The sequence below is a fragment of the Carcharodon carcharias genome, chromosome 1, assembly GCF_017639515.1.
Source record: "Carcharodon carcharias isolate sCarCar2 chromosome 1, sCarCar2.pri, whole genome shotgun sequence".
NCBI classification, from domain to species: domain Eukaryota; kingdom Metazoa; phylum Chordata; class Chondrichthyes; order Lamniformes; family Lamnidae; genus Carcharodon; species Carcharodon carcharias.
The window spans coordinates 8,433,078-8,577,256 of NC_054467.1; the positions used below are offsets into that span (position 1 = coordinate 8,433,078).

The following is a 144,179-nucleotide window of genomic DNA, read 5'->3' on the forward strand; positions in this document are numbered from 1 at the left end:
AAGTGTGCATGACTGAAATTGTTGTACACAAACAGGACTGAAATTGTGTACACAAAGTGTGCATGACTGAAATTGTTGTACACAAACAGGACTGAAATTGTGTACACAAAGTGTGCATGACTGAAATTGTGTACACAAACAGGACTGAAATTGTGTACACAAAGTGTGCATGACTGAAATTGTGTACAGAACAAGGACTGAAATTGTTCACCATTTGCCAACCTAAAAGGAAAATAAAGGCTGTGGTGACTTTAAGACAGTCTCCACAGAGCACGCAATGATTCCCTTCAGTATACAGTGTGTGCATATACGTGGAATGTGGAGAGCTAAACAGGAGAGGGGTAGAGGTTTTAAATGGATTCAGATGAACGGAGGGGGGATTCAAGAGAGAAAAAGATAAAAACGCATTCAGGAACTGCGGGAGCACATTCTGCTCAGACACAACAAACCCGGAAGGTTTTTTTAAGGGGTTTACATTGTTTTTAAAAAAAAACACACAATAAAATAAAACACAACCTGGTGCTTTTTCCTGCTGCACCAACCCTCCTTAGCAACAGGCCTTGCGATTGTCTAGCACTAGCTCTTGTTCACAGTCCCTGAAATGACACACAATTTCACACAAGAATTCAACATTTTCTTCCCTCTCCCTATCAGAGTGACAAGTACATCCCACAAGAGTCAAAGAGCCAACTCCAAATGTAATGGATTGTAAATAAGCTGGGGACTGTGGCTTCAGGAACTTTGCAAACAGACAGACTGCGTGGTGCAAAGGCATTTATTCAACTGTTTGAGCATGGATACTATATTAAAGATTTACAGAAAAAAAACACACTCCCCATAAGTAACAAGGAGGATTATCCCCAGCCCGTAATCCAGATCAGAATTGATGTTACAATGGAGTTTATTTCAGTGATATACATGAAGGTTAAACAACTGAGACAGACACCTCCACTCTTGTCCAATTCTTGCCATTATTACGGTCACCATGTGCATTGAACATCTATAGAAATGGATGAGGAGTTTTTATCCGTAGGATGACATCAGCACTGGTTGGAGATAATGGGGACTGAGGGGGGGGGGAGGTGTTAAAGTGAAATAACACACCTCAGTGACATGGGCTTTCAGTTCAGCCTAGAGAGACAAAGTGAAGGTATATGTCCCTCCACCGCCTGAAATAAGTTGACGCAGATCAGTCCTCTGTCCAATGAGGCTTGAGTCATCATGATTACAAATGGTCTCCACTAGTTACTGCTATTTAGAAGGCTGACTAGTGAGGGGATGGGAAACAAGTTAGCCTGACACATCTCTTGGTGTTGGTGTGATAGCAGATTGTTCAGACAGAATAGAGGGACCTTCACTCTGCAGCTCACATTCGATAGTCCTGACCCGAGCATGCTTACTGCTAGTAGTCTGTGACTGGACATCCAAAGTGGAAGTGAATCCCATTCCAGTATTGACAGTTCGGTATTATCCAATTCCAGTATAACCAATTCAATAAACAGAAAACTAGTTGGCAAAAATGAAGGGTGAATAAAGTGGAGCTCTGGCAATAAACAGATTAAAAAACTTCCAAAGTGTCCCCTCAACATGGGGAGGCCAGTAAGGGTGAATGACACATCAAGCGAACAGAAAGGAATTACAAGAGGAATCTTGCCCAAATTGTGCTCAAATTAACTTGAGATGAAACAAAACAAAATTGCAAGGTTGCAACATTTTCTGTAGCAGGAGTGGATCATAAAAGCTCCTCAAGCTTGCTTAGCCTTTCAGAAAGGCCATGGCTGATCTGCTGCCTCAACTTCACTTTCCTGCCCTAGCCCCATATCTATTGGCTGTAGCCGACTGGCAATGCAAAAATGTTTAATATAGTCTGTACCTAAACCATTTTTAAAAAGACAGGTGTTTTATTTGGGAACTTTTCCTTGTCAAAAGGATGGGAGTGGGGGGACAGCTGGATCTCAATGCTTTTATTTTGAAGCGATGAAATAGCGTCTGTCTCTGATTTCATAGAAATCCCCAGGTGAGGGAAAGTCAAAGTAACCTAATATTTATTATAGGGTAAAAAAATGTACAATATACTCTGTGAATTTGCTACTAATCACCAAAGAAGCACTAGTGTTAATCTTGGTACAACTTCAAAGGGTTAAGGCACCCCTGTGATTTTTTTTTTATTATCCTTTCACAGGATGTGGATTTCGCTGGCTAGACCAGCATTTGTTGCCCATCCCTAATTGCCCTTGAGAAGGTGGTGGTGAGCTGCCTTCTTAAACCGCTGCAGTCCATGTTGTAGAAACACCCGCAGTGCTGTTAGGGAGGGAGTTCCAGGATTTTGACCAAACGACAGTGAAGGAACGGCGATATATTTCCAAGTCAGGATGATGTGTGGCTTGGAGGGGAAATTGCAGGTGGCGGTGTTCCCATATATCTGCTGCCCTTGTCCTTCTAGGTGGTAGACGTTGCGGGTGTGGAAGGTGCTGTCTAAGGAGCCTTGGTGAGTTCCTGCAGTGCATCTTGTAGATGGTACACACTGCTGCCCCTGTGTGTCGGTGTTGGAGGGAATGAATGTTTAAGGTGGTGGATAGGGTGCCAATCAAGCGGGTTGTTTTGTCCTGGAAGATGTCGAGGTTCTTGAGTGTTGTGGGAGCTGCACTCATCCAGGCAAGTGAAGAGTATTCCATCACACTCTCGATTTGTGCCTTGTAGATTGTGGACAGGTTTTGGGCAGTCAGGAGATTCCTGCTCCTATTATGTTGACATCAAAGATCAATGTCCGAACTTCACCAAAATGTTTGAATGTGGAAATCAATGTGATAATGACCAAATGGGCCTGTTCTGCTATTAAATGAGATCATGGCTAATTTTTGTTCACTTACTTGTCTTTGCTCCATTTCACTTTATACCTTTGGTTAACAAAATCTCTTAAATCTCAGATTTAAAAAATTATAAATTGACCTAGCTTGCGGAAGAGAATTCCAAATTTTGCAAGCTGCACCGACACTAACATTTCTTCACAATGGTTAATCAAAAGAACATATTGTACATTAAAATGTCCTCTTTTTTACCCTTGAATAAAAGTTGAGAGGCGTCAAATTCCCCTTGCCTGTGGATCTTCAAGTTAAAGGTATTTCCTAACTTCCCTCCTGAAAGATGGGAGCTGAAAGTTTGTAACCAGAAAAATTCTGGAAGTGCCAAAAATTGGGCTGGGATGCAGTTTCATTGGCACTGTCCTTACACCAGGGGCTCTCTATCATCAAGAGTTTCCATGTCTCTAGGTCTCAGAAGGGAACTAGCTGAGACAGGCCATACCCATCTGTCAAGTTGGGGGTATAGGTGAGACCCTCCCACTCCCCCCTTACCAACACCCCCCCACCGCCCCCCCCACTCCAAACAAATAATCAATTCCCCATGATCAGCCGCTTGAGGGCCTATGATTTTCTAGATGATTACCCTGTAAATAGCTGACTGCTAGTGGTAAGCGCCTCGCCAGCAAGTCTCTGATTGCCAGTCACAAGATCTTAGTCAACCCAACTGCCCAAGGTAAGCTCCCTGTCAACCCATGAGGCACTGATTATCCGTCATGCAGTACAAGAATACTGACCAACCCCCCCACAATGAGAAGCAGGAAATAATCCCTTTTATCACTCGACAATCCCTCTTTAATTCTTCTGTCTGCTGAAGATATTTCCATAACAGCAGTAGCATTGCTGAAGGAGCGCAAAGCAAAGTTGGAAACATTGCCGGCACCGTTCCAGTTCCAAGTGGAATAATCTGGCCAGGTGAAGGAACTGTGCTTACTACAGCATTCCAGGAGGAGGATAAAAGCCCAATCATATCGATGCACAGACAGGTGTCAATCAGATCTGTTTTCTAACCAGTTACACCATTTGAAGATGGTTTCGCACGGCTGCATAATTCAGGTGAACACATTACAATCCAATTCACACACTGGTGCGGGCTCCTGTTAGTGCCCTGCTCGTCAACCTGTGCCACGCTCGTGACACGAGGACCTCCTGCTGCCCTTTAGTCAAAGAAATGCCCAAGCACACATTCAAAGAAAAGCATCCACATGATTCCACGGCGGAGTAGACAGCGGAGGAGCAGAGTCCTCCACAATGAGCCTGTGCTAAGGCCCCAGCTCTCAGTGTCCGGTCTCTTGTGCCCGCTTTGTTCAAAAGCTCAGCTCAGTTAAACACTAAACCCAGTGTTAATGGTGAGAGCTTATGTACAAGTTGAGTCAGGTTAGAGTTGGCTTTTCGAGTCTCTCATTGCATAATACTTCTCAAAAAAAAACCACGTGAGCAGCTTTCACAGAAAGCAAGCATGCAACCTCTCTTGCATTAAACTCTGAATACCTGTTGCTTTTGACAATATGCAAGCAAGAAAATATCCGATGGATGCTCCTTTTGCCATTTCTGGTGGTTGCGACAGTTCATTTCTCCCTCGTTAATTGGCCCACCGCCATACCAACGGCAGTGAGACTGAGATGACTTAAAATGGAAAGGTAGTTTGGGGAGGGTTGAAAGGCTGTCACTCTCCCTCCCAGCTTTGATGGGTTAGGTGCTACGTGAGGGTCTCTAGGACTGAGCGGAGTTCTGATGTTGCATCAGAGCTTTATATCTTGCGATTCGGACATTTTAGCCAATGTTTTCTTCACTCGGAGTGCTGTTAGCCGGGAGGCTGGGTTGTGTGCCCAGCTTTCTGTCATCACTTTCCCCATTTGTCTCAAACACTGAGGAGGCAAAGAGACAAACAAATCAGTGAAGACCATGGCTCTTGGCAACTCACCAAAGCAGACTGTCAGTTTTTACTGTTTCTTGGCACTACCGCCCCTTGGTTTCTTCCAGCAAACGAACATGTGGCAATTGCCTCATGTGACTGAAATCTTTTATGTTCAAATACCCCCATGCCTCACCTCTCCCTATCTCTGTAACCTCCTCCAACCCCAGAGCGCTCCGAGATCTCTGCACTCCTCCTATTCTATTCTAGTCTCTTGTGTATCCCTGGTTTTCATCTCTCCATGGGTTTTAAAGAGGGTCCTAAACAAGGAGATGAAAATGGAGGGAATTACCGGAGTAATCCCACAGAGTTGGACTTTGGGTTGTTGAAGGCATGGTGGCCAATTGCAGAACGATTCCCATTTCCAGAGGCCAGTTTTGGGAGCAGGAGCTGAGGCACGTTGCCGAGTGAAGGCAGGACAAGGCGATAGAGTGATTTAAATACAAATTAGGGCTGTTAGGCGACCGGAAGCAAGGAATGGTGTGATGGGCGGACATAGCCTAGGGTGGGGTAGGGTCCAGACAGCAGGGGTTTAGATGGGCTGAAGGTCATGAAGGAAATGAGCGGCTAGCCAGGAGAGCAGCGGAGCCAGCATGTCCAGAGGTAGCAAAGGTAGGGAGGGGGTCCGACGTGGATGAGCTGAGACAGGGGTGGAGGCAGTTAGGATGACTGGCTATAGCACAAGCTATCCGAGGACTCGGAGGCAGTGGGGAAAGTTTTCTGTTGAATTTGTCCGGTGGCTCTCCCATGTTTACGGCCCCCAGCCCTGGCTTTCCCAGGAGGTGGGAACATCGGGCGGAATCGTGTGCCCTTCCCCGTGGTGGGTTTGGAGGCAGGGGGCATTTCCGTCAGGCAGGAGGGCGGTTGGTGTGGACCCTGCCGCCTTCCCGCCTCCACCCTGATGAATCTGTGGTGGGAAAGGCCCATGGACAGCCTTCCTGTCCCGCCGCCAATTGAAGCCCTTGAGTGGCCAACCAGTGGACACCTAAGGGCCTCGTCCCTCCACCGCTGGTACTGACCCAGCGGCAGGTGGGGGCGGGGGGAGTACAACAAGCAAACTCGATGGGGATGCTTATAGGTTCCCACTGATGAGGTGGGGGGTGGGGGGTGGTGCTTGTTCAAAATGCTCCAGTACCTGAATGACGGACTGGCATTGGGAAAGGGGAAGGCCTGCTGAGAGTCATCCCTCTGCCCTCACTGCCGACTCCCGTTCACCCCCTTCCCCCTGCAGCACCCCACCCGATTGGCTGGCAGCTCTCGGTGGGCAGGACTTCCACCCGCCACGCCCCCGTCCCCCCAAGGTTCTTGATGCCAGGGGTAGGCCCATCGCTGGCCTGTCAAAAGCCTGAGTAGAACAAGATGCGACAGGCCTTCCTGGGAAGAGATGACACAGCAGCCTCGCCAGGTCTCCATCCAACAGTCAAGGCCCCTGCCACCTCCAAAAGATCCCACCCATCGTCTCTAAAACTACCCTTTCAACTCCCTTAAAATTTTAAAGACATCTGTCAGGTCACCCCTCAATCTCCCCTTTTCTAGAGTAAAGAGTTACAGTCCATTCAATTTTTCTTGACGGTTATAACATTTCAGTTCTGCTATCATTTTATTAAATCTTTTTCTTTTTATTTTTTGCAACATCTCCAGTGCCTCTATCTCCCTTTATATAATAGGGAGATCAGACCTGGCCACAGTACTCCAAGTGTGGCTCAACCGAGGTTCAGTTCAAATTCAACATAACCGCTCTGCTTTTCAATTCTACCCCTCCAGAAATGAACCTGTTTCTTCAGTTTCTAACTTTGTGAAGGGCCAAATTAACTTACCTCGCTACTTTTGGTGAAATTTCTAGTCTGCCCTCATGACGAGCTTTAATGCTAAGTCGAATAGTTCCAGTTTGGGTTTTATCCATTTCCTCTGCACCCTATGAGCGAGACTGTCCCTTCTATTGTCGAATTGGGTTCCATGTTGTGACCCATTTTTACGAAGGATTCTGGCACCCAGCTAAGAGGAGGGTATCCACTCATTGGTCCGGGATGAATTTAAATTCTGGTTTCACAAAGGGCAGGGCGATATATTGTCCTAATGCTCGCCGTTAACAAGCATGCACCTTACCTCGTCACTAGTCCATCGATTGGGGAAAGATGGTCTCAGCTGCTTGATGCACACAACTTCCCTCATATCTTCAAAGGATGGGTCGCTGGACACTAAGTCATGATATGGGAGCTGGTATTCTTCAACAATACCTGCAGACAGAAATTGATGCAGCTTTGACAAACCACAAATACAAGATGCCTTCTAACAAAACGTAACCCTAGAAATTCCAGCTCCCCGAATCAGTGTTTCACGCATGACATAAATCCCTTGGCAAGTGCGGCCTGCTCTCAAGGTTACGCCAACCTTGGTTTCTAACCAACTGTTCAGAACAGGCTTCGAAACAGATGTAGCTCAGCTCTCCCTGCCCCCAACCCTGCTGGAACTCCTCTTGGAAGCCTGGGTCCAGATGTCACCTGGTTTCTGAAGGTAGTACAGCGGGGAGCAGTGGGTGGAGGGAGCACAGGAAGATCCCAACACTTGTGTAAGTGTGAGATGCCTCCACATACTTTTATCTTAAAGGGGCAATGGGGGGGGGGGGCACCTTGTATTGAAAATAGGGTGCCATAAACTGATGTCCTGTTGGCACAGAGAGTGTGGTCTGCTGCCACGTTTGACCACACTGCCAACCTCTAGGCATCTCAAGCAGCATTGAAAGGTGCATCTTATAAAAAATATGTATGAAATGTCGGGATTGTTTACATTTGTCACTGTGAAAAAAATACTCATTTGAACAAAAGCCAGCGTGTGACATTTTTACTGTGAATTAGTCCACAAGATGATTTTTATTGATATCCACATGGCTGTTCCTCACCAGACAGTAACAGTGAGCTGCAAAATATCCAGCCCTATAACTAGTTCATCCACACACACACACACACACACACACACACACCTAATTTTTTCAAACAACTCCAAACTCCACTCCGACTGTTACTGTTTGTCAGACATTATATGACTCTGAAAGCACCAAACTCTAACGGCCACAGCCACTAACTTTTATCTATGATCATAATCGCGAACTCCTCATGGGCAATATTGCTCTGAAAGTCACAATCTATTCTCTGTTACCTTCAGAAGGGGGTAAATGGGGCAACTTTGGGTGCCACCTGCCCTCCCCCCTTCCTCCCTCGAGCAGTTTGTGCAATTAACTCCAAGCAAATTAGATGAAAAATACATTAAATAATCGTGGGGTCATGAGTAAACCCTTCTTCAGCCTGTTCTTCATCCACTTAGCTCATGGCTGAATTGTATCTTCACTCCATCTATGTACCTTGTTTCAGCAGCTCTATATATTAACAACGCCCAGTTACAACAGTCTCAGCCCTCCTTTCTAGTTCCACCAGGGTCTCACTCCTCTTTATCTCTCTAACCTCCTCCAAAGCTACAAGCCTCTGAGATATCTGCGCTATTCCAATACTGTCCTCCTGCACACCCCGATTTTAACTGTCCCATCATCGGCAAACGTGCCTTCAACCGCCTCGGCCCCGAGCTCAGGGATGCCCATCTGAAATCTCTCCGCCTCGGTACCTCACTTTCTTTCTTCCTCACAGACGCTCTTTAAAACCTGGTCACCTGTCCTAATATTTCCTTATGTGACTCGGCGTCAAATCCTGGGCGGTAACACTCCTCTGAAGTGTCCTGGGACAGTTCACTATGGGCAGAAATATTCTGGCTCGGTGGGCAGGCATGCGCCCGCCCAGCTCGAGCGTGAAATGACGCGCGTTGATGTCGGCCGAGTGTGCTGGCGTCAATGCACAAAATCGCGATAGTTCAGTCAGGGGGTGCGCCTGCCGACAATCAAAGGCTTGTTAAGGCCATTAAGTAATCAATTAACATAAATTTTTCACTGCCCGTCCAACCTAATGGTTGGCGGGCAGGCAAAAAGGCCAAGCGGCCTTTACATTTTTTTTGGAAACCTCATCCACAGGCGGGATGAGGTTTCCAAAAAGCAAACAAAAATAAAAGCTTTAATTTTCCATTAGTAACATGTCCCTGCTCATGTGGCAGAGTCACATGAGCAGGGACTGTGTTTTATTACATTTTTATTTTCTTTATTTTTTTATATTATATCTCTTCATCTCCCTGAAGCAGCTCCGTGCCTCAGTGAGATTATGCAGCGCTCACTCAGGCGCGGGCTCGAAGTTTGCGCCACGGCCCGCTCACACTCCCATCCCTACCCACACCCCCACCCACACTAGCAGCGCTCAGCGCTGCCGCTCATGTTTCATGCTGGGCGGGTTTTAATCGGCCCACCAGCGTGAAATCGCGGTGCGGTGCCGATCGCAGGCCGCAAATGGCTTCCCGACCACCCCCAGCTGGGCTCGTCCACCAAGGGAAAAATTCTGCCCTATGTTAAAGCCGCCATATAGATGACAATTGTTCATATTTTCTCCCTCTGCTCCTGTGATGATGTTCGATCCGGATTCAGGACAATAAGGAAAATGTGTAATTTCTTTACAATGTCTGTAGAATCTGCAATTGTTTTTGAGAATGTTTGAAAATGACTCATAAAGAGTTTGTATCAATTGTCAAAGGGGTCAATTGTAATTTACTTGGATAACAAGAAATGCGGCCTATGTGACATGGTGACCCTTGACCTGAAAGCCGTACCAACAGGAAGGAAGTTAAGATGGAAGCCCTGTGGCCAGACAAAACTGGGAGCTGCAGACAAAGGAAGGCTGCGGGCTGAGGGAAGAACAGTGAAGGCACGTTTATAAGACGTTGTGTTTGTAATACAGTTAAATAGGACCGAAAGCTGGAGGCAGAGTCGGAGGAGAGACTGTGAATTGGACAATTTTAACACCACCGTAGTTTTACCAGAGCCAATCAGACCGTTTAACAGGGTTTATTAAAGAGATAGATAAAGGAGTCTCGGGGGAATCCGTGCCATCAGGATTGTCATTAGCCTAACTAAGGAGGTGCTGCAGGAGTGTGCAGTTTGGGCGATGACCTTTTCTGGAGACCTGGATTGAATGTGGCTGCTGCTGAATACAATTCAAGGGACAAATTTATTGAGCAGGAAAGACAGGAAATCCTACGTACCAGAGGCTGAGCTCGAGAAATTTGGAACTGCACATGGTGCCACATGTCTGTGGGGAGTGACACGGGTGTTTGTGGTTTTGTAAAATGTAATCTTTTTGTATCGACTATTTAAAGTAAAATTTACCTTTTCATTTGAAGTACCATTTGCATGTTAATTGATGTTTAATTCATGTTGATTCTGATTCATGTTAAAGTAAAAGTTACAAATAGTGAAATCTTGTTCGTAATTTCTTCATTTGAGTGTTAATACAGTGAGTTTAGTTATTTTGCTTTATGGTTCCCCCCATGGAGATCGTAACAATATAAATAGAACAAGAGACACAGGATAGCCTTACCCACAGACACACAACGACGAGCTATCTCCCAGAGGATTAGACCAAAGCTGTACATGTCTGCCATGATGTATGATTGGAAATGGTTTCGATTGAGAGTTTCATCCAACACTTCTGGAGCCATGTAGCGTTTTGTGCCTACCCTGGTGTTGAGGGGTATGTCCACTTCATTGGTGTCGCTGTAGAGGAGCACGGAAAAGAGTTAATTTCCTTGGTTTACCTCTCATGACATTGCTCAATGATAATTTCTTTAAATGTCCCTTTGTCGAGGGACATGTCAAGCAATCCCAGTGCAGTGTAACTAGACACACGGAGATAGGCACAGGTATATTGCCACTACAAATGCAGTTGGGAGTGTAAATGCAGACTGAATCCAGAATCAGAAACCTGACCAGACACTGAAATAACAGGATTGGAGAAAGTGGTCTCACTTCAGTGTCACAGAGGTTAAGGAGAAGCCAGGTCAGGGAGATTGAATAGAAGGATGAATGGGGTCGCCCCATGAGGATAACCATTTTTGCGCAACGAATGGCTAGGATCTGGAATGCATTAGCTGGTGGATGCAGGTTCAATAATAGATTTCAAAAGGGATTTGGATTAACACCCAAAGCAAAATAAAATCACAGGGATATGTGGAAAGAGCGGGGAAAGTGGGGCCAAATGGATCGCCCTTCAAGAGAGCCAGCACGGACTCAATGGGCCGAGCACCCTATTTCCGTGCTGTGCTAATCTCTGACCCTACGATGCACTGATAGGGTTAGAGGAAGTTGGAAGGGGGGAGGTATCGAGTCTAAACATGAACCAGTTGGGCTGAATGGCCTGTTTCTGCGCTGTACATTTTATGCAGGTATGTACTATGGAAGAGAGAGTCTGAGAGGAGAGCAAACCCTCCAACAGGGAGAGAGAGAGAGAGAGAGGGGGATGGAAAATCAGATGGCCTTCTATTCTGAGGTCAACTCGCCCTCTACATGGCGTTTGGTACATCCTGCACTCTCTGAACTGAGCGTCCCACAGGATTGACACTCCCACCAGGAATTTCAGAGGATGGTGTGGGTTCCCCCTTTTTTTGCAAGAGCTCAGTGCAAGGAAAGGGAAGAAGATAACTCTTGCAAATTTAAAACCTGTGACTCTAACATTTGCACAGCACTCGAAATTTAACTGCTATTTCCACTAATATTAAGGAAAGGGAGTGGGGAGGGAGGGAAATTGGCACCTAACAAAATCGGTGAGAGTTTGCAGCTTTTAAAAGGTGCGTAACTCACCTGATAAATTTAACAGCCAGGCCCAGGTCCGCGATACAGCACATCCCGTTCTTTTTCACCAAGATATTTTTGCTTTTCAGGTCCCGGTGGGCAATGGCTGGCTTTCCCTGTGTACCAAAGATCTCCGTGTGCAAGTGACAGAGCCCACTGACTGTCGAGTATGCCAGCTTTAGCATGGCTTTTGTATCAAGGGTCGTGGACTTCAAGTAGTCGTAAAGAGATCCGTTTTCATGGTAGTCTGTGATCAGGTACAGCTGGGTCCACGATCCTGTTCCTTTGATGTCAGCAGCAATGAAGCCTAAACAAAAAAAACCAGAAGTGTCAGCAATATTCAAACAAATTAGCTGATTAAACACTGAGCAAATTATCCTGTCAACAGTTAGGAAGGATTTCAAGGCCCTGTAGAGAGTGTTGAGGTACGAGGGATGAGGGACTCTAGTTACGTGGGAGACTGGAAAAGCAGGGGTTGTTCTCCTTAAAGCAGAGAAGATTAAGGGGAGATTTAATAGAGGTTTTCCAAATTATGAAGATATGGATAAAATGTTTCCTCTTTTCGGGGGGAGACTAAAACTCAGGGCCATAAATATAAGACAGTCACTAATGAATCCAATAGGGAATTCCGGAGAAACTTCTTTACCCACAGAGTGGTGACAACGTGCAAGTTGTCACCACAGGGAATAGCTATGGTGAATAGTATAGATGCATTTAAGGGGAAGCTGGATAAACACCTGAAGGTGAAAGGAATAGAAGGATAAGCTGATAGGATGAGATTAAGTAAATAGAGTTGGAGGAGGGTAGTATGGAATATAAACACTGGCATGGACTGATTTTGTATTCTCAGCGCTCTCTGGGTAAAGGATTCTCCCTAATCCGCTTTTGGATTTATTAGTGACTGTCTTACATCTATGTCCTCGAGTTCTGGTCTCCGCTCAGGTGGAAACGTCTTCTCTATGCCAATCCTATCAAACCGTTTCATAATTTTAAAGGCTTCTATCAGGTCACTTTTCAATCTTCTTTTTTTGTGACAACGGCATCGTTGAGATCAGTGACTGACTGAGTAACTCTGCCACATGTGAAATACTGCAGTAAGTTCCTGTAACCTGCTTTGTAAGCTGCAAGGCAGATTCCAATGAGCTTCGATAATGTGGAGCAGCAAAGCAAGTGAAATATGGAGTGTGGGGGTGGGGGGTCTCTTCTGGGTTAATGTCATGCTCTCAGTGCTTAAAATGATGGGAAATATTGACATTTTGACTGTGACATTCAGCCTCTTTCCTCATTTGTTAAGGTTTTAACTGAAGATCATGTGAGGTCCCACTGGGTCTGAACTCAGCGATCAGTGCTACAAGGTCACCTGAAAGAGAGGCACCTAAAACAAAGCCAATATACTCCAGTGAATTGTGGAAAATCAGGAGCGAGGATTAGATTTCATACATTCTGAAAGTCAACTTGAGCTGAGGGAGCAATCTGCATGACTTTGATAGACTGATTTACTCAGCTCTCCGAGCCCCAGAATATATCCAACATTATTTAAACTTTGACACCTGTCTGGAGCAAACAAATGGCAGCAGTGGACAAGGGAGGGGCCATCGCTAAGGACACACTATGACCCCTTGAGTAATAATACGAAATTTATGCATCTATTATTGTAATATCAAAACATATTCGCCCAGTTGGAAGACATCAGGTCTGTCAATATCTGAGCTATCACCTTGTTTAACCCAGCTCTTTATTAGTAATTTCTTCTTTTTCAGTTCACTGCCCAAAGGCAGGTCTGACCCACGGCACCAAGACCTCCACCACGGGGCAGGGCAAGGAGGCAGGTCCCGAGTCCGTCCCAGCCGGAACGGGGATCGAACCCCATGCCAGTGGCACCAGGTTTATCTGCACTGCCCGTCCAGCCAACTGCAGCCATCATCCCATCTACCCACAAGGAGTCCAAGTTCCTGTGGCAACATGCAGCTTTGTGGTCCAGAGCTAAGGAGAGTGATGGTGGAGGCTCCAAGTGCTTTCCATCACATGGCCGACCAGGAGTCGCTCCTGCTCTTACCACCTGCCAATGACGTGTGTTGGAAGGATTTTGCAGGTTAATACTCCATCTGTTTGGCTGTGTTATGAATGTTCCATCCTTGGCCGTCAAGTCCTGAAGGGGGACCTGAATCCAGAGCTTCTGGTTCAGAGGCAGGGACGCTACCCATTGCACCACAAGACCTCCATTCATCAATTTATCAATTATTAACATTCAATTAATGGGCAAAAGCTTGGAGGTTGAATAGAAGAGAGAACGTAACAAAGACGTGCGCCATATCTATAGATGATCATGACACAAGCACAGAAGAGGGTTTCCCAATCCACACAAGAATAAATATTTCGGCACAACGCTTTTTACTGGAAGGAAGCAAAGCATTTTTGAAATGGCGGTCAGATGCTCCTCGGTCTGGAAATGCTGACCAAGGGTATAGACTGCAACCGAATCAGGGTTACCAACGGGATTGCGAAATTCTCCAGGATTATCCAGAGTTCCTCAGAAATCACAGATTCATCTCCTGGACCCTGATGCGAGAAAAACCCCAAGAGGAGGAGTCACAGGGGCATTTTAAAATGTTTTTTTTTGAATGCTTACAATTAATAGTTATCAAAATATTGGAGATGGGTGGGGGCAGTAGGGCTGCATTTAAGCATTGAACCTGCTGCATTGCAATTCTCTCCTCCTGCCTGTAGTGGTGCTGCAGTGCACGGTAGGTATAACAAATGTGCTTAAACTTAAAAGAGGCAATTTTTGTTTTTGTTTTGGATTTCCAGCATCCGCAGTTTTTTGCTTTTATCTTAGTGTTTAAAAGAGGCAATTCCCAATATATAAATGTGGCCTCAAGAATTTATAATGGGAAAAAAATGGCTGGAAAAGCACATACCTGCAAGATCCTTTAATAAGTAATGGACGAATTCTATCCTTGATCTAAATGATTGCCATCGTTAAGTTCCTGGGGGTGTTTATTAACTACATTAAAGATGCTTTATATGAGAGTTACTATGTTTATGAAAGAGCTAGGATCTTCCATTGAAATAAAGAGAATTAGGGTAGGATGATCTGACCCTAAAATAATGAGTTACATTGCTGACTACATCTGTTTCTCATTTAAAAAAAAAGATAAAATTAGAAAAAATAGTGTGGACATGGCAGATACAAAGGGCAGAATCTTGTGGTAGCAACGGGGGTCCTGGCTGTCGCCTCATTTAGGGAGTGCCCGGCACATCCTGTTCCACTCAGGCCAGCAGCGGCCCCATCCCCGGGATCAAGGACCCGGGGATGGAAGTCCCTACCCTCTGAAAGCTTTTGGCCAATCAGAGAGCTACACCTGGGAGATGGTGGCTCCTGCTGCCACGACACGTGTCTGAAGCCTTGGATTGTCGCTGGGTCCCAGGTCACAGGTGAGCGAGGGCAGGACAGGGGTCGCAGGTGAGGAGGGTTGGGACCAAGGGCAGGGGTGGCTCTCAGTGGGACCCCCTTCTCCTGATGTTGGGTCCCTTGATCAGGCACTGAGTGCCTTTGAATGAGGGACTGTACCCCTCCTCCCCCCCACCCACCCACCCACTAGGAGTTCACGAGCAACCCCGACAGGGTTTGTCCATTGTGCTCCCCATATGGCGAAACCCCACCTGCTTCCCAGTGAATCCCAGCGGCAGCAGGTTAAGACCCTAAATTGGGCATTAATTGCCCACCTACGGGCCTCAGTTGGCAGCAGGGCAGGGAGACTGACCACAAACTGGTACAGACTTAATCGGGATGGAAGCAGGAAGGTGGTGGGTTCTCACATGTTACCTTCCCACCTGATTTAAGGCCCTCCGCCACCCAACCTACCACAGGGGAGGGCATAGAACAAAAATTTAATGAGAAATTTGAATTAGGAAATCATTGGGCCACAACTAGAGCACCTCATTTTAGAAAGGGCATGAACTGCAGAGTGTACATTCACTCGGGTGATTACAGCCATGCGGTACTACACTTCAGAGGAGGGGGGTGGGGCCGAACATGATATTTTTGGACTATTTTCCACTCGAGTTGAAAAGTTCAAGAGCTTTACCAGAGGTTTTTTATTAAAATAACAAAGGGTGTTGAATGAGAATTATTTCTCGCTAAGATAAAAGCAAAATACTGTGGATGCTGGAAATCTGAAACAAACAGAAAACGCTGGAAAATCTCAGCAGGCCTGACAGCATCTGTGGAGAGTGAAACAGAGTTGACGTTTCAAGTCCATATAACTCTTCTTCAGAATTACTTCTCTCAAGGAATTAGTGACAAAGTAGTCATCAACGTAAATATATCATGAAGACAGTGTGGAGAGGCTAGACAAAGCTGCTTTCTGTAAAGTTGTTACTGGGAGGGAGTGTTTGAGGGTAAAGTGCCCTGTACCTTTAAAGGGAAAAGTAGATAAACAGAACTTTTGGGGAAGAGACAAGAAAGGAGATTAGTTTGGGGTTGTTTCAACAAAGAGTTGGCACAGACACAATGGAATGAATGGACTGTAAACCTTGTTATTTATTCTTTTAGCAGGACACATTATAGTAGAATTATTAGATAATAAAGCACAGAAGGAAACCATCATAGCTCTTTGAAAGAGAACCAATTAGTCGTATTGCCCTGCTTATCCCCTGCTTACCCTCAGCCAACCATCTTCAGCTACTTCATCTATGACCTTCCTTCCATCATCAGGTCAGAAGTGGGGATGTTCACGATGATTGCACAATGTTCAGCACCACTCACAACTCCTCAGATACTGAAGCAGTCCATGTCCAAATGCAGCAAGACCTGGACAATATCCAGGCTTAGGCTGACAACTGGCAAGTAACATTCGCGGCACACAAGTGTCAGGCAATGACCATCTCCAACAAGGGAGAATCCAACCATCGTCCCTTGATGTTCATTGGCATTACCATTGCTGAATACCCCACTATCAACATTCTGGGGGTTACCATTGACCAGAAACTGAACTGGACCAGCCATATAAACACTGTGGCTACAAGAGCAGGTCAGAGTCTAGGAATCCTGCAATGAGTAACTCAAACTGACTCCCCAAAGCCTGTGCACCATCTACAAGGCACAAGTCAGGAGTGTGATGGAATACTCCCCACTTGCCTAGATGAGGGCAGCTCCCAAAGCACTCAAGAAGCTTGACACCACCCAGGACAAAGCAGCCCACTTGATTGGCACCCCATCCACAAACATTCACTCCCTCCAACACAGATGCACAGTAGCAGCAGTGTGTACCACCTACAAGATGCACTGCAGGAATTCACCAAGGCTCCTTAGACAGCACCTTCCAAACCCACAACCACTACCATCTAGAAGAACAGGGGTAGCAGATGCATTGGAATACTACCAACTGGAAGTTCCCCTCCAAATCTCTCACCATCCTGACTTGGAAATATATCACTGTCGCCGGGTTAAAATCCTGGAACTCCCTTCTAACAGTACTGTAGGTGTACCTACACCACATGGGCTGCAGCGGTTCAAGAAGGCAGCTCACCACCACCTTCTCAAGGGCAACTAGGAATGGGCAATAAATGCTGGCCCAGCCAACAGAGCCCACATCTCATGAATGAATAAAAAAAAAATTGGCCTGCAAATGTTTTCTTTCTAAGTATATACCCCATTCCCTTTTGTAAATTATTATTCAATCTACTTTCACTGTTCTATCAGGCAGTGCATTCCAGATCATAACAGCTTGCTAAATAAAGAAAATTCTCATTTTTCACCCTGTGAATCTTTTGCCAATTACCTTAAATCCGTGTCCTCTCGCTCCAACCCTCGTGCCAATAGACACAGCTTCTCAGTGGCCTCTCAGGAAATGGAAAACTGGAAAACTCAACGATTACGCGAAATCTCGACAGAATGGAGCCCACTGTGATTTCTCAATGCTCTCCCACTCCCACCTGCCCCAACTCGCCGGCCTCCTGCCCATCACCCCGTTTGGAAAAATAGTCCAGTCCCAGCTAGGATTCAGTTGGTACTTTGTGATTGTTGTCACCATAGGCTGGACCTTCTCATCAGCTCTTCCTATCTCTGTAACCTCCTTCAGCCCCGCAACCATCTGAGACCTCTGCACACCCCCAATTTGGACCTCTTGAGCCTCCCCGATTTTAATTGCTGTATCATTGGTGGCCATGCCTTCAGCTGTCAAGACCATAAGCTCTAGAAGCCTCTCTTCCTCTTTTAAGACCCTTGATCTGTAGAACCTCTTTTGCCAAACTTTTGGTCACGTGTCCTAGTATCTCCTTCTGTCGCTTAATTTCGTTTAATTTAATATAATTTAATGGCATTGGACACAGTTCAGAGAAGGTTCATTCGATTGATTCCTGTGATGAAGGCGTTATCTTATGAGGGAAGGTCGAGAAGTTTGGGTCCAAACTCATTAGAGTTTAGAAGAATGAGAAGTGATTTTATTGGAACATATAAGATTCTGACAGAGTTTAGCAGGGTACATGCTGGAGGATGTTTCCCCTTGTGGTGGAATCTAGAACCAAGGGGCACAGTTTCAGAATAAGTGGTCACCTATTCAAAATGGAATTTCTTCTCTCAGACGTTCATGAATCTTTGTAATTCTCTACCCCAGGGAGTTGTGGAGGTTGGATCACTGAATATATTAAATAGCTGAGATGGACAGATTCTTGAACGATAGCAAGTCGAGGGTTATGGGGGCTGCGCAGCCAGGAAATTGGAGTTGAGGCCAAGGTCAGAGCAGCCATGATCTTATTGAATGGCGGAGCAGGATTAAGGGGCCAAATGGCCTATTACTGCTCCTATTTCTTACGTTCCTAATTTAAAATTTGTTTGGTAATGCTCCTGTGAAGCACTTTGGGAAGTTCCACTATGTTAAAGGTGCTATATAAATACAAGTTATTATGGTTTAACGCTGGCGGCAACTCAAAATGGCCGATCTCCAGCATTGCATTAATGCCAATGCTCGGACCCTGTGCACAGACCACGTGTACAGGAGGGAAGATAAGCGGTGCAGACAAGACTTCGCTGAGCATCAGGTTGCCCTGACTCACCAAGGATGTTCTCGTGCCTCATTAATACGGTCTGATAAATTTCTGTCTCCCTGAACCAGCTTGCCTCTTCCATGGTGAAGAAGACTTTCACAGCAACCTTCTCACCACGCCATCTCCCCATCCAGACTTCACCGTACCGGCCTTTGCCGATCTGCTTCACCATCTGAATCTGCTTAGCTATCGTCCTTTGCACCTGTCGGATGTAAGCGCAAACAACAATATCCTTAGCACCCTGCTCAAAATACTAGGAGGTATGCAGTCAGGCCTGTCAGCAAGGAAGGGACAGGGTAAAAAGTTAGCAGAGTGTGATTGGAAAGATGGGAGCTAACCAGTGAGTGAGTGGACGTGAGTGAGAGGGAGTTGGTGTGTGTGTTCCTGTGCAGGCACAAAACTGGTTGTGGCCCATTTTCAGATACACAGACAGCAGATCCCAAACCAGGGGGCCCAAAGTTCTCCCCGAATTGCGCCTCAGTGTGGGAATGCAGGCGAATTGTTAATCACTGACTGTTACCCTTCCAGAGGCAGTGTGCCCATTGTAAGTTTCAACTGGGGCCACTGGTCAAGATTAGGACCTAGGGGAGGGGGGTGCGGGGGTGCGATTGGTGGTAGAAGGCTATCAGGGGCGGCTGAGAACAAGTCAGAAAAGACAGTTCGTGGACTGGGTGGAGCACTTCTGCTGCTCCTTGCTCCATCGGAGTGCAGTCACTGAAGAATGCTGCACAGCAGCTGATTTGTGCACAGCAAGCTCCCACCAACAGCAGTGCGATAAGGAACAGTACGTCTGAGTTCTTTTTAAAGGGATTTCAGTTGAGCTATTGGCCAGGGCTTCGGGGAGAATTCCCCTGCTCTCCTTAGAAACAGGGATTTTAATTTTTAACTCCACCTGAGAGGGCGGTTTTAATGCTTCATGCCTCCGAAACTACAGCACTCCCTCGGCACTAGCTTCAGAACGTGTCAGCCTGGGTTATGTGTTCAAGTCTCAAAGGGACACTATCACTTTTTAATGTATCGGAGGAAAGAGAAAGCAATGGAGTCTGGGTGCATTTGCATGGTGATGCACAGATGCAGAACACAGTGCTCTAAGGAGCTGCAGGTATGGTAGGTCCAGTCTGGAGGTGTGAATCTTGAAGTAGGGAATGCTTACCAGGAGAGGGAGCCCTGAACCGCTGCCCGAGCTTTGCGATTGCTCAATAAGATCCTTGAGGGATTCTCCGGGTGGAATGAAGGTTTCATCCTGCTCAATGCCCATGTTGTAGTGTGGTCTTTCCTCTTGCCTTTTATACCTTAAAAGAGAGCAAGGCATCATCAAAAAGGCTTTGATAGAAAACAGCCATTGTATAAATAGCGCTTGTTTACTGTCCTCTGGACTTTTCTCCTCTGTTGTTTTTTTTCATCAAAGAGCTGCTTTCTTAAAGCTTTGAGAACAGCCTGGCCTACTCGAGTGAAAGGCACCACTGTGCCTTTGATGATCCAGTTGATTAATCTTTCTGTAGGTGTATATTTTTCTCAGATTCATGTAAGGCATTTGTCAAACACAAAGACAGGAAGCCCAAGGATAAACACCTATCATGTCTGATTGACACCCCCCTGCCAAAGTTGCACCATTTCTTGATGCTATTTAAAGACATTTTAAAGATTTTTTGGGATGGGGCATGAGGGAGCAGGTGGGTGTCAGGGAGGTGGGGGCAGTTTTATTCCCCCGGGCGGTTAGGTGCAAATAATCACCTCGGGGTAGCGCACAGAATCACATCAACAATGGCACTGGCTTTGAGAACCACTGCATCTGTTCAGACAAAATTATAGAAGGCAGCAAAAGAAAACTAGTGTTCACTTGTGCAGGTTTAGATTCTGGACACAACAGCGAAAGCTGCCACAGGAAGAAGTTTGCTGTCACTTACTATCATGTTTCTGCATCAAGTGGGGATCACCAGCCAAGTGTCAGGGAGCAGAATGACCGAGTGACCAAGTGTGGGAGCACGGACTGAGAGTGCCAGGGAGAGGAGTGACCGAGGGTCGGGGAGAGGAGTGACCCAGCATCGGGGAGAGGAGTGACCGAGCGTTGGGGACAGGAGTGGCCGAGCGTCGAGGAGATGAGTGACCAAGGGTCGGGGAGAGGAGTGACCAAGGGTCGGGGAGAGGAGTGACCGAGTGTCCGGGAGAGGAGTGACCCAGCTTCTGGGAGAGGAGTGACTGAGCGTCGGGGAGAGGAGTGGCCGAGCGTCCGGGAGAAGAGTGACCAAGCGTCGGGGAGAGGAGGGGCCGAGCGTCAGGAGAGGAGGGGCCGAGCGTCGGGGAGAAGAGTGGCCGAGCGTCGGGGAGAGCGGTGACCAAGGGTCGGGGAGAGGAGTGACCAAGGGTTGGGGAGAGGAGTGACCAAGGGTTGGGGAGAGGAGTGACCGAGCGTCGGGGAGAGGAGTGACCGAGCGTCGGGGAGAGGAGTGACCGAGCGTCGGGCAGAGGAGTGACCGAGCGTCGGGGAGAGGAGTGACCGAGCGTCGGGCAGAGGAGTGACCGAGCGTCAGGGAGAGTGACCGAGCTTTGGGGAGAGGAGTGACCGAGTGTCGGGGAGAGGAGTGACCGAGCGTCCGGGAGAGGAGTGGCCGAGCGTCCGGAAGAGGAATGACCGACGTTGGAGAGAGGAGTGACCCAGCGTTGGAGAGCAATGTGACAGTATGTGGGATGCAGAGTGACAGGGTATCAGGAGCAGTGTGGTGGGCGATGGAGTGCTGGGTCTGACTCCACACGTTGACCCTGCTCTCAGTCATGTCACTGGAGAGTTGAACAGAGTAGTAGGCAGGTGAATAGAGGGGCGGGGGTGAGCCTTTGAAAACAAGGATGTGAATTTTAAAATCACAAACTGGGAGCTAATATAGGTCAACCAGAACAAAGGACTGATGGACGAATGGAACTTGGTATGAGTTAGAAGAACAGGAGGGGAAGTGAGAGAAAATTATAGTGAAAAGAGAGGGAATGCTTTTGCTGAATTAACCAATTGATAATCACTGCAATAAAATCAAACATGGTTATCAGCATGGAACGAACCTGAAGTAGCAGAATATGATGAGGAGAGCAAGAACGATGCTGCAAACTGTGACGGAGATCAGCAGAGCTATGTGGTGGCTGCTTCCATCTACAAAATCTGTGCAAAGACATAGAGGGTGAATCAGAATAAAAAACTTTGCAGCACTCAAACAGACCAAGAACATGTTATAGGGAGCAATCCTTTCATTCAACAAGTCTCGGACTTCGTTTTTTTTAAGTCTGAGTAAAGACGTAAGATAATTGAGAAAAAACAACTTGCATTTGTAGAGCATCTTTAATGGAGTAAGAATGTCCCAGGGCACTTCTCAGGAGAGAGAGTTATCAGACAAAATTGGACACCTATTAGGACAGGTGACTAAAACTTCCATTTGTTCAATGGAAAGAGGGAAAGGTAGAGCGCGGAGAAATTTAGGGAGGGAATTGAAGAGCTTCAGTCCCCATCTGTGGAAGGAACAAGCACCAATGGTGATGAAAAGGAAACTGGAGATGCTCAAGAGGTTAAAATTAGAGGAGCACAGAGAACTTTCACCCAGTAAAAGTTTACTTATCAAGAATCCTGGAATTCCTTTTTTAATCAAAGTATTTATTATTGATGCATGGTTCAAGTGTCTAATCTACAGATTTGGAAATACTTTTTCATAGACGCCATCGTCAAAAGGTCATTATCGCTGAAATATTTCTCTTCCATTGTGTACTCATGTAGCCTGGTTCGTTGCTCCTAGTCTGTTGTACATGAAAGATAAGGAGTTTTCACCCACTCAAACTGTAGAAAGCGTTGCTTTCATAAGGAGTAGGGTGGAGCTGAAGTTGAAATTTAAAGCCCAAATTAGGTCCATTGTGGATTAATGTGAAAACAAAACCACACGAACATAGACATTGTTTGATCTCACACCCGATTTCACTCTTTTCAGGCAGTCTTTGGCCAAGGCGGGGGGGGCAATAGCCAAGGCAACGGTGCCACAAGTCCTCAGCAACGCACCCCCCCCAACTCCTCATCAGGACCTGCCTGACTGGCCCTGGCACCTCCAGACTCCACTTACCTGCCTGAGAGGGTCCCCTCATCCCGCAGGTGCAGTCCCAGCAGTGGCCACCGCACCTGGTGGCGCTGGTGGGCTGACAGCCCTCTGATTGGCTGGCAGCTGTTTTGGGGGGGAGGGTGGGTGTGTGTGTGGAGGGGGTGCGGTGTGGCCGTCCTTAATATGGACAGCAGCCCCAGCGGCAGCCACTTAATCGGCTGCGCCGGCAAGATGCACCCCTGCCTCCCGCTGTGCCAGGTCACACTCACTACCAAAGCGATCCCCCCACCCCCCCGCCCCGCCTACTTTCAGGGCCTCCTGCACTAAATGCAGCCAATAGTGTGCAGAGAAATAACAGGCCAGATTCCAGATGTTCTGGTGCTGGTCTGGCCTCAGCTTTGAAGCTTGCAAATCCTCTAGCTTAGACCTCCTGAATCTGGTCTGTGACACTTTTCTACCTTCTGCACACCCTGGTGAAAAGTCAAACTTCCACAGAAGTCACCCAAGTCATCCCTCAAGTTTGAAGCACTTTCGGATGGCATGATTTAAATGAAGCACATTGTCGAGAGTTCAGATTCACAGCCAAAGATAGGGAACCCATGTGATGTAATCTGCTATTCCCAATTCTCATTTCTGTTCAATTAAACCACTGGGGCGGTACTACCGGTGGTGCCTTTGCAATACCCTCCAAATCTGGTGACAAGAATGGCGGTCCGACAGCAGCGTCCTCTCTCAAGCCAACTTGCCCAGCATCAAGGTGCTAATCACTCAAAGTTCCTAGGCCTGACACCAGACTCCTGAAGCAACTGCTCCACTCGGAACTTGGTCGCGCAGGAGGTTCCCAGAAGGGCAGTGGAAACACTCCAGTAATGTCCCCACAGCATCTCCGAAGAGATCAAACGTCGCCGCTGACTCATGGGAAACCTCGGCCTGTGACCAACCAAAATGAACAAGGCTCATTCGGGAAGGCACCGAACAGGTCGAGAGGGTTCATCGGGAACGTGTGGAGGTGAAGTCGAGGTGTCGGAGCATCCGCACAAACCTCCAAATAACCCAACCGCCCAACCCTTCATCGCCACCTGTCCCGCATGCGGCAGAGTCCGCAGGTCGCACATTGGACTTATCAACCATCTCAGGACCCTACAAACAGGGCCGGAGGCGAGTCATCCTCAATCCCAGGAGACGGCCTAAGAAGAGAGAAAAATAAAAGAGGACCTACTTCATCATCTTCATCAATGCTCATCAGGTGTATTATCTGCTGTCCTTCAACACTCATCAGCTTCAATGCTGCCAACCAGATTCTGACCACAAAGGAAACGCTGAAGAAGATGAATGTGAAGAATCCTACACCCATTGATCTCTCCTGACATAAAGCTATTAGATTTCCACTTTCTGGTAGCCATGAAAAAGTGAAGACTAGGTCGGTCCTGGGGGGAATATTCCCTTACTGCCGTGCACTTCTGCTTGAAAAAGACAGCCCCTTCACGTGGAGCACCCTATTTGTCAAAATACTTGCAGGGCAATTCCTAATCTGTCCAGATCTCTGCAACCACATGAGGAAATCAAAAGCTAATTAATGGTCACTGGAAGAAAATCTTGATATCTAATCATTTCCCAGGGAGACAGAAAAGATTGTCTGATCCCTTTCTCCCACCACCAGCACAAGATAAGCAGTGTGAACGGTCTCTGCTCCGTTGAAGTATTAGCTGAAACTGAGACATGACTCTAGGGGTTTGATTCTCATATCAGTGCCTAGCATGCCTGACTGCAATCTCTCTTACATCGTTTATCAACAATTTAACATTTATGCCCAGCACTTTATTTCCTTCTGAAATGTGTGGTTTGTAATGGTTTAAGATGTCAGTACCTATCAGTTTGAAACACGTTTGAGAGTTGTCGGCTGGAAGAGTGTATCTGGAGCTGTGACATGACAAGGAGGCGAGCTTGCTCTGGCAATGTAGAGGGCTACTCTCTTGTGATGTTATATCTGCACCAAGGAAATACAACGACCCACCAGATAATGCTTCTTGTACAATTAGATATGACAATATTTCTTAGGCAACAATGAGTACGCCCACCATTCAAAGCATGGACAGGAAATTAAATGCACGTTCAGTCTAATTTTAGACAAGTGGCTGAGTTAATCTTGGATCAGGTGTAACCTTAAGAGCTGTGGCAAACCTCCAAGTGATGTGATTTTTTTATTCTCCACTTTTACCAAGTAAAGTCACGTACTGCTGCACGACCAACGCTAATAGAACCCCCTTTTCATGAAATCGGCCGTTATTCTAACAACAATGACCACCTGCAGGATAAGTAAATCCAGTGATTACCTGGCACATTGTTACGAGGATGTGCTTTTCTTCAAGATACAATTTCTAATTTTTCTTTTTCTGGCCGGACTTTTAAAAAAACTGAAACCCTCTAACGACAGTGAAGACTGCCCAGACATCTACAATATACAGCTTGCATTCCACCAAGTGGGATGGAGAAAAAAAAGACATTCAACCTGCTGGGGAATATGGAAGACCCCATTTCCTGTTGGCTTTACGCTACCCTGAAACTCTGCAACTGTTTCTGATACGAGACATCAAATGCAATAACCTGTCCTAAAACAATGACAACAGGCAGGACTGGTAAACACTGCCCACAGGATTTCTCTGGAATATACAGCCAGCAGGGTACTTTAAAAGACAAAACAAAAACAAAAATACCTGGAAAAACTCAGCAGGTCTGGCAGCATCTAAGGATAGGAGCACAGTTAACGTTTCGAGTCCAAATGACCCTTCAACAGAACTAAGTAAAAATAGAAGAGAGGTGAAATATAAGCTGGTTTAAAGGGGGGGGGGTGGGACAAGTAGAGCTGGATAGAGGGCCAGTGATAGGTGGAGGTTGCCAAAAGATATCACAGACAAAAGGACAAAGAGGTGTTGAAGGCGATGATATTATCTAAAGGAATGTGCTAATTAAGGGTGGTAAGCAGGATGACCAAGGTACAGATAGCCCTAGTGGGGTTTGGGGTGGGGTTGAAGGGATCGAAATAGGCTAAAAGGTAGAGATAAAACAATGAATGGAAATACATTTAAAAATAATGGAAGTAGGTGGGAAAAGAAAAATCTATATAAATTATTGGAAAAAAAGGGGGGAAATCAGAAAGGGGGTGGGGATGGAGGAGAGAGATGATCTAAAATTGTTGAACTCAATATTCAGTCCGGAAGGCTGTAAAGTGCCTAATCGGAAGATGAGGTGCTGTTCCTCCAGTTTGCGTTGAGCTTCACTGGAACAATGCAGCAGGCCAAGGTCGGACATGTGGGCATGAGAGCAGGCTGCAGTGTTGAAATGGCAAGCGACAGGGAGGTCTGGGTCATGCTTGCAGACAGACCGAAGGTGTTCCACAAAGCGGTCACCCAGCCTGCGTTTGGTCTCTCCAATGTAAAGGAAACCGCGTTGGGAGCAATGAATGCCGTAGACTAAATTGAGGGAAGTGCAAGTGAAATGCTGCCCCCCCCCATCCCTTAAACCAGCTTATATTTCACCTCTCTTCTATTTTTACTTAGTTCTGTTGAAGAGTCATACGGACTCGAAACGTTAACTGTGCTCCTCTCCGCAGATGCTGCCAGACCCGCTGAGTTTTTCCAGGTATTTTTGTTTTTGTTTTGGATTTCCAGCATCCGCAGTTTTTTGATTTTATCTTAGTCGTTAAAGGACTGTTTGCCAAGCAGGAGAGAGATTAAGACAAATGCTGGACTGAAGCCGGCTGCTGAAGCTGTTTCCTCTCTTTCCCTCCAACGTATTGTGCCCAGATTTGCAAAATAACCATCTCCAAGAAGAGAAATCTACTGCAAGCCGGGATCTTTTGGGAATGAAACATGGAAATCTGCTCCACACAACTACACCCAGGAAGGCAAACCAACAAAACCGCTGCAACATCGAGACCAGCTGAGGAACAGCTTCTGTCCTGCTGTATTGCTTCAGTTTATCCTCTTAACAGACTGTAAAAAAAATCCTTAAACCCAATCTCTTATTCTGTACGTGATTGTGTGTGTGTGTGTGTGTGTGTGTGTGTGTGTTTGTACACGTGTGTGTGTGTGTGTGTGTGTGTGTACACGTGTGTGTTTGTGTGTGTGTGTGTGTGTACACGTGTGTGTGTGTGTGTGTGTGTGTGTGTGTGTGTGTGTGAGAGCACCCAGAGGAATGTGTGATGTATGAATAGTGGGTGCGATTTACCGAGTTTTTTTTTTAAATTCAGGAAATAGTTTCAATAAACTTATCATGTTCTTTGTTTAACCTGAGAAACTCTGTCTAATCCTTTACAATCTGAAAATGTAAACAGTGGAACTCCTGCAGTATTGGCAAAGTACATCCTCTCTAAATCCAAAAAGAAACCCTGTTATGGTCAGACTTGGAGAGGGAGAACAGGGGAGTCATCTCACCCCTCCGCCCATGGCCTAACAATATGCTGATTAGGGGTCTGGAATCCACAGTTAGGTAGATTGTCTGACACTCTGCTGAATCTGTCTTTTCTTAACATTACCTCAAGAGGTTTAAATGGGTGGCTAGAAGGCCACAAAATAAAGAGTTTGCACTTCTATGGCACCTTTCTAGACTTCAAGTTGTGTTTCAGAGCTAATTAAGTACTTCTGATGTGTAAGCGCAGTTGTAATGTTGGAAACATGGCAGCCCAGTTGTGCACATCAAGCTCCCACAAACAGCAATGTGATAATGATCAGATAATTAGATTTTAGTGATGTTGGTTGAGGAATAAATACCTAGTCAGGGCACCATGGAGAAATCTCCAACCCTACTTTAAAACAGAGGCTGTGGGATCTTCTATGTGTTTCTGAGAGCCGTCCTAGCCTGGGTTTAATATCTCATCTGAAAGATGACACTTCTGACAATGCAGCACTTCCAAAGAACTGCACCAAAGAGTCAGCCGAGATTGTTCTCCCAGTGACCCGGTCCCAACTTATGTCACTAACTAAAACAGGTCATCTGGTAACTTATCTGTTGCATGTTTGTGGGGCCTTGTTGTGCATTCACCTTTCCTTATACAACTACAATAAAAACCACACTGCGAAGGTGCTTAGTTTACTCTGAATCACTTTAGGATGTCCTGAGGTCATGAAAGGTGCTATAAGTGCAAATCCTTTATTTCATTCTAGAGAGGAGAGAAGAAATTTGGATGAAAAATTGCGCAAAACAAAAAGAATGCAAACTACTTCTGTCAGTCTGGTAACTGCCACGCAGTGTTTGATCTTAAAACTCCACTTTCAGTTGCAATATTCACCAAGGCTCCTTCAACAGCACCTTCCAAACCCACGATCGCTACCATCTAGAAGGACAAGGGCAGCAGATGGATGGGAACACCACCACCTGGAAGCTCCCCTCCAAGTCACTCCCCATCCTGACTTGGAAATACATTGCTGTCCTCTCACTGTCTCTGGGTCAACCCAGGTGGAAGTGGATGACAAAATTGTTCAAAAACACGTGGATCATATTTGTGATAGAGAGACATTCCAACAGCCAACTATTCCACCTGTGATTAATATCAAACCATCAATTCCTGAGGTGACAGATCGACCTAGAATAGACATGCCCAATGTCTCTGCAGAGTTGCTTATCCCAGAACTGCCATTTTCTAATGATGTATCTCATGCTGCAGTTCCTGATCATGTTGATCCTGTGGAGGAACCACTGCCCAGTTAAGTGACCGAGTGGCACTTAAGTCAGTGGGATTTCCATAAAAGAGGCAATGCGGGGTCCCTGTCGGCTCTTCAGCTGATGCACGAGGTCCCCATCTCCACTATTAAATCCAGCCCATTATGTCAAATGCATTCAGCTTCCCTGCCACTGCGGAGTTAAGAATCCAAGGAAAAAAATACTTGAACATCCTAAAGAATAATAAAGGTTTGACATGGCGATTATAGGTCAGTCTTGAGTTTCTGTGGTGATCATAAAAAGCTTGAGCTATCATAAAACTAACACCTGCTCTCACCTTCCCCACACATGTTCCAAAAATCTCATGTATCGTTATGATGCCGCTCTAACTATTCTATTGTTACAGCAACATCCCCAAGATATAGGGTTGCTAATTCCCCAGGATTGTCCAGGAGCCTCCAGGAATTTTCTACACTGCTGTAAGAAAACCCAGGGTAAAAGGAAATGGGCTTGGGACCCCAGCGGAAGAAATCCCACCCAGCTGGGAGCTGCTGGCCAATCAGAGGCTGGCTGCTCTCCACTGCTGGCAGTGCCACTGGGAGTGGTGGCTGCTGCTGGGAGTTCACCAAGAATCCTTTGTTGGATCCCTGGGCACAGGTGAGAGAGAGCGGGAAGGGGATCACTAGGTGGAGGGGTCACAGGAGTGAGGTTGCGGGGAGTTCAGGGGCGAGAGGGACGTGGGGTGGGGGGGGAGGGGGGGTGCGGGATTGGCTTTCAGTTGAGTGCCTGACAATGAGGGACCCTCCCTGATAGGGGACTACAAGGGACACAGGAAAGCCGTGCAACGCCCGTTTAATCCCTGAGCTACTATTAAATGCTGGTGGGCTCAGGGATAGTTGGTGTCAATTGGCTCATTAATGAGCCTGATTGACATCCTGCTGCCTGAATGGGCGAGTTTCCCAGAAGGATCTCTTCCCACTTCTGACTTAATCTTGGGAGATTTTCCTGCTGCAGGAGACTCGTGGTTAAGTGGGCACAGCCACCATGTTTCCCGCCAGAACAGGTTGGATTAAATTCCGCCCAAGGTGTATCTTTTCCATTTTCTTTCAACCTGTCGTCGATTGATTCTACAAATTTTGAAGACAGGGCAAAAAAAAGATGTTTGACTGACAGTCAGACACATCACCATCAGTCACCTGAACATATACATGATGAAAATTCTGTCCAGACATTTTTTTTATTAATTCAATAACAGAAACCTCATCCCGCCCTTGGATGACATTTCATCAAAAATGCAAAGTCCGCCTGGCAGTTTCACCCGGCTGCCAACCGTAAGGTTGGACAGACCACGGAAGCTCAGGGACAATTGGAACTTTAACAGCTTTAATTGTCTTCTCGATTATTGGCGGGCGCGCTTCCGACACTTGTGCGCACCCGCCAACCGAAATATCGCGCGAGCGCAGGATGACATCGAGACACTCACCCGACGTCATCTCGCATGATTTCACGTCCAATTGGGTCGGGCGCTCACCCGCACACCGACCTAAACTTCTTCCCTTGAGCACAAAAATCCAGGTTGACACTCCCAGTGCAGGACTGAGGAGGTGCTGCACCGTCAGAGGTACCACCATGCAGATGAGATGCTAAACTGGGGCCCCATTTGCCCTTTCAGGTAAACCTAAAAGATCCAATGGCACTATTTCGGAGAAGGGCAGGGGAGTTAGCCCTGGTATCCTGGCCGATATTTATCCATAAATCAACATCACTAAAAAGAGACTATCTAGTTATCGTCACATTTTGTGTAATTTTTCGGTGTGCTAATTGGCTGCCATGTCTCCTATATTACAACAGCAACATGAAAAGTGCTTCATTGGTCGTAAAACACTTTGGGATTTTGTTAAAGGCACTATATAAGTGCAGGACACTCTTTTTTAATTGGCTTGTATGTCAGTAACCAGAGGACACAGGTTGAAGATAACTAGCAAAAGAAACAGAGGGGAGATGAGCAGATCTTTTTTAATCCAATCGCTGCCTGAAAAGGTGGTGGAAGCAGATCCAATCGTCACTTTCGAAAGGGAATTCGTTAAATACTTGAAGGGAAAAGTTTTCAGGGTTATGAGGATAGATCTGGCGTATGGGAATAATTGAATGGCTCTTTTAAAGAGCCAGCACATGCAAGATGGGCCGAATGACCTGCTTCTGTGCTTTATGATTCTAGGATTCTATGAAAGCCAGTGCAAATAAGACCTTTGTTTCTTGATCCTTTGGGAGGAAACATTTTCAAGAAATCCTGGTGAACACGACTGGGTGGAATGTCTTTTGACCCTGTGAAACATTGAGAGGCCTTGAGTTCTAAACATGCCATCACAGTTGAATTAACTGCTGCACAATTCATATGCAGTGATGTGGCTATCCTAATTACACTAACCTGGTTTCCATCAATACCTACTTTTTATGGCCAATGGCATGTGTGCGAAGATTGAAGACTGAATCAAACAGCTTGTCCCTTCGGTTGTTACAGACTGTACTCAACTAGCTTGCGCTTGCAAAAGCCAAAACAGAACATCTACTATTAGATGTGATTCCGCAATAGGGCACTTAATGAGTTATTCTGAGTATGCTAATGGCTATACTAACAGCCAATTTAAGATAGCCAGTCAAACTTGGCTCATTTACGCTGGCTAGAAGTGACGTACATTCAAATGCAGGGACCAGTCCTCTTCAAACAAAAGGAACGTGTTCAAACCTTGCACCTTTTTTTGAATTACCTGGGAGCTTGGGGAGCTTATAGTTCCCCTGTTGCTTTATCCAATGCAAAGCCTTGGCCAATTAGATTCAGCTTGCCTTTTCTGCTGTGAGGAAATTGTTGTGATCATTTGAAATTTGGCATCCTTGCATTTTTCCTGACGAGTGCAAGAATAAAAGCTTTGGCAACATGTCTCTCTTTTCAGCAATATTAAAGCTTGAGGATCATGGTGTGTTTTTTAAAAAGGCCTCCGGCCTGGGATCTCAAAGAACTTTCTTCTGAACCATCTCATCTGAATTTTAGCACCAAAATCTATTGAGGCAGTCTCAGAGCCAGTGATTATACCAGAGTTGATCAGTAAAGGATACAGGTTAGTCGGGTTTGGCTGGCATTCAAAGGATGTCAGTGCTAAAATCCAGAGGTTTTGAGATGCATGGTCTATATATACACTGTCCTTCTCCGACTCCATTTCTCCACCAACTCACCTCTACCCACCACTCCCTACGCCAATGTCTCCCATCCATCACTAGATCTCTAGCCAAGGAACCAGACAAAACTATACCATCTCTGTTCCTTTCAGGGACACTAAGACTGGAAAACAAAGCTTCCTCTACTACATTATCGGTACTTAGTGTTTTTCAATATTTATGTAATTTGTACAGATGGAGGGACAAGGAAAACTGCAGAATGGCAGATTTATTATCACCTGCCCCCTTCGAAAGCCTGAATTATGCTTACCCATTTAACTAGACAGAGGCTAGCAAGCAAACATCCAGATCATCTTATTTTCTTCAATATGTTGACTGCAGTCTGTCAGACACACAATAACAGCTGCAGTGTGTGCAGATATGTTCAAAAAATATGTTCTTTTTGGAAGAACACTAGTTTAGATTTGTAGACAATTGTTCTAACTGAATTCAACATTACTGCTCAACACATTATCAACATCCTGGGGGGCTGCCGTGGACCAGAAGCTGAACTGGACTAGCCAAATAAATACTGTGCCTACAAGAGCAGGTCAGAGGCTAGGAATCCTGCAGGGAGTAACTCACCTCCTGACTCCCCGAAGCCTGGAATACTCCCTACTTGTCTGGATGAGTGCAGCTCCAACAACACTCAAGAAGCTTGACAGCATCCAGAACAAAGCACCTTGCTTGATTGGCACACTATCCACAAATAGTGGCAGTAGTGTGTATCATCTACAAGATGCATTGCAGGAACTCACCAAGGATCCTTAGACAGCACCTTTCAAACCCATGACCACTCTACCATCTAGAAGGACAAGGGCAGCAGATAGATGGGGACACCACCACCTGGAAGTTCCCCACAGAGCCACACACCATCCTGACTTGGAAATATATCACTGTTCCTTCACTGTCACTGGGTCAAAATCCTGGAACTCCTTCCCTAACAGCACTGTGGGTGTACCTGCACCACATGGCATGCAGCGGTTCAAGAAGGCAGCTCACTAAAACCTTCTCAAGGGCAATTAGAAATGGGTAATAAATGCTAGCGTAGCCACGAATGAATTTTTAAAAATCTCTGTAACAACAAAACCCCTCATTTCGTGTACTGTTAACCTAAATTCACATGTGCCTCCTCACTACATTTCCTGTATCTTCCAGGAGGCAGGCTGATCAATACACGAGAAGATAATTGCAAATCAGCATGTTTTATTTTTCATGTAATATATGAACAGTTTTCAGCAAAATTCAATTTTATTCCTGCTGTTCCTGTTTCTATTCCTATCCCTAGCTTTGATTGTTTTTCTTGGAAGAGAGAGGCTAGGGGGAGATATAATAGAAACTTTCAAAATTATGGACAGCTTTGATAAAGCAAATAGGAGAAACTGTTTCCATTGGCAGGAGGGTCAGCAACCAGAAGACACTGATTTAAGATAATTGGCAAAAAGAATCAGAGAGGAGATGAGGAGAAACTTGTCTGCACTTGTCATCATCTAGAATGTGCTGCCTGTAAGGGTGAGGGAAGCAGATTCAGTAGTGACTTTCCAAAGGGAACTGGAAAAATAATTGAAGGGGGTAAGAATTACAGGGTTACAAGTACAAGAGCACAAGAAACAGGAGCAGGAGTAAGCCAGGTGGTTCCGCCATTCAATATGATCCTGGTTGATCTTGGGCTTCAACCCCATTCTCCTGCCCGCTCCCCGTGTCCCTCAATTCCCCGAGAGACCTAAATTCTGTCTATCCCAGCCTTAAATGTATTCGAGGATGGAACATCCACAATCCTCTGGGGTAAATAATTGCAGGGCCACGAGAGGGGAATGGTACCAGCTGGATACGAGGGGCTGAATTGTATCACTAAGTCCACCTGTTTCCACCTCCCTAACCTCACTCGACTTCGCTCTGTCTCAGTTCAGCTGCTGCCAAAACCCTGATTCATGCCCTTGTTACCTCAGGACTCAAGTGCTCCAATGCACCCCTGGCTGGTCTCCCACATTCTACTCTCCGTAATCTCGAAGTCATATAAATCTCTGCTGCCCAAGTCTTTAACTCGCAGCAAGTCCCATTCCCCTATTATCCCTGTCTTCGCTGACCTACATCGGCTCCCGGTCAAGCAACGTTTTGATTTTAAAACTCTCATTCTTGTTTTCAAACCCTGCACGGCCTTGTCTCTCCCTGGTTAGACCAGGCCCGGAGTACTGTAAGCAGCTCTGGACATCACACCTTTAGGAAGGGCATTCTGGCTTTGGAGGGAGTGCAGAGTAGGTCTACCAGAATTATACCTGGACTCCAAGGGTTAATTTGGAGAAGGGATTATGCAAACTGAGTTTGTATTTCCTGGAATTAGAAGGTATGGGGTGATTTGAACAAAGCTTTCAAGATATTAATGGGAACAGGGAGAGAGAAACCATTGCTTCTGGCTTGGGAGTCTAAGGCTAGAGCATAGTGTAACAACTAGAACCAGGCCTTTCAAGGGTGAAATTAGGAAACAGTTCTTCATGCAAAAGGTAGTTTAGAACTCATTTCCGCAAATGCTTATTGATGGTTGATTAATTGGTAACATTTAAATCTGAGATTGAGGGATTTTAGTTGTTCAAAAATATTAAGGGTTACGGGGAAAAGGTGTGTATAGCAATGTGGTTGACTCTCAAATGCCCTCTGAACAAGGGCAATTAGGGATGGGCAATAAATGCTGGCCTAGCCAGCGACACCCACATCCCATGAACGAATGGAAAAAAATATGGAGCTAGATCTGGGATCTTGATCTCATTAAATGGTGGAACAGGCTCGAGGGGTTAAATTGCCTTCTCCTGTTCCTATGAGAGAGAAACAGATAAAGATAGAGAGAGAGAGAGAGAGAGAGAGAGTGGGGTGGCGGGGCTAGAATTTACAGGATGCTGCGCTCCCCACCCTTCCAGTAAAGAGGTCAGGGGAAACATGCCCACAGTGCCAATGGCTGCCCCACAGGAATTTAAAACTAGGAGCAGTGAGACTTCCACCCCTCACTCGGAAGTCCCACCTGAGAGAGCTGCCAGCCAATCAGATGCCCGGCAGTTGTGCAGAACCAGAAGCACCGGCTGGGGGTGGGTTTCGGCGAGGGTGCAGGGAGCCTGGTTCAAGAGGCCTGGGGAGTGTTGGGGGTGGGGGAATTGCAGTGACCTTGGTATGGGAGTGCCTCCAATGGGCCCTGGAGACTCACAAAGGAGGACACCCCTTGCCCAAAACTGGCTCACGCAGCTAAATCTGTCAGGCTTCCCACATAGCATAGGCATTTACCCATCACGGGTAAAAGACCAACAGCAGAGGGATGAGGCTTGTCCAGAGTTTCATAACTGAGCGTGCTTATGTGTGGTCTAACAACTCCACTCTCATTAATTGGCATGGTCACATGACAAGTTCAGACAAATTCGTCCCAACCGGGTCAATCACTGTGGAATTTTGGCTAACCATGGGCGTGGTCCTATGGATTTTGTTCTTCTGCTGGTGGGAATGGTTGATACCTTCAACACAAGCAGAATTCTGTGTCATCCAAGTTCCCCTGTGCTAACTGGCTTGCCTGTGTAGTAGGAACAGTGGCCCCCATTAAGGGTTTCGTGACATTAATTTTCAGAATGTGAAGGTGTTTAAATGTGTTGTGGCATTGAAGGGGAAAATCAGCTGCTCCTCCAGAATGCATGTTGAGCTAACTAATAAAAACAAAGCCTCATTTCCAATTCTACATCACTCACTCGACACTTGCATGAAAAAGTCCAGTTAAAAAGAATAGTACACTTTTACAAGTCATAAACAGGAGAACAGTTCGTAATTCATGTGTTTGGCTCGTCTTAGAAAGAAACATGCAGTACAGGCATGGTGAAGAAGGTGTTTTCACTCCTGAAGGACCATCTAGGTGGGTTCCATAATGTGAGTTCTATATCAGGATTATTGCAGGATTCCCTCAACGAGATGGATTTTCAGCAGGTCACGAAGTTAATTACTTGTAGCCTTCTTAGCAGGAGGTCAAACTTCTGTACTGGTGGACTTGAAAAGAAACCAGCTGAGAGACCTTACAATGTTGCAGTCGCCAGTTTTAAGGCATACATGTTGCTACCTTTGGTGCTCCTATTTCATGCTGTGTGTTTCACAGGCTAACTGGTTTCTCCCTGGTTCTTGAGGTAATAAGATTAGTTATCTGTGGCCAGTTTCTATCATCTGACCACCTGATCAATACTTCTACTGTCCACCCAAAATGATGTGAAGTTCAGAGCCTTTGCTACTCAATGGGAGATGGATGGTGGCCGTTCACACCTACTTATGATTAACTCATTTTTGCAGCTATCATTTGTAAAGTATTGAGCTTGGAGACAGTGGGTCTAGGGATTCATATCTTTTGAGGTTTTGGTAAGTCCGCAAACAATGGGAGGTCTGAATTCCACAAATGGTTTCGTCTTGGTACTTTTATTCAAGGGAGGGACTCTACGTATAGTCATTCAATTAGGCAATTCTAAGTCTATGCCGAAAGTGCAAAAGTCACCTGACCCTCGGCAGCCATTTTATCAGCCTTCAAATGTCTACATTTAAAAGAAAAGGCAGTTCCAGAAAATTCTGTTCTGAATACAGTACATGTTTAAAGTTATAAACATAGCATGCCTCTACTGGGCGTGACAGAGGAGACAACAGGGTTTCAAAGGAATGGAATGGATTTCGAGAGTGGAATTTAACACTCTTGCCTGGATGGTAGCCTGATAGAGCAGATCATCCATCCATTTCCATCCCATACAAATCAATGAATGAAAATCAAGGTGAGCAGGAGGGTGGGGAGGGGTTTTCTATAAAGGCCACCCCCTCGCTCTGGAATACTTAATCATTCTTCATGAAGAGCGGTTAACTCCGAAATCTCTTTGATTTCTCAAAGAATACTGCGCAGATCATGGATTAAATGGCCCCAAAATACCAATGACCATCAGGCAAAGGACGTGCTTTGAAATGATTTTGGAATGCTTTTGGAATTGTTTCAATGTTCGGGGGAAAAGACACACATACACACACACACACACACACACACACACCCGCGCACACACACACATGCATGCACGCACACACACACATGCATGCACGCACACACACACACACACACACGCACGCACACGCACGTACACACACACATGCACGCACACATTCACACACACACATTCACACACACACACACACACACATGCGCGCACACACACACACATGCACACACACACGCACACGCGCACACACGCGCACACACACATGCACACACACACACACGCACGCGCACACACGCACGCACACACACACGCGCGCGCAAACACACGCACGCACACACACACACGCACGCACACACACACGCACGCACACACATGCATGCACATACACATACGCACACACACACATGCACGCACATACACACACGCACGCGCACACACGCATACACACACACACGCGCACACACACGCACGCACACACACGCGCACGCACACACACGCGCACGCACACACACACACACGCGCACGCACACACACGCGCGCACACCAAGAAACTAATTGGAACAGTTACAGCCTTTCGTTTGGAATTCTGCAGTGCAAGTAATTCTGCATTTCAGTGCTTTGCTTCAGGGAAACTGCTTTTTATTCCTTGCTGGAAACTAAGGGGAGGATGTTCCCCTCGCCAGGTGGGCTCGGCGTGTGGGCCCAGGAACAGCCAACTAACCAATTACTGGCCAGCCAGCATGAAAGGCGCGCTAAGGGCCTCGGTGCTGTTGGGGTGGGGGCAGGAGAAGCGCAAGGGTTGAAGGGTGTGCATGCGTGGGGGAGCGCGCACTGACAGCTCCCCGAAGGCACAGAGCTGCTTCAGGGAGCTGACGGGATTTAAATACAAAAATAAACTTTTTTTTACATATGAGATAAACGTGTTACTCCACCGCCCCCCCCCCCCCACACCCCCAACCACATGTGGCTCAGTCACGCGTGAAAAAGGATGTTAAAAAAATTTTATTTGTGTTTAGTGAGCGTTGGAATCTCACTCCGCCCCCAAGATGAGGTTTCGTTAACCCGCAAACGGTGGGGGGGGGCAGGGGGGCAGTGAGAAAGCAACTTAATTACATCAGGGCCTTAACGGGTCTTTTAATTGTCGGCGGGCGCACTGCCAACTCGCCCGCTGACCAAGAGATCACGAGAGTGCGCGACGACATCGGGACGTTCCCCTGATGCCATCCTGCACTTTTTCACTCCTGTTAGGGTCAGGCATGAAAAAGTCCTGCCCTGAGTGTATCAGCGCTGTACCATACATAACATCTCTTGGTTGCATCGGGAGTGACAGCAAGCCATTGATTTTCACAGTGCACGCTCAGAGTGATGTGCCAGAGGACTTATAATCAAGAGAGGACACGCCAGAGCCAGAGATGTGATATGACACTTATTTTACAAATGAAGCATCTAAACTGATCCGAAAATAACTTTTGTGAGTTATCTTAGCAACTTTACACCCACCTTGGTCCCTTGCTCCTTTGAGCAGAAGTTCGACCTGATGACAAAACCCGGAAACTGAACCCACCTCCAGTTACAGACTTGCAATGGTTTTACCTGGTTATAGCATACGGTGGAGGGAGTGAGGGAGTGAGAGGGAGAAAAGCTATTTCCTCTGAGAAAGTCAAGAGCAAAGGGGTAAAAAAAACCTTAAGGGCAGGACTTTCGTGTCATTGGTTCACCCACCCGCCGACCGTAAAGTTGGATGAGCAGTGAGAAATCTCTCTTAATTAATAAATTAATGGCCTTAATAGGCGTCTTAATTGTCGGCGGGTGCGCTGCTGATTCTTATGCGAGCTCACCAACTGAAAAATCGCGTGAGAAAGATTTGGGCTTGGCCATTCAGGGGTGATCCCAAGTAACACTTCTTCACACAAAGGGTGGTGGTCATCTGGAGCTCTCTCCACACACACACACACACACACACACACACACACACACACACACATCCCCCACCACCCCCCCCCCACCCCACCGAAAGTGCTGGAAGTACTTCCAGCAGATCTGGCAGCGTCTATGGAGAGAGAAAAACAGAGTTGGCATTTCGAATCAAATTTGACTCTTCTTTAGAATCCTCTTCTGCCATTCTGAAGAAGTCATATTCAGCTCAAAATGTTAACTCTGTTTCTCTCCGCACAGATGCTGCCAGACCTGCTGAGTTTCTCCAGCACTTTCTGGTTTTATCTGAGATTGATAAGGTTTTGATAAGTAAGTGTATTAAGCGTGACAGAAACAAGGTGGGCGGATAAGTACAATTATCTAATTGAATGACAGAATGGGCACGGGAGGCTGAATGGCCAGGACCTGATGTTATTACAATTAAGCTATGGTGTAGTAAAGAGTATCCGGGAAACTTAGTCAAACTCTCTCAATAATTTTATTAAATTTCTCTTTTCAATGCTGAGGACCACGTTAATGGAACCACCTAGTAAGTTCTGCATTACAGTTGCATCTTGACTTACAGTTGGAAGCCCAACTATCCTATATAGAATGCTATCCTTAGCAAAAAAGGAAACCATTTGGCAATGCATCTACCTGGTTGATGAAGAAGGGCAAATTGCGTTCATTTTAGAGCCTCATTGCTGCTCAGCAGGAGATCTCAAAATCCTGTGCGAGTGCAATGAATTGCATTTTCAACTGCTGTTGTGACCATGGTTAGGTAGGAAAGCATGGCCTGCCATTTTCAGCACAGCAAGAGATCCCACAAATCACAATGAGATGAATGACCAGCTCATCTACGTTTTGATGGTGCTGGTCAACGGAGGAATGCTGCAAAGTATCAGAAAGCACAGAAGCAGGCCATTCGAGCAGCAGATTCATGCTGGTGTTTAGGCTGTCACCTTTCTTCACCCAACCTCATTAACATATGTTTCTATTCCTTTCTTCTTCATTCGCTTATCTGGTTTGCTCTTGAATGAATTGCCTCAACTGCTCCATGTGGTAGCAAGTTTCATTGTCTAACCACTCTCTGGTTGAGAGGTTTCTCCTGAATTCCCTGTTGGATTTATTAGTGACTGTCTTATATCCATGGCCCCTAGGGACAGCATGTGCATTCCTCCATCAGCTGAACTGAAACTCTCTTCTTACTAGCTTCGATTGGAGACTGTTGGAGCTGGGGGTTGATATTACACTGCAACTGATCGACCAAAGGCCTTTATCTGCATAACATTTGGCGGGGAATTCAACATGCTGGCCCTTTGGCCTGTAAGAGTTATTACCTCCATAGCAATCACCTGCCACCACTTTGTCACCAGTGCTTAAGACCTCATCAATACTTTAAATTTAAGTTCTTGTACAGACCATTCATGATCTAATAGAATGGAGGAGGAGGTTTGAGGGGCTGAATGGCCTACTCCTGTTCATATGTTCTGTGTCCCTGTCTTTATATCACTATGTGGTCTTCTCCTACTTTTATCTCCTCCTGTCCTACATCCACCCTACAAATTCTCCATTGCTCCAACTTTTGCCTTTATGCATCCACGTTCTCCCCCATTGCCAACCCCAAGTGTTGGGAGAAGAGAGGGATGGGGAAGATGCACAAAAAGTCCAGAGTTAGAACTTTCATACCAACTGGCCCTACTCACTGGAATTCCTTCCCTCTACCTCTCCACCTCTGTGTAACACATGCCACGTTAAAGACCTTTATCAACATCCACCTCTTAAACCAACCAATCTTTCTGTTATCTCTACCTAATCTCAGTGTCCTTTTTACATACGCTGATTTATGAAGGATGCTGGGGATATTTATTACGTTGAAGGATGGTTGCAAATTCATTATCTTCTTGTGAAGAATTCAAAGCCCTTTGTTAATTGGCTCCTTTTTTTTGCTGCGAACAAAATTTCTAACTCAATACGTGCATGTATTAAAGATGCAAATTTGGGAGAAAACCAAACGTTTCTCCTTCTAATGGCCGAAGGAACCAATAACTCCAAATTCTTTTCATGGGGCTTTGAGAACTGGTGCCCGCAGCCTTTAAAAGAATCTTTAAAAAAGATGTCATCTCTTCAAAGGAACGAAGTATCTGCACCTGAAACATCAAGTCAGCTGTTCTCTCCACACATGCTGCAGATTCTCCCTGAAAATCCACCCCAGTTGCTAACAATGATATGGAGCACACCAAAACTGTGGGTGTACCTACACTACATGGACTGCAGCGGATCAAGAAGGCAGCTCATCACCACCTTCTCAAGGGCAATTAGGGATGGGCAATAAATGCCGGCCCAGCCAGCGAAGCCCACGTCCCGTGAATGAATAATAAAAAATAATACAAGAAAATCCATCATCATGAGATCAACTGCATCAGATCAGCATTGACTAAGACCTTGCTCTTCAATGCAAGGCCCAAGGCCCGTGGTGGCTCCCATCCTCACTAACTGCAACTCTCCCCAGTGCTCCCCGACTCTCCCTTCCCTGTAATCTCACTGAGCGTTCAGAGACTTGTTTTAATGTCGTTTGCCACGTGACTGCCTAACCCCACTTTGGAGCAGCCTCTCATCTCTCTCTGACCTCCGAGGAGTTGTGGTGGGATCTTGAACGGGAATGCAAGCCCCGGGAGAGGGAAGTGGCGAGAAGGTGAGTCAGGTGGCAGAATCGTCCCAAATTTGCACTAAGTGTGGTAGCGGGCAGGAGAAAGAACATTTTCTTCACCGGTCGCAATGGCGGCTTTTCACGCTGTATCGTCCCAATCCCGCCTTCCCAGGAAACGTGCCGTTACGATGGCCGGCAGGCTCCCATTCGTCCACCAAGCCATCACCTCGCTGCCTACTTATGCTTGGCACCAGAACAGAAGATATGATCCTGAAAGGCAAGGAGACTGCAGCTCCCCGAATCAGTGACACATCCCTGGGACACCTTCTGGACACCGCTGGAGTCGGATGTGATGTCCTCTACCCCTGTGCTAGCTGCAGGAGGCCCTTCAGTGTCACCACTCCGGCTTGGAACGTTGTGCCAGAAGTGGTCAGTGCCAAAGCTGCACAGAAGAGGTTGGCCATCCAGTGCAGATAGAGGATGAATGGTCTCATCCGTGCCATCAGGGTTAGGGAACCATCTCATTGCACTAAACTCTCACACTCACAAGGCCATCACACATTCACCGGCATCTCACTCACTGCCAGCTCAATGGACATTGCCACTCACTCTCTCACACACACCCTCACATCTCCATCTGGCCTCATCTCCCTCTGGAGACTGCCTCCTCAGCCCTCACCATCTTGAGGCCACTTGCATAGATCAACATGTGCCCCCCCACACACACACACCCTCAGATGCCCCCTTTCCCCAGTACAGCCCTTGCCCTGCAGCCTCTCCCCTTGCCTGAGGCCACTTCTTCCCCTTCCCCAAGCAAGCCCTAGCCCTGCAGCTGTTGAAAAGCCACCCCCACCTTATGGCTGGCCTGGTGGGTACTGGCCTCCGAAAACTGATATGGTGCTGCCCGTGAAGCCTGGCACTGATGACTGCGAGTGCTACCTGAAGCAAGGTCGGCAAACAAACCTCGAAGTCCCGAGTGAAGTGCAGCCCACCAGGAGCATGTCACCTATGTTCAGTTGTGAAACATGCTCAGATGATCCAACACGGTGGGGGGATGACTCTGGTGAGCTGGGCTTATAATGATATGCTGACGTGTTGCAACGAGATTCCTGACGTCCAATGCTGGGAACCGCGGCCCTCCATTGACGGGCAGAGCGGACAATTGCAAACCGGCTTCACGACCAAGTGATTTTTGGCCTTCTCGCCATATTTTTCGCTCAATCCACCAAGCACGCCCAACGCCAGCGGGCAAGGAAAGCTTTGCCCAGGAGGTGGGGGGTTCTGTGGGAGGGCGGGTCAGAGAGGGGCAACGGGCCCACAACTCGAAGGTCGGGGAGGGGGAGAGACCGCAATGCTGAAGGTTGGGGAGGAGGAGGATCTGGAGGGAGCAGGAGTTTCAGGGAGCAGGATTGGTGGCAGGCAGAACGTAACAAGTAGAAAGTTACATTTTTCTTTTAAAATAGAATAAGTTTAAAAGCATATAAGTTATTTCATTTACCAATGTAAGAATTTAACCAGTTAGAATATTGCAACTTAGCTGGCATAATGTTTTAATATTTGCTTTTCCTGATAAGGAAGTTCCTACAGAACCTAACATTCCCATAGGATTAACAGGAACCTAACAACAACTTTAAGTGGGGACTTACTGTATTCCTATTTATTTTACGTTTAACATTAAAAAATATGTACCGAGCCAATCAAAAGTCAGCCATCTTTACACGTCACATTGACCACATGGTACAAAGTGCGCCAATAAGTATATCGAAGTATGTGCATTGTGTAGTAACAGTTATATTCCCATAGCAACCACCATAGGTCAGTTGCAGAGTGATCAACCATTGGTGTTGTGTTTTTTTTTGGCTCGAGTGAGTCACTGGAAATGGATCAATTCTTAATTCCGGTGAAGAGAAAATCGGAAAGTGAAACAGAAGCAAAAGCAGATAAATAAGGACGTGACTGTGGGTATTAATGAAAGGAACAAAAGGCAGATCTGCAACAACTACAGAAAACAAGAAGGTTGGAGGGAGTAGTGGGCATGTTAAGGCGTAAGCGAGCCGCATGCCAAAAGCCAAAAAAGAGAAAGGTACGTGCTTTCAACGATGAAAACCGAAAGTTTCAATGAAAGTGGACTGATGAGTTTTCCTTTGGCTTTAATGAAACATGTATGAAGCCAGTTTGTTTAACTTGTCAGCAGGCGTGTTCTGCTTTTAAACCCACAGCAATCTAGGATGCCATTATGCTACAGCGCACGCAAGTTTCAGTGAACGTGACCCACCCAGAACTAAACGAAGAGAAAGTGAAATTGAGCAACTTGCTGCTTCCGTCAAAGGCCAGTAAAACAAAAAAATACAGAGATCGCGTTCCGCTGCAGAGTGTTTGACAGAGACATCTTTCGAAATCGCATGGGTTTTAGCAAGGCACAAGAAGGCATTTGCCGATGTAGAGATCATTAAGCAGTGTTTTCTGGCTTCTGCGGATATCCTGTATGCCAAGTTTAACAACAAAAATGCAATCCTAAAGCAAATAAAGCAGACTGCCAACTGTCTGACACAATAATAACGAGAAGGGAAATCAGACAACAGTTAACTACAGATCTTTCAGCAGCACCTTGGTTTCATAGAGTGGTGGATGAAAGTACAGATACATGTGATGTTTCGCAATTGTACGTCTGGGTTCATTTCCCCAAAGAAGGATTAGTTCACAAAGAAACTCACTCACTTTTCCAGAACCACTTCATCCAATTCAGGGTCATGGGGAGTCAGAGCCTATCCCGAAAGGAAATGAGCACTAGTCAGCATACACCCAGGACAGGACATCAGTCCTTCACAGGGCACAGGCTTATACACTAGGGGACAATTTACCAGAGCCAATCCACCTAACCAGCCCAGGTGTTTGGATAATCGGAGGAAACCAGAGCACCTGGAGGAAACCCACACAGACATGGGGAGAACTTGCAAACTCCACACAGACAGACACCTGAGGTCAGGATCGTGGAGCTGTGAGGCAGCAGCGCTAACCACTGCACCACCCTTCATGAAGAGCTATTGTATTTAATGCCTCTGAAAAGTCAAGACAAAAGGCAAAAATTTTGAGTTCCCCCCCCTTGATTTTTTTGCTGAGAGTAACCTGGATCGGACAAAGCTCACATCTGCGTGTACAGCTGGTGCACCAAATAAGGGAGGGAAGGGGAATGGATTCATCAGCCTGATCCGGAAGCCAGAAGAAGTATCCAAATTCACCGTCTTTCACTGCATTATACATCAAGGAGCACTTGAGGGCAAACCAAAAAATACTGAAATGCAAAATGTCATGGCATTGGTTGTAAAGGTGGTCAATTTTATTGCTTCAAGGGAACTGAATCACAGGAAGATCTGAGGATTACTGGAAGAGTGCAAGACAGAGCATGGCGATCCAGTGAAGTGAGATGGCTATCTCATAGCAGGGTCCTTGAAAAATTCTTGGGTCTCCCCCCTCAGATTCGTGAATTTCTGCTCACGAAAAACATAGCAGATGCCACACGGGGAGGAGGAGAAAGGCTTTGAAATCCAGGGTGGATAATAAAGCCGGCATTTTTGACTGACATCCTGTGCCGCTCGAATACGCTAAGTCTCCAGTTGCAAGGGAAATGGAAACTTCCCAGTAGCACGTTGCATGTAGTAACCACTTTTCAAAACAAAGTTACAAGGTGTTATTCATTCCCAACACGCACTTTGTTCACTTTCCAAAACTCAGGACAGTCACCTCAGAAAATCCAGAGCTTTTGAAACACTCCAAGTATAATTCATCTGTGCACATTTTGAAAGAGCTGAGGGTGGAATGTGAGTCTAGGTTTAAAGGTGTAATGCTGAGGACCCCTTCCACGTAGCAGTCTCATCTCTGTCACCATTTATCACAGACTTTTGGCCGGACCATGCTAAATTGGAGGGTGAGAGGGTGAGACTGTGGAATGTCAGGCAGGCAATCTCATGAAGTCTGAATTTAAGACAGGCGCTCATCATTTCTGGAATGTGGTACCTGGTACACAATACCCACCTCTGAAACATTTTGTGCAAAAAGTGCTGTTTTTTTTTGTCTGTCATGAATCTACCTTTTCAACAATGAATATTGTGAAAACAGACAGACAAGCTGACCAATGAACATTTGGAATGCATTACTAGGATCACAACGACAGACTACAAATGCAGCATGAGGAAAGTCAAGTAGCAACAGGCACACTTTCGCTCTTCCAGTTTTTAAAGTAAGTTTTGCATTATGCAGCTTTTAAAAAGTTTACTTGCATAGGTGCATTTTTCGCTCCTATTATTTTTCTGGTTATTGTTTCATAAATGTTGTATTTTTTTAATTGTACATGTGTACTTGTTTTTAAGTCTAATACGAGATTTTGTTTTAATTACACGCATCACTGAAGGAGTAGTAATGATGATGTAGTAAAGTAGTTGATGTGGCTCTCACACTGCAAGTTTTTTGCTGAAGTGGCGCTTGCTTGAAAAACAGTGAATATCACTGGACTATGACATGAGAGCAAGTCATTGCACACAATCTGGGCAAGACCTTGGAAAAAAAATCAGAGGTGAAAAATGTAGCAGTATAACCGATGTCACATAGAATTGTAAAATGGCACAGCACAGATGGAGGCCATTCGGCTCCTGACTACACCAGCTGCCACAAAGGCTCACTGTCTTTCTCAGGTTCAACTCTGATTGGTTACATCTCACCAACAGCGGTCACACTCAGACAAACTAATGTTCCGAGACAATCTCGCGGTTATCTCAAGTGCCCTGGCCAATATTTATCTCTATCGACGTCACAAAAAACAGGCTTCCTGGTCACATTGCTGTTTGTGGGAGCTTGCTGTCTGCAAATTAGCTGCTGCGTTTACATTACAACATTGGCTACACTTCAAACGTACTTCACCGACTGTAGGGACGTTTTGAGGTTGTGCAAGACGCTATATCAATGCAAGTCTTTCTTTCTTTGGTTTAGAAATCTCATTTATACTGAGTGTGATACTGCTAAAGATGAGGGTTATTCACACACAGTCAAGGGCCCCTGTCCCTGATTTGACTGGTTTCCCACCCCTCTTATATAGGCAGCTATGCAGTCTGTGGTCTTGTGTTACCTCTCATGTCTTGGGGTGGCAGTGTGGGATGAAGATCTCGGTTGCAGAAGTCTCGATCTGTGCAGCATTCAATGGCCCTTCGCTGAGACGACTTTGGGGTATCCTCAAGAAGAAATGAGAAAGGAAGTGTGGGTTAAAATGGACGATCTGGTGCGTCATTAAGATCACATTTTAATATTTATATTCTGAAAGAAAGAGTCAGGTTTTTTTCTTCTCTTCACATCTGTCTAAATCATTCAACCTTTCCAGGCGTTAACTTCACATTCCAGTCATACTTTCAGGAGATGACAGGGTGGGGATAAGCCATGTACTTTCCAATAGAGAAGAAAGGAAGCCTGGATTGGATTGGGGTGGGGGGGTGGGGTGGGGGTTGGGGGTGGGGGGGTGGGGGTTGGGGGTGGGGGGGTGGTGGGGGGGTAGCGGCGGTGTAAACATCAGGTTCAAACCATTTTGGATCTCTCTCTCATATCTCCCGGCTTCTGAAACAACATTTTCTTTATCGTGGGAAATTGCCAATCCGTTAATTCAAAATGGAAAGAGCCTTTTCAGCATTGGATGCACAGCATTTAAATGGGAGCAGTAGTGTCGAGCATCACAAGAATAGGGGAAATTTGGGAATGGAGGCTCGTGCACTCACAGCCCCAACTACCCCACCACGCACCTCCCCCCAACCTCCCCTCGCCACCCACCCACCCCCCCACCCCCCCACCCCCCCACACCCCAGGATTTACCATCCATGTAAAGAGATGGAGATTTTGAGCGTGCTGCATTACGAGATTGGAAGTCTTAACGCTTAATGCATTTCTCTTTCCTGATGCATATGGCCAGGGAATTAAAGTGAAACATAACTGCCCTTACATTTACGTGTGCACATACTAACATAGTTGAAAAGGGATATGCTAATTCCAGCCAAAATCCGTCAAGGAGAGAAGTAGCTCTGCCTCGTCACACATCTTTCAGACGTCCCTAAATGCATGAAAGTCAATGAATTACTTTTGAAGCGTAGTTTTTGTTAAAATGTAAATAATCTGCTTTGTAGACACTTGGATGGGAGTTTCCACTAATCTCACAGAAATACTGAAAACAGTCCTGGCTAGGTATCCCACCTGACTGTCATGCTGTCAGCCATGGCTTAGTTTGGTAACTCAGTTGGCTATCAGCCAGAAAACTGGTGGTTCAAGTCGCACTGCAAGGCTGGAGTACAAAAACCTAGGCTGACCCTCCAGAGCAGTACTGGTGCCATCTTTGGGATAAGATGTAAAACTAGGACCCTCTCTGCTCTCCAAGGTGGACAGAAAAAAATCCCATGGTGTTATTTCAAAAAGGGGAGTTATCTCTAGTATCCTGGACAATATTTAATTCTGAAGTAGAGTCATACAGACTTCAAACATTCCCACGGTGTTATTCCCTCCACGGATGCTGCCGGACCTGCTGAGTTTTTCCAGCATTTTCTGTTTTTATTTCACACTTTAAAAGTACTTCATTGGCTGTAGGGGTGCTTTGAGCTTTATAAGTGAAAGTTTCTTTTTTAGTTAAGAAACCCCATTTACACTGAATATGATAGTGCTAAAGATGAGGGTTATTAACATACAGTCAATAGCCTCTGACCCTGGTTTAACTGCTCTCCCTCCCTCTTATTTTTGCAGCTATGCAATCTGTAGTCTTGCAAAGGAGAAATTCATTCATGGAAAAGCACATTCACCCTGAGGAAAATCCTGTCCACATCTTGAGATCAGAATTGAATTGAATGATCTGATGGAATAACCAAACATCAGGACATTAAAGAGCGAAGTGATCAAAATTATACTGGCTATTCCTGACGGGGCAGGTCGTGATTGAACCTTACGTTCAATTTGCTTATTTGTCGCTTCTATTTAAATTGAAACAGGAAATGGCAGTTAGAGTTTATCCCTACAACACACAATATCAGGGATGGGATTGTGACTATTTATGGATGGGTCATGCTGTCTATTGCCAGCTTACACCAGTTGGTACATATGATTCTATCGCAATGCATCAGTGTTGCCGATTGGCATTACCTACCATTAACTTTTATTAAGATTTAACGTCAACTCAAGCTCATCCGATTGAGGGGCAAGGCTGCTGTGGCTCACACCCAAGCAGTGGGATATTAATCAGGATAGATTTGAGATTGGGATCATTTATTTATAAAAGATGCACCAGGTCAGTCTCACTAGAAGCATGCAGTTTGTGTGTGTGTGTGGGTTATGAAGTGGTTAAGTTGTGGGATCACTGTAACATTGGTGCCACTATTGCAGAGCAAGAGTGCCAGCATTCATTAGACTAGCAGTTTCACTAAGTGCAGCTGATGGTTCATTCATAAGGTTCCAGCAGCGTGTGCATGACCATTGGCCACTGATGCATTAACAAGCTCAGTTCTCTGGTTCGCAGTATCACTACAGGCTCCCTTAGAGAGCCGCACTAGCAGGCTTGCCGGGAAACACAGAAAATAATCTAGCTGAGTCTAGGTATTTCTCTTCTGTTAACCAGTCTGAATAACTCAGTCCAAACGCAGCACGAGCCTCAAACTAGGAGCCTCAACCATGTAAAATGGAGACGAGATGGAAAAACACCTCCTTTGTCCAAGGCTGGCTATTTTATTTATGGGTCAAATAAAATGGCTATTTGACCCAAGGAAGGTCAAACAGTAAACTGTAATAAATTACTGCTCCTGACAGTTTTTCCCTCAGGGTGGGCTATGCTGAAGGACCAGCCTGCTCCCACAAGAGGGGTATTATGCAGTGCGCAGTGAAACTGTGCAATTTACACCGCTGGTTGAGTACAGTCATTACATATGCACATAATTACAGTCCATAACTTGGAGCTGAAATCCTTTCCTGTTTAGTGTTGTGATTTATACGTGAAGCAGATCTTTGTGAACTCTGGTTCCAATAAGTGGAGATCAGATTGATTACACCTGTCCGTGTAAAATGGGAGTTTTATGACTTGGTGGTGCCACTTGTTTACACTGAGCCAGTTCCACACCACAGCCCACCCACAAGATTAAGTGCTCTGAAATGCTATGGTTTCAAGGCACTGGGGGTGTCGTGGGCTGATGAGATCACGCACGGGCAGGCACAATACAATCCTCAATGCTGAACGGGCAGTGAAAAGCTTTCTGCAAATGTACAATGATGTTCTGCTGTAGGGCCTAGTACCAATGGCTATAAAAGACTTCAAATCCCTTCTCCACATTAGTAAATGTGAGTCTGGTAGGAAACACTTGATCAACCTTGGTCTCCTGGACTGGTTCCAATCTCAGGAGGGAGTCACGCAGGAATTTTCAGAGTATTTTCTGCCTTGCTGGCCCTGGGTTCTTCCACCTCTCTCCAAGAACGCTACATGGCTCTCAGGGGAAAGCTGTCTCATCACAATATTCCGGTAATCATAAAGTGTGGGGCAACTAGGTTTTACAGAGCACTTGGTCTCTTCCAACCCAGCAAATTTGCATGCTTTTTAGCACTTGATGAGGTGGTCACATCACTAATTGGGATTGCTGCACCGTCTGAGGGTCAGTAGAGAGGGAGCACTGCACCGTCGGAGGGTCAGTAGTGAGGGAGCGCTGCGCTGTCAGAGGGTCAGTAGCGAGGGAGCACAGCACCGTCGGAGGGTCAGTAGCGAGGGAGCACTGCACCGCCGGAGGGTCAGTAGCGAGGGAGCACTGCACCGTTGGAGGGTCAGTAGTGAGGGAGTGCTGCGCTGTCAGAGGGTCAGTACTAAGGGAACGCAGCACTGTCAGGGGGTCAGTGCTGTGGGAGTGCTGCTCTATCGGATGATGAATAGTGAGGGAGTGCTGCACCAACGGAGGGACAGTGTTGAGGGAGCACTGCACTGTTTGAGATGCCGTCTCTCGGATAAGATGTTAAACCACTGCCCCTTATACCCTCTTAGGTAGACGTAAAAGATCCCATAGCACTATTGTGATAAAGTGCAGGGGTGTTCTCTCTGTGGCCTTGTTGATATGAATCCCTCAACCAACACCACTAAAGAAATAAAAACAAAAAAACTGCGGATGCTGGAAATCCAAAACAAAAACAGAATTACCTGGAAAAACTCAGCAGGTCTGGCAGCATCGGCGGAGAAGAAAAGAGTTGACGTTTCGAGTCCTCATGACCCTTCGACAGTTCTGTCGAAGGGTCATGAGGACTCGAAACGTCAACTCTTTTCTTCTCCGCCGATGCTGCCAGACCTGCTGAGTTTTTCCAGGTAATTCTGTTTTCCACTAAAGAAATAGATTACCCAGTTATTATCACATTGCTGTTTGTGTGAGCTATATGCAAATGTTGGCTGCTGTACATTATAACAGTAACTACACTACACTTCAGAAAGTACCACGTGTCCTGAGATTGTGAAATACATTGTCTAAATGTCCTTACAAATAAATGTAACCTAAACCTGGGCCAGGATTTTACAGCCCCGGCATGGTGTCCCCCTCCAGCGGATGTGGATAGCCATTTAAATCTCCATTCAGTTTGGCGGGACCATTGTATCCTGGGGGTGGGGGGGGGGTGCTGTAAAATCCTGGCCCTGGGCTCCAGGGCTAACCTAATGTGTGAATGTATTGGAGTGACACTGCTGGGTCTGCTTATATTTCAACTCTTTCTTGGAATCGAACTCAAGTTCCGTCGAAGGGTCATGAGGACTCGAAACGTCAACTCTTTTCTTCTCCGCTGATGTGCCAGACCTGCTGAGTTTTTCCAGGTAATTCTGTTTTTGTTTTTGCTGGGAACACCCAGTTCACTTACATTAGAAATGTTTAGTGTTGGTGCAAAGTCACAACTTCCTCACACAGATCTTAAAATTGTAGGTGTTGTTTTTGTTACCCCACAGAAGGGGGTGAAATCACATAGAATTTACAGCACAGAAAGAGGCCATTCAGCCCAACTGGCTCATGCTGGTATTTATGCTCCACATGGAGCCTCCATTATTAGCACCTTTTCATTTAACCCTAAATGGGTTTTAATTTGTGGATCAAAATAGGTGCTAATGAATGATCACACATATTAAAGACAGGTATAACCTTGCACTGTTTACTACCCTTTCCCTCCCACTGATGCCCACACTGATGCCATAAGACCCTAAGACATATCAGAAGTAGGCCATTCAGCCCATCGAGTCTGCTCTGCCATTCAATAAGATCATGGCTGATCTGATAATCCTCAACTCCACTTTCCTGCCTTTTCCCCACAACCCTTGATCCCCTTACTGATTAAAAATCTGTCTATCTCAGCCTTGAATATACTTAATGACCCAGCCTCCACAGTCCTCTGCGGTAAAGAATTCCACAGGTTCACTACCCTCAGAGAAAAAAGTCCTCCTCATCTCTGTCTTAAATGGGCCACCCCTTACTCTGAGATTATGCCCCCTGGTCCTAGATTCTCCCACAAGGGAAAACAGCCTCTCAGCGTCTAACCTGTCAGACCCCCAAAGATTCCTAAATGTTTCAATAAGTCGCCTCTAATTCTTCTAAACTCCAATGAGTATAGGCCCAGCCTACTCAGCCTCTCCTCATAAGAAAATCCCTCCATACCTGGGATTAACCTAGTGAACGTTCTCTGGACTGCCTCCAATGTCAGTACATCTTTCCTTAGATAAGGGGACCAAAACTGTTCACAGGATTCTGGGTGTGGTCTAACTAGTGCCTTGTATAGTTTTAGCAAGAGTTCCCTACTTTTATACTCCATTCCCTTTGGAATAAAGGCCAACAGTCCATTTGCCTTCCCTATTACCTGCTGAACTTGTATGTTAGCTTTTTGTGATTCATGCACCAGGACCCCCAAACCCCACTTGCTGCAGCTTTCTGCAGTCTTTCTCCATTTAAATAATATTCAGCTCCTCTTTACTTCCTGCCAAAGTGCATAACCTCACATTTTCCCACATTATATTCCATCTGCCAATTTTTTTCAAAATTCATTGATATGTCCCAGCTCATGTGACACTGTCACATGAGGGGACATGTTTTAACAGTTTTTAATTTCTTTATTTAGATGGTTGAAACTTAACCTAATCTCCCTGAGGCATAGAGCTGCCCTGACTCAAGGCAACACCCCCACCCGTACAGGGAGCACTTCCGTGCGCGCATCACGCTGGGCGGGTGTTAATTGGCCCGCCCACGTAAAATGACAGCGGGGCACCAATCAGGTTCTTGCTTGCCTCTGCCCGCCCCCGCACAACTCCCCCCTCCCCCCTCCACCACACCCCTACCCCCCACCCGGACGGGGAGAAATTTCTGCCCCATGTCTCCGTAATGGCTATAAGATCATACCCATTAACCTCTATTTGTGCCCCTAATTCATTTGCTTTCCTCCAAATATTACGTGCATTTAAGTGAAGAGCCATTAATTTTGCCTTTTTACTTTTTTTTCCCCCCTTTGATCCTATTTGCTGCTGTTTTTTTTTTGTTTGCACACTCTTGTCCCTTCCTGTCACACTCTGGGTATCATTACCTAAATAACTGCCCTGCATTGCTGCCATACAATGTCCAAATGGAGCAAGACCTGGACAATATCCGGGCTTGGGCTGACAACTGGCAAGTAACACTCACGCCACACAAGTGTCAGGCAATGACCATCTCCAACAAGAGAGAACCCAACCATTAATGTTCAATGGCATTACCATCACTGAATCCCCCACTATCAACAACCTGGGGGTTACTATTGACCACAAACTGAACTGGACTAGCCATAAAAATACTGTGGTACAATAGCAGGTCAGAAGCTAGGAATCCTGCAGAGGGTAACTCACCTCCTGACACAGCAAAGCCTGTCCACCATCAACAAGGCGCAAGTCAGGAGTGTGATGGAATACTCCCCACTTGCCTGGATGAGTGCAGCTCCCAAAACATGCAACAAATTTGACATTGTCCAGGACAAAGCAGCCGGCTTGATTGGCACCACATCCACAAACATTCACTCCCTCCACCACCGACGCACAGTAACAGCAGTGTGTACCATTTACAAGATGCACTGCAGGAATTCACCAAGGCTCCTTAGACAGTACCTTACAAACCTATGACTGTTACCATCTAGAAGGACAAGGGCAGCAGATAGATGGGAACACCACCACCTGGAAGATCCCCTCCAAGTCACTCACCATCCTGACTTGGAAATATATTGGCCGTTCCTTCACTGTCGCTGGGTCAAAATCCTAGAACTCCCTTCCTAACAGCACTATGGGTGTACCTACACCACAGGGACTGCAACGATTCAAGAAGAGAGCTCACCACCACCTTCTCAAGGGCAACTAAAGATGGGCAGTAAACACTGGCCCAGCCAGCAAAGCCCACAAACCATGAGTGAATAAAAAAAATATATCCTTTTGCTTTGGAAGCATTACGTATCCCTTCTCCTGAACCCCGCCCCTTCCCCCCTGGTTAGTTTAAAACCCCCTCTGCAGCCCTAGTTATTTAATTCACCAGGATACTGATCCCAGCACAGTTTAAGTGAAGCCCACCCCACCAGAACAGCTCCCTTCTACCCCAGTACTGGTGCCAGTGCCCCATGAGCTGAAACCCATTCCTCCCACACCAACCTTTGAATCATGCATTCAACTCCATGACTTTATTTGCCCCATGCCAGTTTGCCCGTGGCTCAGGTAGTAATCCCGAGATTATTATCTTGGAGGTTCTGCTTTTTAATTTAGCTCCTAATTGTTCAAGTTCTTTCAGCAGAACCTTCTTTCTGGAATCAATGTCGTTGGTACCAACATGGATGACGACAACTGGATCCCTCCCCTTGCACTCCAAGTTCCTCTCCAGCCCTGAGGAGGTGCCTTTAACACTGGCACCGGGCAGGCAACACAGCCTTCGTGACACATGCTCATGGCTACAGAGAACAGTATCTATCCCCCTAATTATACTGTCCCCTACCACTACTACGTTCCTATTTCCTCGCCCCACTTGAATGGCTCCCTGTAGCAGGATGCTGTGGTCAGTTTGCTCTTCCTCCCCGCTCTCATCCACACAGCTTGCAAGAACCTTGTAGCTGTTGGACAATTGCAGGGGCCAAGGCTCCTCGAACGCTACCCTCTGGGTCCCCATACCTGCCTCGCCTGCAGTCACACCCTCCTGTCCCTGATCACAGATCAAATTTGAATTATCTAATCTGGGGAGGGGGGTAGGGTGACTACCTCCTGGATCTAAGTGTCCAGGTAACTTTCCCCCTCCTTGATGTGGCGCAGTGTCTGCAGCTCGGACTCCAGCTCCTTAACTTGGATCCGAAGTTTCTCGAGCTGCAAACACTCACTGCATAAAAGCAAAATACCGCGGATACTGGAAATCTGAAACAAAAACAGAAAATGCTAGAAAAACTCAGCAGGTCTAACAGCATCTGTGGAGAGCAAAAAAAGAGTTAACGTTTTGAGTCCTTATGACTCTGAAGAGATGTGTTTGCTCTGGCTCACCTTGGTGTCCAGCATCCCCACGTGCTGCAGCAGCAACACACCACCTGTCCTGCCTTCACTATCATATTTTATGTAATTTACTAATTAATTACTCTAGTGTCTCTGATTTTTATACTTCATTGAAATTAATCTTTTTTACACCAGTATTGATCTTATACTTAACAAGCTTGTTAAGCCAGCGAAAAAGAGAGAGAAATAAAGACTAGAGACCTAACCACAAATTTACTTTTACTTTAAAGACCAGAAATACTCACCAATCCAACTCACCAATCAGCTACTTTCCCTGTACTTGTGTCATGTTGTGATTCGTGACATCACTCCGCCACTGGTCTCACTGAATTCTCCTGCTCTTTTTAAGTAAAGTCTCCCCACTCATTTTAAAATTAAGTCTCCCTGCTCTCTGTGCTCTTTTTAAAATGAACTCTCCCCGCTGATTTTAAATGAAGTCTCCCCTCTCTCCGTGCTCTTTTTAAAATGAAGTCTCCCCACTCTTTTTAAAATACCATTTGTAACTCTTTCGAGTACAAACCCATTTCCATCTGTTTCAGATGAATTTACATTGTTTCATAGTTTGCCATTGTGAGATTTGAACTTTTGATCTTGGGGTTACAAACCCAGTACCATAACCACTTGGCTATTTAGGCCAAGCAAATACCCTTTGTAAGTTGCTGTGTAAGCACCACAGACTTAAGGATAGGACCTAATTGTATCCGTCTTCCAAAGTCCTTGTGAAGCCAGCAACTTTGACTTTGACTTTGCCCACACCACATTAACCTGGAACCAATTAGGGTTGCTCCAATCTTAATCTAATGAGGTATGTAATTGGATATAGTGGCAGTCCTACCTTAACTATATGATTGCATTTATTTCTGTACCAGAGTTATAATCATTATTAAAATGATGTCCCTAATTGGTGTGTTAGCCAAGTCTCATTGATTAATATATAAAATAATTTTGCCCCTAGAAATTGTCAATTATGCTGTGTTGTTTTTCTAAGTGAATGGGATTCCCACAATATTAGCTCTGAGTTTCCTCTAGTCAGAGAAAATGCTCTTCAATTGTCGGGCAACCACTAAGCAAGAATTGAACAGATCTTATGCAGGTTAAGCTACTTACCCGACATTGAAAATCTGAACCTTCTTTGCCCAGGCACCCTGATGTGATGACATGGCCTCCAGAATCACCTTCTTCCATTATGGTAAAGCAGTATCCGTCCGTTCTAAGGACACAAATGGAATCCCAGTGAGCCCATTGCAATCTACAGTATGATCTCTCAAAATGAGATTGGCTGCACAATAACCAGGGCAATAGACATCAAACACCCAATCATTCCTGGATTGGAAAGTGATCACTCATAACCAGAGGCATTTACAGCACAGCAAGAGGTTTATTTGGTCCATTCTGTGCTCAATCAAACCTATGCGGTGGAATAAGCCCACATTCTCTGTAGTTTAAAAGAATGAGAGGTGATCTCATTGAAAATTCTCACAGGGTAGATACTGACAGGCTATTTCCCCCTGGCTGGCGAATCTAGAACTAAGGATCATAGTTTCTAGCCAAGGGGCCCCCCATTTAGTACTGAGATGAGGAGAAATCTCATCACTCACAGTGAATCTTTGGAATTCTCTACCCTAATAGTGCTGCAATTACTCTGGCATTGAGTATACTTAGAACTGAGATCAATAGATTTTTGGACATGAATAGAATCAGAGGACATGGGATTAGGGCAGGAAAGTGAAGTTGAGGTAAAAGTCCAACCGTGACCTGATTGAATGGTGTAGCAGGCTCGAGGGGATGAAAGTCGTCTGCTCAATTACTTATGTTTCTTATAGTCTGAAAGCTAATCTCAATGCTCCACTCTCTTCATTCATTGTTTCTGCCTCGACTATTTATCCAATTTTCCCCCAAGTGTACTCTTTCCCTGTTCACGTAATCAGAACCTACGATTGTTTTGAATTAAAACATATTAAATCTCCTCTTAGACATCTCTGTTCCAGTGCATATATTTCCTGTATCTTAAATTTCTCTTCATAACTATCGTTTCTCGTTCCTGGCATCATTGCCTCTTGAATCTACATGGTTCCCTCCCTGGATATAATGCTCTCTCTATACTGGGACACCCAGAATTCCAAGGCTTGGGGGGAATAGGATCCATTGACCAAGGCTTTTGCATATGAACAGCAAATTGCTGGCCAGTAAGGTTAGCTGGTGGGATCACATTATCTTCATTCTTCATTAACGTTCTACAGGCTTGGTGCAATTTCCTTTGTGTGCATTGTCATCTCCAAGTCCAATTTATTATCTTAATAAAAAGAAAACAGTTCCCACTGTGAACGTGCTGACTCAGGCAGAGGCTGTGAACTCACAGATGTGGATTCCCTGCCACCTTGCGTGATTAGTCACACAAGTCTAGTCAGTGAATGTTGGAAGGCAATTTAACTATAGGAATCATCCCAGCTAAGCTCCATCTTATCCTCATTCAATGTATACGCTTTCCATAAGAGGCCACAACATCAGGAATGGGTGTCCTGGGGTGGAGGGGGAACAGGGAAGCAGGATAATAAAGGCTTATTATATTGCTGCCCTACTTCCACCAAAATTAAGGTTGAGTAACTTGGGGCAGAACAAGGACTAAAACTTGTACCTTCTGGGCTGTATGTTATTATACGGTTACCTATAGGAGCTTTGGGGAGCTATAATAAATTTATATATAATTTTAAACGGCAGTATAAATGCAACACGCATGGGGGACAGTATCGTAGTGGTAATGTTACTGGCCAAGTCATCCGGAGGCCCAAATGAATACCCTGGAGACAAATTTAACTCCCATTATGGCAGCTGGTGGAATTTAAATTTAATCATTGGACAGATTTTGATGAGGGGAGTTAAGGGTTATGTTGGGCAGGCAGAAAAGTGGGGTTAAAGCCACAAACAAATCAGCCATGATCTTATTGAATGGCAGAGCAGGCACGAGGGGCCGAATGGCCTACAGAAGTAGACAGCTCCTCATCCTTATGTTCATATGATCATTGGCTGATGGCTCATACGGAAAGAGAGCATCAGCAGAATTTATATTAGCCAAGTTCAAACTAAAGCAAGAACCAGGCACCAGACATGAACTTACTTGCAGGTGTTGTTAACTGATTCTTCAGGGCAATGATGGTGACAGTGGCACCACAGATCCCTCTGAGGAGGCGTAGATATGGTACTGTCAAGATATCCCTTCTTGTTTTCTATGCTCAGCTTCCCTGTGCTTCGTAGCAGCATGTTGTCAAGACGGTTACCTGAAAGAAGAGTTTAAGTCATTAGGCTGGTAAAGCTAAAGATCCTAATTCAGAGAAAGGAGAGGCATTAGTCCATAGGTCTCAAGAACATGTTACTGTCACAGATTTGAGAACAGTAGTATTCTCATCTCAGACTTAGATGGCATCATCCCAAGCCCACAACTTCAGCACGTGATCCAGGTTGACACATCAATGGAGCATTAAGGAAGTGCTGCACTGTCGGAGGTGCCGTCTTTCAGATGATAGGTAAAACTAAGCCCCCTTTAATGTATATGTAATATTTAATCGCTCCACAGTTGGTGGCCGTGCCTTTAGCTGCCCGGGCCATGAGTCTGGAATTCCCTCCCTAAACCTTTCTGCCTCCTGACATCACTTACTTCCTTTAAGACACTCCTTAGAACCTACTTTTTTGACCAGACATTTGTTCACATGCCCTAATGTCTCATTCAGTTCAGCGTCAAATGTTATTTTATGCTGCCCCTGTGAAGCACCTTGGGACATTCTGTTACGTTAAAGGTGCTATATAAATAAAAGTTGTCATTGTTTAGCCTCCAAGTGCGGTGAGCAACAACATTTTAGGTCTTCTGCATTTAGACTGCTTTGTGTCTCCAACGTTTGGAACACTTGCTAGTATAGTTTCTATGGATATGAAATGTTGACCACACTGTAATATCACAGATAAAGAGGTTGCTCCATATATCAATGGAAATTGGGAACATAAAACACCCAATGAAAGGACACCAAAGACCTCCAACCATGACCACCAAGCGGTCATCAAAACTGTCAATTTGAGAGGAAAAATAGGATATTAGGGAAGGAGGGCCACAAGAAAGCATCCCAGTTTATGAGAAGCTTTGTTACTCAGAGACGCTTAAAAGAGAGATCGATTCATTTTAGATTTAGGAGTGACTTCATAGAAGTACATAGTACAGTTAAAGGACTCATTTGTGTTCCTATTGGTAGACTGGGGAAGACCAGGGGTCATGTGTATAAATTATGCAAGCGTTGAGCTAGATTAGGTGGTTCTTCTTTTCCCAGTGCCTATTCAACCTTCTGAACAAGTTAGTGGCCTGTGCAATGAGTAGTATCTCTGCAACGTCTCAAGTTCCTGGCTGCTGTAGAGATCATGTTTTCTAAAAGCTAAGTGAGATATCAGTATGGTCAGTTGCAGGCTGCTGGACCATTTCCAACCATCCTCAGGCATCAGAGAGGAATTTTCCAGGTTTCAATTTTCTCATAATTGGCCATGGCTTTTGAATCGTGTGTTTCTTGCCTCCCCCTGGAGATTACTTGGTTGTGTAGGACAGGCCTTGATAGACATTTTGCTGCCTATCCATGGTTAGCACCGTCATCCTAGTATGGAGTGAGTTTCTGGTGAAAAGTTCAAACTTTTAAGTGGCGCTGCCACAATCTGTGCCTGAACCGGGCATGCGTGGGACTTTGAAGCCACGTCACGCTGGACATTGAGCAAGTGATGACATCCTCAATCTCAACACATGAACATATGGTGAGATCAGATGGCTGCCTCGCACTCTTGGGTATCAGATTGTCTGAATTCCTAGCTGGCTAGCAATCAGTTTGAGCTCAGACCTACGCACCAATGATTTGCTAATTGATTTTAAGCATCATTGTGTCCAAAGTCACTACAGCACTAGAGGGAAGGTCATAACACACAACAGTGTCCTCTGCAGCAACACCTGCTTCCCGGTGCCAATTACTGTAGCTTCTAAAGCAAATGTTCCAGGAACTGAGTCTATTCATAAACCCCGAGTCCTCCCTTTATGAGAACACCCATCACAATGTTGTCCTTTCCTTTCCTCCTAGATCACGTTCTCCTTCCTGAAGCCGCCGTCTTCTTTCTCAAGTAGCGTTCCGCAAATGCCAATTACCCTCTGGCATTCTGTGCCAGGGAGGCCATTCCTTGTTGGCAGTGAGGCCGGAACTTTACATATCTGCTCTTTCCAACCCATAATATTCCATTTATTAACGGGATTGGAAATGAAAATTCAACACTGACGAGCGGAAGAATGGAAATTCCTGGGCTGAGCCCATGCCTGGAGCCCGGAATATTAAAAATAATCCACATCCATCTGTTGTGGATGAATTGGCTACATAATAGCAGTAGCTACACTTCAAACCTAATTGATTGGCTGGGGTTGGAGTGGGTGTTAAAGATGCTCCCATCCTGATGCCAGGTCACAGAGCAACCTCACGCCGGCTGGCCAATCAATGGTCAGTGGGGGCGTGACCTTTAGTGGTTGGCAACATCATCACCTGAAATGGAAGGAAGTGCTAGGGGGTCATGTTTGAAGTGCCCCGTGAGTACCCTGGCCCTGATTTAAAAGGAGGCCTGAGACCACCCAAAATCCAGCAACCTGTGACCCTCTCCGCCATCATGCAGCAGACCCCACTCCCCACCACCCTCCAGGATCCCCGCAAGGAAGCCGCAGTGGAAACCCTCTGGCAGAAGCAAGATCCCAATGTCCCCACGGTTTAGTGCCGACTCCCTGCGTGTGCTCCTCCAGGCTAGTCAGGCAAGACAAGAGGACCCCTTCCACAGGGACAGAAGGAGGAGGAGACCTCCCCACCTAACCTAGCAAGCCTGGACGGAGGTTGTAGAGGGTGCCAGCCGCCAGGTGCTCATCTGAAGAACCTGGCTGCAGTGCTACAAGCATGTCAACGATCCGCTCCACTCTGTCAGGGTGAGTACCAGATCTCAGTTCCCTTTGTGGTTGGGGGGGGGGGGGGGGTGGTCGGGGAAGAGCTCACCGTGTCGGTGGCAAAGGGCAGAGACTGCAGCATCTCCTTGGAAAGGAACGACCGCAGCTCTGCCAAGGGGCACAAACCCGGCACTGCCGACTCACCCAAGCCTGCTCTGGAGTGGCCCAGTGCCACATACATGCTATTGACCTCAGACGCTGAAGCATACCAAGCAAATAGGCAGCGGTGTTTGTTCTAGTGGAGCTCCTAACATTATTCTCACGTGTTCGCCACAGGGGACAAGGGCCCAGGATGCAAGGGAGAGGGCCTGGACCGGTGGTAGTGCCCTGATCACCCTGGTTCCTGTGGAGGAGGCAGCTGAGCAGCTGGCAGGGTCTTGATGGCTACTCCACTGCAGATTGTGACAGAGCACAGTCACAGGAGGGCAGCAGCCTCATGACCAGCCACAGGGGAGCCTCAGGTGAGTGTGAGGGATGGTGTTCCTCTGCCCTCCAATGTACAGGTCGCGATGTGAAAAGCCACTGACTCTGTGGGCTCCTGCTTGGAAGGACAAGAAGTGGTGATCAACCTGTTCTCTCTCGCGGGTCAGCCACAGGAACCAAGGGCTGCCGCCTCGGGGGGGGGTGGGGGACTCGTTCACCTCTGAGGAGGAGGGGGGGGATTTCAGAGGCTGCAGCGTCAGATTATTCCGCCGCGCCCTCCACCAGTGCAGATGCTGTCACCTCGTGATTAGATTTAGAGTCACAACCTGGTACAAACGCCACAGACGTGCTGGACCAGCTGTCCAAGGCTGTGACAGCTGAGGTCTCTGACAGTGGCAGTGTGGGATGCCAGACCCAGGCAGAGCCCAGGGCTGATGACGAATCTCTGGAGTTATCTGTAAGGCAGCAGATGCTGGATGTCCAGGTTGAGGTGTGTGAAGCCCTGGCAGAGATTCCAGAGGGTATCTGTGTGCTGACTCAGGCAGTGGAGTAGAGCCTTGAGCACTCTGATCTCCCTCTCGTCTATACGCATGGCCTCCTCCAGGGAGAGTCAGCGGCACGGTCAGTGGATGCTGGAGGTGTGTGCACAGAGACGCACGCCATCACCTTCTCCCTGAGCTTAGGGGAGCAGTGGCAAAGCGAGAGGGGGAATGGGGTGCCTGCAGCCTCGAGCAGGCCCTGGCCCTTCTCAGGCCAGCAGGGAGGTACAAGTACCTTGTGAGGGAGGAGGAGTGGCTGACTTCTGCACCTGGGGACCCTTCTCAGGGCAGTCCAAGTGTGGACAAACCGAGTCCACAGCCCCTCTGCCAGGGACACAAGCGCCTCAAGCTACTGCAACACCAGAGAAGGCTCCTCCACCTGCGCAGTTGTCTCTCAGCATGCTGAGATCCTGTCAGGCTTCAGGCAACCAGAGGATGGCACCAAGGTCAGCAGCCTGCCCTCCACTGCAGATGGCTAACAATGAGGGAGCAATTAGGGATAGGCAATAAATGATGGCCCTGACAGCAATGCTCACATCCGTGAATGATTTAAAAACTCTAGTGAAGATCTTTAGATAGATAATTAACACCTGCACTAAGTTATCTCATAACAGTTACCTCATGGCACCAAAAGCAGCTTAGCATTCACATACAAAATACTAAATCAACGTTAATATTCTGTTCTTAAAACCTAAAAACAAAAGTGCAAGTTTTTAACCTTATGATGCAAAGTGAGTGTAGAGCGAGTTTGAAATAATTGCTTATATTAAGTTAATGATGATCATCTATAAAACTGGCAGTAAAAGTTTTATAAGGTCAGTGAAACAGAAATAGGTTTTACGAAATAGATTTTATTTTACTCGTGGTTCATAGGGTTGATTCGTGAACATTTTCTCCCTCTACTTGATCAGACCGAGACACTGACATGTAACAAGGGTAAAGAAACACTGGCTAGTCTAATGTTGGACTGAAGACTAGCAGGGTAGCAATTATTAGACTGAAGTATTCCATGTGCTATCTGGCTCATATCCAGTTCCAGCTCTGGTCAATCCATGAGAGGTTTCATCAATCGATACTGAGAGTAAGATTTTCAGCAGGAGCTGAACTATTATGTTATAGTCAGACTCAACACAGGTCCAAAAGTGAATGCGTGGAACGCACTTAATTTATTTGACGAGCTGTGTTTCAAATCAATTCGTCAGGTTAACAGACTGCTAGAGATTTGGCAATACAGTTATTTGATTGGACTGATTATCTGATCTAGCATCATACTTCACTGTCAGCTATCCATCAGAAGGTTGGAGATTCAAGTTCCATTCCAGAGACTTGAGCGCATAATCAAAGCTGATACTCCTGTGCCATCCTGAAGGAGGTGGTGTCTCTCAGATTAAACGTTAAACTGAGGCCCCATTTACCCTTTCAGCTGAATACAGAAGATCCCATGGCCCTATTTCGAAGAAGAGGTCTCCCCTGGTGTTCTGGTCACTATTTAATCCTCAATCAACATTACAAAAAATTATACATCAGAATAAATCATATTACAGCTTATGGGACCTTGCTGTGTGCAAACTAGCTGCTGTTTCTCCTGTATTACAAGTGACAACACTTCAGAAAGCATTTCATTGAAGGTAAAGTGTTCTGGAATGCGTTTTAGAAACGCAGGTTCTTTCTTTCTTAGATCTTGGTTAAAAAATGAGTTAATTCGATCAGCAATTAGATAGCATTAACAGAAGGTGCGGTATTTAATGTCACACAAACTGGTCAGTCAAAATAGGATCACGATAGCAGAAATTTTGGAGCTGACCTTGGAACACAAGCTGACTGAGAACATGCTGCAGCGAAGTCTAGAGTCTTTTTAAACTATGCTCAATATCTAAATACCATTAGGAATGCTGTCTCACACTGAGCCCCATTCACCTGTTACCCCTGTGAGCACTGTTGTGCTGCCGTGTGTGCCTTCATGCCATTGTAATGTAAAGGTGCTCAGCAGAGCAAGGGTTAATGTGGGACTGGAGAATAGCACCGCCCATGGTTTGATGTATAGAGTTACATGGTAATAAACTGAGAGAACAGTCTAGAAAGAAGAGTCTGGAACCAGCCTGCATGGAGGTAGCAGCACTATGCATGACAGTAACCTGGAATCTGTAAATAGTTAAAGATTAACAATAAAGGGTTCAGGTTTAAACATACAAATCTCAAGATCTCCTCATTGAGACATCAGCTTCCACAATAACACAACATGGTGATCAGCAGTGATAACACAACAGGCACTGAGCTACTAACTTCTCCAGATTCTTCAATGGCTTCATCCTTCTTCATCTCTCAAACATCCTCCAGCCCTACATATCTCTCTGAGATCTCTGACTTCCTCCAATCTGGCCTCTTGTACATCCACCAATTGCTTTGCCCCACCATTGGCACCCATGGGCAGAATTTAATGCCCTTCCCCATGCCAAGTTTGGTGGCAGGATCCATTTAATCAGGTGGGAGGCTGCCAAGTGGGGACGCTGTCTCCTTCCCGCCTCCATCCTGATTAAGTGCATGGCGGGAAGGCCAGTGGACAGCCTGCCTGCCCCAATGCCAATTGAGTCCCTTAAGTGGCCAATTAATGCCCACTTAGGGGCCTCATTCCACCACCATTGGTATTAACACATGGTGGGTGGGGGTGTCACCATGCAGGAACATGACAAGCAAACCTGTGCAGGGTTGCTTGGGGATTTCCTGTGTGGGTTCCTCGTTCAAAGGCACCTAGAACTTGATCAAAGGACCCTGAATGAGAGCCAATCCCCTGTCCATGATCCACACCCCATGATCCCTTCCCATCATCACTCACTTGTGGACTGGGGTCCAGCGACCATCCTAGGCCTTGGGTAGGTGTCATACTGGCAACAGCCACAGCCTCCTTGGTGGCGCTGCTGTTCAGTAGAGTTTCCGGCCTCTGATTGGCTGGTAGCTCTAGGTAGGCTGGACTTGCACCCCCAGGGTCCTTGATCCTGGGGAAAGGCCCTCCACTGTCCTGTTAAGTGCCTGAGTGGAGCATGATGCAGTGGGCCATACAAAAAAAGGCGATGCTGGGCTCTCACCAGCTCTCTAAGCAATATGTGAGACCCCACTGCCTCCATTAAACCACCCCATGTCTCTAGCAACCTCTGGAATTCCCTCCTTAAACCTCTCCGCCTCTCTCTCTCTTCCTTCAAGAGCCTCCATAAAACCTAGTCCCTTTGACCAAGCTTTTGGTCAGCTGATCGAATATCACCTTCTTTGACTTGCTGTCAATTTTTGTCCAAATACACTCCACCACAGCACTTTGGAATGTTTTAAAGTCACTATCTAAATGCAATTTGTTGCTGCATATAGAGAATAAAAAAGTTGTGGCATCTACCGTATAACCTAAATTTGAGAAGTTCTTCAGTGATTTTTTTGGTCAATACATAATCAGTTTTAGTCCTGCTCACACAGTACCTCCTGTTGAATGTTTTCCAATATTTGTACGTCTATTTTGATGAAGTATAAATTTGTTATCTCACTAAATATTTTTAAATAAGAACGTGACGAGTTAGAACTACAAGCAGCAATTTTTTCAGTGACACAGTTCAAAAAGGTAAATCATCCCAAATACAAATAGAGGCTTTCTTCCCCAAATAAAAACAGATCGTTTAAGATAATGACACGGTACTTGATTGCCAGGGGTGAGTCAGAATATTCTTCAATATAGAAATCAGAACTGATTCCGCTAATCTGGACCCATGTGATTCAAAGTGCGACCAGGGCCCCTTCGACAGAATTTCACAAACCCGTGACCTCTAAAAAGAACAACTTGCATTTATACCACGCCTTTCACAACCACCAAACATCCCAAAACACTCTCCAGCCAATGAAGGATGTTTGAAGTGTGGTCGCTGTTGGATATGCGGCAGCCAATTAATGCACAGTAAGCTCCCACAAACAGCACTGTATTAATAACCAGGTAATCTGTGTTTTTGTGATGTTGATTGAGAGATAAATATTGGGCAGGACACGCAGGAGAACGCCCCAGCTCTCTTGCAATATAATGCCATGGGATCTTTTACATCCACCAGAGAGAGCATTCCCCTCAGTACTGCATTGAAGCATCAGCTTATGATTTTTGTGCTCAGGTTTCTGGAGTAGGACTTGAACCCACAACCTTCTGACTCAGAAGCAAAAATGCAAACAACTGAGCCACAGATAACACTCAGAGCAGCAAAAGAAGTAGGTACGTGGGAACACCGCCACTTAAAAATTCCCCTCAACTTGGAACTGTATCACCATTCCTTTATCATCACTGGATCAAACTTCTGGAGCTCCCTACCTAACAGCGCTGTGGGGTGTACCTCCACTGTATGAACTACAGTTCAAGAAGGTGGCAAGCCACCACCTTCTCAAGGGCAATTAAGGATGGGCAATGAATGTTGGCCTTGCCAGTGAAGTCAACATTTCATGAATGAATAAAAAAAATACTGTAAGCATGCCTCATAAATAAGTGGGAGCTTTTAAACTTGCAGGTGAAAGGTACACAAGAACTAATCCTTTCTACCCTGGTGAAATCCTGTTTGTTCTATTGCCATGAAATGAGAAAAGAGCTTTCCCTAAAATCTCAGCCCCAGCCTTTAAATAAAAGTCCCGAGCTCTCAATACTACACTCTCCAGTACTGCTGCTTGCTCAGTATACTATTTGCACTCCACCGTTCTATTTACTGGCGTGAATTATCATTCCACTGAACAGTAAACACATCATTCACTCCTGGGAAATAAATCCCATCTATCTAAAGCCTCCCAAATGGATCACATCTGTTAAAAGGAATGATACTCCAAGTCAAAGCTCCTTAATAGTTTGCCCTGCAGTTTCCAGAACTGTGACAAAAGCTCCAGTTGTACTGTTGTATTTTAACTCTTGCCAATTTGTTCAATCCTGGCTGCTTTCCACGTGATTTCATTCTTCTAGCGCGGCTGGGTTCCCGTGGGAGAAATGGGGCACATGACATTTTGGCACCTCAAAGTTCACTCCCAAACCCTCATCCACACCCACCCACAACACCCCACTAACCACATCCCCACCCACCCCTCCTACCCCCACCCCCCACAACACATCACACTGCTCAACCACAAAGTAAATTTATTGGTCAAAGCAATTTTAGACACTTACACAAGCTTATAGAAAAGAGGCCATTTGGCCCATCATTTCTATGCCAGCTCTTTGAAGGAGTTTTCCAATTAGTCCCAGTTCCACCAACCCCCACCCCCACTCTTTCCCCATCCCCCTGCAAACATCTCCTTTTCAAGTATTTATCCAATTTCCTTTTTGAAAGTTGTTACTGAATCGACTTTCAACAACCCTTCAGGCTGTGCATTCCAGATCGCAACACCTCATGCTGTAAAAAAAAACTCTCCTCATCTCATCTTTGGCCCTTTTAATAATTATGTTAAAGTTTGCATCCTCCAGCTCCCACAAGGAAGAACAGATTTTTCCTTATTAACTCTAGCAAAATCCTTTGGGATTTTGAACCACTCTAAGTCAATCTCCCCTCAACATTCCCTACTCTGAGCAATCCCAGTTTCTCTGGTCTAACGCTAATGTTTTGCCTCCCTGAATCAATGGAAGATTAGCGGAACCCCTGCTTATACGTGGTGAAACCATCCAAGGAAATTCTCCATCTTGTGGTCTACGGAACCAACTGAAAAAGACAAAAGGTTTTGCAAATTTTAACATCGCTGCTTTAGGTTTCGGAAAGGGTTTGACGGCAGATGTAGAGAAGATGTTTCCAAACGTGGAGGGGGTTCAAAACTAGGAGACATCAATGTAGGCTAATAAATCCAATAGGTGATTCAGGAGAAACTTCTTTACCCAGAGAGCGCGGTGAGAATGTGGAACTCATTACCACAGGGAGAGGTTGAGGGGAATAGCATAGATGCATTTATGGGGAGGTTAGCTAAGCATATGAAGGAGAAAGGAATAGATGGATATACTGATAGAGTTAGGGCTAAATAGCCTGGAAGGAGGCTCCTGTGGACCATAAACACCAACACAGATCATTTGGACTGAATGGCCTGTTTCTGTACTGTAAATTCTGTGTGTGCCCCATGAATATGAATCAGTGACATACCTCCTAACCCAGCTGGCAAAGCTCATTATTGAAACGTATCCTTGAGAACTCCTTTAATGAGCTCTTGTTATTTAGTTGGTTTTCACCAATTCCCAATTATCAGCACTGCTGACATCAGGTTTACCAATTCTAGTCTGCTCTGTTTTTCAGACAGGCAGGGCCATTTTGTTTTTACTAGCAAGTTAGTTAATGTTAAATCCCACCAAATAAATAATTCAGGAATTAACTGCATAAAAACAGCAGGGAATGGTTTTGGATAGCTGCACAAAATTCTTGTACATTTTTTGTGTCCAAAAAAAAAGTCCTTAAAGAATGTCTGTAGATGACTCATGGACTCAAAGCCACAGAAGTTGAAAGCGATCTTCCTTACAAGAGCTGCTGAGTCACATCGCAAAGGAACCATTTTCTCTTTGTAATCTCAAACTACTTTTATTAGCGCAGGTTCATTCTACAAAGTATCACTTTTACTGAAACGGAACTGAAATGCCTGTCTTAAATTGGAGTGAAGCTGATTGGTGAGTTGCTGTAATGTCTCAGCTCCAGTGCCTATCTGTTTCTGTTCTGTTTCCTTTTGTGTTTGAACATAAATCCCATACATGTGAAATGAATGTCAAATCACGTTCTTCCGATAGCAAAATGATTGATTCACTATGCGATTCCAGATTTCTTTTACTCTTTCATGGGATGTGGGCGTCAGAACAGAAATAGATAGTTACTGGAGCTGAGACAGATGACTAAGGTAAACACGCATGCGCGCACACACACACACACACACACACACACACACACACACACATCCCCCACCCCCACCCCCCCCTTGTCAACCAACACTAGAGGCAGCACCATCAGCGCGTAGATCTTGGAAAAACAGAGAGAATAACAGAGTCGGGGCTCATCAACTTACCTCTCAGTGAGACACACTGCTTTCCTTACAACGCCTCCGTTATCAGAGGAGGACGGATGGTGTACTGCCATCGGTCCAGACAGGACGTGCCGTGCTCAAGTACCAGCAGACTGCCAAATCACGGAGATAAGTCAATGAGGACTGAAACAGGGCATCGTGAAGCAAGAGTAGGGGACTTGAATGCTGGCCAAAAATATGACTGGGTCACAGAAGGCACCAGTAACAGACCATCTTTGACACTTGCTCAGTAAACAAGGCGTTAGGAGCGCAGTGCAAAAACATCTTTTTGCAGAACTCCAAAATTAATTGATTGCTCTCACTAGACAGTGAGGGTCAATGTTGACCACAGACAGCAGGATTTTATTGAATTTACTTTCCCATTGCTAAAAGCATTTCAGTGTTTGGGAAAAAAAAAAAACCTCAGTATCTCTACTCACCTCCGCCATAAAAGGACAGCAATGCATTCATCATGCTTCCCAGTGCAACAGCTATAAATGGCATTAGCTCACTCTGGCCAGCTGTCAAGTTCAGTAAAGGGTTCCTTTACATTTTGGGATTGTTTAAAGACGTAAAGTGTAAATTCCCGTTTCACTTACGTTCTATCAATCCCAGGCGAGAGGAACATAGTGCTTCCCTGCAAAAGCCGAGCAAGTGTGAAATAGATAGATACCGCTCTCCGAGCCTTCGCCTCCCCCCCCCCCTCCAACTAGTTTTTCCAGCAGTGACAATAGGCGCATCACTCTATCAGGGCTGCATCTCCAGAAACGGCTGCTCACTTCCACCAGTGAAAGGTACAAAGTAGCCACAGAAAGAGAGCGAAGCAAACAAAAATTACTTTACCTGCGGCGAATGCAACAGTTATCACCCAATTTCTTTCACACTGTCTAGGTAGTTAGCCTCACAACACCCTCCATCCAGAAATGGGACAGCATGCAGGAAACTTGTCCGGAAACCACTCTGAAACTGGCTGCTCAGTAAAGCCTAAGGATAGGCCATAGGATCATAGAATGATTGCCGCACAGAAGGAGGCCATTTGGCCTGTCAGGGAGAATTTACTGTACCCCCGGAGTGGGCTAGGAGCATTTCACCTCGCGCCACTCCCCCACCTTCTACCCGTAGCCCTGCACATTCTTCCTTTTCAGATAATTATCCAATACCCTCTTGAAAGCCTCAATTGAACCTGCCTCCACCTTACGCTCAGGCACTGCATTCCAGATCCCAACCACTCACTGTATGAAATCATTCTTTCCTCCTGTCACCATATCTTTTGCCAATTACCTTAAATCTGTGCCTTCTGGTTCTTGATCCTTCCATTAATGGTAACAGATCCTTGCACTAAAGGGAACAGTTTTTCCCTATCAATTCCATACAGATGCCTCATGATTTTGAATACCTCTACCAAATCTATACCAAAAAAAGTAGTGGTCCTAATGCCAACCCCTGGGGAACCCCGCGGTATATTTCTTCCTCCAGTGTGAAAAACAACATTCACCACTACTCTCTATTTCCTATCATTCTGTCAAATTTGTATGCTGCCATTGTCCTTTTCTATTCCAAGGGCTACACCTTTGCTGGTCAGCCCATTAAGACCATAAGATGTAGGAGCAGAAGTAGGCCATTGAGTCTACTCCGCCATTCAATAAAGTCATGGCTGATCTGATAATCCTTGGCTCCACTTTCCTGCCTTTTCCCCACAACCCTTGATTCCCTTACTGATTAAAAATCTGTCTATCTCAGCCTTAAATATACTTAACGACCCAGCCTCTATAGCCTTCTGCGGTAAAGAATTCTACAGATTCACCACCCTCTGACCGAAGAAATTCCTCCTCATCTCTGTTTTAAATGAGTGACCCCTCACTCTGAGATTATGCCCCCTGGTCCGAGACGCTCCCACAAGGGAAAACAGCCTCTCAGCATCTACCCTGTCAACCCCCGAAGAACTCTAAATGTTTCAATAAGTCGCCTCTGATTCTTCTAAACTCCAATGAGTACAGGCCCAACCTACTCAGCCTCTCCTCATAAGAAAATCCCTCCATACCTGGGATCAACCTGGTGAACCTTCTCTGGACTGCCTCCAATGCCAGTATATCTTCCCTCACATAAGGGGACCAAAACTGTTCACGGTATTCTAGGTGTAATCTAACTAGTGCTTTGTATAGTTTTAGCAAGACTTCCCTATTTTTATACTCCATTCCCTTTGAAATAAAGGCCAACATTCCATTTGCCTTCCCTATTACCTATTGAACTTATATGTTAGCTTTTTGGGATTCATGCACAAGGACTCCCAAATCCCTCTGTGCTGCAGCTTTCTGTAGTTTTTCTCCATTTAAATAATACTCAGCTCCTCTATTCTTCCTGCCAAAGTGCATAACCTCACATTTTCCCACATTATATTCCATCTGCCAAGTTCTTGTCCACTCACTTAACCTGTCTATATCCCTCTGTAGACTCTTTGTGTCATCCTCACCACTTGCCTTCCCACCTATTTTTGTGTCATCCACAAACTTGGTGACAGTACATTCACTTCTCTCGTCCAGGTCATTAATATATATTGTCAATAATTGTGGCTCCAGCACTGATTCCTGTGACACTCCTCTAGTTACAGGTTGCCGTCCTGAAAATGCTCTCCTTATCCCAATTCTCTGTCTTCTATTATTTACCCAATCCTCTATCCATGCTAATATACGACCCCCAACACCGTGGGCTCTTAATTTTATTAAGTAGCCTTAGGTACGGTACCTTATCAAATGCCTCTAGGAAATCCAAATATATTACATCTGTTGGTTCCCCTTTATCTATCCTGCTTGTTACTTCCTCAAAGAATTCTAATAAATTTGTCAGGCATAATTTCCCCTTCATGAAGCCATGCTGACTCTGCTTGATTAGGTTATGCATTTCTAAATGCTCTGCTATTACATCCTTTATAATAGACGCTAACATTTTCCCAACAACGGATGTTAAGCTAACTGGCCTATAGTTACCTGTTTTTTGTCTTCCTTCCTTTTTGAATAAGGGTGTTACATTGGCAGTTTTCCAATCTCCTGGGACTTCTCCAGAATCTAAGGATTATTGGAAGATTACTACCCGTGCATCCACTATCTCTGTAGCTACTCTCTTTAATATCCTAGGGTGCAGCCCATCTGGTCCAGGGAACTTATTGGCCTTTAACCCCATTAGTTTCCCTCTTGCTTTTTCTCTTAATATGGCACTTTACAAACGCCTTTTGGAAGTCCATGCAGACCACATCAACCGTAGTACACTCACTGCTACCTCATCAAAAAAATTCCATCATGTCAGTTACACATGATTTGCCTTTAATAAATCCATACTGGCTTTCCCTTAATTCATCCACACTTATCCAAGTAATTATTAATTTTGTCCCAAATTATTATTTTGAGAAGCTTTTCCATCATCAACATTAAACCGACTGGCCTGTAGTTGCTAGGTTCATTCTTGCATCCTCTTATGATCAAGGATGGAACATTTGCAATTCTCCCAGCCCTCTGGCACCTCCCCTGTATCTAAGGAGGATTGGAAAATTATGGCCATTGCCTTCATAATTTTCTCCCTTACTTTTCTCAGCATCCTCAAATGAATCCCATCCAATCCTGGTGACTCATCAACTTTAGGTACAGCTCGTCTTTCTTATACCTCCAATTTATCAATTTTTTTGCCATTTCAACCACCTCCTCTTTCACTACGACTTTGGCAGCATTATTTTCTTTGGTAAAGAGAGTTGCAAAGTACCCAGTTAGTACCTCAACTATGCCCTCTGTGTCCATGCGGGTCTGCCCTTTCTGGTCCCCAGTCGGACTTACTCCTCCTCTAACTACACTTTTTACTACCTATATGCCTACAGAGGATTTTTGATTCCTTTTTATGCTAGCTGCCTGTCTATTCTCATCTTTTGCCTCTCGTATTTCCTTTTTCACTTCCCCTCTGAACTTTCTACATTAAGCCTGGTTCTCACTTGTAATATTAATCTGAGATATGACATATGCATCCCTTTTCTGCTTCATCTGACTCTCTATCTCTTTCATCGCCCAGGGGGCTCTGGCTTTGGCTGACCTTCCCCCCTAGGGGAATATACCCCAACTACATCCAAACCACCTTCTCTTTAAAGGCAACCCACAGTTTCATTCCAGTTTTCCCTGCCAATGTTCTGGGCCAGTTCTGTTTACACCTCAGTGAAATTTGGCCCTCTTCCAATTAAGTAATGTTACTCTAGACTGCTGCTTAACCCTTTTCCATGGTTAAACTAAATCTGATGATACTATGATCACTGTTTCCTAAATGTTGCCATACAGACACTTGGTCTGCTTGACCCCCACATTTCACAGAACCAAATCCAGCAATGCCTCCTTTCCTCACTGGGCAGGAAACATACTGATCAGGAACATTCTCCTGAACACACTTCAAAAACACTTCTCCCTTTCTGACTTTCACATTATTACAATTCTAGTACATATTAAAAGGAGGTCTTGAAGCTCCGTGAGTAGCATCCCTGCCTTTGAGCCAGAAGCTCTGGGTTCGAGTCCCACCCCAGCAGGTCTTGTTGGCCAAGAAGGTGTGTTCATAGTGCAGACAGACAGGTTGACTATCAATCTGCAAATTCTACCAACACATGACAATGGCAGGCGGTAAGAGCAGGAGAGATTCCTGGTCAGCCATGTGATGGAAAGGGCCTCTACCATCACTATCCATAGCTCCAGACTACAACATGCATGTAAAAGTGCATATTGCCACAGCATCTCAGACTCACTGAGTGATCTATAACACACCACCATAACAGTCTATATTAGGTAATTAAAGCCCCACGTTAGCATAATTCTGTAGTTCCTACACCTCTCTGTAATTTTTGCATATTTGCTGCTGTGTATCTTTCCCATTAATTAATAGCCAGTGTGACTCTTCCTTTAACCTCCACTCCTTTTCCCTCTCTGCAGCAGACATGCTACTCTGCATTTGCCAACAACACAGATATTCTGGGTTCGCACGCCACTACACGTGAGTACTCCATTATGTTGCACAATTAACCAAAGAACATTTCTTAACTGATCTGCAGACCAAACACTTGCAACAAAAAAAAAAGGGTTGATCCTAGTTTTTTTTTTAAAGTAGGAGAGGTGTAAAGGGCATCATTTTGAAATGTTTGGCCACAGTGTGTTAACCACATTTTTTTTTTTTTCAGTTTAAGGGCTTGGGACGGCTCAGCCACTTGTGTTGTAATATGTTCCTCAGTATGAACAAGGGTGATTCTGGAGATGAAACACTTTCCAAGTGACAATAAAGCCCAAGGCACTTCTAAATTAGGTATGAGATCTGCACTGTTCTAGACATCCTTAAATGGACCTGAGCAGTAATGGTATGACAGCACCATTTCCGACTCCCTTTCCCACAGACTCAATAGTGCTTAAACTTTCCAAGCACTCGTACACCCCAAGCCTCCTTAAATAGAAGACCCCACTGCTAGAGTTCCCAATCCCTGAGGAACTTTGCTTAATGTTTTATACCATCCAGTGAATTCCTGCAATAACTTTAAAAAATGACTACTCTGTTGGATATTGAAACAAGTCAAAGTGTCAGTTGTAGCTCAGTGTGTAACACTCTCATCTTAATGTCAAAAGAACATGGGTGGAATTTTATGGCCTTGTTTGCGACGGAGGCGGAGTCATCAAATGAGGTGAGCCGTTCAAAATTCCATTGACTTCAGCGGGACTGTAAAATCGTGCCAGTGTAAAATTCCATCCAGGGGTTCCATTCCTACCCTAGGAACTTGTGCTCCATAATCTAGGCAGACATCCCCAATGCAGAGTTGAGAGAGCAATGCGCAGTTGGTGCTGTTTTCTCGGAGCAGGCTTTAAACAGATGCCTCTATCGGCCCTTTTAGGTGAACGCAAAAGATGCCTTGGCGCTATTTCAGAAAGGAGCAGGACAGTTTTTCCTGGTGTCCGGACTGACATTTCCCCCCTCAGCCAACGTCATTAACTAGTCATTTGTTTTGTTGCTCTTTGAAGGAGCTTTCTCTGCAAATTGCAACAGTGGCTACACTTCATTAGCTGTAAAGCACTTTGGAATGGCCTGAGGTTATGAAAGGTGCGACGCGAACGTAAGTTATTTTATTTCCACCTATAGTTTAAATCCTGAAGGTGGGGTGGGCTGCCCAACTAGAGAACCAAGGGAACCTTTAGCATCTCACCAGTCTTTATGCTTGATCTTGGGGAGTGCATGTCAACTCCAGACCTTATGACGGAGAATTTCCCATGAGCAAACACTGGACTTCCACTGGTGCAGGAACAAGTCAGAGGAAGTTTCCAGTCCATGCTTTTCTTTAAATAAAAAGGAAGACAAATAATGTCCTGCCATATAAAACAAACCTTGTGCATTCAGTATTCAAAATGCTATTAGTTGTCTTGTTCCACAGGCTTATTAGAAACGATTAAAATGATCTCTAATTGGACCCACAAGAAACTTGTTTGATTCTAACCAAGCTCACTTCACTTAGAACTCTGTCAGTCAGCAGATAGACTTTAATTTCTCCAGTCTGGCTTTGACTGAAATCTGGGCCCAAGGGACCTAAAAACATTGCAATAGCCATTCCCTCACGTTTCCTATTTAAAAATACAATGAGGTATAGATTATCACTGACTTTCTTAAAGAGAATCACATGCAGCAAATGTGCTTTGTGTAACAACATCAGAATGAGAACATCCGTGTCGGAGTGTAAGGCCCATGACTTCACGAGCACACAGTCTTCTGGCTGTAGCAGGGCATCTAACAATGTCTGCCATTTTGTAGACCTGCCCCATGAACCTTTTGCGAGAAGCATAAGCTGATAGCTGTGTAGAGAAGAAAAACTGAGAAATGCATGAATGGGGCCTTAACCAATGTCCTTAACCAATCAGCTTTAAGAGTTGTGCAGTTAACAGCGCAAGGACTGAGAAGGAAGCATAAATTAGAATGGGAGAATTCAATGTGTCAAATCAGTGACAGAAAGATAAATAAAAAGAGGGGAAAAAGACAGATTAAAAGAGAGAAAGCACAGTGACAGAAAGGCAAAAGAGAAGTTTTAACATTTTAAATTGTGTGTTTTAAAATCTCCAACACAGTTAAAACCTGAAGGAATGAAACTCCACACTTGTAATCGGTAGTTTTCAGTGCCAGAGAATTGGCAGTAATTAATAATCATGTTGACAATAAAGTATGGAGACTGAAATTACTTGATCTAACTTTGTGGTGAGTTTAGTCTGTATTTACCTGGATAATATGGTGACTTCACACCATTTGTTGCATTTCACCGAGATGCCAATTTTGCAAAGCTAACAGCAGAGCAACTCAAATCAGACCAGCAGCTTTTGGATTTAAACGCTCACCTGTCCCTGGCCTGAATTTGCTGTACTATTTACGCACAAAATACGGTGAGTGCCATTAGCCTCATTGTTACAAAAAACATCTGGGCCAAATTACCAGATGTGGTGTCAATAGTGGATTAATGGGGAAATGGTCCATACACTGGAGGTTTTGTGGTGCAGTGGTTAGGGTCCCTTCCTCTGAGTCAGGCGCTTCGGATTCAACTCCCACTCCAGAACTTAATGATCAATATAGGTGTGTTCACTAAGTGGAATATACGCCAACATCAGGTGGTAAGAATGGGAGAGATTCCTGGTCAACCAGGTGATGGAAAGAATGTTGGGCCTCTACCATCACTGTCCATAGCTCCACACCTCAACATGCACGTAAAAGTGTATGTTGCCACAGCAACACAGACTCCTACTGAACTGTAAGACACCACCAACACCACTCCATACATTGCACCTAGCCAATAATAAAGTTAGTTTTTTTGTTGTTGTGTGTCCTTCCTCAAATTTCCTTATCAGGTCCACAACTGCCATCAGCACCCACTGTAAATTAAATACAAGACATTGCTGTCACATCAATTATTAATATCTCTGTTACTTTCTCACTGAGTTTTGAAAGGACCATATGCAATCTTCTCTGTCCCTTAGGGTACATTCATATTGGGATAAGAAAAACGTTGGTCCTCAGTTACAGCCATGACAAAAGTTAACTTCCCACTGCTCTCCCTTAGCCAAGATTCATTGAATGATACAACACAGAAGGAAACCATTCAGCCCATCATGTCTGTGCCAGCTCTTTGAAAAGGCTACTCAAGTAGTCCCACTCTCCTGCTTTTCCACCCCAACCCCCATCACCGGGCAAACATCTCAGTCTCCTCAGTCCGTCGATTGTCTTTCTGAAAGTCTCCCTCACCCCAACAGGCTCAGCAGCCATGGACAACATAATCAGACAAGCGGCTGCTCTCAAGCTGCCATGTGCCCATAGCATTGAGAAATTGTTTCTATAATTCATACATGACGCTGTTTCCATGCAGGGTTCTCATAAAGAAAGGCTGTGAGATGATCTGAAACCAATTCCCTTTTTGAAGTCACAGGCAGCAAAAGAACAATCAACAGATATGAGCCAAAAGCCATGGAGAAACATGTGCAATTGTTTGAGTCTAAACCCAGAGGAAACTCTCACCTAAAACTTAAAAACAGCTTGGCATTTTTAAATAAGCTCTGATATTAGTGTCTGTGCGTAGACATTACTGGATATGAGTTCCATCTGCTGGCAATGTGTGGAGAGGAGCAGAACATTCCTTCATTTCCTACAGGAATTCCCTGAAGTCCTTGAAAGAGTAGAAAAACTTTTGAAGGTGCTTGTTGTTCTGAGGAGAGAGAGTTATTCATTCCGGTGTATCCAGTTTTGTTATCCATTACATGGAGCAGATTTTAAAACCAACAGATTAATCCTCGTCACAATTCCTTGGCTGCAAAAACATACTTTATGCAAGTGAAGAAGACACAATGTATTGCTACCTCTGGAGGAGAGAATTCAAAGTCGATCTTGTTCAAAGATTCAAAACTCAAAGTCAATCAAAGTCAAATAGTGGGGCAGAGATCAAATTTGGGAAGATGTGGTAAACAAAAGAGTAGAGACAAGGCAAGAAGATAGTTACTAATATGGGAAATGGTAAACAGAATGTGACAGGAAGGGACAGAGAGTAGAAACCTAAGAGTAAATCAGCAGATAAGGACAAGCATTAACAAAAATAATAAAAGGAAAAAATTAAAGGCTCTGTATCTAAAAGCACAAAGCATTTAAAACATGACAGATGGACTGATAGTGCAAATAGAAATAAATAAGTACAACCTGATAATTATTACAGAGACATGACTGCAGGATGACATAGGTTGGGACCTGAATGTTGAAGGGTATGTGACATTTAGGAAAGACAGGGAGCTAGGAAAAGGTGGAGGGGCAGCTCTGTTAATTAATGATGGTATTAGCACATTAGAGAAGGATGACCTAAGTTCAGGAAACCAGAATGTAGAAGCGGTTTGGATTGAGATAAGAAACAATAAAGGCAAAATGTCACTTGTGGGAGTGATGGACGGGCCCCCTAATTGTAACTACACGGTAGAACAGGGAAAAAGGAAGAGATAATGGGAGGTTGTCAGAAAGGTGCAGCGAAGATTATGAGGGATTTTAATCTACAGAGACTGGAAAAATCAGATGGGCAAAGGTAGCCTAGATGAGAAGTTCATAGAATGGTTTTGGGAAAGTTTCTTGGAACATTGTGTACTCAAACCAACCGGAAAGCATGCTATACCAGACCTGATACTGTGTAATGAGATGGGACCTATTGATAACCTCCTAGTGAAGGCACCCATAGGTAGCAGCGATAATAATATGATTGAATTTTTACATTCAGTTTGAGGGAGAGAAAATGGGCCCAGGACTAGTATTTTAAACTTAAATAAGTGTAATTATGAGGGCATGAAAGCAGAGCTAGAGTGAACTGGCAAATGAGGTTAAGGGATAGGTCCATTGAGATGCAGTGGTAGACATTTAAAGGGATATTTCAGAATACACAGAATAGACACATTCTAATGAGAAAGAAAACTTCCAAGGAGAGAACTCACCATCAGGGGTTAACTAAAAAAGTTAAAGACAGTATCAAGCTTAAAGAAAAAGCATATAATTGCACAAAGACAGGTGGCAGGTCAGAAGATTGGACAGAATATAAAGAGCAGCAAAGAATGGCAACAAAATTAATAAGGAAGGAAAGATTAGAATACGAGAGAAAGCTAGCTAGAAATATAAAGATGGATATTTAAATAAGAAATGAGTTAAAGTGAGCGTTGGTCCTATAGAAAGTGTGTCTGGAAATTGATAAGGGAAAGCAAGGAGGTTGCAGATGAATTGAACAGGTATCTTGCAACAGCTTCCGCTGTAGGGGATACAGGTAATATCCCAGAAATGGCTGCAAATCAGTAAGTGGAAGGGAGGGAGGAACTCAAGAAAATTACAATCACCAGAAAAGTGGGGTTGAGCAAGTTGTTGGAGCTGAGGGCTGACAAATTCCCGGGTCCTGATGGACTTCATCCTAGGGTCTTGAAAGAAGCGGCTAGTGAAATAGTTGATGCACTGGTCTTAATTTTCCAAAATTCCCTAGGGCAGGATCTTCCAGCCAGCGACTCAGCTGCATGCCCGCTGACCTGTCAACCGCCTATTGAGGACATTAAGAAACCAATTCAGCTCATTAATGGACCCGCTCGAACAACCTTAAGGTTGGCGGGTAGGCTGGGAGCCCAGACAGGCTTGTGAAAAAACATGAAACCTCATCCACTGGCAGGATGAGGTTTCGTGAGGGTATTTAAATTTTAATGAAAGGTTTAAATTAAAGTTATGGACATGTCCCAACTCATGTGACAATGGCAGGGAACATTTTTAAACTCCTTTATTAAAAGTTGAAAATCTGAGCTGATCTCCCTGAGGCAGCACTTAGCCTCAGGGAGATCTGTGCGCTCTTTCACACGCATGTGTGAAAGAGTGCACTCCCGGCTGAGGGAATTCCCACCTCCTCCCCCCACACCCAGACAGGGAGTGCACAGCGCTTCCAGGCGGACGTCACGCTGGGCGGGTCTTAATTGGCCCGCCCATGTAAAATGGCGGCGCGCCCCCAACCGGGGGTGCCGATCGGGAACCCGCCCGCTCCCACTCTTCCCCCCACGATGTGGGGGGGGGGGGAAATTTTACCCCTAGATTCAGGGAAAGTGCCATTAGATTGTAAAATAGCAAATCTAACTTGTTTATTCAAAAAGGGAGGGAGACAGAAAGCAGGACACTACCAGGCCAGTTAGCTTATAATCTGTCATAGGGAAACTGTTAGAAGCTATTGTTAAAGATGTACAGCAGGGCACTTAGAAAAGTTTAAGGCAACCAAGCAGAACCAACCTGGTTTTGTTAAAGGGAAATCATCTTTAACCAATTTATTGGAGTCCTTTGAACGAATCCCATGTGCTGTGGATAAAGAAGGATTGGTGGATGTACCGTACTTAAGTTTCCAGAAGACATTTGATGAGGTGGCATATCAAAGGTTATTTCAGAAAATAAAAGCTCATGGTGTAGGGGGTAATATATTGGCATGGATAGAAGATTGGCTAGCTAACAGGAAACAGAGGGTAGCCATAAATGGGTCTTTCTCTAGTTGGTGGGATATAACGAGTGGTGTGCCACAGAGATCAGTGCTGGGGTCTCAACTTTTTACAATTTATATAAATGACTTGGATGAAGGGACAGAGGGTATGGTTGCTAAATTTGCTGACGACACAAAGATAGGTAGGAAACTAAGTTGTGAAGAGGACGTAAAGAAGCTACAAAGTGACACAGATAGGTTAAGTGAGTGGGCAAAGATCTGGCAAATGCAGCAATAAGTGGGCAAATGTGAAATTGTTCATTTTGGCAGAAAGAATCAAAAAGAAGCATGTTATCTAAATGGTGAGAGATTACAGAGCTCTGAGATTCAGAGGGATCTGGGTGACCTCGTGCATGAATCACAGAAGGCTAGCATGCAGGTAAAGCAAGTAATTAGGAAAGCTAATAGAATGTTATTGTTTATTACAAGGGGAATTGAATACAACAGTAGGGAGGTTTTGCTTCAATTGTACAGGGCACTGGTGAGACCACATCTGGAGTACTCTGTACAGTATTGGTCTCCTTATTTAAGGAAAGATGCAAATGTGTTAGAAGCAGTTCAGAGAAGGTTTACTTGGCTAATACCAGGAATGGGCGGGTTGTCTTATGAGGTAAGGTTGGACAGGTTAGGCTTGTATCCATTGGAGGTTAGAAGAGTAAGATGTGACTTGATTGAAACCTCTAAGATCCTGTGAGGTCCTGACAGAGTGGATGTGGAGATGTTATTTCCTCTTGTGGGAGAATTTAGAACTAGGAGTCACAGTTTAAAAATAAGGGGTCGCCCATTTAAGACAGAGGTGAGGAGAAATTTTTTCTCTCAGAGGTCATGAGTCTTTGGAACTCTCTTCAAAGGGCAGTGGAAGCAGAATGTTTGAATATTTTTAAAGCAGAGCTAGATAGATTCCTGATTAATGGGGGGATGAAAGGTTATCGGGGTAGGCGGAGGTTACAATCAGATCAGTCGTGATCTTATTAAATGGCGGAGCAGGCTTGAAGGGCCGAGTGGTCTACTCCTGCTCCTAATTCATATGTTCGCATTGTTGGGGGAATTACATGGTAAATCAGAGGAGTGAGTAATGTAGGGAAGAGGAGGAGGCCATTTAGCCTCTTGAGGCTGTTGCGCCATTCAATGAAACCGTGGCTGATCTGTTAACTTAATCCATATACCCACCTTTGTCCCGTTTTACTTAAAAGCTTTGGTTAACAAAAATCTATCAATCTCAGAATTAAAATCAATATCCTGGCATCAAGGTGCAGTTGTGGAAGAGAGTTCCAAACTTCTACCACCTTTTGTGTTTCCTAACTTCGTTCCTGAGAGTCCTGGCTCTAATTTTTGGATTATGTCCCCTAGTTCTAGATGCCCCAACCAGTGGAAATCGTTTATCTCTGTCTACCCTATCAGTTTTCCTTATCTTTAAAATAGTAATTTGGTAGTAGCGAACTTGAATATTGCTGAAAAAACAGTTGTTGCCTAAGCTTTTTGTCTTGCACTCATCAGGAAGAACACCAAATGTAAAGGGAACAACAATTTATACTTCATGAGAAGAGAGTGCTGATATACAAGCTTGTATACAGCAAGTTTTGTTATAAGTTTGATGCCTCATTTCCTCCACAATCTCTTGCGTAAATGGGTGAAGTGCTGAGCTTGTTCTGGCAATTGTATCTGCACCTTGCTGTCAGTGCAGACATTTCTGTAGATTGTGCTTGTGAGATAAGTGAAGTTATCTACAGCCTTCAGTATTGCGTTATTGATAGTTATCATGAGTGGGGTACAGAGATGGTCTGCACAACAGGTATTGAACCAATAATTCTTGGATAATGATAAATCCAGGCTGAATTTAAAGTAATATGCTAAAGCAGCTCAAATATCAGTTGCTTTATGTTCTGTATGACTTCATATAACTCTGGTAATGTTTGATTTCATTACCTTTAATGAAACATTTCTAACTATTTGCCATATAATGAAAAAAAGTTTTTTTAAAAGAACAAAAAGTTACCCTATAAACCAGAGCTAACAGCCAGTATTACATGATGCATTGTAATCCAGTCAAAGCTTGATCAAGGTTCAGAAGTTACCCACATGCCATCGGAAGTGTCTGCATGAATGACAGCCCTAGATGCAAAATTTCGATTACCCTCCTCTCTTTCTTCATTCAGCTCTGAATTTACCTGGTTAACTAAAGTTTTGCCATTCCTTTTAAACAAAAAGAAAAATCTTTCAATCTTCCCTTTCTTACTTCTATTCTTCCCACATAGCTTAATTTTAAAAAATACAAAAGTATTTATTTGGCCCTCCCTTTCCCTTCAACACAATTAAACATTTTGCCTGACTACATTCCCACAAATGCTTTTGCAGTTATGACGTGGTGACACACTAGTTATCTCATCTGGTTAACGTGCACTGTTCCTTCAATGTGTGGGATGCCAAAAAAATAACACACCAAAGCCCAGGAGATCCAAACAAATGAGCACGTTGTGTTCTGGTCAAAAGGAGTAATGAACAGCTGAGAGATTCAGACTGATACACCTGATTAATGGATGGTCTTTCCCAATGTCCTTGAAGACTATGAAGGGATGATGATCAAATGCACTTGTCGTTACTTCTGGGATTTTCTCGTGTTCAGATCAGAGGATTAGTCCAGAGAAAAGGATGTGACAGTGTTGTCAGGGTACAGGTATAACTGCTACCACTAGCCAGTACATTTAGTTTACTTCTTTCATACCTCCCATGAATTTGAGTCAGAAACAGAAACAGGTCATATGTTGAATTTAACTCTTGCAATGTTAAGCTTCAATTGAAGGGAATGTGATGGTGTTGAGGTCCTTTTCTGAGTTTTGGGGACTAGGTGGCCCTTTTGCATCACTGCAAGGTGCCCATTACAGAAGCTGGCCACATCTCAGCTAATCCACTAGCCCCAGACTGCGGACCGTGATGAAATGTTGGACCTCACCTGCCTCGGAATTGTCAGCATCACCAACAACAACAAGATCCTTGTTTCTTCCCAGCCTTCTTTATCTCACTCTATCAGCATTTCCTTCTATTCCTTTCTCACTCATAAATTTATCTAGATTCCTCTTGAATGGATTTGTGTTATTCACCTCAATCACTCCATGTGATTGTGAGTTCCACATTCTCACTACTCTCTGGGTAAAGAAGTTTCTTGAGTTCCCTACGGGATTTATTAGTGACGATCTTACATTTATGGCTCTTATTTATGGACTCATTCACAAGTGGAAACATTTTCTCTTTGTCTACCCTATTAAAACCCTCAAGATGATAAAGTCCTCCATTAAGTGCAGTAGCAGGGACCAACCCTTTCCCTTTCTTAAAAGGCAAGATAGAGGATTCCAGTGGTTCCAAAAAAAAGTTTATAAAAGCAATCTTTTGGAACAGTTAACAGAAATTGCAGGCTTGCCTGGAGCTAATGTTGATTAATGATGACTAAATAGATGAATTAATTGTTAGATATCACTGGTAGGTTGTATGGCTCCACCCACAAAGCAGCTGCTGGAAAATTCTAGAATTATTTGTTGCCGCTTGCACTAGTTGACAAAAAAAAACCCCACCATTATCAAAAGAACCAGTCAGCAGGCAATACATCAAGTAAGGTCGACGAACAATTTGTTCTACTTTGTTAAATAGATTCAAGTTAGTCAATAAAGAAGTCAACAATATTGACTTCTTGTAACAGGGTCACTGCGAACATTATGCATCCCACATTATATTTACTAGCTTGATAGCATCATGAAAGTACCTCCTTAGAAGAAAGAAACGCCCACTTGGGGCTGTTTGGCAACTTAAACTTACATGTGTTACTCTAATTTGCCATTTGTTCAAGCACCCATCTGTGCTGCCATCCAGTTCTCAGATAGCAGGCTTGTGAACTATCACATAGCTTCTTCAGACTCTGTTGACAAAACATAGAACTGCTTGCTGGGTTAATCCTGCACCTGTGAACTGTTATTCAACAGTGAAAAAAAAATGCTATCCGCATAGCTCCCCCCAACCACCCCCCTACCCACAACCCTCCCCCCCCACCCACCCCCACCGACCCCCTTCAGTTTAATACGATTCAGCTGCTTTCTGAGCACTCTTTGTCAGAACCTCTTTGATTTCAGACGGGTGAGAAATTTATTCCGCTCAGGCATGTCTGTGACAAATTGTTAGATTAGGTGCAAAGAAAGAACTAGGAGAACTGAGGAGAGAAAAGAAAAAAAAAGAGAGAGAATGGGAAGAATTTTCCAACTATTTGATACAGAATTGGGGATTGTGAAGATTGGCTCACAAGACTAAGTTTATCGAGTGCTTCAAAGCGCAACATCAACTATGAGAGCAAGCGATGCCGAGATACAATTACAGGCTTATTTAATTACAGTATTTCAGAAGTCTACTTCCTTTATCCTAACTCGCACTACATTGTGTTCACCCACTGACTCTCATTGATCTACACTGGTTCCTGGTCTAGCAATGCCTTGATCTTAAATTTCCCATCTTTGTTTTTACATCCCTCCACGGTTCACACCTCCCCATCTCTACAGCCTCCTCAATCCTTCCAACTCTCCAACATCTCTGTGCCCCTACAATTGTTGTCTCTTGCCTGTTCCCAGTTTTAACCGCTCCATCATTGGTGGAAATGTCTTCAAATTCTCTTGCCCACGAATGCAGTCAGGTTTAAAATACCACCTGAAAGATGGCACCACTGACAGTGTAGCATTCCCTCGGTGCCCGTATTGGGATGTCAGTCTGAATTATTAGCTCCAGAGTAGGAATTGAACCCAAGAGGCAAGTGTATCCCTGCCGAGTCAGAGCTGCCCAGCAACAGCTCCTTCTGCAGAGGTGGTGTTGGAAATTGCACCAAAGTGAAGATCGTGAGGTTGTTGTGACATGGGAGCAGTAAATGGCAGCATTTTCAGGGGAGAGATCTAAAGAATTCTAAAAGGCAGTGAAGGAGCATGGCCAAACCAGAGTGGGAAAATAAGGTCAAAATCTTCCCATGTCACATGACATGAAATAAAATGCTTTACTAAACGTGCAATGCAACTCGTTTAACAACCCTGGGGATATAGGAAACTGAATTAATGCTCAAAGGCCAGGATTTTTCAGCTCCACTACTGGTGGGCATCGTCATGGGCGAGACGGAAACATTTGGAGAGCCGTTGACAGGAGTCTTCCAGGATTGAACTTATATATGAACATATCACCGACAGGTCCCTCAAAATGCATAGCCAATGGAAAGATCAAATGGACTGAGGATCCTTTTCCAATTCTCCTGTGGTTTAAAGGATTGCGTTCCATTTAAAAAGTTTACCGATTTATTTTAGTGCTTAGGGATGGAAGAGCCAAAGGAGTTGTGTGGTGCTTTTGTTATTTCATTATAATTTTTTTTAAGTTCGTTCACAGGATGTGCGTGTTACTGGCTAGGCCAGCATTTATTGCCCACCCCTAATTGCCCTTGAGAAGGTGGTGGTGAGCCGCCTTCTTGAACTGCTGTAGCCCATGTGTTGTAGGAACATCCACAGTGCTGTTAAGAAGGGAGTTCCAGGATTTTGACCCAGCTACCGTGAAGGAATGGTGAGATATTTCCAAGTCAGGAAAGTGTGTAACTTCAAGGAGAACTTCCAGGTGGTGCTGTTCCCATGCGTCTGCTGCCCTTGTCTTTCTAGGACATAGAGGTCATGGATTTGGAAGGTGCTGTCGAAGAAGCCTTGGTGAGCTGCTACAGTGCATCTTGTAGATGGTACATACTGCTGCTACTGTGCGTCAGTGGTGGAGGGAGTGCATGTTTAAGGTGCTGATGGCCAATCAAGTGGGCATCAATTGGGCTGTTTTGTCCTGGATGGTGGCCAGTTTCTTGAGCACTGTTGGCGTTGCACTCATCCAGGCAAGTGGAAAATATTTCATCACACTCCTGACTTGTGCCTTGTGGACATGCTTTGGGGAGTTAGGAGGTGAGTTATGCTCCACAGAATTCCCAGCCTCTGACCTGCTCTTGTAGCCACAGTATTTATACAGCTGGCCCAGTTTCTGGTAAATGGTAACCCTCAGGATGTTGATAGAGGGGGATTCAACAATGGTAATGTCATTAAGGGACATGTTGGCGTGGTTTATTGGTAGGATAATTTATTCCACTGTGTATGATCTGAAGAAGATTTTGATCATCAAAAGAAAAAGGAAAAAATGAAGACAGTTGCTCTTCACATAAACATGAGAACCATCTGTTCTTCTGAATCAGACCAGCTCCTGTAAAGAAAGCATTGTAAAATGTACGGTAAATGCTTCACTTGAAGAAAGAAAACTCCACCAGTAATATATGGTGAGGTTGGCGATGTTGGTGACGGTTTAGTATCCTGGGAGCTACCTGAACGTTTTACTTTACTTATGCTACAGTGGCGCCTCCAGTGCCATTGGCTCCCAGTTAACATGGCAATTGTTCAGTGCACAGAAATCAGGGACTGGACACATTCCCCTGTGACCTTCATCCAGAGTCCCAAGTCAGATTTTTCTTGACAGGTGCGAGCAATAGTCAATATTTATTACTTTGCCCAATTACATCCTTCAGTTTGTGTATGGTTATCACCATGTGGCAAGACATAGTATAAGCCATGTGGCGAGAAAAACTGTTTGTGAGACTTGGGATGTTAATAATCTCGACATACACATACACCCCCTTCCTCATGGCTGGTAGTAAGTCAGGGGATACGCTCTTTTATAATAAACAAAGGTCTTAAAGCACATTGTTCATCACATGGCATAATACAGTGGACCTATTATGTAGCAGCTCTTGGCGGGGGAAAGAATAAACTGTTTCTCTGGGGTTTCTGCCAAAGTGACAACAGGAAATAAAGACAACCCCAGGAGAAATTCTACCCCCAGATCTTTAACGGCAAAGATATGATTATCTTGCAACAATGGATTCCGTTAAAAACCAATCGCTAATGCAGCGACAGCATAAAGTCCAAACCAAACCCACTGAAAATTGTTGCATGTACAAACAATATTTTAAATACGCAATCCTTTTCCTAAGTCAAAATGGATTATTCCATGGCCCTTTTACACGGCCTAATTGCTGCTCCTGTGCTGGTTCCCAGTGATGTAGAGTTTTAAAGGTTTTTATCAAAGTGCTAGGCAGACTTATCAACAAACAGGAAACAAGAAGGCAAATGTATCATTCACAGCTTGATTTTGTTATTTGTTACAAAAGGAAAAAGCTCAGACAAATCGAATGAAGAAATGCACACAAGGAATCTGAAGATTCCCTCAAGCTAAAGCACAGAAAATACAAAGGTTGAGGCAGAAACATATCAATAACTTTAAAAAGAAAAATGATGGGCTGATCAAACTAAACAACATGTTACGCTGGCTGTTCGTAATGTTTAGAGTTCAGACTGTACTCAACCAGCCCATGCTTGCAAAACACAAAATAAAATGTTTACTGCTAGGTGTGATTCTGCAATTGGGCAGCACTTGCTGAGCAATCCTGAATGCGCTAATAGCTACGTTAACAACCAATTTAAGGCAATCAGTCGAGCTAGTAACATGGCTCATTTACACTTGCTGGAAGCAATATACATTCATACACAGGAACCCGTGGTCTGCAAACAAAAGGAATATGCTCAAGCCTTGCACCTTTTCTGAATTACCCAGAAACATGGAGAGCCTATAGTTTCCAGTTGCTTTCTGAATCCAACACCTCAGCCAATCAGAATTGACTTGCCAATCAATCAACACCCCTTTTCCACTGCGGTACAAATTGTTGTGATTGTTTTGAAATTTGGCATTCTTGCATTTGTCCTTACAAGATGAAAAGCTCCAGCAACATGTCTCTCTTTTCAGCAATAAAAAAGTAAAATCTTGTATTCATTATAAGACTGATTGCCTTAAATTGGTTGTTAACGTAGCTATTAGTGCATTCAGGATTGCTCAGCAAGTGCTGCCCAATTGCAGAATCACACCTAGCAGTAAACATTTTATTTTGTGTTTTGCAAGCATGGGCTGGTTGAGTACAGTCTGAACTCTAAACATTACGAACAGCCAGCGTAACATGTTGTTTAGTTTGATCAGCCCATCATTTTTCTTTTTAAAGTTATTGATATGTTTCTGCCTCAACCTTTGTATTTTCTGTGCTTTAGTTTGAGGGAATCTTCAGATTCCTTGTGTGCATTTCTTCATTTGATTTGTCTGAGCTTTTTCCTTTTGTAACAAATAACAAAATCAAGCTGTGAATGATACATCTGCCTTCTTGATCTCAGGACATCCCAAAATACTTTATAATTAAGTAGTTCTGAAGTGTTGTCACTGTGGTAATGTAGGAAATACAGCAGCCAATTTGCACATAACAAATTCCTACAAACAGCAACATGATAATAACTAGATAATCTATATATGTTTTGGAGATATTGATTGAGGGATAAATATTGGCCAGAGCTTCTGTTCTTCAAAATAGTGCCATGGAATCTTTCACATCCACCTGCGAGAGTAGGAGGGACCATGGTTTAATGTCTCATCCAAAAGACAGCACCTCCAACAGTGCAGCACTCAGAGTGCCAGTCTAGATTTTTATGCTCAAGTTTCTGGGGTGGAACATTGAACCGACAGCCTTCTGATGTAGGGGCAGCACTGCTAGCCACTGAGCCACAACTGATACAGAATCATTGAAGATAAGTGTAAATCATGGAACTAGTAGAAATACAATATTATTGGTTTGCTAACAACTAAAAACACTCAATGTGACTGTTGGACCTAGGATAACAAATTATGAACAGGACCAAGTACACTGCAACGCTCGAGCACTCACTCATGCAAAAAAAGACTTGCTACAATTTCTGTATCAGGGCAAAACCATAAACTATGCAAAGCTAATGGCACAGTGTAGAACTGAAAAGAGCAAGTATATTTCAGTTACCGTATATTTGAAACAAAGAAAAGCTTACAAATGTTGTGTGAGGTCAAACCCCCTAGAAATATAGTGAACATATGGTATACATGAAAGACAGTACAAGGTATGTTTTATTTCAGTTTAATTTATGATCTGTTACAAAGATAGGTGCCTGTTCAAGTTACCTTAAATGGCAAATGAACAGGAAAAAAAATAATGCTTTCATTACATCTACTTCTTGAACTAACAGTTCCTAGAATCATTGTGCTCTCTGTGTAAGCCACACTTTTAGATATTTATACACAGTGTAAACAACGCAAAGTATTGGGCCTGTTACTCTTGCCAAGTGAAGAGATTTACAGCCTGGCCATTCCACCATGTGCAACAGACTTGACAAAACTTATTTTTGCAGGATTAATTAAACACTGGAAGACAGCTTTGATGGAATCTCACAGAGCCACATGGATCGAAGGTTTATAAGTAGTGATGTGCCAGATTTCAGTTCAGAATTAACACTGGAGCTTACTGAAAGCTTGCTTTATGGGCTTAATAGTGCAAAAATCAGCCCCAAGACCATGAGGAGCCCTTGTCCCATTTTAAAAATGTTTAACCTCTCTTTGCAAGACTTGCAGTGTAAGCATCAAGGCCATTAGTTAAAGCAAGTCATGTCTACAAGATAACACTGACTCTAATTCCAGGAAATATTCAACTATAAACATAACACTGAGAAGCCCTTTATCTAGAGTTTTTTTTTAAAAAAGATAAACTTAGGTTTTTCAATTAGTAAGTCTCAGATCACTGGGAAGAAATCTGTCAGGGTCAAACATAAGGCTCAACCCTGAGCAGACATGCAAAGCCTGTCCAGAACTTCAGACAACAAATCAGGATGGTATTATCAGACAATAATACAACAGGTTTGATTTAACAAACAAATGAAACTGAAAATTTAACTGAAGGGCTGTAATTTGGAATGCATTAAATTAGCGCATATATATTTGTTGCCTGATTCTGTTATTTTAGTCAGTGAACACATTGACAAATTGCTCCCTTCTGAATCCAGGCTGATCAATACTTTGGACAGTCTAGATTGATGGGGGCAGGGCGAGCAGGAATAGTAATTTTAGTGGAATCCACTGGGTGGATACGGGCAAGTTTGGATCAGCTAGCTGTTCTACACCTGCCTGACTTCCAGAAAGTCAATGGGTGAGTCATTTCAACCCACCTCATTTCCCTTTGTACATTCTACCGAATGGACGCATGATCCTAAATGCAGTAAGAAAGATAACTGTGCATACACTGGTAGGTAAGGAACAGGAAGAGACCATTCAGTCCCTTATGCCTGTCCTGCCGATCAGTTAGATCATGGCTGACCCGTACCTTAAATCCATTGAGCTACCTTGCATCTATAAACTTCATTTCTGTTGCCTAAATAACCGGTGTCACAGAGTTGCCTGCACACAGAGTTAAAACAATTGGCAAAAGAACCAAAGGCGATGTACAAAAAAGCTTTATGAAGCAGAGAAAATTTATGATCTGGAACGCATCGTTTGAAAGCGTGAAGTAGGAAGGTTCAATTGTGCCTTCCAAAGGGAAACTGGATAAGCACATGAAGAGAAAAAAATGTCTGCAGGGTTACAGGGAGACAGCGAGGGAGTGGGACCAGCTAAGTTGTTGATCTTACAGAGAGCTGGCATTGACATGACAGGCTGAATGGCTTCCTTCTGTGTTGTAAACATTCTATTCTATTCTATTTTAAGCCCTTGTGCTGCATGCGTTGTATCCGTATCTGAGCTGCAGCCTAGGGATAGATATGATGAGAACACTGTGCAGAAATTCTGAACTAAGTTCCTTTAGAAATGGAAAGGAGAAGATGAATTTGTATTTATACATTTTATATATTCACAAATTTTATAAATGCAGGACCTTCCCAGTTCTTCACAGCTAATGTGTGGTCACTGTTGTAATGCTGCACTGACACAACGATGCCTAGAATACATCTTCTCAGTATCGCTGAAAAAAGAAACATGTCTAAGCTTTTTGTCTTGCACTCATCCGGAGACTCACAAGAACACCAACATAAGGGGAAAACAACAATTTATACCGAGTGTGATGAGAATGCTGATTGGTTGGCAAATGGCGTTGCCATGGATAATGCACCAGTGATGGTGACTGATAGTTAACCGCCAAGCATTGTTTGAAATTTAAACCAGGCAACTTGATCCTGATTGGTCAAGACATGATCCTGAGGGATGAGTCAGCGAATGGCTGTCACTTATTTTGTTTAGCTGCAACAGGCACACGCAAATGCACCACAATCTTAAATTGGCTGTCAGGGTAATTCTTAGCAGATTGAGGATTATTTAACAAATGTTGCGCAATCATGGAATCACATCTAATGTTGGACACTGTGCCTTGAGTTCTGCAAACACGGGCTGGTTGGCTACGGTCTGTACACTGCCCACTGCGAACAGCGGCTGGGACATGCTGTTTGATAAGATCTGCTAGTCATTGGGATGTGTGGCCTACATATCCAGCATCACACTGGCACTGAAATTTATATACCACTTTCAAAGTATGACTAACCTATCCACCATCTCCATGGGAAGACTAGGGACTGTGGACTGTGGGGGATAGGGGGAGAGGTTAATAATTTTTGACTTTGTTTCAAGGGTGGTAACCTGGCAAAGCTGATTGCCCACTCAGTGTAGAAGTTGCCTTCTTTGCACTATGTGGCTTTCAGTGAAATTAAATTTGGGCAGGTTACCTCACCTGCATGGTGAGGATGAACATTTACCCCCTGAACGTTTCTGCAAGTCTTTTACCAGTCCATACCAATTCTGACAGATATAAAGTGAACGAGTGCAAGTGTAACGTTTTGAAGGTGAAAGATAAGATGGAAGATGTATAAGAATAATGCCAGAGCTGAGAGCCTGGAGCTCTCTTTTCTGGAAAGAGAAGGCTGGGTGGTGACCTGATAGAGGTCTTTAAAATGATGAAAGGGTTTGATATGGTTGATGTACAGAGGGTGCTTCCACTGTGGGGAAATTCAAAAGTAGAGGCCATAAAGAGAAGACAGCCAGTAATAAACCCCATAGGACAGTCACAAAACATGTCTTTACCCAGAGAGTGGTTAGAATGTGGAACTTGCTACCACAAGGAGTAATTGAGGTGAATAGCATAAATGCATTTAAGGTGAAGCTGGATTAGCACATGAGAGAGAAAGGGATAGAGCGATATGTTGATAGAGTGAGATTGAGAGGGGTAAAAGGAAGCTTATGTGGAGCACAAACATTGGTGTAGGCCAATTGAGCTGAATGGCCTATTTCTGTGCTGTAAATGCTCTTCAGTTTCCATGTAATTCTATATATTATGGTAAGCGCAATCCAGCGAAATATAACAAAGATCTTAACTGTGTGATGTAAATTATGTGGCACTATTCATGTGTGTGTGCATGGGGGTGTATATATGTTCATTGGTGGGGGTGGGCGCGTGTGTGTGTGTGCACGTGGGAGAGTGCATGGTGGTGGGTGAGTGTATGTACTTCCCCTTTGGTCTTTGGTCCACTTCTAAAGAAGGATTTGAAACTTGACTTGTCTTTTCGCTCCATAGATGCTGCCTGACATGTTTCCAGAGCTTATTATTCCATTTTAAATTCCCAGCATTTGCCAATATTTTGCTTTTTATTCATTCAGTTTGAAGTCGCCGTGTGATACAATACTTTGTTCCAATTACCATGCGTGAAAACAATGGCCTTTTCCAAGTATGGAGTTCATGAGATACCTTTGCACTGGGCACTGCACTGCATCAACTACATCAACTGATCAAACAGCCTTTTCCCCTTTTCCAACGTTTCTACAACTAGTAAGAGGTAGTGTTCAAAAGAGTACGGGTATGATACAATTATTTAAAAGCTCCTCTGATCTTACTCCTGAGTTGCTTACAGCAGTGTCCGGGATTAATTCCTGGAGGACTGGCACCTAACAAACTCTCGAACAAATACACAAGGGCAATGTCCGGGAGGTTAGATAAGCATGTAGGAAGAAAGGAATCGAGGTTATGTTGATCAGAGGAGATGAAGGAGGTTCATGAGGAGCACAAACCCAGCTGAGCCGAGTGGCCTCTTTCTGTGCTGTGGACCCAACGAGCGGAATTTTATGGCCCCCTTGCATTGGGGGGGGGGCGGGTCCATAAATTGCGGCGAGGCGCTCAAAAGTCCATTGACTTCATCAGAAATGTAAAATCCCGCCCACCTAAAATTCCACCCCAAGTGTTATTATGGGTGCATAAATTGGGGTGCCCGAGTTGGGAGGGAAGAGCTTGCCAACATTTTGAAGCTCTCGACTGAACCATTTCTCTCAGGATATAAAAAGATGGGAATGGTGAAAGTTTTCTCACAGTGACCATGTGTTACCCCAGTGTTTTGTGAGGTTTAATACGTTGAATCATTCTGAGTAGGCCAGTTATTACAGTTTACTATTTATCAGGAAATGGGCCCCTTGAACGTGGGTTTAAAAGAGAAAAAAAAAACAAAGTCTCCAACAGAGAGGAAATATCCGAGTCATGGCTGAAAAATCTAAAAGAAGTACTTCATCAATGTGTAGGTCAGTAGCAGATGAGGTAAGAACCGGGCGGCCTGCAATATGGGTCTCAGGTGTACGACCTCCCAACACTAAGACAAGGAAGCCAGCCTGGTACGAGGCTGTCAGCCAGGGCTGGGAGGAACTTAGGGAAAACATTCAAAGGTTCAACAGGGAAAAACTGAGGCTTGCTTTTAATTGGATCATAGGAGATCATAACAGTGACACCACCGAAAGAAGCCACTGGGGGATTGTTTGACACTGGAAAATCTTTGGAGAATAATAGAGCCTATATGTCGGCCAGCAACCTCGACAAGTGCCCTTCACTCCTCCCTTATGTTTCCTATGTGTCTTTGCAGAGACAAAGTGTGGTTTGCAATAAGCTCCAGAAGCCGTGCTGTTATCCATCAAGGCCTGCCTTACGGACCATATGCCTTGATGTACTTCCAAGGGAGTTGAAGCTCGAACAGACCATCTCTATCACACTTCATCAAATGGGCAAATTTCTGTGTCACACTTTTCAAACAGAAAGTACACGAGAGAAAAAAGTGTGCAGGAGGACAGGTCATTTTCTGCTGGCTTCTTTGAATCTTGGGAAAGGGCCAGGATTTATAACCACCTGCCCATTTTCAAAGGAGAAAAGACACCCTCAAGTCAACCTCAGATTTCACCTAAGAGCAATTTCCATCTCGCTGACCTCAAGGTGTACCCATTTACACATTTACAACATCATCTTTTTTTATATAGCACCTTTCTCATAATAAAGTGTCCCAAGGTGCTTCGCACGAGCATTATAAAACACAAGTTGACACTGAACCACAGGAGAAAACATTAGGTCAGAGTCCTGGGCGCTGTTTAGTTTTCAAAGAGCTGGCATGGGCGCAATGGGCCAAATGGTCTCCTTCTGCTGCCTCGCTCTATAAAGCACAATTGTTGTCACAAAATCATCGGCCTGACGTACTTCAATGGTCCCTCAACATCATAGCGCTGCTATCATCAACAATCCTCACTGCATGGCACCACAGTAATGTAAATGGTGAGACAAATAGGCCAGATTGCCTGGACTTCTAAAGACACCTGGTACTGTTTCTCAGCTCTGTGCCATGAGTATTCTTTGACTGTACAACAGAAGACCTTTTATATTGCAACAGAAGAAGCTTTTCCACTTTAAAAGTCAGATTTCCTTGTAGCCCCACCGAGTGAGACTGCCAATTTGGGTCAAATTGAGAGAGCTCATGTCCATAAGAAACTTGATTGGAATGATCTGCTTCTGGCATTGAAGATATATTCAGAGGTGGAAGAACAGCATGGCAGCCAAGCATTGCAAATGCTTGCATGAGCATGCGTCCACACTAACACACACTTACTTAATGAGAAAACAACAACTTGCATTTATATAGCACCTTTGGCATGGTTCAAAATATCCGAGGGTCTTTCACAGGTGCCTAATCAAACAAAATTTGAAACCGAGCCACATAAGGAGATACTAGGGCAGGCAGCGGTGAGTTTGGTCAAAGGTCTTAAAGGAGAGGGAGAGAGGTCAAGGGAGGGAAGTCCAGAGTTTAGGGCCTAGGCAATAGTGGACTGCCAATGGTGGAGTCATTGAAATTGGAAATGCGTGAGAGACCAGAATTGGAGGAGAGTAGCGTTTTTTCGCAGGGCTGGAGCAGGTTACAGGGATAGGGAGAGACGAGAACATAAAGAGAACTGAAGCCAAGGATGAGAATTTTAAAAATCGATGTGTTGCCAGACCGACGTAGGCCATTGACATGCCTGCACGGAATAATGTTTTGAATTTGAGAAGGCAACACTAGCACATTATCCAATATGCTTCTAAGACAGGGTAACTCAAATTATTCGACCAAAATAATCAAAAGTACAAGCTGGAGCAAAGGAGTAGTACAACAGGGAAGCATTAACCAATATGCTCGCTATTAACTTTATAACATTCCAAACAACGCCACAAGAAAAGGAACAGTGGTTTCTGCCAATTAAACCGCTGACTGGTGTGACCAGATGTTGTGGGCAAACTGCATGCATGAGCTACAACAGCCAAAATATGAGTATGTTCGCCTTGGTTATAAACCACCTACTCACATGGATTTCCAAGTAGAGAATGGTCCAGAAATTCCGTGAAGGTTCCACTGACAGGCCAACACACTCTCGAGCTATTTTCAGTCACTTGCACTCTTTCCTTTAGGTTTTGAGCCGGCCTCCCATCAGAATCCCTACAGGATATCAGAGCCAATATGTGGAACGCAGCTCGTTTACTGAGCCTAGATATTCCTTCCTTTAGTTTTCTCCGTTTACCACTCTCTTCAAGCCAGCAAATCATAACATTAGGAAGGATGTCATGGGAAAAGGAGATTTTGAAAAGATCATTTGGCCCATGAAGCCTGCTGCTCCACATATTAAAAAATATCTCCCTTCCTTACTCTCTTGGAATCTACAATTTCTTCCTGGGTGTTGCCTCCACAACCTCCTGCACTCAATTTTAGTTATTTTTTTTAGCATCTTGGGATGTTTTACTGAGTATAAGGTGCCATGCAAATGCAAGTTTGTGGGGCCAGGAATTGTCCACATTCTTCATGACAGTACACAGTGGAGTCCTAAAGATTGGCGGAGGTAGCGCATTATCAGATGATCCTGGAACTTTGAAGGCTTTTTGTGTGGGACGGGTTGATGTCTCCCTGTTGGCAGCTGTCATGTTTTAACATTAGCAAACATCCAGAAGTGAAAAAAGATTTCTGATTACACTCGAGCTAAATAAATTGGACCTTGAGGCATTTTTTGACACAGTGAATGGTGTTTGTGTATTGCAGCAATTCAGGTGGGAAAAAAGTTCCATTAGTTGCACAATCCTCTGGGTGTAAACCACCACTACACACTCAACACGTATTGTGCAAGGGGAGTTTATTTGACAGGGACATAGCTTAACTGTAGGTTGTCCTTCTCAAGTCTTTCTTTGCATATCACACCCAATTCCAAACTTGCTTATACAAGGAAATGTCAAACTCTTTTCAAAACATTGTTTAGAGGTCAAATAAAAGACCACACAGGTGTGTGTTGTGTCAATGACTAGAAGCTATCAAGGAGACCTGGAATCTGATCTCCTGGCTAACAAATTCTTCAGCATTACAAACTTTCAGTAGGAATGCTACACTAACGCTGATTAATTTCTAAAACCCCTATAGTCACATTTAAAAGCTGACTTCTGCACAGCTGCATTAACCTTTTGTGGAACAAGCTTCCTTTGTTTTCAAACCAGCTCTTCCCTATAGCCCTTTCTCTCGTCTATAAACACCACACCATCATTTCAGCAGCGAGAACTCTCAGATGGCTACATGCCTTAGCTTCCTTATTCAGAAAGAGCTTGCAATTATACAACACACTATCACCTCCTCTCCATGCGCAAATCACAAACAATCCATTATCTTAGGACTGTAGTCACTGTTGTGTCGATAAATATGGCCACCATCTTGTGCACAGCAAGATCCCACATCCAGCTAATGGAATGAACAATTACTTGACCTGCTTTTGAAAGTGTTGGGCAGGGTTGAATATTGGCTTGGACACTAGGAGAATTCCTTGGTCTTCTTTGAATAGTGCCACAGGCTCTTTTACATCAACTTGAAGTCTGATAGCGTCTTGCTTCAATATCCCATCTAAAAAGACAGCACCACTGACAATATAGCACTCACTCATTACTGTATTTGCATGTCAGCCTAGAGCAGGAACTGAACCCAGAATCTTCTGGCTGGGCGAGAGTCCTTCAAACTGAGGCACTGACCTCAAACAAACATTTTGCATGGTCTGTATTGTAGAATATTCGCAAACAATTAACCGTTTTTAAGAAAGAAAATAAATGATGCATTAGCCAATTTGAACACTTTGGTTCTAAGCTGCACTTTTTGGCTATCTCATGTCCACAAAATGGACTGTAACTTCCCTGCTTGTTGCACTGTTATACTGAGGCAAGTTCAGTTTTCTCCACACTTGTAAAGGTTACAGGACTGTAATGTAGCCAGTCAGACTGTTACAAAAAAGTAAAATTACTTGTAACCTGCTCCCTGTCATAATCATGTCCCTTGTGGGCAGGATGGTTACTAGAGTGAGGAGGATTACCAACTCTGTTAGGATCTACCCCTGCGGGTCTCATCACATGGACCCCCACCCCCCAGCCACCTTGCCCCCGCACTCCTGCCATTCGTCATTCGGCACGTCCATCCTTGGGGTGCCCTGCCCTTCCCACAGCCAAATGGAAAATTAAAACATCTTCATTACCTGATTGACCGACAGTCAAGAATCACTCAAACAGTCTTTGCCTCCCCACAGCCCAGCTTCAACACTTTAATAGGTTGGACAGACTGGGCTTGTTTCCACTGGAGCTTAGAAGGTTGAGGGGTGATTTGATTGAAACATACAAGTCCTGAATGGTCTTGACAAGGTGGATGTAGAAGGGATGCTTCCTTTTGTGGGTGAGTCCAGAACTAGGTGGGGGCACTGTTTTAAAATTAGGGGTCACCCTTTTAGGAAAGAGATGAGGAGAATTTTTTTCTCTCAGAGGGTTGTGCGACTTTGGAATTCTCTGCATTAGAAGGTGGTGGAGGCGGGGTCACTGAATATTTTTAAGGCAGTGGTAGATAGATCCTTGTTAGGCAAGGGAATCAAAGGTTATCGGGGTTGGATGGGAATGTGGAAATCGAAACACTAGAAGATCAGCCATGATTTTATTGAATGGCTCGAGGGGCTGAATGGGCTACTCCTGTTCCTATTTCTTATGTTCTTATGATAACTGATAAATAAACGTTCAACACCAGAACTGTATAGAACGCGCGTTAAACTGCAGCGAGATTTATCAGGATTTACAAAGACTGGAGAATTGGAGCAATGAGGAGAGGTTGGATAAGATGGGGTTGTTTTCTTTGGAAGGGGAAAGCTGAGAGGAGATTTAACTGAGGTGTATAAAATTATGAGGGGCCTGGATAGCATGCATAGGAAGGACCTATTTCTGTTAGAACTCAATAACCGGCGGCGTAGATTTAAAATATTTGGTAAAAGGCTTCAAGGGAGTTCAAGGGGGAATTTTTAAACCAGAGGGTGATGAGGTCTGGAATGGTGTAAAGGCAGAAATTGGACATTTGGGTTGCAATTGAAGTATTTTAACCATTGAGGCTACGGACCAAGGGCTGGAAAATGGGATGAAGCTGGAAAACTCTATTGGCCAGGATGGACTGAATGGCCTCCCGTTGTGTAAATTTTTCTGTTTTCTATGAAAAGGGAGCCCATGAAGGCCAGCAGAGTGCTTGGGTGCCGCGATTGAAAGTGGAATGAATAAGCCTGTGATTTTCTTTCAGAACTAAGGTTTTTTTTTGGTTATTCAATTCAAAATTATATTTTTTGAAAAAGACATGGGGCTGGATTTTACAGCCTCCACCAATGTGTTTGAAGGCCTTTGAAAGCCTACCCACCTGCCCCTGACCTGTCCCCCTGTTTACAGTGGGCACAGGAAGCATCAAGCAATCCACCTCCCCTTGGGCCTATTGAGGTCCTTAAGTAGACAACTAATGGCCACTTCAGTGCCTCATTCCACCTCTGCTGCCATTTTACCCATGGCAGGGGGCCAATGCCAGGTGGGTATCCCAGCAGCTTTGACTGCACAGGCTGTCAGGCAAGAAGTGGGGGAGGGGGGTTGTCCTTTTTTTTGGGGGGGGTCCCTTGTGCCCATCGAAGCCGAAGCCAACCTTACCCCACCCCCTCCCTTACCCCCACCCCAAGGTTATAACCTCTTACACCCGGCCGTCCATTCACCTCACCACTTCTCGCTGGGGTCTGCCGGCCAGGCCCCGCCAAAGTCCAGCTGCATAACCTCCTCTTGTGCAGGAACTGCCTGCAGTTCCGGCCGTGGCCACAGTGCGAACCTGGCGCTGCTGAGACGACAAAGCTGGCAGCCAATCAGATTGATCAGCAGCTCTCCAAGATGGGGGGGGAGTCTTCAATTAAGCAATCAATGCTGATTCCAGTGGAAAATGGCTGTGGGACAGCTGGCTTCTTGGTGGATGGGTGACTTTTTAGTCGAGGGGGGGGTGGCGGGCACCCTGTAAAATTCAGCCCATACAGTGAGATAAAGAACTATCATTGTGATTGTGCTATGGGATTCATTTTACTACACTATGGATTGATGATTCTCATCTGTTTCATACAATCTCATTGAAGGGGGGGGGGGTGGGGGGGGATTGTTTTATTTTGGGGGTGGGTTGAAATTTTGTACAAAATTATCGGCAAGCAAACAAAACCGAAACAAAGTAACCCATTAGAAAGCATAAAAACACTCCCTGCACCCAGAAAGCAACCAATTAGAAACCAGAATTCCACACACAATTAAAAATGAAGAAGAGAGTTGACATTATTATGACATTCACCATGGTCGCTACATATACAGTGATAGGGACAGAGAGGAAGAAAGGGAGTGTCAGCAAAATGGTGCTTGAGAAATTTTCACTCTCGTCTTCCCTCAGAAAATGAGCATTATTTAGACAGGAGCAGAAGGCTGATTGCAGAGCACTGGCGTACAAATAACCCTTCTGTTCTCCATTTGGTGGTTACACACAAACCAGATGCTTTGGGTATGCACTTGACGACAAAACCTCTTCAAATACTAGTGACTAATTCACCATCGGTTTATAGGATGCCTTCTCAGTGGAACCTGTCACCAAACAAGACGGTCACCAAACACTGCTTTGGAACTGGACAGGAAGGAGCAGAAGTGCAAAACCTTCTATTTCATTACCACTTTTCTACCCCACCCCGTGCCCACTCCGACCGTGTGTAAAGGAATCATGAGTTAATGTATAGGGCACTCCAAGCCGAGAAAGTATTCTTTAGAACAAATGCAGAAAGTGCAGAAATGTAGTCCTGAAACCAGTGCACGGCATTTGTATAATGATATCCTTCTGGCAATAACCAGTTTATTTTAAATGGCTGAAGGGCCGAGTTTAAATAGCGGATAAGGACTGGTGCCAACTCACTCAATTTTTGTTTATCACACCAACTGTCTTTTCCCAGTTCTCTGTAAAAACATAAATTAAACCGTTAAAAAATTACCCAAAATAAAACCCATTAAGATGTGCTTCAGCTCTTTGTAATAATTGTATCAGGTGTTACTTTTTCTCCTCTACTGTCCTCTTCCACTGGTCAATCCCCCGTTACCTCATCTGAATGGCCATCATTTAATTACAATTTCCGATGGGTGGTCGGTGGGGGGGAATCAATAGGCTACTCGCCAATAGGGATGAGCTCAGCAGATGTCCTTGTGGACGCTTCCAATGGTATCAATGGATAAGGATTGAGAGAGGGAATTCTAGCCAGCTTTTCCCCTCTATAGCGCAAGCACACTGAAGCCAGCTGTTACCACAGCATCACCTTGGTTGATCAAAGACAAGGCAGTGAATTTGGGATCTTCCTTGTCTGTTTGGGATATGTACTGGGCAAACTCAGCAAAGCTGTTATTGGTAACAAGTACTTCAACTTCTCTCCACCGTTAGAATCAATCTTAATTGCAGTAAAATCGTAAAAAGCACCAGAACTGGTGGCTTGACAATGTTTACCTGCCAATGGGGAAAAAGCAGGAATGATGTGAGAGCACCTTGAAATCACACACTCAGGTCACTCGGAGAGTTGTAGCTACTAATTCTCATTACTGGGCCAATATCCTGGAAATCCCAAATTAGTTATCGGGTGGGGGTGGGGTGCAGTCATCACACTGATGCAGCAGTTTTTGGGGTGGGCCTGCCAAAACCTCAATCCTAAAAATTTCATCCTTGTTCTTACAAATTCCTCCATGACTTCAGCCTTCCCTATCTCTGCAACCTCATCCAGCCTTACAGCCCTGCGAGAACTCGGCGTTGCTCCAATTCTGGCCTCGTGTGTCCCTGATTTTCATCACTCCAGCACTGGCAGCAGTACCTCCAGCTAGCTGCCTGGGCCCCAATCTCTGGAACTCCTTCCCTAAAGCTCTCCACATCTCACTCCTTCTTAAAATATATGTCTTTGACCAAGCTCTTTGTCGCTTGTCCAAATATCTCCTCATGCGGCTCAGTGGCAAATTCTGTTGAATGATGCCTTGTGATAGAGTCATAGGATTATACGACACAGAAACAGGCCCTTTGGCCCATTGTGTTCATGGCAGCCATCAAGCACCTATTTATTCTAATCCCATTCTCCAGCACTTGGCCCGTAGCTCTGTATGCTATGGTGTTTCAAGTGCTCATCTAAACACTTCTTAAATGTTGTGAGGGTTCTTAGCTCTACCACCCCGTCAGACAGTGTGTCCTAGATTCCAGCCACCCTCTGGGTGAAAAAACTTTTCCTCGCATCCCCTCTAAACCTCCTGCCCCTTACCTTAAATCTGTGCCCGCTGGTTATTGACACCTCCACTAAGGAAAAAGTTTCTTCATATCCACCCTTTCTATGCTACTCATAATTTTGTATACCCCTATCAGGTCCCCCCTCAGCCTTCTCTGCTCTAAGGAAAGCAACCCCAGCCTATCCAGTCTCTCTTCATAGCTGAAACGCTCCAGCCCAGGCAACATCCTGGTGAATCTCCTCTGCACCCTCTCCAGTGCAATTACATCCTTCCTATAGAAGACCAGAACTGCACACAATACTCCAGCTGTGGCCTCATACAGCTCCAACATAACCTCCCTGCCCTTATACTCTATGCCTTGGCGAATAAGTCTCCCATACACCTTCTTAACCATCTTATCTACCTGTGCGGCTGCCTTCAGGGATCTCAGGACATGTACATCAAAATCTCTCTGATCCTCTGTACTTCCTAGGGTCCTATCATTCATTGTGTATTCCCGAGCCATGTTAGGTGCTACGTAAATGCAAGTTCTTGTTGTATTAAAGGTAAACACTGTTTGACTGACTGGTTGATTAATTCCTTCATCGAGTGTACAGCAGCACAAAACAACAGTTTGGTTTGAGACAGGGTGTTAGTGCCATAAAGCTGTCGGTTCACAAGCCAGCACACCAAGGAGAGTCACACATCTTCCCTATCAAGTGTTTGCTTATCAAGCCATCTTCGGCGGGGATTTTTCGGCCCTGCCGCAGGGGGCTCCACCATGGGGGATGCGGCGACCCGGCCAAAAGCCCCTTGACTGTCGGCGGGACGAGACGATCCCGGCCTTGGGTACAGCCGGAAAATCCCGCCCTTCATTTCAACACCTCCCCTCATCGTCACCATTTACTGGCTTATGCAACTATCAGCCCCACAGCTCTCCGGGATCCCTGCGCTCGATTAATTTGGGCCTCTTGAGCATCCCTGGTTTTAGTTGCTCCACCATTGCTAGCTGTGCCCTTAGCTGCCTAGGCCCTAAACTCTGGAATTCAATCCCCTTCCCAAACCTCTCTGCTTCACTTGTCTCCTTTAGGACCTTCCTTAAAACACTTCGTTGACATTTGGCCATCGGCTCTAGTAATCGGCAAATGCGGCCCGGTGTTGAATCGTGTCCTGTGCTGTTGCTGTAAAGCAACTTGGGATGTTTTATTAACTTAAAGGTGCTGTATAATCACTAGCTGCTGCCGGTGGTTTAATTCCTGTTTGCTTTCACGGCGCTGGCACTGACGCTTGATGTGAGTTTAAAGAAAGATCAGAACCCAGACTGTATTTGACACTTGTTTTCAGTAACATGCCTCAGGAATGATGCAGCATCTCTCGGATTCTTCCTTTTGCTATGATGCCCCAGAAAGGCCACATTTTTGGCTTTCATCCTGAGCAAGACTCAGGTGTGACACCGAATGCCACGTAAAGCCCGGATCAGCTTATCTCGAGTTACCGTGACAGCCCTGACAATTGGGGAGATATTTTTGTTTGGAGAACATAATCTGTGTCCCCGATGTTGGTGACAGGATGCACCCACGTTTTTGCTCCACTCCAAATTCCTAACAAAGGATCAAAGAACAAGGGATAATAAACAAGGGAGCTTGTTTTACCCTGGCTTTTAGACACAAAGGCAACACAACTTGGTTTTCAATGAACCCTGAAGTGTTACAAATCCACTGATTTACAGAGCGTTCTAGAGGGATATCATCATCTCACTGGAGAAAAACTCTCCGCGCTTTGGAATAAGGCTTGTATGGGGGCATTTTGACTGCGCAGTTACATTGGGCCACCTGCCTGTATCCTTATTTTAATTGTAAGATTAGCAATAAAAGTCACTGCCACTAAAACTTCCTAGAAACGGCTTCTGCTGGGCACCTCTATCAATCTGTGCACCGATTAAACTGTGTTAATCCAATAACCCCCACTGCCTTCCCAGCCCAACCACCCCTCTCCCTCCCTTACCTCATGACAATCTCATTAAGCCCCCTGTGATTGCAGTAATTGGAAACCAGAGTATTTGAAAATTCCCTGACTAATCTGGTTACCACTGCCAGCAAAGATACTCCTGAGATGGCATCTGCTGAGTTGGCCCACGTCCTGACAGGTCTACTTTGACAGTGAACCTGCACGGCACCATCCCCCATCACACCAATTTCCTCCCACCAGCCCCCCCAACCCACAACCCCCACCACCCCTACCCCAACGACCCATGCTCCCCACTCTCTCTCTCTCTCTCTCTCTGCCACCTGCACTTATAGTGACAGCATGGTCATGTAATGGCACACGATGCAACAATTGTGCCATCAAACCCGTGCTGAACTCACAATTAGATGTCTGTAACTTATGACAGTATCAAGAAGACAAAGCAGCCAAGGCTGATCGAGAATTGTTTAATCCTTGACAAGGCAGCCTAAGCCGACCAGAATAGCAGTAAGCAGTTCTTCAGTGTTTTTATAAGTTACTGGGAAACTGAGGAATACAGACATGGATGCTCATGGCTTGGATGGGACAACGCTTGGGTTGTTGGCATTGGCTGCAGTAACTGTAGGTTGGGGTGGAGTCATAAAGTCATGGCGGCACAGAAGGAGGCCGCTTGACTCATCAAGTCAAGGATAGCCTGGGCTTGTCGTTCTGGTCTTTCTCGAAACTCACATCATTGGAAGAATTTTCCTCCCGTTGTGGGGGGGGGTGGGGGTGAGTGCAGGAGCAGGCGTGGGCAGGCGCGCCCCCGATCGGCGTCCCCGATTGGGGGTGCGCCGCCATTTTACATGGGTGGGCCAACTAAGGACCGCCCAGCATGATGTCCGCCAGGAAGCGCTATGCCCTCCCTGTGTGGGTGGGGGAGGGGGGTGGGGGTGTGGAATCCCTCAGTCAGCAGTGAGCTGTGCATGTGCATGAAAGAGTGCACTGAGCTCCCTGAGGTTAAGTGCTGCCTCAGGGAGATCGGCTCAGAATTAAAACTTTTGATGTAAATGTTTAAAAAACTTCCCTGACATGTCCCCTCATGTGACACTGTCACAGGAGTTGGGACGCGTCCATCACTTAAACTCAAACCTTTATTAAAAGTTTTAAAACCCTCATGAAACTTCATCCCGCCCGTGGATGAGGTTTCCGGTTTTTTTCTGAAGCCCACCAGGTGCTCCCGGCCCACCCGCCGGTCCTAAGGCTGGACGGGCAGGTGCATTAATGAGGGTAATGACTTTTTAAATGGCCTCAATAGGCCGTAGACAGGTCGGCGAGCGCACAGCTGATTCGACTGGGCCCCCGCCGACCTGCAAATGGAGGTGACGCGGGGTAACGTTGGGAGTTCCGCCCATTTTACACATCGGCAAGCAGGCCTCGCCCCCCCCCCCACCCCCACTGACCTAAGACCCTGCCCCATGTGTCAGTGCCGCGGCGGTGAAAGCAAACAGGAATGACAATGCCGGCAGCAGCTTAGTATTTAAACAGCGCCATTAATGTAATAAAACATCCCAAGGTGCCTCGCAGCCACATTATAAAAGAAGATTCCACACCGAGCCACATGTGGGGATTACTAGAGCAGATGGCCGAGCGTCAATGAGGCAGGTTTTAAGGAGGGTTCAGCAAGTGCTGTCCAGTCGCAGAATAACATCTAACGTCAGACGTTATGTTCTGAGTTTTGCAAGCACTGCCTAGCCGAGTGTGATCAGTAGTCTGCCCATTGTGAACAGCCGAAGGGATGTGCTGTTTGGTATGATATGCCAGTCATTGGGATGTACGGCCTACATACCTGGCATTGCACCAGCACTGAAATTCATGATTTGGTAGTGCATCAGCCCCCATCTCCACCTCATAGCTGCATCACTCCGTTGAAGGTGTCAGATGTGGCTCAGCTGGTAGCACTCTCACCTCCCATTCTAAAACGTGTGCGTTTCAATCCTATTCCAGGACTTAAGCACAAAGTTTTATGCTGATTCTCCTGGTGCAGTACTGAGAGAGTGCTGCACTGTCAGAGGTGCTGCCTCTCAGATGAAAATGTTAAAGTGATGCCCCATCTGTCTGCTCAGACAGATGTAGACGATATCATGGCACTCTATTGAAGAAGAGCAGAGGAGTTATCCCTGGTGTCCTGGACAATATCTATCCCTCAATCAACATTATTAAAAACAGATTATGTGGCCATCTATCTTATTGTTGCTTGTGGGAGCTTGCTGTGCTCAAGTTGGTTGTTGTGTTCCCACGTGGCACAAGTGATTAAACTTCAAAAGTACATCATTAGCTGTAAAATGCTGTGAAACGTTATGAAGGAAGCTAGACAAACACAAAGTCTTTCATTATAGCAACGTGAATTTTGTCCTGCAGTAGGATATATACTTGATGGTGAAGTAAATTATAGGGCTCTGAGAGACTCATGAGAGATGGCTATAAATGAAGTACTTTTCAAGAGTAATGTAGGGAACATGGCTGCCAATTTGCACACAGCAAACTCCCATAAACAGCAATGTGATAACGACTAAATCATCTGTTTTGTGATGTTGATTGGGGATAAATATTGGCCAGGACACTGTTGGTGAAGTAGTGCTGTGAGGTCCTATACATCCATTTGAGCGGGCAGACAAAGCTTTGGTTTAATGTTTCAGCCAAAAGATTTGACATGTCCAGCAGTGCAGCGCTGGAGCATCAGCCTTGATTTTTGTGCTCAAGTGCTGAAGTTGGACCTGAACGCAAAACTCTTGACCCAGAAGCAAAGGTGCTACCAACTGAGTCACAGTTGACAGGTGTGAAAGAACACAGGGGTATTTGTACAGCACAGGTATGATGGGTTGAATGGCCACAGTCTTCACTGTAAGCCTGCATTTAATTCCCTGTCAGTTCACCAGACTGGCGCAGTAACTGGCTACAGCCAGGCGAAATCATTTAAATATATACCTTCGAGAGAGTATCATGAACACTGCCTATTATACAGCAATGGCCAAAGCACAGGTTCACACATCTATGGGGTACCAATGCACTGCTTCGTATTAAAGTGTCAAGCCTAGTCTATGATGAGCCAATTCAGCGGCATACTCACAACTCTGAAATGGAACAAGCTGGCTGCATGAGGTATGCTTGTGCCTGAGCAGTCCTGCATGTAATACAGGCAATAACCATTCACAGTCCCTTTCACCTGCAGTGCTTAGCTGGTCCGTTGTCTGCTGCTGGCTCACCTGGCCGTGTGTGCGGTTGCCAGATGGGAGACTCAGTGCCCCACTCACTGTCCAAGAAGCAGTAAGGGAGCTATGAGGATTATCTCAGTTTCCATCCATCAAACAAAAATAATAAAATTAAGGCCTGACTAAACAGAGTGGTTAGGCCAGGGGTTTCATTCTGTTCCTGTGGGAAACGTGTGATCTCCACTTGGCAACTCCTCACAGTGGCATATTGAAAGCAGGAGCTCACTCGAGTGGGAACCTCAGGCATACGGCCACATGCCATCACTTCACTGAACAATGGCAACCCAGCATCTCCCTCAGCCTCTCTCGGATGAGACACTGAGATGGGATTGCAAACTTTGGAGAGAGCATCAAGAGTGGCAGTTGTTCTAACGGAATCTGCACTTCCTGTGGTTTTCCCCCAACAGGGCTGCTTCCTTTGCCCTGTAGCCAACCTGCTCTTCAAACCAGCACCGCTTGATTCACAAAGGTAGCACGGATCACTGTAAACTTGAAAATCTTTAATTAATTTTGCCTTTAAATGACAGAGGAAGTAACAAAGGAATGCATTATTCACAATATCGAATGATGGGGAAAGGGTTAACTACTTTATGTTATAAATGTGGTAGAGTCTACACCGAGTTACTGCAGTTTCCAATATGGAATATATTATTCATACTATTTCCTAACATAAGCAATTGATTGTGGCAATCAGGAAACAGTTACTCAGATTCAATATGGGGACTTGTCTACGTTTATATGTCATCTTAAGAGGGGCATATGGTAGACGTTAGAGTACAATATCAGGAGGCTACAGATGACAAATATATTTACAGTATCAGGACTTCTAAGAATAAGCCAGTGTGTTCACAGAATGATGGTTATCACTTTTCTGGATTACACAGCTGTACCGTCTGTGTCCTCCAAACTACAACAGGTCATTAAATGCATCATTAGTTGCAGCAGATGTAGCAGTGAACAACCTCAGCATTTCACTAAAGGGAGTGGAAGTGGGAAAATGAGGTTTCATCATCTAGTTCGGAAGTCGTAAGAAGGCATTTTAAAAATGAAATAATCAACATCAGTGTGAGCTCTTTAATTTTCCGTAGGAAAGACACTGGGAGAAACCAATATAGCCTGAAAGTAATGAGCTGGAATTTCCTGTCATGCTGTAATTAGCAAGTTACACCCAATTTACACCCGTCGTTACGCCGATCTTGCAAACAGCAATTAAAGATGAAATTTCTGATGCACCTAAATTGCTCACTCCGGAGAGTAAATATTAGCTTTAACAAAACCAGCATGATTTAATCAGAGATAAAAGCAAAAAACTGCGGATGCTTTAATCAGCCTCGATGTCACAGATTTCATCCACCAATCTACCATTCTAATTAGGAGCTGCAAGGTCAAACTATACATAACTACAGCCCAAGCATTAAGTTCTATGAAATGTGTGACACAGCATGTCTTTTATCTCACAATCCTTCCTATTTTCACTCTGGCCAAATGATTTGGTGCCAGTGTGCAAAGGACTGACCGTTTATGATCACCAATTCGATGCAATCTATAATTATGTAGCATGTCACAAAAGTATAGAAACACAGTGTTTTTGCGGAATAATCTTAATGTTAAGATACCAAACCTGATGGTTGATTAAAGAGGTGATATCTTTTTTGCGGACTAATGATTAATAGAAGCCAATAAATTATCACAGTACCGCCATCACTAACTCAAGACATGCCACTAATTTGCATGCAAGTTAAAGGGATTACCTCGCAGTCGGCATGGAAGATAGCCTGGTAACGTTCAAGATCTTCATGATGTTGACTGATTCCTTATTGCTTTAAATTTCAAACCCAGAGAGAACATCAAAGCCTTTATAAGGGCTGAAACAACCCTTGTATGGTTGGTTGGGCCTTGAACCTGTGCCATATGAACAGTCGCTTGGTAGCACAGAACTTGACTATTGCTGAAAAGAGAGGCATGTTGCTGAAGCTTTTCATCTTGCACTCATTTGGGACAAATACAAGAATGCTGAATTTCCAACAATCGGAACAAGTTTTTTTCTCCTGCAGTACAAGTTGTTGCGATTGTGCAAGGTGGAAAGCTTCAGAAACATGGCTCTCCTTTCAACCATATTCACTGCCTGACGGTGAGGACGGACAGCTTTCAACAGAAAGGTTCAGGGCGTGCAGGCATGAAGTGCCGCGCGTCGCGAATGTGCTGGCGTGGACCCCTCACTCCACATCCAAATAAACAATCATTTACTGCTTAACTGTCCATCTAGGGAGAGGCATGCCTTCAGACCTGAGTAACCACCATTCTGAGAATCAACTAAAACTTATCACAACGCCAACTTTTCAGAGAATAAGGAATCTTCAAAAGAAAATAAATGCAACATTTATAACAGAACATTTCAAAAGGTCAGGAGGCAGGACTAAGGTTTTTAGTGGTAGACACCGATTCCTATTAAAGTTTGGCTACCCTACCCTTTGTGGTGCTAATAGGCGCAAGTGCGAATTGAAAAAATAAGCTTGCAGTGAACTGCTCAAAACAAACACAATCACTTCATTCAGGAAATCACTGCACAAAACACATTCATATTGGTGAAATCCAACAGCCAAGATGTGAAAGCTGAAGGCCCATCCATCCCACTCCTTGATTCAGGCAAATCAGTGTCCTTACTCTTGGATCAGTTGATGGGACTCTTGCCTCTGAGTGGGAAGGATGTCATTCAAGTCTCACTGCAGAAAGTTAGCCTGACACTTGCAGTGCAGTAATGAGGGAATATTGGACTGCCGGATGCTCTATTTCTCAGGGAGGAGAAAAAAAACATTAATCCAAGGCCCTATCTGTCCTCTAAGGTGGATGTAAAAGATTACTTTGGCACTAAAAATAAATACCTACATTTTCAGAATGCCTTCCATGAGCACAGGGCATCCCAAAGTCGTTCACAGTCAATGAAGTGTAGTCACTGTTGTGACGTAGGAAACACGGCAGCCAATTTACACACAGCAGGATCCCACACACAACAATGTGATAATGACCAGGGTGTCTGTTTGTGTGATCTTGGTGGTGAGAATAACATTGGTCAGAACATTGGGGATAACCGCCCTGCTTTTCTTTATGTCCATCTGAGAAATTTTGTAGAGGAGTGAAAGAGTTCTCCCTGGTAATCTAATAATTATGTATCCCTCAACCAGCACCCGTAAAAAAATATTTTTAAATTCGTTCATGGGATGTGGGCATCAGTGGCAAGGCCAGCATTTGCTGCCCAACCTTAATTGCCCTTCAGATGGTGGTGATGAGCTGCCTGCAGTCCATGTGGTGTAGGTACACTCACAATGCTGTTAGGGAGCGAGTTCCAGGATTTTGACCCAGCGACAGTGAAGGAGCAGTGATATATTTCCCAGTCAGGATGGTGTGTGCCTTGGAGGGCAATTTGCTGTTGCTGTGTCTGTTACATTACTGCAGTGTCTACACTTCAAAAGTACTTCATTGGCTGTAAAGTGTTTTGGGACATCCTGAGGTTGTGAAAGGCTCTGTATAAATGAAAGGTCTCTCACGCCAACCTTCAAAAAATCTCTTGCAGATTGGCTTTGTAGCTGGAGAGCTAATCATCACCTTGTCTGACTCACACTCCTTGCCTTCCCTTCTTCCTGATAGCCAGGAATCCTAGCCCCACCATTCTGTAATGTAGGTAGCCATACACTACATGCTATCGTACTGTACCAATGAGCCATTGTACTCTGTGTTTCACATTTCACTGTCTAGCTCACATTGAAGTGAAGCCTTCCAAACAGGAAATGGCCTGAAGCATTCACACAATTGTCAGTGTCTGAAGGGTTTCAGACCTACACTGTAGCTTTTAGTGTAAAACCTTACATAAAATGTATTTATAGAGCTGTCAGGATAGAAGGCTTGTGGACAGATGGCCCTTCAGATTGCATCATTGATTTAATTCTTATTTTGATCAGAACTCATTGAAAATTATAAAGGTAAAAGTTTTATACAGCAATAATTTACTCAACAAATGAATGTTGAGTTCATTTTGCCATAATTTATACAACTGATTATTGTACTGAGCTGTTGGAATCAGCAGATGCCCCTCAGCTAGTGTAAATGTGAAAAGTTGTGTTGTTGCATGGGGTTTGGGTGGAGGGGGTGCTTTGGGAGCTGGTTAAATGAAGAACTGGTGCAAGAGATCTAGGCAATTCAGACAAAGTTTCTGCCGGAATTTGACATTTACCACATATTACAGCACAAGTTTCAGGAAATTCTTCAAGATAAAAGGCTCCCATCAGAATCGGCATCGGTACAAAGCCAGTGCACCACAGGCACAGAACTCACAAAACAGCACTAAGAAATATTTAGACATTCACTATGGGTCAAGCGCTGGAAAATAGGATTAGTGTAGTCAGATCTTTGTTGACTAGCACAGACACGATGGGCCAAATGGCTTCCTTCTGTGCTGTAAACGTCTATGAGTCTCACTTCACAGTGGTGCAGTTGCAGGCAATCACCTGGGGTCAGGCTAAAGGATTTTTTTTATTCATTCATGGGATGTGGGGTTCACTGGCTAGGCCAGCATTTATTGCCCATCACTAGGGATTTCCAGGATTTTGACCCAGCGACAGTGAAGGTTAGGCAACATATTTCCAAGTCAGGATGGCGAGTGGCTGGGAGGGGAACTTGCAGGTAGTGTAACCAAGTGTGGCATCTATTTGCTGCCCTTGTCCTTCTAGATGGTAATGGTAGTGGGTTTGGAAGATATTCTTGGAACAGTTTAGAGGGAGCTTTACTCTGACACTTCACCCACACCATACCCATTGGAGAAGCTCTCAATACCAATGCTGCCCATTTAATATATTACACTTCCTTAAATCCCTCTTCGATAAAGACAAAAACCAATCCCAATGAAAACAACTCCTTATAAAAATACCTTTTCATTGTAAAAAGGTTGAATTGCTGTTTAATACAAATTTCCTGAATATTTGGCAAGACAACAGAACTGTATGAATGTAAATTAAATCCAGGGAGGAGGAGAGTGAATTTGAATATGTATAGTTTGTCGCCACTGTCCTTCGATTTGAGGGTGAAGCCTACTCAGGGTCACAAGGTTCAGCCATGGACCTCCATGTGGCTGAACAGGACAATTCTCGACCTGCAGATCTTTGGACACATGAGGTAGTGGGATCCGGAGTACAGGATTTCTTCCTTTTCTTTCCTTCTCTGCTGCCGCTCGGCCTCATCATTCAGGCGTTTGGACTCAAGGTGTGATACGCCTTGATGGACAAGTTGTCACCATTCTAAACGATTGGTAGCGACCTCCTCCCAGACATTAATGTCAATGCTGCCGCGCTTCAAGGAGAGCTTCAGAGTCTTTGAAGCATTTTCTTTGGTCTCCCCTGGAGCGCTGGCTGTTTGAGGGTTGAGAGAACAGGGCTTGTCAATGGAAAAGGTTTCTGGCCATAAGAGCACAGTGGCCAGTCCATCAAAGTAGATTTGGAGGGCTTTTGACTGAATGCTTGTGGATTTGTATGTTTAATTATCTGCAAACACTCTCTACAAAAGAATTCTATTTATATAAGGTCAGCAATTAGCACCTGGTACACACCAAGATTAAACAAACTGGGTTTGGCTCATTTACAAGTGTCCAATTCCATTCATCCATAGCCAAGATGGTCTTTATTCATTTAGTATTAACTGTAAAAGATTAATCTATTTTTTTGCTTACTTAAGTTTTGTTGGCTACACTGCTAAATATTAGCCAGGATACTTATGGTTGTAATATCTGTACACAAAAATTAATGGGTTGAAATTTTCCCCCACTGGATTATACACAAGGTTTCATCGCGTTAAATTAAATTATTTCTTTGATATTCAAGACGCTTGGGGCTGAATTTTCCTGCTTGAGTTGCAAGCCCAATGCCTGGCTAGTGTGTGTATAAGATATTAAGTGTGGTCTTCCTGAAGGAGACCAATAAAAAAGGCCACACCCGGGAGTGCCACCCAATTACAGGTGACGGGTAGACTGAAGACATGGGAGAACCAATTAGTGCGCCCCAAAGTGAAGGACAGCCGGTAGACCCACTGTGAATGGAGGAGAGAGTGGCACAAGATGGACCCACCATACCACTGACTGGACCAACAGCCAATTCCTCACACTCAGCACTATCCAGAGGATCTATCGGCAGGTGAGAAACAAATAATTGCAAGAATTTTCCTGTGGCTGTCCTGAGGATTGCCGGTTTTATCCTTTGAAGTGACCACTGCATATGGTGCTCCGACCTCCCACTCTGCTCTCACTCTCCTGTGAGTAAATGAGCTGCAGATACAGTGGGGGTCCCATGTGCCACTGACAAAATTCCACAGCCTTCCAAAAATTCCCAGTAATTGCCTTCGTAATTAGCTTAATTGGCCTCACATCTCTGACGAGCAGGTTGCCATCTGCACACGCATCCTGCCACTGGAAAGAGTGCAAGGAGGCGGGAAGACATCAGGGAATCAGCCCGAGCTTTCTTTTTCAAATTCTCCCACCCGGTCCAGCCCCAAGGGGCTGGAAAAATTACCCCCTTTAGTATTTCAAGTAACTGACAAAAAGAAGAATATAAGTGAGTTGGCTAACAGTATCCAGAGTTTAAATTGTATTGATTTAGAAGCAGTCACATTCTTAAAAAGAATCAGCTAAATCAAGGCAGACGCAAAACTGGAAAAGGCACTGTGAACATTTATAAAATATCGATCACTTTAAACAGGTAGCAATAAATTATTGGTGTAGTTGTTGATCAGAGAGCATTCTCACTCTTGAGTTAGAGGATCATGGGCTCAAGTCCCAGAGAGTTGGGTATGTAATCTACACTGACATTTCATTCTTGCTGACCCATCTACTGTTGCCATTTGCAGCTCTTCAGGAACCATATTTTGTTCTTTACTTGGCCTATTACCATCCTCTTTTGCCTGGTACCATTTTGTCATTTCATTGCTCCTGCTCTCTGAGCTAGCACAGACCTTCCCTCTTGAACTTTGCTACTCTTCCCCTGCCTCTCTCTCTCTCTCTCTCTTTCCATGTAGTGCCTTCATTGTCCCAGGGTTGTTAATCATGGCTCTCCTCACATCCTTATGCTCTGATATCACAATGGGGCAAGGAAAAGAGGCAGGCCCCAAGAAAACTGTATGGGGGCCGAACCTGCGCTGTCGGTGGTATTAAGCACCTAGTTCTAGCCTGCTGAATTAACACAGGCTTCTGCCTCTGCACTAGCTCAAAATTATATATATAAGATTTTCCAATTCTGATGAAAGGTCATCAATTTTTCCTTCCCCACAGGTGCTGCCTCACCTGCTGTGTATTCTCAATGTATCCCATTCATATTTCAGATTCCCAGCATCCACAGTATCCTGCCTCTGACTCTCGAGTCTTGGCTTCAGGGAGAACAACACACCTGACAGTGCAGTCCTCCCTGAGTACTGTACTGGGACTGTCAGCCTGGGCTGCGTGCTCATGTCTCTGCAATGCAGCTTGAACCTATGACCTTCTGTCCCAGAGGCAAGAGGACTACTCACTGAACCAAGGTTGACTCCAAATATAATTTCAGTCTAGGACTCAATTAACAGCACAGCAGGAGGCCAGTTTAACAGAACATCTTGAAGCAGGGTCAAAAGGAGAACATCACTGCTCCTTCCACTCCTCAACAGCTGCAAGGCCATATATAAGTGGGAGACAAAGTTAGACAGGTGGGCTAGTATCCAAAGGTACCAGCAGATATCGATATCTGCAACAACTGTATTGAAGCAAAACTTACTTTAAAGCTTTGCTGCGAGATTCATTCCTTTCAAAGAAACTTCTGGAGAAAACTACAGCCAAAGACCTTGCTTCAATAACAAGGTGCATTTATATAGCGCCAACGTGGTAAAGTATCCCTAAGCAGGAGAACTTCCCCACCAACTTTAATACTCCCGCAATTTATATATACAACTTCAAGCTAGAAATATCCAGTGGCATTACCCCTGTTTTAAGTATGACACAAATATTTTCACCTCATGCTTGCAAGAATTCCAGTACTGTGGGACCCGAACGTTCTATAATTAAATAATAATGTATAACCTATGACCAAATGTTGCACATTGATAGTGTCGCGAAATGTAGGCAGCATGTGAACCCATTGCCAGGCAGTTTGCAAACAATGCAGCAAAGTAACAGTAAACTGCAGCCTCATTCACCAGACATTCCCATGGTCTCCAACGCAGGTTTCCCAATGTGACTGGAAAAAGGACATTCACATTTTTGCCTTGCATGCTTCCTTTTAGCTAGTAGCGCAATGTCGGATTTCACGAGAGTTACATTCTAGTCTTCCTTGCACCAGAGAACATTCAATCTCTAACAGTCTAGACTTGCAAAGAAGATCCTAGGCTACACACTAACTGAAAAAAACTTTGACAAAATGAATCCACAACAACAGCAAGAACTTATATGTAGATGGCGCCTTTAACAAAAAAAAAATCCCAAGGCATTGCGCTTTATCAAACAAAGTGTGACGCTGAGCTGCATAAGGAGGTATTGCTCAAAGAGAGAGGTTTTGAAGAGTGCCTTATGATGGGGAGAAAAGAAGTGTAGAGAGTGTATTCCGGAGCTTTGGGCCTAGGCAACCGAAAGCAAGGTCATCAATGGTGGAGCAGCGCAAACTGGGGGTGCATGTTAGGCCAGATTTAGAAGACTGCAGAAACCTCAGAGGGTTGTGGGGCCAGAGGAGGTTATAGAGAGAGGGAGGGAGAGGGCGGGGCGTGGAGGGAATTGAAAACAAGGATAAGAATTTTATAATCTTGACTGGATTGCTTGACCGGAGCCAATGTAGGTCAGTGAACACAGGGGCACGAGATTTGTTGCGAATTAGGACAGGGGTAGCAGGATTTTGGATGACCTCAAGTTTACACAGGATAGAATGTGGGAGAGCAGCCAGGAGTGCCCTGGAATAGTCAAGTCCAGAGGTATCGAAGGCATGAATGAAGGCAAGTAGAAATGTCTTAAAAACATTTGGCTGCTTTTTATAGTCAATGGAAAAGTTTGTTAAAATGCAGACGGAGAAGGACAGGGTGACTCATCTTTGACTCTAACAAAGGGCTGCTCCTTTAAGACTTCAGAAAGGCGAATACCCGAGACACAGACAAGGTCACAAGAAGAATTTGCACATTTTTTTTCCCTCTTCTCCACATCTGTGTGAAACACAGCACAGAATCCCTAAACAAAACCTTCAGTTAGAGAACTGCCCCCTCACACAGAAACACAAAACCGTTTTGAAGAACTCCATTTTTAATATTAGTCAGGAGAGGGTTTTGTGTGTTTTTTTTTAAATTCACTGAAAATCTCACTGAAGAAAACTCACTGGTCCACAAATAGAATTGATATTTTCTGTCTTTTACAAAATATATATTTTGAGCTAAATGTGACTGATTTCCCTAGCTTTAGAAATGAACCCTCAGAAATTATTTCATTGCTAGGTTAAAAAGTAATATGGGAGGGTTCATATCCTTTGATTCTCTCTTCCCTCCCTGTACCCTTCATGGTTTTTAAAGACTTGTTGTTAACCCCTGACAGAGCACACAGTCCAATTCAACCCCTGAAGCAGGCTGCTATGGAAACTCGGGTCGTGTTAGCAAGAGTTAACTGGAGCAACTTCCTCTGCCTGAGGTTCTCTGAAACATTTTCCTCCACTCTGGAATCATTTCTTCCTTCCCATCCCACCAGGAGCCCACATTCCCCCATCAGTGAGTTCTCTTGAGATCTGGCACTCACGGTGTGAATAATCACTTTGCACAGCATGTGAATACACTAGCGTTCTGCCTCATGGTTTGGGAATACTACTTAATTTTACAGCACAGGCTATCAACTCAAATGATTGTTATCATCAGGCACAGATGTCACCATAGACACATATTTATAATTGTGCGTCCTGGTTGTATAGTGTATGTTGCAAAATAAAAACAGCGCTCACTGAATTCAGCCAAAATCTGAATCTACAAACTACCCATCACAAACTGCTTGCAGCATAATTACTTGCTCTCACCATTTCAGTTTGTCTTTAAATTGAGTGTGATAATGTTTCATAGACCACAGTACATCACATAGCAAGGCACATCATTATAATGTACTGTGGTGCTTTTTACAGGAATGTGTCCCGCAATATTGGAAAAAAATCGAAGGACAATATAGTGGGCCAAAGTTATTATTTGATGGGACCAGAGACCACAACACATCAGAAACCAAATGCAATCAATACCTTACAAGATACTTGAACTGGATGCTGATGGTCTCCTTATTATAACCAGGCATTATTTTAAAGTACACGTGCCAGATAACATCGTAACGCCAGCACAATTTGCAAACACAAGTTATACTGTGGCAGGTTGAAAGTGGTTAGAGGACAGACTGTTAATGCCCTGGATTTTTGCTGGCAATTTGCTGTTCAGTTCTCCGTCATACCTTGTACACAATGACAGTCAGTATTCACAATGACAGTCAGTATTCATCAAAAAGGAAAATGGAAATTATATCCAACAGCAGAACCAAATGAACAATTATTTGTGAGATGTAGCACATACTCCCGTCTTGACAGTGTTGTCTGTCAGGTTGGAAGAAGTGCAAAAACTGAGTCTGGGCAGAGTGAATTTCCAGACGTCCGATGGAAAATCATTTCTTAGATTGAGTAAATTAACTATAAAAACATCAACAATGAAATACTTGTGATAACAGAGTGTGCCAGTTCCCTTGGCCAGGAGAAGTATATGCTTTTTCTGAAATCTTGGAGTGAACAAAAAGCAAAACACCCAACATTTTGAATTCCAGTACCAAGGCAAAAACTGTAATTTTTATTAGAATTTACAATTAGCAATGAACATATCACCTCCGCACTGTGCACTATTTTGTACAAATTTCAAAAATAGGAAATTAATTTATCTAGAAGTGAGGAGAATATACTTGCAATAAACCACTGCTGCGTGACTACTGAAATCAGACTGCACTCTTAATTGCCGCATCTCCTTACCTTTGATCTGTAGGGATAACAGTACGATTACAGAAGCGAGAATCTGCCAACTTGGATCTGCAAGCCAAACCATCACCTTAGAGCCCGGGTAGTGATTCTTTCTTTCCTTCCTTTATTTTGTTTCACGGTTGCAGCTCAGTTCAGTTAAGCAGCTCCTCCAGCAAGCTCTGTTACAGATCTATGGTGGGAACGTGAAAGACAGGACTGTTACAAACTGACTCTGTCACCAGATAGAACTCAGTTGGACACCTCAGGGTGAGGGCAAGAGAAAGGGGCACCTATAGGATCTGATGCAGGAATGCACTATGCCAACAGGAATATGGACTGCCCCCTTTGTAAATGAAACTATCCCCAAGTGACACTTTATGAGTTGACCTGTGTGGCAGAGAGAGCTTGAGCGGAATCCAATTCAATGAGGTGTTTTGAAGCTGTCAGTAGCAACAGGAACATTTTTTTTTTAAGTCCAAAGTAGTAAAGTTGCCACTCCATTCTAGTTCTGTTAAAAAAAATCCAGGGGCACTCATCATTTTGTGCTGCAAGAGGAGCCTGCAGGAACCTCCCACTGGAAAAGACTATCACTTTGTTGCAAATAAACAACCCCTGAGCTCTGATTAGCCCATGTAACATTCAGGGCACGTTTCCCTTAGCTTTCCAAATGCTGCCAAGTTGATGTTCAAACAAAAAAAAAACAAAAAAAAAAGTGGGATAAGGGAGGAGGGGAGAGGAAAGGGAGGGAAGGAGAAAGAGAAGGAGGGGGCAATAAAGTGAGGGGGAATAGAGGGAGAGAGAATGGACGAATAGAAGGGGGAAGGAGGGTGATAGATGAAGGGAAGGAGAGGAAAGGTGAAAAGGAGAGAAGGAGGTAGGAAAATAAAGGAAGGGGAGGAGAGGGAGGAAAGGAAGGAAAGGGGGAAGGAGGGAAAGGAATGAGTGAGGGAGCAATAAAGGGAGAGATGGAGGGGTGGGGGAAGGAGGGGGTAGGAATGAGGGAAGAGGGAGGGAAGAAAGAAAGGAGACAGAGAGAGGGGGAAGGAAGGAGAGAGACAGAGAGAAAGGGAAAGAAGGAGGGAGAGAGAGGAAGGGAGGGAAAAGAGAAATTCTATGACTTGCCTGTAGCACCCGTACAAATGATGTACTTTCTTACTGGTGCTGCTCGCTATGCAGGGCTGCCTGTCACTGCTGATTTGCTCTCAGGCACGGATTACATGTGATAAGGTCTGACCTTATTTAAGTATTCACACATTAAGGCCCCTCATAGTGAGCAGCTGAACACAAAAAGCCCCTCAGATGTTCAGGGCATCAATCAGCTTCACAGTAGGTCGCCTGCCAAACCCTGCCATTAAACTCAGGGGGAAGAGAAAGAGAGAGAGAAAGGGGCGGCTTTCAGTCTGAGGCGGACTTAATAATGTCCAAAAAAAGCTGGCCACGGTCCCTCAAAACTCAATTGTCTTCCATCTCTTTCAAAACATTTGCTGTTAATAGCAGTTATAATGGCAAATATCTCTATTCATTGTTCAGACAAGATTCCCTTTAAAGTTTAAATTCCTACACCTGTGGTTGCTTTAGGGGCTTTTTTTGTTTTAAACAAAAATAAACCTGAATTAACAGTCCACCCATAATCATGTTAAATTCTTATTGTTTTCCTTTTTTAACACCCCCCTCCCCACCCCCACCCCCCCCACCGCACCACCCCCCCCCAACCACCCCCCCCCCACCCAACCCCCACCCTCCACTCCACACCCCCCACCACCCCCCACACCCCAATTTCTCTCCTTCGGTTCACGCTGCCTCTCTTCACCGGAACAGCAGCAGCTTAAGCTGCTTGTTTAAACAATTCCTTCAGCTGCTGTACAAAGGAAAGTTAAAACAAACATGATTTCGGAAAAGCAAACGGCGGGCAATGAGTGACAGAGTGGAGAGAAAACACAGCCCAGCTGAAAGTGCTAACTTTAAATAAACAAGGGGGAGAGAGAGGTGTGTGCGTGTACGTCCTTTTAAAAAAGGAGATTCCTGCAGGGAAAACAAGCACATTGCTCGCTATACCTTTCCCAACTGCAGCTGAAGATAAGTTCTGCCATGTGCATCATCTCTCTTTGAGGAAATTCTTATTGGACTGCTTAACTTGCAAAGGTTAAAACTAACGAACCTGCTCCTCCCTTTCCCTGTAACAGGGACAGATTGTAGCCAAGCGGTAATGTCACTGGACTAGTAATCCAGAGACCCAGGCTAATTCTCTGTGCATATGGGCTCGAATCTGTAGATGCTAGCTGGTAGAATTTTAAAATGAACGTGGAATTTTAAAATGAATATTAAAATTCAATTAATAAATGTGGAATATAAAGCTGGTCTCAGCAATGGTGATCATGAAGCTATCATCGATTGTTGTAAAAACTCATCTGGCTGGTTCACTAATGCCCTTTAGGGAAGGAAATCTGCCATCCTTACCTGGTCTGGCCTACATGTGACTCCAGACCCACAGCAATGTGGTTGACTCTTAACTGCCCTCTGAAATGGTCGAGCAAGCTCAGTTTAAGGGCAATTAGGGATGGGCAACAAATGCTGGCCTTGCCAGCCACACCCACATCCCATGAAAGAATCAATAAAAATGCACCTCCTCCTGCCCTTTGAAGCTTCTGCACTCCTTCAATTCTGGCTTCTTGTGCATTCCCCAATTTTAATTGCTCTACCACTGGCATCCATGCATTCAGAGATCTTGGACCCTAAGTTCTGGAATTCCTTCCCTAAACCGCTCAGCCTCTCTCTATTCCCCCACCCCCCCACACCCCCCCCACACCCCCCCCACCACCCCGCCACTCCCCCACCCCTCACCCCACCCCTTTAAGAAGCTTCTTAAAATGTTGAGATATGGGAGGGTTACAAGACTGAAGGAGGTCACAGAGATACCATGGCTACAACAACAACAACTTGCATTTATTTACTTTTGTTCATGGGATGTGGGCATCAGTGGCAAGGCAAGTATTTATTGACGATCCTATGTTAACGTGGAAAATGCCCTAAAGCATAGGGGTGTAATTATAAAAACTAATTGCTTGAGTCTTTTTTTTTAGCTACTCTCTTAATTTGGAAGCTGAGATGATGGCTGTAGGTTATATACCTCACAACTTGACTTCCTCATGTTAAGTAGTCTAGGTTCCTGCTCCTGTTCAGAAACCAAAGAAGTGAATCTTTGGGCAAGGACACAAATTGATATGATTAAATGAGCTAGTGACTTTTACTGTCTTGCTGAAGTATCAAAAATGGTTACTTGAGCGGGGTAACAGGGTGGGGGAGGGGACTCTTGAGGGAAACAATCATCAAAAGTAGTTTGCAGAGGTTCCCCGAGGGGGAGAAAACCGATTGGGGAGGAAAAAGGTGGGAGGGTTGAAAACAAATAGACGCTCATCATATCTTGACCTTCTCGCTTGTGTTTGTGCATCTGTAACTTTGTGCCTGCATAAGCATTTAGCTCTGAAGGCCATCTGTTATCCTTCAAGCAGCATCACACAGCAATGGACTCGCAAAGTTCCACAGTATGGATTGAAGATGACCCAGCTTGCCCACGAGCTATCCCGGTCCAGGTGTGAGGTGAATTAATCATCATTTACTGCTTTCTTTTATTGCACGTGATTTGGAAAGAGAACCTGCTGTATTTTATTCCATACAGAGTGTAAATTGTAGTTGATAGAAAGGTTAAGACAAGGATAAGCTTCCGGGTACAAATTCACCATGAATTAGCCTTTAAAGGTCTCTATTCAAACTGCTCAAAAAACAGAGAGGGTGTAAGATAAAAGCAGCCTGTCCCATTGTGGACGGGGGGATGACGGTTGCTACTCAGAGCACAGGAACACAGGAATTGGGAGCAGGGATAGGCCAATCGGCCCATCGACCCTGCCCTGATTGTGGACTCAACTCCAATTCCCTGCCTGCCCTCCATAACCCTTAAATCCCTGATAAGTCAAAAAGAAATCTGTCTAACTCCGCCTTGAACTGTATTCGATGACCCAGCCTCCGCCGCTTCCACAGGCTAACGGCGAGAAAGTCAATCTCCTGGGCTCGGCCTTCGACCAGAGGCCCACAGGGCAGGGCTCCCCACCCCGTGGGCACGGCACACCACCCGACCCGATCGGGAGTGAAGTGGCGGGCGATGATGTCGGGCCGAGAGTGCCGACGTCATGGCGCGCTCTGGCGATCTTTCGGCCGACGGGCACAGCGTGAGAGGTGGCAGTGCGCCCGCCGACGATCGAGAGGCCTACCAGAGCCTCTATAAGCAAACTAATTAACTTTCGATGCCCACTCACCCGTTCGGTTGGCGGTCGGGCGAAGAGGCCGGGGGCCTTTGCATTTTTTTTTTGCGCCACGGGCAGGATGAGGTTCCCGAAATTAGTTTTTAAAAAAAAAAATAAAAACGTTTGGGGGGGGGAGGTGGGGGGGGCAGGGTTTTAATGAAGGTGCATGAGTCCGCTGTGCGGACACTTTTTCCCCTCGCCCCTGGATTTTTAACGTTTTTAATGTCGTTTTTAAAAACCTTCAGCTCTTCAGCTCCCTGAGGCAGCTCTGTGACTTCTGGGAGCTTTCAGTGAGCGCTCCCCCCCCCACCCCCCACCACCCCACCCCCCTCACCCTCCGCGCACGTGCAGACTTTAGCGCCCGCGCTCCTCCTGCCTCCCCTCCCCCCCCCGCCCCCCACTAACCATCCCGGCAGCGCTGAAGCTCTCAGCGCGTGTTTCGCGCCGGCTGGCTGTTGATTGGCCCAGCCAGCGTGAAATGGGGGCCAGATCGCCGGTCGCGGACCGTTAACGCTCCAGGGTCGGCCCGCCAAGCGCGGGGAGAATCCTCCACGCGAGTTTTAAACCGTGTCCCCTAGCTCTAGTCTCCCCCCTACAAGAGGGATTACAGCAGCGTTCTTCGGACACAGGTGACAGCCGAACTATGTGTTCAGGCAGGGTAGCAAGAAGGTGCGCGTCAGACGAACACGCGAGCAAGGAGCAGGAGGAGGCCATTCAGCCCCCTCGAGCCGGTTCCACCGTTTAGTAAAATCATGGCTGACCTGATAGTAACCTGAAAACTGCACCCCACCTACTCCCGATAACCTATCACCGCCCCCCCCCCACCACACCCCCTACTTCGCTTACCAAGAATCTACCCACCTCTGCCTTAACAATATTCAAAGGGCAGGGGATTTTTAGCTTGGCTTGCGGGCATGATCGGCAGGGCCGAGGAGCCGCCCACGATCACTCCCCCCCACCCCCCCCCCCAAACCCGTCCCCCCCCCCCCCCCCCCCCCCCCCCCAGCCGCGACATCACGCTGGCCGATTAACGGGGTAGCCGGCGAGCGAGCGGCGGGGTGGGAGCGCGAGGAGGGTGGGGGGGCACTGACAAAAGTGAGGGGGCGCGGGCGAGAGGGGAACGAAAGCTCCCTCAGGGCGGAGAGCTGCCCCAGGGCGCTGCGCTGCTGAAGAATTCTCAAGCAGTAAAGGAAGATTTTAAAATGCGGGAAAAAATGTCCACCCACCAGAAACACACGCATCGTGAAAATTCTGTCCATACGCTTTTTAAAAAATTTAACAATTTAACAACCTCATCCCGTCCTTGAGGTTTCATCAACAATGCAATGCCCGCCCTGGCTGACGCGCCCGTTCGCCAACCATAAGGTTGGAAGGACCTTGAAAAATCAGGGACAATTGGAACTTTAACGCCCTCTTAATTGTCGGTGGGCGCACTTCCAACTTGCGCGCCTACGCTGACCGAAATATCGCCTGAGCACGGGATGACATCTGGACGCCTGCCCGATGTCACCATGCGCTATTTTACACTCAGGTGGGTCGGGCGCGTGTCCAGGCGCCAAGGTAAAAATTCCGCCCAAAGACTCTGCTTCCACCGGCTTTTCAGGAAGAGGGTTCCAAAGACTCACGACCCTCTGAGTGAAGAAAGTTTGCCTCGTCTCTGTTTTAAATGGGCGGCCCCTTATTTTTAAACAGTGACCACCCATCCCCCCTCACCTCCCCACTAGTCCTAGATTCTCCCTCAATAGGAAACCTCCTCTCCACATCCACCCTGTGGAGACCTCTCAGGATCTTATGGCCAGAACACAACGCTCCTCCGGCAGGTGGGCACCTGACCCGACCGAGTGTAAAATGACACACGATCACAACAGGAGAGCGTCCCGACATCATCGCGCACTCACGCGATATTTCAGTCGGCGGGCGCACGCAGGAGTCAGCAGCACACCCGACGACAGTTAAAAGGCCTATTAAGGTCATTGAAAAGGTCATTGAATTAAACTTTTAGCTACCCCCACACCCCCCCCCCCACCCCCCAACACAGGAGGGATGAGGTTTCCCAACAGCAGATAAAAATAAATTTAAAATGTTAACATTTCATCCATGACACGTCCCTGCTCATGTGACAGAGTCGCATGAGGGGACATGTTTTACAACATTTCAGAAATCTTTATTTTTAATGTTCAAAAATCTTCATCTCTCTGAAGCAGCTCTGTGCCTCAGGGAGCTTTTCCAGTACGGACCTGTGCACATGCGGGAACTTGCACTCTCGACCTCCTCCCCCAACGCCCCCCCTCACACAGGCAGTGCTGCCGCGTGTGTTTCACGCTGGCCGGGCCTTAATTGGCCTTCCCACCAGTGAGAAATCACAGCCCAGCCCCGATGGCGGGCGGCGTTCAGCTTCCTTACACACCCCCCCGCCCACCCCCGCCAAGCCAGCCCAACGAGGGAAAAATCCTCCCCTATATGTTCCAATCAAGTTGCCTCTTACTCTTCTAAACTCCCGTGCGTACAAGCCTAACCTGTCCAACCTTTCCAAACAAGACAACCCACCCATTCCAGGTATTAGTCTGGTAAACCTTCTCTGAACTGCTTCCAACACATTTGCATCCTTCCTTAAATAAGGAGACCAATACTGTCCACAATACTGCAGATGTGGTCTCACCAGTGTCCTGTACAACTGAAGCATAACCTCCCTACTTTTGTGATCAATTCCCCTCACAATAAGCAATAACATTCTATTAGCTTTCCTAATTACTTGGTGTACCTGCATACTAGCCTTTTGGGATTCATGCACTAGGACACCCAGATCCCTCTGCACCTCAGAGCTCTACAATCTCTCGCCATTTAGATAATATGCTTCTCTTTTATTCTTCTTGCGAAAATGGACAATTTCGCATTTTTCCACATTATACTCCATTTGCCAGATCTTTGCCCGCTCACTTAACCTATCTATATCCCTTTGGAGCCTCCTTAAGTCCGCTTCACAACTTACTTTCCTACCTATCGTTGTGTCATCAGCAAACTTGGCAACCGTCCCACCCATCCCTACATCCAAGTCATTTATATAAATTGTAAACAGTTGAGGCCCCAGCACTGATCCCTTTGGCATGCCACTCGTTACATCTTTCCAACCTGAAAAAGATCCATTTATGTCAACTCTCTGCTTCCTGTTAGCCACCAATCTTCTCTCCATGCCAATAATCTACCCCCTACACCATAAACTTTTATTTTTCACAAAAATCTTTGATGTGCCTTCTGGAAATCTAAGTACAGTATATCCACCAATTCCCCTTTATCCACAGTGCAAGTTATTTCCTCAAGGAACTCCAATAAGTTGGTTAAATATGATTTCCCTTTCACAAAACCACGTTGACTCTGCCTCATGACCTTGAGCTTATCCAAGTGCACGGCTACAACTTCTTTAATAATAATTTCTAATATTTTCCCTATGACAGATGTTAAGCTAACTAGCCTGTAGTTTCCCACTTTCTGTCTCCCTCCCTTTTTGAATAAAGGAGTTACATTTGCTATTTTCCAATCTAATGGGGCCTTCCCCAAATCTAGGGAGGTTTGGAAAATTAAAAACAATGCATCAGCTATCTCACTAGACAATTCTTTTAAGACCTGAGCTCTTGTCAGCCCGTAGCTCCAACTATTTACTCAGTACCATTTCTCTGGTGATTGTAATTTTCCTGAGTTCCTCCCTCCCTTCCATTTTCTGATTTACAGCTGCTTCTGGGATGTTACATGTCTCCTCCATAGTGAAATCAGAAGCAAAATACCTGTTCACTTCATCTGTCATCTCCTTGTTTTCCATTATCAATTCTCCAGACTCACTTTCTATAGGACCAACACTCACTTTGTTAATTCATTTCTTCTATAAATATTCACAAAAACTCTTACTGTTTTTATATTTCTAGCTAGCTTTCTCTCATACTTTAATTTTCCCCTCCTTCCTAGTCTTTTAGTCATACTTTGCTGTTCCTTATATTCTGCCCCATCTTCTGACCTGCCACCTGTCTTTACACAATTATATGCTTTTTCTTTAAGTGTGACACTGTCTTTAACCGTTCTAGTTAACCATGGATGGCGTATCCATCACTTAGACTTTCTTTTACTCATGGGAATATATCTGTTCCGTGAATCCTGAAATATCCCCTTAAATATTAGCCACTGCATCTCTATTCCTGTCATTCCTGTGTTCTTGTTCAAATTAACAATTTCATAATATGGTAAATGAAATAGCAATAAGTCAAGAATAATTTTAGCATACTTAAAGGAGTGCAGTTTTCAACATATCTATTCATAACTTAGATCTGAATGATAACTGCAGATTCTCACTAACCATGTGGTAGTGATGTGACTTGTTAAGTATCCTCACACAACAACTCAGAGGGTACAGAACATCAACTCTGGCATCAATGGCCTCTTCCTGCCTGAAAATTGTAGCGTATTGAAAATTGCATTGTGCATTTTGTCCACATAAGGTTACCATACAAACATGTACCAGCAGAGTGAGTGTTCAAGAAAGATATAATAAGGGTTCATGTTGAACAGCTAAATGCTAAATGCCTCTGGCTAAATATATAACTATTTCCATCCCAAGAGCTTCACATAAATGTAACAACATGGCTCAATTTTCAAATGTAAATAAATATGTCATGCTTTTAAAAAGATCACACATCTGTAATTGTATGTGATCCTGTGGTGCCTCAGTTTTGCAGCTCCCAGCTCCTTTGCTTGCACTTGCACTACAGAGAAACCCCTAAGCTCCAACCACTCTATTTATTTACTTCACAAGTTGCTGGGCATTTATTGTTTAGCTACAAATAATGGTACAGAGTCAAAATATTATACAACAACAACAGGTTGCATCTATATAACAAATTAACATAGCAAACCCGTCCCAAGATGTTTCACAGGAATGTTATCAATTAAAAGTTGAGACTGAGCCACATAAGGAAACACTGGGACACGCATCCAAAATTTTGGTCAAAGAGGTGGGTTATGAGGAGCATCTTAACGAAGGGAGATGCAGGGAGATTTAGCGAGGGGATTCCAGATTTAAGGGCCTAGACGGCTGAAGACACGGCCATTAGTGGTAGGGTGGTAAAAATTTGGGATGCGCCAGAGGCCAGAATTGGAGAAGCGTGGAGATCCAGGAGGGTAATAGCGTTGAAGGAGGTTACAGAGGGACTAAATGCTGGCAATAAACACCAAGCTAGTCAGCCTCTGGGAAGAGGAAATGGTAAGGATCTTATGTTATGTGGACAGACGGGATAAACTGGGAATGCCCTCATAGCAGAGAAAGTTACCGGGAAATATAATAGAAATGTTCAAAACTACCAAGAGTGTTGATGGCGTAGATAAGGAGAAAGTGTTTCCATTAGCAGTGGGGGTAACCAGAGGGAAAAGATTAAAGATAATCAGCAAAAAAAGAGCCCTCAGGAGATGAGGAAGGATTTCATTTCACACAGTGAATTGTTAGGATTTGCAATGCATTGTCTAAAAGGGAACTAGAGAAAGGTTCATTAGTAACTCTCGAAAGTGAATTTGATAGATACTCAAAGGGAAGATATTTGCAGGGGTAGGAGGAAAGTCTGGGGGGACTGGGGCTAATTGGATAGCTTCACAAAGAGCCGGCAAGGAGAGGATGGACTGAATGGCCTCCTCTGTAATACTATTGCAACAAATGTCACACCTCACTGAGGTGTAATACAAAAAATAAACCCCTTGAGTGAATTCTTAACTACTCAATTACTTGGAATGGTTATTGTAGGTTGTAAAATTCACTTTCAGAATTCTTCATGTTCCCTGAATCATCAGTTAGATTACTGTTTTGAAGTCATTTTTAAGCAGCTGGTAGTCTTCATGTAGGAAGATTTGGAGGTGACCTCATGACATCTAAAAGTTAGTATATTTTTTAAGTGCAGCTAGTGAAAGTAGAAATAGATAAACCTCGTGTATTTTATAGAACGCAAGTGCAATGGATTTGGTCCTCAGTCAGCACTGCACTTTGATGCAAGTTGTGTGTTTAATTAAGGCTGAACAGCCACAGTGTGAAAGCCCATACACCTCTCAGCTGGGATAAATGTCTACTCGCTGCTACTGTAAGTGTCCCAGAGAATTTGGGCATTCTCGACTTTGTGCCTAATGGTCTCAGGTCCATTGTGCACAGTTCCTTAATTCTGCATTCAGTTATAAGAACCGTTAACCAGGACGTGGAAATTGAAAGAGAACGTCATCCCAAAAACTTAACAAAAAAAAAATAACATTTCAACTGAGCCTGGCCTGTCACAGTGGTGTAGCATGTCGGCGCATCAAGCTGTGGCAGCACAGAGTAATAGCATGCAGCCACAAGTCCCTACCCTGCTGAACTCCAGTCTTGCTACAATCCAGAGTTGCCAAGTGGAAAATGTGCGTGCCCCATCAGTGCCCATATCCTGACAGGAAGATACCCAACATCTCAGCTGTGAAGTGCAGTCTTCACTGTGGTGGTGGGTGGGAGCAGTGAGGACAGGGGGAAAGAGGGTCAAAAACAGAATGATTTCATACACTCTGTTATCAGGTGACACTGTGACCGACCAGGGGGCTGGGCATCGGGAAGGGTGGGGGCCCCCGAAAGGCACACCCTTGCCTCCGACACCACCGCCCCCCCCCACCCCCCCCACCCTGCACCTCTCCCACCGTGTAGCCAATCCAGCAACCCCCATCCTGCCCTCACCCGTCTTTGGTCTGGGATCCCACAATGTTCCTGGGCCTCTGTTGGGTGCAGTGCCGCCAGCAGCCAGCTCTCGCGTTGATGTTGGCGAGTAGCTGCCGTCTTCTGATTGGCCAGCGTCTCTTGGTTGACAGACTTCCACTGCCAGTGACCTCAATCGTGGGGGAGGGCCGAAGGTGGCCGCTGAGGTGCCTGCTTGATTCCGTTGGGTCTCCTCCATGATGGAACTGACGGGGATTCCCTGTCAGTTCTCCGGCTACTGGACGAAACGCGCCTCCCCCCCGCAACCACCAACCAGAAAATCCAGCCCACCATCTTTCGGATGAGGCATTAAACTGAGGTCCCTTCTGCACTCACAGGTGTATAAAAAAGATCCCATGGCACTATCTGAAGAAGCACAAGGGAATTTTCCTGGCTGATATCTATCCTCAACAACCATCACGAATGCAGACGATCTGGTCACTATCTCATTTATGTTTGTGGGAGCTTGCTGTGCACAAACTGTCTGTCATATTTCCCACAACAGGACTGTGACTACACTTCAAAAGCACTTCACTGGCTGTAAATTGTGCTGGAATGCCCTTAAGTCGTGAAAGGCGCTATATAAATGCAAGTCTTCCTTCAGACTGATTTTTGCATTAATTTAAGATTTTTTGAATGCATTCTCAGAAACAATTTTGCTCATTGTGCATTGCCTGTCTGTGCTGTACATGAAAGCCAGATAAGCACAGGAGAGAGAAAGAAAGAAGCAGGTCATGCTGATAGGGTGAGATGAAGAGGGGTGGCTGGAGGCTCACAGGGAACATAAACACCCACAGAGACTGACTGGGTCAAATGGCCTGTGATGTACTCTAAATCCATAGGATGTATTATAACCGATAGACAACTGAGCGCCAATCAGAAAATTAACAGCGATTAACCCCTTTCGTCACTGTGTAAGCACAATAAATAATGCTTCTTGTATTGTATCAATCCAGCCAGGCCGTGTGGAAACTGATTGGAGAAAGGCACAGAAAGACCTTTTCATGCCCCTAAGGTCAAAACGCTGTAAAGGGTGGGGGGAGGAATACACTCAGTCCACAACAAAATACAGAGTGTATCAGACCCGGGAGGTCAGCACTATCTCAGCACGTTGCTCTCCACAGAATGACGTGCAGAATGCGACGCTTGCTTTCAAGGATTGAGGCTCATGGGCGGTGATGACTGTTAACTGCTTTGGATTGCTGCAAGCGGCCATGGGTGACAAGTAACCAATATTGGTGCCCGACGAGTTCACAATGGCTGCCCAGCTCTCTCCTGCAGTCCTTGCCCGTGCCTGGGTGACCCTAGAGAAGGAAAGCAGGGGGGCCCACCAGCGGGTTTTAGGCTTTTCCCGATGGTGGCTACCGGAGGGTATGAAGGATATTGTCGACTCACAGCTACCGTATTCTAATTTCATCGAACGACACGGCACAGAATGCAGCCATTCAGCCCACTGTGTCTGCGCTGGCCTTTTGAATGAGTAACCCTATTAATCTCACTCCTGATGCACCTTCCCCAGAGCCCAGGAAATTGCACTTTTCAAGTATTTATCTAACTCTTTTTTCAATCTGCTCCCTCTTGTGCAGTGCTGTCCAGATCATATTGATCCAAGTTACTTGGTGTTTCATTGTTTGTTGCTTACATTATAAACGCATTATTGAATTGGAATCTTTCCTGGGGGCAGGATTTTCAGCTCATCGGGTTAACGGCCATCCAGCATGAAAGGCGAGCGGAGGAGCTCAGCGCAGCAGGGGTGGGGGCCGGAGGAGTGCGAGCGCAAAAGTCTGCGTACACGCCGGGGTGGGGGGGATGGGGGGAGCGTGCGCTGAAAGCTCCCTGTAGGCTGGGGGCTGGATGATATAAAACCCTGAAATAAAGATGGGGAAGGCGCAACAAAAAAAAAAGACCCCCCCCCCCCCCATAATGTCCTCACACATCAACGTCACGAAAAATCACGTCAGAACAGTTTCGTTTAAAATTTAATGTTGGGAACCTCACCCCGCCCGTGGATGAGTTTTCCCAAACTGTCCCAAAGGCCGCCTGGCAGATTTTGCCCGCCCACCAAACCTGTAAGGCTGGACGGGGCAGCGGGAAAGAGCTTTTAACTGATCGATTAAGGGCCTTAATAGAGCTCTTAATTGTCAGCGGGCGCCATGCCGACTCTTGCGCGTGCCCGCTGACCGAAAGGTGGCGCCAGTGCGCGATGGCGTCGGGACGCTCGTCCGCTGTCCGTCACGCGCTACTTACGCCCGATTGGGTCAGGAGCGCCCCTGCCCGCGGGACGTAAAGATCCTGCCCTGGGTGTTATTTATTGTAATAACGGTGCCCCATGCGGGTACCTGCCATACAGTTTTCATGATGACGTTTTGTTACACTGGGGCAACACCATGCCACTCCCTGACAGGCCCGCCGGACAGAGGCCGATTTGAGGAGGCACCTGCAATGTTTACTTGAAGTTACCCATCAGCTGCAACTTGTAACACAGGTAATGCGGATATTTTTAGAACTATTAGATCACGTTAAAACTCCCAGATTACAGAGCAGTACCTTACGTCACTCTAACTCAATAAAAAGACAAGCATTTATATAGTGTTTGTCACAAGCACCAGATGTTTCAAAGCACTTTACAGCCAATGAAGTACTTTTGAAGTGTAATCACGGTTGTAATATAGGAAACGCAGCAGCTAATTTGTGCACAGCAAGCTCCCACAAGCAGCAATGTGATAATGATCAGATAGTCTGTTCTTGTGATGTTGACTGAGGGATAAATATACATATTTATATGTACATACATATGTATGTAGGGTGATGGTGTAACTCTTTCGAGTACAAACCCGTTTCCATCTGTTTCAGATGAAGTTACATTGTTTCATAGTTTGCCATTGTGAGATTTGTACTCTTGATCTTGGGGTTACAAACCTAGTACCATAACCCTTGGCTATTTAGGCCAAGCAGGGTGATGGTGTAGTGGTATTGCTACTGGACTAGTAATGCAAAGACCCATCAATAATGCTCTGGGGACATGGGTTCAAATCTCCACCACAGCCAATGGTCAAAGTTGAATTCAATAAAAAAAATTAGGAAGCCATTATCAATTGATGTAACATCTGGTTCACTAATGTCCTTTAGGGAAGGAAATCTGCCATCCTTACCCAGTCTAGCCTACATGTGACTCCAGACCCACAGCAATGTGGTTGACTTTGAGGCTGCCTAGCAAGCCCTTCAGTTCTCAAGGGCAGTTAGTGATGGGCAATAAACATGAATCTAGCCAGTGACACCCCCATCCCGTGAACAAATGAAAAGGAATATATAGATTGTCTTGACTTTCATTTGTCCACATTCTGAGGTTTAGCCACACTATAAATAATCTTTCTGCAGTGATTTCTATTCTTCACTGCCCTGTCCCTTAGAGAGGCCAGTCCATGTTCTGATATTATCCATCTATTATATAAAAAACATATTAAATAATATACATTTACACTTGACATATTGTAGCTAGAATTTTTTGTGGAGAGTTTGTGTATATCATGGGCTGAATTTCCCCCCCGTCGGGGGGGAAGTTGATGGGCGAGCGTGTACAGGCGCACTTCCGATCAGCGCACCCGATCGGAGGTGCGCCGCCATTTTACGTGGGTGGGCCAATTAAAGGGAATCCCAAAATCAAGAGAGCGCTCTTTCACGCATGCGCACACAAGAGCGCTCTCATCTCCCTGAGGCTAAGTGCAGCCTCAGGGAGATCGGCTTAAAATGTGAAAAAGATAAAAAGAGAAAAATAAAATTTCCATAACATGTCCCCTCATGTGACAATGTCACATGAGTTGGGACATGTCCATAATTTTTACAAAACCTTTATTAGAATTTTTAAAATCGCACATGAAGCCTCATCCCGCCGCTGGATGAGGTTTCACGCTTTCTCTAATACCCGCCAGGGCTCCCAGCCTGCCCACCATCTTTAAGGTTGGACGGGCAGGTCCTTTAATTACTTAATTGACCCTGTCAATGGCCTCAATTGGTTGGCGGGCGTGCAGCTGATTTTGCTGCGCTCCCGCCTTCCTGAAAATTTAAATGGGGTGTGGTGACATCGAGAGCTCCCCCCCGACATCACCACGTGTCACTTTACGCGTCGGCGAGCGGGCCCCACCCCCACCCCTACCCCCCACGCGCCGACGTGTAAAATCCTGCCCCATGAGTGAATTAGAGTTGCCAACTCTGGTGGAGTCCATTCCTGGAGATTTCATCATGTGACCTCCAGGCACCTCTTCCTCGCCACATACGTGGCATTGGGCACCCGATATATCCATCCTGACAGCCATCGTAGCCCTGTGCCAATTGGAAAGCAAACAGACCACATTACCCGAGGGTATAATTCTTGATTGTCAGTCAAGCAGCCTTCGTTTATGCATCCCCAAATATTTTTATAACTAACAGAAGTGTTCAAAGGGAACAAAACCTAAAAAACATTTTTTTAGAGCTTTGATTTTTCTCCTGGGCTTGGCTCCCAGCAGTGTCCTGGAGATTAACCTTTAACTCTTGGAGACTCCAGGGCAATCCTCGAGAGTTGGCAACCCTAAGGTAAACAGCTGTCCCAATTTGCTCAAGAAAGCTAAAGTTTTGATTTACCTGTCGCATCAGACGATTTCAGGACCTCTTCAATTCCCAATATCTAGCTGGAAGGCCCACTTAATGCTCGATTATCTGTTCCGTGGCTGTTTAATGTCCCACTATCCATCCCTAGGGACTGCTTATTGTCCCATTATCTAACTCCATCACAACTGGTTATTTAAAGGGACTCTGTCGACTGGAAAAACTGTCACGCAAAGCAGTTTTGAGGTTGGTAAACAGAGGAAACATAAGATTACTGGAACGATTAAATCACTGCAACTGGCATTACAGATTGATTAGTTTTGTTGCTTTGTTCTGGATGCTGATTCAAATCCATCAGTCACATAAAATAACTAGGCACTGACTGCGCAATAAACACTCCTGCCAATATTTCATAATTCGAAAAAATAACTTGGACTGCTGTCACATAAAAGGAGCAGGAAGGAGACAGCAGCTCAAACTGCAGCAGCCTCACAGCTTTGCCTCTGAAACTGTTTGGGATGGGCAGGGTGAGGCAGTTTAAATCTGCGAACGTGAAATGCTGCCTTCTCCAGCAAACACCACCCCCCCCACCCCCCCCACCTCCCCCCCACCCCCTTCTAACACGCTAGCCGAAGCTGTAGGCACTCTGGCTCGGGAAAAGGGGAACAAGGATGGAGTGAGAGGAACGTCAGATGCTGGAGGTAACACACGAACAAACCAGTTCGATGGTATCACTGAGGTCATGTCTTAGGCCCTCAGCCAGGGAGGGCTGGCTCCCAGAACCACACACGCCCCGTGAAAATTTTAAAAATGAATAAGTTGTAACCAAATTCATTGCCCAAATGCAGCCTAATTTATGCCAGAACAGTGAACTGACAATAACAAATCACAGGCCTGTGTACTCGGGCGCTCACACTTTAAATCTATCTTTTCAAGGAGACATTAAATTAAGGCCCTTTCTGCTCTTTCAGATAGACGCGTGGCACTTTTCCAAAGGAGAGCGGGATCTTTTTCCCCAGGTATCCTGGCCAATATTTATCCCTCACTCAATATCGCTAAAAACAGATTCTCTGGACATCGTCACATTGGCTGTTTGTGGGAGCTTGCTGTGCACCACTTGGCTGCTAAGTTTCCTATGTGGCAGCAAGTGATTGTGCCTCCAAAGCACGCCAGGGCGTCCTGAGGTGGTGAAAGGTGTTGTAGAGAGGCGAGCTCTTTCGGTTTCGGACGGCCAACAGCTTCACAGCGTTTGCTGCCGCTGTGCACAGATCCACTTGGCGTCCATTCCGTCCCTTGGTGCAGGTGTGCCATTCCCCCCCACGGGCTGACGTCATGGTTAGGCGCTTTGATAGAGTGGATACCAAGTGGGCTTCCACGTATGGGGAAGCGCAAAACTAGAGGCCGCAAATATCGAAAAGGGAATTCAGAAGGTCTCCACCGAGAGAGAGTGGGGGGGATTGTGGGAACTCATTAGCAAAAGGAATGGTTGACGTGAATGGTGTTGGGGGAAGCGAGGTAAACACATGGAACAGAAATCAATAGAGGGTTGTGCTGATAGACTCAGAGGATAGATTAAAGAAGGCTCACGAGGTATAAAACACTGGAATGGCCTATTTCTGTGCAGTCTCTTCTACATATTTCTCTCCACAGGAGCTGCCTGACAGGCTGAATGATTCCAGCATTTTCTATGTTAACTTCAGGGAAACGCTACCTCTGACCAGGCCATTTTCCATCTTCCCATATTGGGACTGTGACATCGGTAAACATACCTCTGCATTTCTCAATTTTTGCAGTTATCTACAGTTCCTTCCTTTCAGCTGCTGATACTGACTGGTTTATTATTCTTAATTTCTCTCTATCACAATATTTTATTTTTAATCAAAGAGCCACCTCCAATTGTTTCAGCTTTCTGAATGTATTCAGCTCAAAACTGGGCATCCAAGAGGCGCTGAGAGCCTTCAGAAGCAGCAAAATTGTACTCACCCACAATCTGTAACCTCATGGCCTGGCATATCCCCCATTCTACCATTACCATCAAACGAGGGACCAACCCTGGTGTAGGAAGACATATTAGGAGCAGCACCAGATATACCTAAAAATGAGGCAAAGCTACAACACAGGACTACTTGAATGTCAAATGGCGTGCGATAGGCAGAGCTAAACATTCCCACAACTAACGGATTAGATCAAAGCTCTGCAGTCCTGCTACATCCAGTTGTTAATGGTGGTGGACAATTAAACAACGAACTGGAGGAGGAGGCTTGGGCTGGTAAGTGACAAGTAACATTCTCACCACACAAGTGCCAGGTAATGACCATCTCCAACAAGAGAGAATCTAACCATCTCCACTTGATATTCAATGGCATTACCATCACTGAATCCCCCAATATCAAGATCCTGCGGGTAACCAGTAACCAGAAACTGAACCGGACTAGCCATATAAATACTGTGGCTACAAGAGTAGGTCAGAGGCTAGGAAACGTATGTCAAGTAACTCACCTCCTGACTCCCCAAAGCCTGTCCCCATCTACAGGGCATAAATCAGAAGTGTGACAGAATACTCGTCACTTGACTGGATAAGCGTGGCTCCAACTATATTCAAGAAGCTCGACAGCATCTCGGGCAAAGCACCCCTCTTGATTGGCACCCCATCCTCCACCTTAAACATCCACACCCTCCACCATTGATGCAGGGGCAGCAGTGTGTACCATCTACAAGATGCACTGCAGGAACTCACCAAGGCTCCTTCAGCAGCACCTCCCAAACCTGCAGCCTCAACCACCTAGAAGGGCAAGTGTAGCAGATGCATGGGAACACCACCACCTGCAAGCTCCCCCTGCAAGTCACATCATCCTGACTTGGAAATATATCGCCGTTCCGTCACTGTCACTGGGTCAAAATCATGGAACTCCCTCCCTAACAGCACTGTGGGTGTAGCTACACCACATGGACTGCAACAGTCCAAGAAGGCAGCTCACCACCACCTTCTCAAGGGCAATTAGGAATGGGCATTAACCGCTGGCCTAGCCAGCGACACCCACATCCTGAGGAAAGAATTAAAAAATTCTTATCTGAAAAGCTTTCTGCATGATTTTCCATCCTTTGCAATGAACCGCTCTGATCCTTAAAATGTATGCTCTCCCACCTGGTGAAACTCTGCACTAGGAGCTAAAATTCACAAAATTTACCTTATCGCCTCTATTTTCCAATTTATTGTATTCTTAAATTTTAATCTCCTTCGACAATGAAATAATTTATTTACACCTATTTTGTTTTCTGAGCACTTTTCACATTGTTCTCTATCTCTTCAAATACTTCTGCTTGCGTGAGGCTTTTTCTTACGTCCTGTCACTGGAAGTTATGAACATGGCATTGATTTCAATATTGACGGATCTTAAAATAAGATACTCCCAGACTCTCCAGTTTCCTGTTCGTACAGAGTGTATTTTCTTGCCAAGTACTTAGGAAGCAGAAACTATTTTTATATTGATGAACTGCATGAGGGACCATACATAGACCAATTTTTGCCTTAGTAAATGCCCCTAAGTGTCAACCGCAGATCATTTGGCAATGCTCTCAGCTCTGAGTCAGAAGGTTGTGAGTTTAAGTCCCACGCCAATACTTAAGCACAAAAATCTAGGCTGACACTCAAGTGCAGTACTGAGAGGGTGCTGCACTGTTGGATGTGCTGTCTCTCAGGTGACACCTTAAACTAAGGCCCCATCTGCCCTCTCAGGTGGGAGTAAAAGATTCCATGGTGCTATTTTGAAGACATGCAGAGGAGTTACCCCTGATAGGATGGCCAACATTTATCCCTCAATCAACATGACAAAAGAGATTATCTGATCATTACCACATTACTGTCTGTGGGAGCTTGCTGTCTGCAAATTAGCTACTGTGTTTTTTTACAACACTTCAAAATTCAAAAGCACTTAATTGGCTGAAAAGCGCTTAGGGCTCTCCTGTGGTCATGAAAAGTGTTATATAAATGCAAGTGTTTGTTATTTTTCTATGAAGTTTGTCAAAATACAAGGTCCATGTAGATCACCAATAGACAAATGGATTATCTGCATTTTCCAACTCGTTTTCCTCTTTAGAAATGGAACATGGTTTGGTTCATCAATTCAAGAAAGATTATGAACAACTTTTAATGGGAATTTTTCAATCATTCCTTTCCAGCTGCATATCCGTGCCTAAAGTGGCTAAAGTGAGAAGTATAATTGGTTTTGTTTAAGCTTAATTTCATTGCCGCATACATAAAAGCAACAGACTGAATCAGGACAGTAACAGGAATTGGAAAAATTACTGTTCACCTGTTTGTTGTTACTTTAATGTCAATCTTCCCAGGGCCTGACTCTATCCAAACCCATTCATAGAACTCAACAGCCTACAGGTCTATTAAGGTTTACAGGACCAAGACGGGTAGATGAAGTTAAGATACAGATGAGCCAAGACCTAGATAAATGGTGGAACACAGGAGCAGGAGTAAGCCATTTGGCCCTTCAAGCCTGCCCCACCTAAGATCATGGCTGATATAGTTGTGGTCTCAGGTCCACTTTCCTGTCCGACCCACATAACCCTCGACTCCCTTGCCTAACAAAAACCTGTCTAACTCAGCCTTGAATAAATTGAAAGACCCAGCCTCCACTACTCTCTGGGGAAGAAAATTCCACACACCAGTGACCCTTTGGGAGAAAAATGTTTCTCCTCATCTCTGTCTTAGAAGGGACACCTCTTATTTTTAAACTATGTTCCCTAGTTTTAGTCTCCAAACAAGAGGAAGCATCCTTCGGGTATCCACCTTATAAAGTGGAACAGGCTTAAGGAACTGAATGGCCTAATTCTGTTGTCATATTCCCATTTGAAAGTAATTAATTGTATGTGAACTACTTTGGGACGTTCCTGAGAGATAAAGGTGCTAATACAAAAACAAGTGATACTTTAACTCTGAAGAAATGCTGGCATTGGGAAGTTGTTCTTTGCAGATCACAAATTCCTGAGGTAAACCAATGGTTTGCTGAACACAGATCCGGATACCAACTGCACCCCTATATTTACTCTGAGTGTACCTGTGAAGAGCTTAGACAGCATAATTTGCCATGTTTCCATCGGAAACCCTTCCTGCTCCCAGAAACACTCACATCTTCTTGTTACTCATTCACTAATTTATCCATTGTTCTGTTTTATCGAAAGACGGAGCTCCTGACAGGAGATAACGCTGTCTCCGTTTGAAACATTCCCAGAATCGGTTGTCAAATGCTTCACTTAAATTTGTACAATTTGTCGCACTAATCACACAGCAGCATGCATGTCTCCTGAAGCCTTCCAGCTGTTGTTATGCTTTGCAGCTCTCAATACATTCCTATCACCAAACCACCTAGTGGATCTCACTGCCTGACCTCGCCTCCTTACTGATTTGTTACATGTTGACATTTGACCTTTCTAATAAACTCTGCTATTCACAATAAGTAGCTCCTTTTTTTTGTACCCCCCCATGCCCCTGCCCCTGCTCCCCCTCCCCCCCACCCCTTCTCTCTCTCTCTCTCTCTCTCCCCCACCCACCACCCCCACCTTCCTCAACTGATTTAAGGCACCAAAGTCAGCCTGCAGCAAGATTGGAAATTCCTTTTGCTGCTTCACATTCCTCATAGCGTTCCATTAGGCCCACAGCTGGCTTGCAAACTCGCCAAAACTGAAGGGCTGAGAGGAAAGAGAGGGATAACCAAATAAAAGACTTACTTTTAAACGCTACTCAGAAAGATGAATTGTCACTCCGTGTCACAAGCGTCATTACTGGGAAACCTTTTTCCACTTAGCAAAGCTGTGGAAACAAGTCTTCTGGCTCAGCAACGAAGGTCAACAACTGGGAGCAAAAACACAGATGCAGCCTGTTTTATTGAAGTCGATGTTCCATTTCAGACTGCTCTCTGCTTTTCAAACTGCTCCAAGTAATGTTACGGAATGTGTGTACCTTGCTCTTGGCTCGCTTACAAACCCCTCACTAAAAACCTAGTCATGTTGTGTGCTTAAAGGAACAATTTTGCTGCACCTAGTGTGAGACCACATTACCAGGGTTGCCAACTCTCCAGGATCGTCAAGGAGTCTCCAGGAATTGAAGATTACGCTCCAAAATACTGAAAGCCCAGGAGGAAAATCACAGGCACAATAAAAAAAAAAATCACTTTTTGTTCAGTTGTTAAAGAGACGGACGTGGGAAAGGAAGAGGCTGTTTGACGGAAAGTCAAGAATCATTCAATTGGGTAGAAAAGAGTGGGGAGAATTTTCTCCCCGTCGGGAGGGGGGGGGCTGAGAGGGAGCGGGCACCGGGGTGGGGTGGGGTGGGGTGGAGTGGGGGGGTGGGTGGGTGGGGGCCCCCAGGCGATCGCTGCCCACGATCGGCAGCTGCGCGAAAGAGAGCAGAAACCTCCCTGAGGTAGCTCCGTGCCTCAGGGAGGTTAATTCCATTGCGAAAAAGTCAATAAAATTTTTTTTTTAAATTATTCGGACGTGTCGCCTCATGGGACAGAGTCACGTGTGCTGGGACACGTCTGTGAATTGTATTTAAAATTTTTATCAAAGCATGAAAACCTTCATGAAGCCTCATCCCGCCGGTGGATGAGGTTTCATGATATAAATGCGAAGGCCTCCTGGGATCTTCTCCTGCACCGCACCCCCCCCCCCCCAACCCCCCACCCGCCACCTCCCCCCTCCCCCCTCTGCCAACCTTAGGGTTGGACGGGCAGCCCTGTTAATTGTTTCATTTGCTGTTCCAACGACCATGACAGGCCTTTGACAGTTTGGCGGGCGCGCAGCCGACTCTGGTGGGCGTCTGGCGAACTGAAGATCCGAAGGACACGGGGTGACCTCGAGACGCCTGACGCCACCACACGTCATCTTACGTGTCGGGTGAGTGGGGCCCACCACCCCCCCCCCCCCCACACACACCACCCAGAAGGCTGAGGCCTGTGTTTACCTATTGGCCGTGGGAAGGTGATACACCCCGGGGAAAACATAGTGATGATCGAGGACAGAGCTTCAAGAGGACTTCGGCAGGTTGTGGGAATGGGTGGGCAAGCGGCAGTTGAAATTTGATGCAGAGGAGTGGTGAAGAGATTCATTTGGTGGGAAGGACTAGGAGGGCCAATATAAATTAGAGAGTACAATTTTAAAGGAGGTGCAGGAACAGAGGAACCTGCTAAGCACATGTGCACAAATCGCTGAAGGTGGCAGGGCAAACTGAGAGCGTGGTTAATAAAGTATATTGGAATTCTGAGCTCTATAAATGGGACATAGAGCACTAAAGGCTGTCTGACGGAAAGTCAAGAATCATTCAGTTGGATAGAAAAGAGTGGGGAGAATTTTCTCCCCATCGGGAGGGGGGTTGGTGAGGGGGACCAAGCCTTTATAAAACCCTGGGGCAGGATTTTACATCCCGCGGGCCCAACCCGATTGGGTGTACCCCGATGACGCTGGGCAAGCGTCCCGACATCATTGCGCACTCACGCAACCTTTCGGTCAGCAGGTACGCGTGAGAGTCGGCAGCATGCCCGCTGACGATTAAGAGGCCCTATTTAAGGCCCTTAAGCAGGTAATTAATCCGCATTTTCCGTCGCCCGCCCAGCCGTTCGGTTGGCAAGAGGCGAATCGGACAAGCAGCCTTTGGATTCTTTATCAAATCTCATCCACGGCCGGGATGAGGTTTAAAAAATAGAAATTTTTTAACATCATTTTAAACATGTGCCTCCTCATGTGAATGGGTCACATTGTGGGGACATGTTTCTCTCATTTTTCAAATGTTTATTTTTGTGTCCACAATTCTTCAGCTCTCAGAGGCAGCTCTGTGCCCTCAGGAAGCTTCCAGCGCGTGCTCCCCCCTGCGCACGCGCAGACTTCAACGCTCGCACTCCTCCCGCTCCCACTCCGGCAGCGCTGAGCTCCTCAGTCAGTGTGAAATTGCAGTCCGGGCCCGATTGCAGGCGGTGGACCTTTCTCAGCCGCTCCCAGGCCCATCCACCCACACCTGCCCGACGGCTGCAAATCCTGCCCCTAGTTCTGGCTCAACTGGAGCAGTGTGTCCAATTCTAGGCAGCACATTTTCAGGAGGTTGTGAAGGCTTTAGAGAGGATGCAGAAAAGATTCAAGAGAATGGACCCAGAGATGAAGAACTCCAGTTACATGGATAGACTGGAGGAGCTGAGGCTGTCCTCATTGGAGAAGAGAAGATTATATTGACATTTGAGAGAGGTATTCAAAATCATGAGGGGTCTGGACAGAACAGATAGGGCAAAACTGATAGATCGGACAAAGAGACTTACAAGAGAGACAGTCTATTGGACAGATATGAACAATTACATTGAAGTCCTCATTAAGCAGTGTATCAAAAATTACAGCATATTTTGTATATGCAAAGCCCACAGGCTGCAATACGAATGACTAGTTAATCTGTTATTCTGGTGGCATTTGTTAAGAGAGGAACAGTGGTGAGGATTCCAGAGGGACTCTGATTCCTTGGTGAAAAATGCCTTGGGATCTCCACCTCTTCCAAAGGAAGAAAAGTCAGGAACAATCTGGTATTAGCAAAGAGCAAATGATTTTAAGAATTATAACACATAGGTAGTGATTAGAACATGAAATAGGACCCAGCTATGTTGCCACTTTTGTTCAAGATAAATGCTTGCATGTAACAATTAATGGGATTGATTATACGGTCTGCAACAAAGCGACAGCGCCCACTGCTGACATGAAGAAAGTTTCCCACAAAGAACTTGCAATCTTTGCGGCGTGGATTTCCCCTTTCCTCATGGCAGTTTAAATCTGGTGCCAGGTCAAGGGGACCTCCAGACGTCTAGCAGCAGTGATGTCATCAAGCAAGGTAAGCAGCCAATCATAGTGAGGTATCCTCACGGACAGGAAGCCAGGAAGTAAAATCACCAAAGCCCATTGCTGTGAACTTTTTAGTTTAACAGATAGCGAAATAAGTGATTGGGACATACATATGGAATTAATGTAGAAGCTAAAATATCATAAGCTTTTAAAAAACATTATTTTAAAAATATGTGGAACTTCTTAATATAATGGAGAAATTTGACATTCACCAAATTTAATATTATTCTTTCAGAGACAGTGAGGCTGTTCAACAGTAATGATGGACTTTGTACATTGTTCAAAGCCCAGTTACACCTCATTCAACAAGAGGCAACATTTTCGAGAGTTTTTACAGCTAGACTGATAACGTGGGGGGTCCTCTGTTCAGCAATTTCTCATTGATTGCAGACTGGAGACACTTCAACAGCACACCCCCTGGAAAAGTTTAGAATCACTGACAGCAATTTTGTATCTCAGAGTTTAACTGCACATGTGCAGACTCCTGGAGTTGCTGTCGGCTTCAGAGGAATGATGGTGGCTGAACACTGACAGGTTCGTTATCATTTCCACCACAAAACCCAGGTCAATAGCTCAAACTCACTGATGATAATCTTCAACAATAGAAAACAATTATTCTGGACATCAAGTATTCTCGCATCTAAAATTATCATGTTAACAGGTATCTGTATTGTCAGTGCTAACTGAAAGACAGAGACACGCCTGTGTTAACAGCTAGCTATTATTCATTTAGGGGACACAGTTTAAGCATTGAAGACTGAGATGAGGAGAAACTTTTTCTCTCAGATGGTGTTTAGTCTTTGAAATTCTCTTCCCCTGAGAGCAGTGGAAGTGTGATCATTGGATGTATCCACAGCTGGGCTTGACCGATTTTCGATCAACAAGGGAGCCAAAGCTTATGGGGTGTGGACAAGAAAGGGGAGTTGAAGCCAGAATCAGATCAACCATGATCTTATCAAATGGCGGAGCTAACTCAAGGGGCCGAATGGCCTACACCTGCTCCTAATTCTTGTGCTCTTGCATTTATTTTTAGTGGAATTTAGAATATCACTGTGAATAAGGTTGTAACATTGGTCATATATTCTGAGGAGCTCAGTCTTAAACTCACCTGCCCTTTTTATTGTTCTCATCTCTACCAATACATCAAGCCTGCCAAAAACACCAACTCTATGAAGAAAGGCTACAAATAAACAAAGCTAGAATGTTCCCCAACTGCATTCATTATAGTCTCTCAATGGGGTGCAAGATGTCAGCCATTCCTTATTGAGTGGCTCAGTGAAAAGAGGCCTTTCAGGACTCAATGGATTACACTCTGGTTTCTTGATCTTCATGCCAATTGCAGCTCTTTCTCTCGCTCTCTTGCCAAAGAAAGCACCATTAGAATTTGTGCAGATTTATTATAATCTCCCTGGACAAGCTCCCAATTCCAAAAATGCCACTAAATACTTGTAAAAATTATTACCACTATGCTATTTTTGTAGTTAAAGTCAATTGTAATCGTCTTGCTAAATATAAATGCAATGTAGGTAGCAGGATGTAATCTCCATGATAATTGCAG

The 144,179-nt window shown here is 45.1% G+C and overlaps 1 protein-coding gene across 1 annotated transcript; it reads right to left on the reverse strand.

The window, feature by feature from the left end:
• Window positions 1–4,517: 4,517 nt before the first annotated feature.
• bmpr1ba (bone morphogenetic protein receptor, type IBa) lies at window positions 4,518–68,616 on the reverse strand. Its single transcript, XM_041187580.1, has 11 exons — window positions 68,558–68,616; window positions 57,690–57,849; window positions 55,682–55,784; window positions 46,145–46,247; window positions 21,587–21,683; window positions 19,689–19,827; window positions 18,545–18,737; window positions 11,498–11,795; window positions 10,239–10,414; window positions 6,880–7,010; window positions 4,518–4,726 (listed from the first exon to the last, which is right to left on the reverse strand). Exons 2-11 carry the CDS (start codon window positions 57,830–57,832, stop codon window positions 4,601–4,603), a joined length of 1,509 nt encoding a protein of 502 aa, XP_041043514.1. The 5' UTR covers window positions 57,833–57,849; window positions 68,558–68,616; the 3' UTR covers window positions 4,518–4,600.
• Window positions 68,617–144,179: the final 75,563 nt, after the last annotated feature.

What these genes read in the sequence shown, in the direction of transcription:
- bmpr1ba (XM_041187580.1), bottom strand. Translation starts at nt 57,832, where the DNA reads ATGCTGCTACGAAGCACAGGGAAGCTGAGCATAGAAAACAAGAAGGGA. An exon ending in GTTCAGATTTTCAATGTCGG is followed by an intron (nt 46,248 to 55,681) that starts GTAAGTAGCTTA and finishes TTTCTTCTTGAG; the next exon opens with GATACCCCAAAGTCGTCTCA. An exon ending in CTGGCTGTTAAATTTATCAG is followed by an intron (nt 10,415 to 11,497) that starts GTGAGTTACGCA and finishes GCTCCTCTACAG; the next exon opens with CGACACCAATGAAGTGGACA.